Genomic DNA, 125,307 nt, shown 5'->3' with positions numbered 1-125,307 from the left:
TCTGGGACATGAAGAACATTAACAAGAATAAGTTTCTTCTCAGAAGTGAACTGAATTTTTACAGTTCCTTTTCCCACAACTTTTGCAGAGTTGTGATTTCCCATTAGTACTACATGTCCATCTGCTGCATCTTCATAATTTTTGAATTGAGATCTCTGATTGCAAAAATGAATGGTAACGCCTTAATCATACCACCAATCAGAAGAGTCGATTGTTGTAGCCATATTTAACTTTGTAATCATACTAATGTGCATTTTAGAGATCATAGCCACAATTTCTGAAGTCTCATTTTCGATCAGATTTGCACTATTGGAATTGCCATTTTCTTTCTTGTATTTTTTCTTGTACTTGCATTTACGCTTAAAGTGCCCCTTCTTTTTGAAATTGTAACAAGTTTTTATTTTCTTGGACTTGTCATCATTGTTGGAAAAGTCATTAAATTTTCTCTTGCTTCCTCCAAAATTGTTTTGAAACTTATTTTTCTCACCAACAAAGTTCATCTTAGAGTCATTTTGATAAAATAATTTCTTATCACGAATTCAAGTTTCCTTTTCAATTTGTAAATGTTTTTGAATTTGCTCTATAGTGAAATCTTTTGTTGTGTGCATAAGTTTCTTTCTATAATTATTCTAACTTGGAGGAAGTTTGGCAATAATAGTCCCAACTTGCAAAGGTTCAAAAACTTCAACATTAAGATCTCGAAGTTTATTCACCAAAACTTGTAATTCATGGACTTGATCCATCAACAAAGTATTATCATTCATTGTAAATTCAAAATATTTCATAATAAGGAATTTATCCGTACCTTACTTTTCGGTTCTATATTTTAATTCCAATGCATCTTAAATCTCTTTTGATGACTTGATTGATGTAAATAAGTCGTAGAGACGATCGGAATTCTGATTCCATTGCTATTATCACCTTAAAATTGTGCGGATACAGTAATCTGAAAATTAAATGCGACTTTGAGGCGTGTTAATCATAATCTTTAAGGTGATAATTGCCCCCACTCAAAAGAGTTTGCTACCGGGTTACAAGCAATTCTCCTCCAAGATACAACAAAGTCACCAACTGCAGATAACAATTCTAAATTTTTTCCTTCAGAGTTTCTCTACAAAATTGTGCAAGTGACTGAAAATATGAGAGAATAGAATGAATGAAATTCGTGGGTCTCATCCCCTATTTATAGAGAATGAAGTGACACCATGTGAAAGATTACAACTATTAACTTGTGACTTTTCTACTGATAGTTACTGGTTTAAAGGCTATGATGTTTCACTTAAAGACCAAATAGTATGGCCTAGCCTAGTGGTCAACAGGTGTCTCACTTGGGAAAGGGAAGGCACTGGTTTGAGTCTCCAGAAATGCCTTTTCAATTAAATTAATTTTTGAAACATTGCACCCTATCAAAGTGCTTATTCAGCCCATATGCAAACACCCAATTATTGTGACTCTTTGGCCCACGTGCAAGGCTTGGCTGGCCCAAGCATATGTCTGACCAAATCCAACACTTCACAAAATTATAAATCAAATTACACTTATGGAATTTTGGACTCCTACCCTTTCATTTGAAACAACACACCCTTACCATTGAACCAATGCATCTTTTGGAAATAATGGTTCACTAAAATAAATAATAACTCATATTCAATAAATTCATATATTTAATATCACAATCTATAATAAATATAACAGCCGTTGTCCTTAATTCCTTTCCCATCAAGAGATCCAAGAGGCAAGAGCCTCTCTCTCTCTCTCTCTCTCTGCTTTTGTTTATGGTTTCTGCTTCGTTTCATCGATCGTCAAGGCGCACACACAAAATGAGAAGAAACAAAGGAATTTCAAGCATAAATTGGTTTCAACCAGTTTTTGGCATAGTCAATTAGTATAGTACTACGGCTTCGTTTGGATCCCAAACTCATTTCAACTCATCATTACAACTTTTTCAAATCCCAATACAAAATATAATAAATAATTCAATTTTTTCAAATATCAAAATAATAATAATATTAAAAAATAATATTCTAACAATATTTTATCATCTCAACTCAACTCAACTCAACTCACTTCAACATCCAAACACAACCTACGTCTTTCTATTCTTAGGTTGCAAGAATATTAGATACAAATCTTCACCTCTAAATCTTTTCCACGAAGAATATATATTTAAGCATCTAATATTCTTGTTTATCTAGACTTCAACTAGCTTATACTCGAAATGAAATTAAATGAGAGAAAATAGAAAAATAAAATCCCATGTAGAATCTTTCAAAAGAAAAAATAAATCTTAATTAGAAAAAATTGATTAACTCAATAAAAAAAACATAAAAAAGTAACAAATAAATCTTATGTAAATGGTCATCTCTCTAATTGATTTAACACATTTCTGATCTCTTTTTTCTCAAAACTCGACTTTTATTGAACTTTTCTTGTTTTATGATTTTTTTTTTCTTTTTAATCTTTTGGCTCCCAATCAAGCCCTTTATTTTCATAGTCAGTCATTGAGTTATAAAGATGTTAGTAATGTTCCCTAATTACCAAAAAGGTATTCATTAGCATGAGATTTTTTTTTTTTTTTTATGCTTGAGTATTCTTATGATTATGTTTCCAAATATATATGTTGATATATATTGGGATTTTTTTTTTTTTTTTTAATTCTGTTATATATGCTTGAGTTTACTTTATGATGACAAAGCTTTTACTCCTGTCCATCTGATCTTATGATTTCTAGTATTGCTAGTGAGACATAAGTAATCCAAATTCTCATCCTATTTTTTCACACACTCTCTTTTTAAATGTATACTCACTTTTTATCATTATTAGTTTATAAATAGTAAAATCTGCTTTTCGAGTGTTCATAAAATTAAAGATTCTTGGAGTCCAATTTGTTTCCCATATACTTACATTGTTTATTTAAAATAATGATTATAATTGCTTCTAAGAATCTAAAGCAAGTTTGTAAAACCAAATTTAATAAAATAATTCTCTCTAAATTAGTAATTTCCCAATAAAGATTAAATGAGCTATCAATTGAAAATGTGGTATAAAGTCTTAATTAGTAATTTTGCTTTCCAAAACCATAAAAAAAAATAACTTTTAAATAAAAATATAATATAAAAACTAAAGTTAAAATAATTTTATAGAATTTTATTTTATAAATATAAATATATATATATATATTTATGCCTTAAAGTTTTCGCCTTATGCCCAACAAGCTATTGAGCCGGCCTTGCCGGCATGTTTCCAATGTTGGACTTATATAGTTTGCTCTTGTTTTCGATTATTCTAGGAACCATATCGGATACAAAATCTTGGTTCCTTTCATTTTTTGGGGGAAGTAATCGAGGATTAATTGTTCGTTTTCTTTTCATGAACAGGACAGGAATATATCTTACGTTATTTGGCGAAACGAAGCCATGAAAGTTGGAACAATTGGAGATGCTGCTGCGGGAGCAGCGTTGGGAGAGATATTTAATGGTTCGTGTAAAGTAATTACGTATGTAACAAAAAGAACCATTCAGTTCCAATCCTATTTGGAAGGCCTCAAATCTACGCTGTCTAGACTAGAGGTATTGATCGAAGATATTCGACAGTCACATGAAGAGTTAGGTCGATCCCCGGGAGGAGAAATAAAGGGATTGGTCGAGTTGGTGAAGAAGGGAGAGAAGCTTGTTAATGAGTGCTTGAAGCTCAAGTGGTGGAAACAGAGCATCAGATTCGCTTACGCGGACAAACTCCGGAAGCTGGACAAGGAACTTCTGGTGTTCTTTCAGAGGGACATCATGGCTCGGATTATGAGGGATTTTTCGGAGACTGTGAAGTTGGTGATTGAAATTCGTGAGAGAGTGAATCCTACCGAGAGGAGTACTATTGATCATGGCGAACGGGAAGGATCCGCCTTCCATGGAGATCATGAAGAAGATATTGCAGCTACTGCTGAGCCGGAAGGATGATCTTGATCTCGTGTCCATGCTTATAGCGACGGATCGAGGATGCCGGATGACCACGTTTGTGAAAAAAATATGATTTCTTCTGGACGAGGAAAACGATCGCAATGTTTATCTTGATTTTAGATCTTTCAAGTGAAGGGAATTTAATATACGAGAGTTGTTAATTCACAGATCGAAATAGTTTATATATAATTTATTTTATATAATCGCTTTGAATAAAATATTTTTCTTAATATATTAACTCATCAATTAAAAAATATTTCTCGAATTTTATGCATGAATAACGCTAAATACAGTCGCAAGCAGGTCTCGCGCATCGGTACGTAGGACTCATAGTAGTAGTACACTGTATGGGACAGGGGACAGAGTGAGGGCCCTTCTCACCTCCTACAAGTCGCCGGACGAAGTCAATGGGTTGATACTCGGAAGCTTCCTCCGAGCTTTTGGACTTGTCGAGTTTTTGTTCACTTTGGTTTCTTTAGGTATTTGATACGAAAATCTTTGCTTCCTATAAGTTTCACGTGTTATTGGAGCTTAGGGTTTATAGCGAAGGAAAGAAATGGAAAATATGGTCTTGGGCGCTGCTTTTGGAAAAGTATTTTCGGAATTGTACGAGACAGTGAAGGATGTGGTGATGAAAAACCTTGAGTTCGATGCTATTCTCGATCGCCTCAAATCCACGCTAGAGGTATTAGAGCCTTTGATCAAAGACATACAAAGGGCAAATAGAGAATTGGATCGCCCAGAAGAGGAAATTTCGAGTGGCTTGATTGAAAAGATGAAGAAAGGCGCTTCTCAAGTTAAGGAGTACTCGAAGCTCCCGCGGTGGAAATTCATCTCGAGATTCATGTACGCGAACGAACTTTGCAAGTTGGAAAAGGACCTCATTAGGTTCTTTCAGCTTGAGGCGCAAGTAATGAATTGGAGAAATGTGTTGCAGATTTTGTTGGGGATGAAAATCAGTCGTGGTTGGTCCTCCTGCGCGGTTCCTGGACACCAACGGGACTTCATCGTTGGGTTCGAGGTGCCTTTGAAGGAGTTGAAAATGCATCTGCTCAAGGAGGAGCTGAATATGCTTGTGGTGACTGGTCCCCCAGGATGCGGGAAGACCACTTTGGTGAAAATGCTACGTGACGATGAGCAAATTAAAGGTATCTTCCTTCCTCAAATCTTTTTCGTTTCTGTGAAATTTGACACTTAAACCAATGATCTGTCTCACTGCCCTTGCTAATTTGGGTTCATTCATTACATGATTGGTGGCATTTGTCTCAGAAGATTTCTCTTTTAATTTGATCTTCTTAACTGATCTTTTTCTGGGATTGGGTTTTGGAGTTCCGTTCCTATCTTCATGTTATGTATAATTGAGAGATGTTTAGTCTACAGAAATATTTTACAAAAATGAGTTCACAAACCGAGGGTTTTCGATGATAGCTTTGTAACTGCATCTCATTTGTATATACAGGCATATATAAGGACATGTCTTTTGTCCCCATTTCAAGAAATCCAAACCTGCAGGTTATTGTGGAAAAACTATTCCATAAGGCCACGAATCAAGTGCCTGAGTTTGTAAGTGATGAAGATGCAATCGACCAGCTAGAGCAACTGCTGAATCAGATTAATGGTCATGTACTGTTGATCCTGGATGATGCCTGGTCTGGATCAGAATCCCTTCTTGAGAAGTTTATTAAGATTTCAAAAATGCCAAATTGCAAGATTCTAGTGACTTCGAGAACTGCTTTTACAAGATTGACTTTACATACAAATTGAAAAAATCTGAAGATGCAATGGAACTTTTTCGACACTCAGCAAACTTGAAAGAGAACAGATCTCAAATTCCAGAGAAAGTTATCAAAAAGGTACATTTATGCTTGCTTGTATAGCTAGGACATTGGCCAATATGCGTTACGTCCTCAACCTTCAAACAAGAACTGATTTGTTTAGTGGCCTTGGATTGCAGATTGTGAAAAGCTGTGGGGGGTTCCCACTGGCACTTGAAGTGGTCGGGAGATCACTCCGAGGGCGGTCTGCTTCAGTCTGGCTCAGTAGAGAGACGAAATGCTCTAGTGGTCCTATTATCGATTCTGAAGAGGAACATTTGTTTGTTTGTCTCAGGCAAAGCATAGATTTCAAAGACAATGAGATCATCATCCAGAAATGTTTCATGGACCTTGGATTGTTTCCTGAGGACCAAAAGATCCCCGTTGCAGCCCTGATTGATATGTGGTTAGAATTATACGATCTAGGTCCAGATGTCCGTGCCATCAAAACACTAGATGACATCGCCATCCGGAATCTGGTTAGTCTTTTGGTCATAAGGTATGATCTGGCTTTTTCTTTGTAACTCAATATTCTTTCAAGGCCGATATCTTCTCGTTTTTATATAAGTTGATAGATTTGAGATGCCATGACTATCTAGCTATATAGCCAAATTACTTTTTTCATACTAGCCTATGCATCTCCCTGAAAGATATAAGAATAAAGGGAAAGTTTTACCAACCGGCACTAATGGGGATTTTCCACTATTCTCTTTACCTTTATGCAGTTTGTCTAACAGATGTTTGACAACTTGAGTTTGATTATCTTTAATCACAAATTCATAGTGCCACTTCTTTTATCACTTTGATTAGTCTTTTATTTCACTGGATGATCAAGAAAGTTATATTTTCTTTTGTGAAAACTGAAGAACTTGAATCTCTTCCAAGCATTTATTTTCATAATTACCAGGAAAGATGCAAGCGAGGTTGGTCGCTACTGCAGTGAAGACTTCGTTCTACAACATGATGTTCTTAGAGAGCTAGCTATCTGTCAGAGTAGCCAGAAGCCAATAGAACAGAGAGAAAGACTGATTGTAGACATTAATGAAAACAATCTTCCCAAGTGGTGGGTGGAACAGGGGCAGCAATTACCTCTCAGCGCCCAATCCCTTTCTATCTCAACTGGTAATTGGTTCGTCATTCTCAAGAGGAACTGTCACACACATACACACAAATTATGTCCTAAATAATAATATTTAGCACCTAGTCACACCATCTTTTTTTTCTTTTTTTTCTTTTTTGTCAGATGAGAAGTTCTTATCAATGTGGAGTGAAATACTACCGCTTAAAGTCGAGATTCTAGTTTTGAATTTTCGGACAAAGAACTACACCTTACCTGAGTTTGTGGCCAAAATGGATAGACTGAAGGTTCTAATTGTCACAAATTATGGTTTCTCCTCAGCTGAAGTAGGTAATTTTCAGCTACTTGGGTCTGTACCCAATCTGAAGAGAATCAGATTGGAGAAGGTTTCGATTCCCTCCCTTTGCAAAACCCCAGTAGAATTGAAGAGTTTGAAGAAAATATCTCTGTTTATGTGTCATGTTGGTCAGGCTTTCAAGAATTGCAGCATCCAGATTACAGATGCGATGCCAAATTTAAGGGAGATAAACATTGACTATTGCAATGATCTGGTGGAATTGCCTATTGGGCTGTGTGATATTGTCACCCTCCAAAAATTCAGCGTCAGCAACTGTCATAAGTTGTCTGCATTGCCAGAAGGGATTGGAAAGCTGGTGAATTTGGAAGTGCTAATGCTCCGGTCATGTACTGCTTTGTTGGAGTTGCCACAATCAATCAGAAGCCTCCATAACTTAAACATTCTTGACATATCCGACTGCCTAAGCATTATCAAGTTGCCCGAACACATTGGCGAGTTGCATAATTTGAAAGAGTTTCACATGAAAGGGTGCTTGAGATTGCACAATATGCCGTTGCCACCATCAATCGTGGATCTTAAGGAGCTGGAGCTTGTGACATGTGACGAAGTTATCAAGGCCAAGTTTTGGGAGCCTATCAAGAAGGAATTTCTTACCAATCTAGAGATAAAGGTGCCTGAAAAAGATATCAACTTGAATTTTCTTCTCTGAGAATACTGTAGAGCACTTGTAGATGGATTTAAGTTGTGTCGACAACTGGGTTTGAGGAATATTTTGGTGGAATCGGATTAAAGTGTTGTGTTGGATGGTTCTTGTCGGGAGTTTGCAGATTTTGGTATTTACGGGAGTTTTGGAAGGAAGCTTAGTAGCTCATCTACTCGCTTAATGCTCAGGTGTGATTAGTCTTTCAAGAAACGAATATGGTTGCAGATTTTTTGGCAAAGGAAGGTACCGGGAGTGTTTCTTTCGATTTTATTGGGGATAGTTATGATAAGGGTCGGTTTTGTGGTCTTTTATGTACTGATAGTTTGGGGCTTACCTTATATTCGGTCAAGATAGAATTGTTATCGGGTTTGTACAAAATAGTTTTGGGTCTTTATTTCTTTTGATGTTTGGGTTTGGTCTATATGTAACTCCAACTGTCTGGATTGTTACCAAGGTTTTTCTCCGCCATAAATTAGGGTTTTTAATAAAATTTAGGTTAAATAAATAAAATATATATATAATTAAAAAAAAAAAGTAAACTTGAGTATAATATTAACTTCGTTCTTTGTTTCCTTTGCCTGTTCATCTGAGAGTGCATTGTTTCATATATATGAGCCCCCCTGAAGCTGAAAGTGTATTAGTACACCCAAAAAACAAACGACAAGTTTGAGATTTACATCGTACATATCATGTTGTATGCAATTCCTTTTTTTAAGTCATTGTTGCATTGATATAAATTATAATTATATGAGGGGTTATGCGTCCTAAAACTGAACTCCTTATAGGATTGACAATTGTAGATAATAATAATTTAAAAAGGTGAGTAATAGATCTAACAAATTGGATATGAGCCATGTTCTTTGCTCGTGAAGTAAGGAACCCCAGGTTAGAATCTCATCTTAATGGTGAATTAGGTCTCGTTTGGTTACACAGATGAGATAAGATAAAAAATTTATAAATAGCAATGGGATAATTTGTTAATAGTAGTAAAATAATTTAAGTTAAGATGTTTTATGAAACTTTAGAAAATGAGTGAGAAAAAATTGAATAAAAATATTATAAAGTTAAAATATTGTTATAATAAAAAAATTAATATTATTTTTGTTTTAAAATTTGAAAAAGTTGAATTGTTTTTTGTATTTTATTTGAAAGTTTAGAAAAATTATAATAATTAGATAAAAATCTTAAAATTAAAAAATGTTTGTATTTAAATGATTTTTGCATATTGAAATGAGATGGTATGTGATTGTGGTTAGAGGCAAATAAAAAAAAAAAGGCAATCCAATTTGTTGTTTTGGTATTGCCGACAAAGATCTTCATTTCTTCTTCCTCTAAATTTTCAATAAAGGAAAGTCAGAACATAGTTACAGAACTAGAATTATAATATTAGAGCAGCCGTGGCAATAGGTTTTCATAGAAGTATATGAAAGCATTCTATATATGCATGTTTCGATTAGAGACATTTTCAGCTATAACATGATAATTTTTTTGTCTTGATTGTTAGCTTCTCAACTTCTTTCCAAACATACAAAACTTCTCATCTCAACATATTAACAACACATTAATTTAAAATGGGGGCCTACACTTTCATAAATATAATTAAAAATATATTATTTTAAAGTGGGATCTATGTTTTCACAAAAATATATAAAACTTTCGACTCAACTTTATTTTTTACTGTTCATAAAAAAACTTTCTAACATGCAAGCAATACCTTAAGATATAACATGAACATGACAATAGTTAAGATAAATATATATATATATATATATATATATCTTGCAAGTGTTACACATGCATATAATGTTGTTTAGAGTTTTGCTACACAATCTCCACCACACTCCACACTCCATACTTTTTTAAATTTTTTAATATTTTTTTAAAATTTTTTTTTGAGTTTATTTTTTAAAAATTATTTCAAAATTTCTATTTATTATTCATATAATAAATATTTAATAAAAGAAAAATAATAATAATAATTAAAAAAAATGTGAAGTGTGGAGTGTTAGGAAGTTGTAAATTCATTCGTTTATGCAGAAAAACTCTGGAAGCTGGACAAGGACCTTCTCGTGTTCTTTTAGAGGGACATCATGGCACGAATTACGAGTGATATGTCGGAGACTTTGAAATTGGTGAAGGAAATAGACGACAGAGTGAAAGTTAGCGAGACAGGGATGAACCTGTGTCCCATGGAGGTGAAGATCAGAGTTTTGCTATACAACCCCCACCATACTCTACACTCTATATTATTTTAAGTTTTTTAATTTTTTAGTTTTTTTAATTTTTTTTGAATTTATTCTTTTTAAATTATTTCAAATTCTCTATTCATTATTCATATAATAAATATTTGATAAATGAAAAAAATAATAAAAATTAAAAAATAAATGTGAAGTGTGAAGTGTGAAGTGTTGGGAGGTTGTAAAGATTTATTCATGTGGAAGAGTAGAGTTGATGACAAGGAAACAGAAGATTTCTAGGGTCTATTTGCTCGAAGTAGTTCAGTATATAATAAATAATGGTAAAATAGTTTGAGAAAAATATTTTATTGGGTATTGAGAAATAAGAAAAAAAAATTAAATAAAAATATTATAAAATTAAAAGAGATTTTTTAAATATAATTTTTTAATATTAATTTTGTATTGAAGTTTGTAAAAATTGTATTGATTTTTATGTTTTGTTTTGAAATTTGTAAAAGTTGTATTGATCTTTGTGTTAAAATAATAATTAGATGAAAAAGTTAAAAATTTAAATTTAAAAAATATATTATTTTTAAATGAAATTTGAGAATGAAATTTTGATAATTTCATGTCACATCTCTGTGTCCAAATGTCCCTTAGTCTTTTAGGAATAGAAATTTTTCATTTATATATGAATTTTAGTTTTAGAAAAGAAATCTGAATGCGATTTAGAGTATTTTGGGAGAATGAGATGAGATGAGAAATCTGCGAAATGTTGAGTTATGATATTTTATGTAGTTTTGAAAAATAAGAGAAAAAGTTGAATAAAAATATTATAAAGTTAAAATATTGTTAGAATATAATTTTTTAATATTATATTTGTTTTGAGATTTGAAAATGTTGAATTATTTATTTTATTTTATTTGAAAATTTGAAAAAATTATAATAATTAGTTTAAAAGTGTTTATATTTAAATAACATTTGAGAAGAAAATAAGAAGGAATTAGATGAGATGAAATTGTGTGAACAGATGCGGCTATCAATTATTGGACTTTGAGCAGTACGAAACTTATGATATGGCATTAGTAGCAAGCCATGTGCTTAATTTAGGCCTTGTTTGGATCTCATCTAATCACTTTTTCAAATTCTTACGTAAAATAAAGTTTTGTTACATAACTTCTACCACATTTCACATTTTATATTTTTTTAAATTTTTTAAATTTTTAATATTTTTTTAAAAAAATTTTTTGAGTTTATTCTTTTTAAATTATTTCAAATTTTTTATTCATTATTCATATAATAAATATTTAATAAAAGAAAAAAATAATAAAAATTAAAAATAATGTGGAGTGCGGAGTGTTAAGAGGTTGTGAAGATTTTTTGTGTAATATATGATAAATAATTTAATTTTTTTAAATTTTAAAACAAAAATAATATTAAAAAATAATATAATATTTTATTCAACATTTAATTTTTATCTCATCTTAACTCACTATGTAAACTTCTCCAGATAGATCTCTTCGACAAATAGTTGGTTGGTATAATGGTCGCATATGTTATTTGATAGATTGAATAATCGAAGATAAATATGAGAGGTGCAGATATACCTCACCTTTATCGGTGTTGTATCACTTGATTGATTTATTACCAACTTGGTCAAAGTTGTATTTCTTGATTATCTATAGAAAGGACAAAAATGGATGATATTTTTACGTAATTCATGACACAAAAAGAGTTCGTATTCAAAGCATTCCAAGTTTTTATACTTTTGTGTAAAAAAAAAAAAAAAAACTAAGGGAATATATTATTAAGTCAGCAACAAATCTGGAATTTCTTCCTCTGATTTTATTTGTCCCCATTGCAGGAGAGAGAACCAGAGCACGAGAAAAAGCACCCAGATCAGGAGGATCATTGCAAGGCTCAAGGTGAGCCTTTTTCTCTCGTGAGTAATTATACAAGAAATGAAAATACCCAAACAGCCAAATCCGAATGGAAATTGTACGGGAAGAACTACATTCATCTACTCAAAGCCAAAACACAACGAAAAATATAAAGCATAATGAGAAAATAAGAAACAAACAAGAGTTCAACGGGTAAGGGAGGAGGACGAGCTTTTACAACATCATCCAGTCCAATAATATTATGTACTTCAAGGGACATTAATTTCCTAGCACTACTAACACTATGTTGCAGACCGAGGAATCGGACTCCAAGTGCGTGCTGTCTATACCAAGCTCACAGCACTTGAGTTCACAGTGCGTAGACTATCTCCCCACTGCTGTCGATATCAAGCTCAGAGTTGGACCCCGAGTCGGACTCCGGATAAACCATGTCATCATCCAGATCCGGGTTGTCTATCAAATACTGGTCGAGATTACGAGTCCCAACTGCAGGTATGGTTGCCTCAGCAATTAAATGCATGATCACATCAATGCTCTGCATCGGTTGGTCGGCTTCTTGAAACTGGTTGCCCATTGTCCTTTCATCCATCAAGTCTGCCGGGAGATTCTTCAAAAACCACTCATGGTTCTTGATTTCAGTAATGGTGATCCTCTGTTGCATTTAGGTTGTCATAAGCATCAGCCTTACTGTGCAAGTTAAATCCATACTTTTTTACTCTTAACCGTGTCCCAAACCAACAAGTAGCATTCAACTTTCAATAACACCGAACCCAGATGGTGATATTTTCTAATTACAATAAGAAAATCCGGCATGTCCAAAAGCTTAAGTTGATAGTAAGTGGGCAAAAACATTCCAACTTATATATTTTAAAGCTAGCACCTGCTCAAAAACACAAAAAGAAAAAACATGCTAAAATAGACCTAAAAGGTGACTGAACTCCAATTCCGTTTTCATAAAAATTTCAGGTTTCATCAAGAATGGGTACTAGTTGCCACTAGGATTCAAACACCAAAAGTTCAATTACACGAACAGACAATTTGTTAAAAGACACCACCACTTTTGGGGTTGGGGAGGGGTGGAAACAAAGTTTCCTTCTGAAATTGGATGTTCATAAATGATTCTAGAGCCAAATTGTCGGTTTTGGCTTTCTGCACGGTAATTTGAAGAGTGTATACAAGCAATTAGCAAGGCTGAGCAAGAGGAAGTCAAAAAAATAAAAACAAATAATCATGTACGGGTCTAGAACAGAAATCTATCAACAAAAACGCGTTCCATATAGGGGAATGGAAAAATGTATAACCACATTTTGAGATTTCTGACATTTATAGGCACCCAAGTAGAGTAAGGAAAAATGAATAACCACATTTCTCAAGCTGTTTCTTAGAACAGGAAATACCAATGCATTTGTAGGAAAACAAAAATAGCATTCTGGGAAACAATAAATCACTAACCGCTACAGGATCTGAAACAAAAATTCTTGAGATGAGGTTGCGACACTCGAGAGATATTTGAACAGAGTCTGGAATGGAATACTGGAGACTTAGAACTCTCTGCATGGAAACAATAAAAACATGTTATGCATATAGGAATATACCTCAAGTCGTATAAACACACGAATTAATAACTAGGCAAATTCATATACTTGGATAGTCTTGCAGAAATCCTTTGGTTTATCAGGATCCTCAAAAGGATATGCTCCCACCAGCATCACGTATAAGGTCACCCCACATGACCATACATCGGCAATCTGATATTTTATGCAATACCAATGTCAAAACAGAAGCTCTTTAATTTGAGGATCACATTGCAATATGACAAAGAAATTAAACAGAGTGACTACATGCTTTTCAACTTAAGTAGAATCCAAAGAGCATACACTGGGAAAAAGAACAGCAACAGAGAGTTTTTCAAGGAGGCTTGGAGTAAACAGCAACGGGAATAGTTTTTCTAAGTAAACATAATGTATCCAATCCACTTTAAGCTCCAATTCCAAACTTTGGGAAAAACAAGAATACGCTAAGCTAATGCATTCAAGGAAGAAAGCAACTAATTAAATTAGACCCAATTTACCTTGCCATCATACTCTTTCCTTAGCAGTACTTCCGGAGCAATGTAAGCAGGAGTTCCCACGGTTGACTTTGGTTGTGAATGATACACAGAAGACTGATAAAAGCACCCATAATCAGAACCAGTGTGAAATGCATCTCATTAATAGGTTCAAAGATCTCAAAATAAAGAAAGTGTCTAAATATTTTGTATTACATATCCATATTTGAATGCTTCAGAAGCGCGTTTGGAATCAGAATTGAATGTGGGTGCGTCTGTTAACGTTATGTTTCTTTTTTAAGATTGAAAAGATATATAAAAACTTCTTGACTTAAACTTCGTCAAAATCATCTGATTCTAATAATGATGTTTTTTCATGAGAAACAAGAGCCTATCTGAAAATAGGTACAGCATCTATAATGAAGTCTCAAAAAAAAAAAAAAGAAAAACTCTCAACTCAATCCTTAAAAAGAAAAGTACAACCATTACCTTGGAATACCCAAAATCACATATCTTCAACCGAGGAGCTGGGCTTCCATCCAACAGAGTGTTTTCCAGTGTCAAGTCCCGGTGACATACTTGCTTCATCAAGAAACAGAATATTAAGTATTCTTCACTCTCAAGTTTCCATGCAGAAAAAAAAAAAAAAACAAAACAAAACAAAACAAAAAAAAAAAAAAGTTCCAATACCATTGCATGGCAGTAGCTAACTCCAGATATAAGTTGTTGAAAGAAAAAGCGTGCCTGCAGCACAAAATAATAATAAATCAGTGATCAAAAGAACTTCATTTGCCTAAAGAAATGGAATTAGAAAACTATTGTATAAAGCACCTCATCCTCACTAAAACGTCCTGCACTGCATATTCGATCAAAAAGCTCTCCACCAGATGCATATTCCATAACAATTGCCAGATGAGTTGGGGTTAAAATCACCTATATCAATTTGTATGTACAAAAGTGATTAAGCTGTCATATCTTTTGCCAGCCAATTAAGCTCAAAAGTGTAAAAACTAAGCTAACCTCTTTAAACTGAACAATGTTGGGGTGCCTCAGAGACCTGTGATTAATGATTTCTCTCCGAACATTTTCATCTATCTGAAACCAAAAAAAAAGTCTTATTGAAATGTATCTGAAACAAATAGTCCTACAATGAGAACGAGAGTCCATAAAATTTATCATCTCACAATCGATGTATCTTTCCATAAATATTAAATTAAGAAAATGGAAAAAGTTCAAATTAAACCCTCTCTACTTATATCCCCCAACCACTTCTTCAACACTATATTCGGGAATTTGGAAGGGAACGAGAGGAGAGGATAAGGGAAGGAGAGAGAGGAGAACAGAAGATAGGAGAGGGATCCCTTGATTCGACTATTAGTAAATAAACCCGCTTAATGCACTGAAAAAGTTTAAGATGGCTGACCTGCTTGCTTGCTGGAAGGGTATCGAAGGTTGCCCCAGGTGATGGAAGATGATACCATTGTGCAGTATGTGGTGTATTTGGTCAAAAAGGAATGCACGGTGCTTTGAAGATAGGTAGCGAACAATGGCGGAGCTTCAGAATTTTTTTCTACACACTAAACTCCTGTGGCTTTCAGCCATTGTTCTTAATGGAAACAATGTGCATGATTTTATATCTTTAATTTAGTGCTTTTAGAATGTATTTAGGTGTTTTCTTCTGTATACTCCCTGTGTACATGGGCTATGCCTATTTTTCATCCATATCAATGATTCAATGACGCTTACTTCTTACTTATAAAAATAAAAGTTTTTTTTACAAGTACAATAGTTTAAGATGGATAATTAGAAATACTACATGTAATCTTTTAAAATGTTCTAAAGATGTTTACAATGTTATAAATGTAGATGTAAAAGTTTGGCTAGAGCCTATGACTAGCTGGCTAAGTTGATAAGTTTGGATAAGACTAGGTGACTAAGATGATAGACTTCATCTTATTTTTGGTTTTATAATTTGGATGAATGTAAAATACTTTGACTTTATCTATAACTATTTTGAGTTTATCTAGAAGTTATTAGGAAGTGTTTTAGATAAGTCAAGAGTGTGAAAATTGAGTTCCAATGGGTTTGTAATTATCCAAAGAAGAATTTGAATGACAAACTACTATTGCTAAGAAGATTTAGTGTCAGGTGTCAGCATCCCATCAGAAGAGTCACTCGCGACAGAGTCGCTCCGTCAGCAAAGTCCTATTGCAATTCAAACTACTTTTAGATTGTTTATTTAAGGGATCCTATTGGTTAGGATCTGTAGAGATTCAGTTCTAAATATTTTTTAGAGCACTTTCCAGTGCATATTTTGGTGAAAAAATTCCTGGAAGAATTTTCATATTATTTCTCTCAAATAGTGTAATCGTTAATCCAAGATTGAGATTGAGTAATCGTGATTCAACTACTAGAGTCCCAAGAGAAAAGCCAACATTTGAAGATCTTCAGAGGCTCTAACTGCTACTACAGTAGAGACACGTTTGTCTGGTCAAGTAAGAATATCAATTAACAAAGGTTTTGTAATTGAAACTTGCTTGTAATTGATTTTCAAATAATAAAATTGACTTTTCTAAATTTGGCTGCCCCGTAGGGTTTTAACTTTAAAGAGTTCTTTAAAAGGTTTCTCTTCATTACCAATCTTAATGTTATACAATTTATTTACTTTATGTTATTACTTTATTATTAAATAATTGCATGGTTGACGACTAACCAATTTGTTGAGAGAATTGGTAGATTTTTGTGTTACGATACAGGGACATTTTGGTAATTTCAATAACTAAAAAACTGAGAAACCCATCACCAAGAATCTGTTTTTCTTGCAATATCATCAAGCAAATGGAGTTAGTCATGTCTCTATTTTCAAGTTATTTTTTTATAGCAGACTCAGACTTATATGTTGAACTGATGTATATTTTTTATGTCAAGTAAAGAACCTTATTAATAATCAGTTTAGCGTCAAGGATTTTCTTCATTTCTATTTTATTTATTGGACTTTTTTGGTCAGTTGGCTGTGCTGAACTCAGATAAGATGAAGTTAGTGATTTCTGAATTTTCTATTTATCATAGCCTCACGAAAATATAATATAAAGAACTTGTCAGTGGACTATCGTTTTGTATGTATACTATCACTAAAATACCGGGTATAAATAATATTTTTATCAATACAAAAAAAAAAAGTCCACGGGAATAAGGGGCGATGCAATTCATATGTGATGAGACCTTCAAGCTTCCAAAATTTGTTAGTTACAAGAGGATGATGCAAATTCACAAGAACAAAGTTATATGCTTCCAAATTATATTTATTTCTAGGTAAAATAAAGTTTTATCAAATCAAATAAATAAGTGTAGACAAAGTACAAAAAGAAGTACACAAAAGAGAACACCTAGTTTTTTTTTATAAGTTAAAAGAGAACACCTAGTTACTGGTAAGGAGTTAGAAATTGATACAAGAAATTCATGGAAGCTAGCTCCATTGAATAATAGCAGATGCCGAAAGAAATAATGTGTGGAAAATGGAACTTCTAAACTCATCCAAAGAGCACTCCCAACTGTCCATTCATTTCAAGTCAAATGCACCACATGAGACAAAGGAATCATTCTCCAAGCACCAGCCATCAGGGGGTTGCCTTGAAAGCCTCTTCAATAAGCAAAAAGATCCACAATCTCCTAGGCATCACCCATGCAAGTCTAGTCCTGCTAAAAATTTCATCTCATAATACCCTTACAACCCATAGTGAAGTAACAAATGATCTACAGGTTAACCATTTCTTTTACACATAGAGCACCAATCCGTAACAACAAGCCCATGCTTCCTGAAGCTGTCCATAGTCAAGATTTTCCGAAGAGAGGCAATCTAAGCAAAAAAAAAGCAACTTCGGAAGGCACCTTACTCATCCATATGCACTTCCAAGGTAAAGGAATATGGTTCTGACATGAAAAAACCTTGTACAAAGATCAAACAGTGAACTTCTTAATCCCATAATGCATCCAAAGCATCTTGTTCACAACAACACTACCAATGCTGTTGAAAAAGTTGGAAACAGCACAAATTTCCCAGTCCCGAGAAGCTCAAGAAAACAAACATTCCACAGTAAAGAGCCACGAGAGCTGTCCAAAAGATCCAACACCGAAGCCTCCTAATAAGAGCAATCCAGAAAAAGGAAGTCAATACAGCCTTGATGGCCAAATTCGGTTAGTTGAAAATTCAATACCTCAGCTTTTGCTGGTTTGCAAAAAACCACCTCAGTTTTTCCAACTCGCAACATTTACACCTGAGATCTCAAAATTTTGCAATTAGCCACTTCCGCCATATCTTCCAAACCTATCCCCTCCATCTCCCCTCATATCTTCTCACCTTCCCAAAAAACACATCCACACAGGATAGAAAAGATAATCACCATCCCCCTTCTCCTATCCCCTCCCTCCTTCCAAACCTATTCTTAGGATCAATAACAAAAAGAAAGACTGCTTAACCTGGATTAATTGATTCCCTCTAGTTTCAGTTACAATCGGAGCTTCTTGGAGGGGCCTTCTTCGATTAATAGATTCCCTCCTACTTCAGATACAATCGGAGTTTCATTCAAGCAGTCAACAAGAAAAACCAAGATGTCCTTGGATTACTTGGATCTTGAAAGGTGGACAAACTCTGATAGAGACACGATCTGCATTTTATACGATTCGGATCAAAGGTGAATTGTCATCTTCATTTATTGAATTTTGATTAGAAGAACTTCATTTTTTCTTTAAATTTGCGATGTGGAGTTCAAGATCTGTTTGGTGAATGTAATTCTGTCATCTTCATTTCTGTTGTTCAGTTTTTTGTCATCTTAATGCTCCATTTGAAGATTGTTTATGTTTTCATCTTCATTCTGCTAGGGGAAAATAATGCTTCTTTGATTGCTGAATTGTCATCATTATTTCGGTTGTTCAGTTTTTCCCAACTGCAACTCTACTCCGCCAACGAGCTTGGCGAGCGGAGCTGAAGTGAGCTTATTTTGGAGTCCAAAACGAGATCAGAGCTCTGAATTCCAAATCAGAGTTGGAGCCCACCCCCAACAATTTTTTTTTTAGAGAGGTGTTGGGTTATATCATCAGGTACAAGGTGATTTGGCAAACGTACACGACTAAACCCACCATAAATACACCAAATTAAAGAAAGTATACCAATTATGTCAATCGCCGAATTATGATTACGAAGTACAGGCCAACGACCTAATTTTCATAAATAGAAGTTCAAATAGAAAATGAAGAAAAACACTAATTTATGAATATCCGAAACTGACCTTATCTCCCCGCTCGATGTACTTGACGGCGACGAGCTCCTTGGTTTGCTTGTCTCTCATCAGCCTGGCGACCCCGAAACTACCAGACCCGATATCTCGGACTAAATCGTATCGATCGCTATCGTGCATAATCGGCATGTCTGTACCGGGCCCGACTGCTATCGCGGCCCGATCCATTTGTACTCTCCGGCTTTGACCTAACCAAACTTGATCAAATTAGAGAGATGTAAAAACGGCTAGGGTTCGTTAAATCGTAATCGCTGCAGACAACTAAGGTCGGTTTGGAGAATCGGCCGTCGGAGGTCCGCGGACTCACTCGGGGTGAGTCGGTAGTAGAGAGGGTCAAAACTCGGCCAAGGGCGTTTCGGTGAGGTTTGGAAAAAGTGCCGTAGATTTTCGTGATCGGAGACGGAGTAATGATCGGAAATGACGTTGAATTTAAAGACTTTGTCAGGGTGATGTAAATGATGTTGCAAAAAGAACGGTACACAGTGAATGAGACAAGAAGCGGTGTCGGTACGTGACCAGACGGCGCCGTCTCGAGCTGAACAGCTGACCCGGCTTTTGTAAATGACTATAATATCCCCGGTTTGGCACATATTGAGCTGCGCGAATTTGGATGGATCCGTCGCTCCCATTTTAGATGGATTACTTTTCTTATAACACTTGAATTAGCTAAAGTTAAAATATATTTTTTATAAATATAAGATGAATTTAACATTTAATTATTATATTTACATAAATTTTTATATTAGAATAGTTATTTTTTTATTATATAATAATAAAATAATATAAGATAAATTTAACTTTAACTATTCACATCAAATCTCTAAATTGGATTATCCATTTATTCATTATATAGTAATGAGTAATTAATAATTTTGAAAATTTTTTAATTTTTTTAATTATGAATTTATTTTATTTTATCATATTTTACTATTCATAATATTATATATTAATTAGTAATTATATTCTAATTATATTTTTTCAATTGTCATTTAAAATAGAGAGAGAAATAATTAATATTAAAATGAGAGAGAAATAAATAATACAAAAAAGATTTGATGAATGAATAGTGTGTTCTAAATTTAGAAATTAGTTTGGATATTACTGTAGCTATATTCCAAATATTTGAAATATAGCTAATTCAATGTGAGCAATTTACTGACCTAATAGTTAAATTCTCATTAGATTTAACTTTTACCAAATCCAATGAAAATGCTCATAAGAAGAACCTCCAAAAGAGTACCTAATTAATATAAGATTTCCTCTAGATTTTTTTAAATTGAGTAATGATACAAATAAGTAGTAAAGTAAATAAGTATCGCATAATTTTTTGTAAAAAATAATTATTTTTTTATATAAATTTTATATTTATTTTTTTTTTTTTTTAAATTATCTGATATTTACACACTTCACTACTTTAAATATCATTTTTTTTTTAATTTTTTGAAAAATAAATTCTCAAATATTTTAAAATTTTCAAAAACTTAACAAGTTAATCACGAATCATGAAAAATGATCGTCGTCTTAATTTAAAAAAAAATTATATTTGTAATCGTGAAATATATTAAAGTCACACAATTCTTTTGAAAAAAATAATTAAATATAGGATTTGTATAAAAGAAAATTATTTTTTTAATAATAAATCTTATTCTTTTTCAAAAAGATTATGCAGTACTTACGTGCTCAACTACTGTACGTAGCATTACTCAATTTAAAAATCTCAAGTAAGAAGAAATAAACATACAAAATAAATCCAACAATATTTATTATTCATTTAATATTATTCAAAATATTTATACGAGCGTCTATAAATGTTGCAGTACTACTGAATATGTCTGTTTTGCTCTCACTTTAGCTCGTCATATTCAAATAAGAACTTAAATTGATTCTGGTCCGTGAATCCTTATGAAACTAAGCTAGGATATGAATAAGAAATGTATTAAAAATAAACTAATAAAGAATAACACATAAATGATAAATACATTAAGTTTGAATATTGAGTTAATATAAAAATAAAGAGTCATACTAACATGTTGCTCAACTTTGACCACCGGATATGCCCGCTAGCATAAAGTTATTTTTTTATTTTTATCTTCTATTTTTATTTATATTTTTTAATATTTTCAAAAAATAAAAAAAATATATCAATACATTAAAAATTATTTTCTTAATCATTAAGTAACAAATTTAAAATAAATAAATAAATAGATGGTCAATTAAGATGAGGAAACAAACGCATGCGACATACTAACATTTTTCAAAAATAAAACCAGCATCCATTCTGTGTCAACAAAATATATATATATATAAGGGAATAATACAAAATAGTTATTTCTTAATATATTTTAAATCTTAATATATTTTAAATTCCAACTAAATCGGATATCAAATTAGAATGAAAAAAAAAAAAGGACTCGTAACTTGTAAGTGTAAGTTATTTAAAATGTGAATTGGGTAGGGACTATGCTTCATATTCAACACCTGGATCTATCTATAATAAGAATTTAAGTCGAGAATCTCAAATTAATGAATTTGAAAACAATGATTGAAAAGTGAAGATCGCATTATGAAACGTGTAATGTTGCATAATACTCTCGTTTCACTACATAAAATATGACATTTTTTTATTACATTTAGATTAATTTGTATTTTATTTTTAAATAAAACTTTAAAAGTTAATAGAGAATCCTACTACATCATAGTAGAATAAAAATAGTATAAAAATGTAATATATATAATTATTTTTATAAATATCGGGAATATTTTGATACGTGAATTGTTACAAATACAAATATATTTTATAAAAATAAATTCATAAATTAACGTGTTTTCATATGATACATTTATTCTACTTTATGATAAATATAATTTTATAATCTGATATATCACATCAATTTATAAATTTATTTTTTAAAAATTTTTTATAGCTAAAATATTTTTCATTTGATAACTATCAAGATCTTGCTCTAATTAGAACAAGAGCACTGGCTTTAGTTAAATAATTGAAAGTGTGTTATTTAACTTTAATATTAATGTGAGAGAATTTGAACAATTTAACTGAATAATAATTAATACTTTAAGACAAATTAGAAAATCATCGATAAGAGATCGAGCCAAGGAAAGTTTCTGACTTCCAAGCATTATTTGCCAAAAATAAAAATAAAAATGAGGCATTAATTCAGTGTATATCGGGAGTATGAAGTCCGAAATCGCCGTTGAAAAACTTATTTATTTGATTTTCACATTGTTGTTCTCTTCCATCTCCGCTAAAAGATAAGGGAAATGATTCTCTACAACTTATTTATTATTGTTTTATTATTATTATTATTATTTTCTATTTGAATTTGGATTAAAAGTCTAATAATATGATCTTCTTGTATAATTTAATAGAAAATAAATTTAATCAATTAACATAATTATGTAATTTAATTCAAAATAAATTTAATTTTATAAAAATTAACTTTCTTTTACTTTTGAGTCAATTTTTATAAAACTAAATCTATTTTTAATTAAATTATATTATTATGTTGGTTCGCTAAATTTCTTTTATTCTAAATTATATACGAAGATTATTTTCTGAAATTTTTTATATAGATTCAAATAACAAAATTAAAAAAAAAATACTGGATAGTAAACCAATATTATAGGAGATGTAAGTGTATTATTATAATAATAATAAAAGAATACGGAAGGAAAGACTATAAGGTTGTGTTTTTTTTATTATTATTTATTTTTTTAATATAAGGTTGTTTTTTATGCTTAGCTTATGTAAGATGATATGAGTTAATTTGTAAATAATAATATTTTATAAATCTAACTGAAATGTGTTTAAATATAAATAAATTGAGATATATATTTGAATGTATGAAATAAATTGAGACGAGTTTAATTTTTAAAAAATAATAGATCATATCAATAATTAATTTAAAATAAATTAAACTCAACAATCAAACATATTTAATTCAGTTGAGTTGAGTTATTTATTAATAGTAGTGAGTTGAGTAATGAAAAGAGTTATATAAGATTTATCTAAATTGAGTTTAAAGTGTGTTTGAATATCAATATAAGTTTAATATTTTTTATAAAAAAATTAAAAAAAATTATAAGTTTCACATATAAAGATATTTTAAATTAAAAAAGTTGTGAGTCTCAAGTATAAAAAAGTTTTGAATTGAGATGAATTTAATAATTTAAAATTTTAATATTTAAATGTTAAATTTAACTTAAAATTAGATTAAATTTAGCTTAGTAACCAAACGGAGCCTAAGGGTGAGTTTGGATCACAAACTCATCTCAACTCATCATTACAATTTTTTCAAATCTCAATATAAAATATAATAAACAATTTAACTTTTTCAAATTATAAAATAATAATAATATTAAAAAATAATATTCTAACAATATTTTATCATCTCAATTCAACTCAACTCAACTCACTTCAACATCCAAACACAACCTAACACTAGTGACCAACAGGATAAGGTTCTACGTGGCAGGCGGAATTTTATTCGGAATATTCCACCTGATTTTAACAAGACGGCTTGTCGCAACGACGTCGTTGTGCTTAATAATTAAATCGAGGGGATCAGCTTAAACAAACGTTTGCGAATGTCTACTTGTTTGAGAAAAAAATAGGTCCGTACGAAAAAATTCACCCTTAGACGGTAGATTTTATTTGTTAAAAAATAGTTGTATAAAATTTGTACATCGAGCCTAGTTTGTTTTTAGAGATAAAATAAGATTAAAGTTAAAAATAAAATAAAATATTATTAAAATAGTATTTTTTTTAATATTATTTTTATTTTAAATTTAAAAAATTTATTTTATTTTGTGTGAAAATTTAAAAAAATTATAATGATTAAATAAGACGATATGAGTTGAGAGAAGTTGTGAATACAAACAAAGCATATAATAAACGAAATATGTATCTAAAATAACTCAAATTTAAATATATATACTATCAACCTAACCAAATTTAATTTATAAAATCAATTATTTGATTATATATCTCTCTCTCATTTGAAGGGAGTTTTTAAAAAACTATTGACTTATCAATAAAAAAAAGCACTTAATTATAATTTATGGAAATTTTGGATTTCTTGCTCCCATTTATCTTCCAATTTCGTATTTGATAAAACAAAATCGAGAATATTACTATAATGAAATTCAAGACAAATAATAGGATTGCTTAAGAGAATATGATTGTTCATCCCAAGAATGAACAAGCTTTCTAGAGATATTCGTTGGAAAATATCCCAAGAATGATATTTCTAGAGAATATGATTGTTCACTTCTTTTGGGTTTAGGTCTATATCTTACAAAATGATACACAAATAATTTTTTTTCATAATACTTTATACAATCATATTCTAAACGAATGATATCATTAAAAAAGAATATATATATATACATCAGTCACTATTTATTTTATACTGACAATTTATTTTTCATAAGGTGTAGGATAGTAAATAATAACTAATAAAAAATATAATATTTTAAACGAGTGACATTTTTGTAATGTAATTTGTAAAAAAAACACGTCTCAATTTAAAATATAATTATACATAGAATTATTAAAAAGTGTTGTAAATATATATATATATTTCCCTGTCGAATGTCTTTTGCTTAAATATACTCACTTTCTTTTCTTCTTTTCCTGAACTTTTTGAATCAATGCAAGAGCCACAGATAAGGTTATGGGCGCAACGAATAGGACATGGAATTTATGTCCTAACTTGTCAACAAGAATTAGATGCATGCATTTGTATTCTGCACGCACATACTAGCGATTGCATTGTTTTGAGATGATCCCAACCGTTCACATTTTCTTTCGAATATGTATAGTAATAATAATAAAATAACATTGATATAACTATTTTCCAACTCAACTAGCATATGCAATAACTTAACTTGCATAAAAATATTGCATTTTTTTTATTAGAACTGCAAATTTAATATAATTACCCTCCATCTAAAATTCAAAAGTGCCATGCTAGTAACACCGAGAGTGGCCCCAAAGATTTATACCGAGAAGTTGCACTTCTTTATTTTTTTTTAAATATTTAAAAAAAATACACAAATTTATTTAAAAACACTTTCTTAATAAAATAGAATCAGTAGCTTTTGTCGTGATGCGTGGACGCATCATTTCTCAATTCAAAGATAGTAGCAAACAAAAATTTACTACAAGAAAAATAAATTTTTGTGATCATTTAATTATGACGAAAAGATTATTTATGACTAAAACATTCATTTTAACTATAAATAGTCATTTCGTTAGAATTAACTGATTACAAATAAACAGTTTTTTTATAGTGGTTGTATGTATATATTACTTATAAAAGGAATTCTGAATTATGGAATTAGTTTCAATCGCTTATGCCTAAAATATTTTTTTCGGGTGATAAATTGAACTGTAAATAGAATAAAAAAGAAAATACAAGAAAAATTGGCCCACGGGTGTACAATAATTGTCTAATAATGGAATTCAAATGTGCCAAGTCTGTAAAAAGAGTCGTATAATAGTAAACGATGGCTTTTTGTGAGATGTTAAATTTACATAAAAAAAAAAAATGTTATAATATAACGTATAATCAAATCACATTAATTTATAAATTAATTCTTTTATATATATATATATAAAACGGAAGGGAGGATTTGATCTTGGTTCTCCATCTAAAAATCAAAATGATAAACTTACCGAGAGTTGGTCCCAATATGGTCACCATATATTTTTTTGTCATTAAAAAAATATTTTTTAATAATAATGTAAAATTTTTAAAAATATAAAAAAAATATATAAAAATAAATAAATAAATAAAGTCATCAGGCCGGACCATCCTCGGACTGCACTACTCATATATGAAACGATCTCTGAAGTGACCGTGACATCTAGTCATCCATGACTATTATGAAAATGAAAAATATATAAAGTTTTGTGAATATGCAACTTCCCTCGCTGGGCTCTTTGTTGTTTACTTAGTAATTAAGTAATTATATTTTAATGATATTATAATTATTTTTTAAATATTTAAAAATATTAAAAAACATATGTGAAAAAAAAATACCAATTACATTAGCGGGGACTCCCAGCAGTGACTATTGAACCATCCTAAATTTTGTCACGCTTAACACATTATTCTTTAATTTTGTTTATTCAGTTATTTATAATGTGTAAAATAAGTCAGTGAGATGACATAAAAAGATACGTGAATAGTAATAAAATAATTGAATTAATATATTTAATGGAATTAAAAAAATAAAAATAAAAATAAAAATAAATAAAAAATATTATAAAATTAAAATATTATTATAATATAATTTTTGTTTTAAGATTTAAAAAAATTGAATTATTTTTTATATTTTATTTGTAAATTTGAAAAAATTGTAATGATTATATAATGATTAATTGAGAAAGGTTAAAATTTTAAAATTTTAAAATATTTGTATATGTGATGTTTAGATATTGAGACAAAATTGGATGAGATCAAATGACTTGAAATTATTTTACTATCCAATCCAAGCTAAAACTAATACTAGTAGATTTTTCATCCTCAATTGCATGGATTGATATATTTTATTCCTCATATCTATTGATTTATCGTTAGAAAATTAACTATAAATAGCGTATTTGTCTTTATTCAAAAGTTCTTACATGTGACTTTCTTAAAATTTAAATATTATTTTGTATGAAAATTAAAATCTCAAATTATAAAGAGAAAAGTGAGGATTCCGATAAATTTTTATTTGTTTTTATCTTTTTTATTTTTTTACTTAATAATTAAGAAAGTATTTTTTTAATAATATTATAAATTTTATTTTAACAATAATAATTAAAAAAAAAAATCTATTGATAGCCATTCTCGTGCTGCACCCACCGCGGCTCGTAAAGAGTTCTTACGAATCGTTATCCAGTCGGTCATTCAGACACGTTTGTTACGTGATAGTGTCCAAAGTTGCCGAAACTTTCTCAGTTCAACCCACCCACCAACAAGCAACAACTGCGAGGTCGCCCACGAACATTGAAGATAAATCCGAGGGCAAATCCGTCCACTTGAAAACTCCAAGATTAGGAGTGGGCCCCACTTGTGTTTCATTGTAACGAGAAGACGAGAAAGCTTTAGAGAGAGATAGAGAGAGATTGAGAGAGTCTTTTAGTTTATTTCCATATTTGTCCTCTTTTCGACGCCTAATTCCATTTCCCATTTCGGTTCCCTCTCGGAATCCTTTACTCGGTAGCTTCCTGAGAGTCGCAGAGAGCGAGACCCGAAGCCGACCAGAAACAAAGGAAAATGGTATCGGACTCAGAGCTTATTGCTCGGCTCCGGGAGTTTCTACGGAGCTCGGACCTGAACACGACGACCACGGCAACCGTGCGCCGAAAGCTCGAGGAAGATTTCGGCGTGGATTTGACGGAAAAGAAGGCGTTTATAAGGGAACAGGTGGACTTGTTCCTGCAGAGCGAGCATGCGAGAGCCGAAGAAGATGGTGAAGCTGAAGACGACGAAGAAGGAGAAGACGATCAGACGGCAGCGAAGGCTAAATCGGAAGAAACCGGTGGTTCTGATTCTCACGACGAGGATGATGGAGAAGAAGTTCAGGAAAAGAGTAATGGGAAGGGTAAAAGACGGTCAGTTTTTATTTATTTTCCCAGCGCGCATACAAAATTTACGTTACTTGTTTCCTCATTTGAATTGGTTATTGACAAAAGTTATTCTTATTTTTTCTGTAAATTGAAAATTCCTGTAGAGTTAAGGTTGAGTGTGCATAAAAATCGCTTGTTATAGAGGGAATGATTTTTTAACGCAAATTGTGTACGTGTTTGTTGGCCATGATAAACAGAAATGTCTCCTTAGGGCATTATAGCTTTTGGTATAAGTAATTAATTTGCACATAAATATTTATAGGGGTTTAGAAACACACAAAAGTTCAAACTTTGTTAGGTTTTTCTGTTTTGATTTAATAATGTTGGTCAGTTGTAGTTGTTAGTTTGAGAAATTCGGGAAAATTATGGTTCTAATTTCTAAATGTTGTTACTATGTGCATTGTGTGTTTCAAAAGGTATTGATGAAGTGCATTAGGGGTTTTCCTCAAGAAAGTGCATTTTCACGTTATTCATTGCTTAGTGTAGCAGCAAAGTCACATTAGGGCCCCTAGTTTACATCCACGACTTATTGATCATTGGAAAGGCCACCCTTTCTTTTTAAATATGATAGTAAAAGTGAGGAAGGAGATCGTGATTAGCAGATACTGAGAGCATCTGTTTTTATTTGGACAGGTCCTTGACAAAATCACGTGTCCATCATTCCCGTCAAGCATCTCCATCAGACTAATCATAGATGTTCTACAACGAACAATGATTTTGTGAATAATGATTCTCCCCTTCAGATTTCCCTTTTAATTTATTTATCAAGTCTCCTAACTTTAGCAGGTGAACATTTTAAAAGGAAGATGGATAAAATGGATCTTCTTTTTTTTTTTTCATTCAATTCCCCATATGTTATGTTTCGATAAGTTTATCATGTTTTTCAACTTGCTTCAGCTGAGAATGTTTCTTTAATCCTTTACATTATGATTTCAAGAAAATATTTTCAGAATATGTTTAATTCATGAAAGGAAGGTCCTTTTATTTTCTCACTCTTTGAGTAATTCAGTTTTCATGGTTGCAATTTATTGAAACAGTCTTTCCTTTGCTTTATAAAAAAATATCCAGAGACTGTATTTTTGTCTGAAATGATAAATTCATTGATTGATTGAAAGCACAAGCTACAGCTCCCTCCTTTGCTTTAAGCAATTCATAACATCATAGAGAATCAATTTCTTCTCTGCTCATCCATGGTGTGACCTTCTGTCCTTTCTTCTCCTTTTCTGATTTTTTATTTTGTTACAATTATGTCATTCAGCAATATCAGGCTTTCCTATGTTTGATTTTTTTGTCTTTCAGTTTTGGCAAGTCCACTTGAAATTCTCTGGGAACTGAATCTTCTTTATTCTGTTCTTGGCCTGGAATTAAGATGAACCGGGTGTGGAGTTTTTTCCTGAAAGAATCCCTTCATTAAAAATGTTTCCCAATGCTGATCCCACCAAATTGGAGTCATGGGGTGACCTTTGCTATTGCACCAAACAAGAATCAATTGATATGGCCTCTAACTGAAGCCACTTGGAGATTTTTAGATTGGAAAAAAGATATTCTTTCAAATGTGTAGCCTTTTGACCATTACTTCTAAATCTTCACTCAGGATAACAAAACTAAGGCCTCATTTGGTTACGCAGTTCAGATGAGATGAGATATTTTGTTGAAAGTTGAAAAAAATATTGTTACAATATAAATTTTTAGTATTATTTTTATTTTAGAATTTGAAAAAGTTGAATTGTTTATTATATTTTGTGTGGAAGTTTGAGAAAGTTGTAATGATTATATGAGATGAGATGAGATGGTTTGGTTACACAAAACCAAACCAGCCACAGAAAAAACAACTTCTCTTCTTTATTAAAGATGTGTTATCTGAAGGTGCATTCCAGACCCCATCTTAAATGTGTAAGATCTTTGTTTCCCTCCGCTTGTCACTGACTCTGTAAAAAACTTTGGGGGGGGTTGTTGGTGAAGTACGTGATGCTATGAAAGAACAGCGTGTAAAGACAGGAAAAATATAAAAATTTAAGAAATATTTTCCCAAAACTTAATTTTTCATGTATTGGGTAAGTTTTTGGTTGTCTCTGCAATGTCGGAAATTGTTAATTTATTTTGAAATTTGTTTTAGAATTGTTTATGTTGTTATCGTAATTTTTCTTGATAAATTTCCCATATTTTCTTTTAACTCAAATAATATCGTGTGTTTAACTGGAATTTCTATTTCTACATTGGCATGCATGATTGTAAGTGTCAACAGACATTTCACTTCACATGTAAAACTGATCATTGGCTTTCCTTAAAATTCAGGTCGAACAAGCAAAAAAGTGAGGTAAAGAAGAGAGGGGGTGGTTTTACCAAATTATGTGGCCTTTCTCCTCAGCTTCAGGAATTCCTTGGGAAGTCTGAAATGGCGAGGACCGAGGTATATTAAGAAAGTAATGGAGAAGTTGGTTGCAATTTTCATCAGTTAATCATGTGGTTTTCAGGAATATTCATTACTGTAAAATCATCCATTTTTTTTTTTTAACATGGTTCCAGGTTGTCAAGCAGCTGTGGGCCTATATTAGAGAAAATAATTTGCAAGACACTAATAATAGGCGGAATATAAACTGTGACGAACCGTTGCATACCCTTTTTGGTGTTAATTCCATTGACATGTTCCAGATGAATAAGGCCTTGTCAAAGCATATCTGGGCGTTGGACTCAGGTGATGGGATGCCGTAACCCCTTTATTATTTTTATTTTTTCAATTGGTGTTATTTGAGACGCTGGACCTGGACCTGGACCTGGACCTGGACCTGGTAAATAGAAAATTATTTCTTGTTCTATTTTCACTGTGGTCCTATTGTTGACTTTCTTTTACCCATCAGAATGCAGACTAGTAGTCAAAGGGCTTGGGATGAGCTGTAGATGCAGACATCCTGGGTTCTATTCCACACTAGGCTTTCCCGTGAATTACCTAATGCACGGGTCTGGCAGGTGGGGTCGTGCATCTTAGGTCTACTCCCAGCCACGCCATTTAAAAAAAAAAGCTGTGGTCCTTTGAGAAGGATTGTGTAATTAACAGCTTCAATGATCCCATCATGTCTTGTTGAATAAGAAAGAATATCTTATTAATTTCATGACCACTCTGATGCTTTGTTATATCAATTGCTGCCTCAAACTATCATCTACCTTCTAGTTTCAGCCTCATGTAAATTCCTGAAATGTTCTTTTGCTATCTTTCTTGATATAGTTGTGCCGGTCAAATCAACGCAGAAGGACAAGCAACGGAAACAAGAAAGAGAAGAAGGTAGGATCATTTAATTCCTTGTATAGATTATATTATAATGCTTTGTTGTAAATGCTGCTTTGAGTTGATAGTTGGAATACCAATGGCCTCCTCCTCACCTATTGCATATTGAATCATTGATGATGGTGGTATAACGCTTAGCTCAAAATTTATATTTACTATGTGTGTTTCACATCTAAGTTGAAAAACTCATTTAAATATGTATTAGATTAGGTCTTTTAGTGTAGTGGGAGTCTATTTGATAAAAGTTTCGCTGGGTGCGCAGATCCACTGGGGTTTGTAGCACTTGTGAATTTGACTAGATTCAACAAGAAAAAAGTATTTAGGTTATTGGATTGAATTTATCTATCTCTAAACAGCATATACCAGTCAATTACTTGTCACACTATGGCATTCTTTTTATATACCTATCTTGATCTCAATTTCAGATCAAGATGAGCCAAAAAGGAAGGAAAAAAGGCAGAAGGGAGGGAAATCAGGTTTTCTTGCTCCTCTTCAACTTTCGGATGCCCTTGTGAAGTTCTTTGGTACTGGAGAAAGTGAATTATCACGGGCTGATACTGTAAAGAGAATATGGGACTATATAAAGCAAAACAACCTTCAGGTGTGTTGTTTTTTGCCTTGGTGCAACACTATGATTACTTTGTAGTTAAAGATTTATATCTCATATATCTGATACCCTGGAATACAGACTTTTTATTCCTTCTACCGTGCTGGTTCCTTGATTAGGGTTCAGTGGCTTCCTTTTTCAAATTTTATTTTGCTGCATGAGAAGATTTGAAATCACGTCCGCTCCTTGATTAATTTTGCCAAGTTTAAAAACATGCAACCCTTTTGGGTTGAGAAAATAACTTGTACCCATTCAGAAATGAGGATCACTAAGACCTTGTGTGCAAGTTTATGTGATGTGCTTGGCCCTTGCTTTCTGAGTTTATCCATTTCCTTCTTGGTTTAAAAACCTTTTTTTTTTCCCTAATAAATGAAATATCGATACAAAAGGATGCCAGAAAAAGGGGCATCTTCCAGGTGCAAGAGGTACACCAAATGGAAGATGAACCAGTTATTTACACTTCTCTGACCATTTGTAACTTATAAGTGGACTATGTGCAGAATTGTGGGCTTCATAATGAAGTGGAATGTAGTCTACTTCTAATATATAGCAGTCTTACTCGTCAAAACAAACCAACCAAAAAAAAAAAAGTATATAGCAGTCTCGAGTATGAGATTGAAACTCGAGATAAAGCTTTGCTTAATATGGCATTTTTATTTTTATTTTTTATATATAGATACTATGGCCTCTTTTTTGTGATTTTGTAGTTAGAAATTCACTCAAAATGTGTTCTTTGCTTGTTCATGAAGGACCCATCTGACAAAAGGAGAATAATATGTGATGAGAAGCTGAAAGAACTCTTTGACCTTGACTCCTTTACGGGTTTCACAGTATCAAAACTCCTGGTTTCTCATTTCATCAAGACAGAACAGTGAGTTCCACAGATGCTCTTCTTGTGAAGCCTAACGCAATGGAAGTTTTGCTTCTAGGTTTTGTATCTTTATGCACGGCCCACAAACAGAGCAAACAGAAAATATTCTGCGAAGGGGGAAAAAAAAAAAGGTCTTTTTTTCGCTGGCACTTTTTACGACTTCTTCACGTCTTTTGTAGCTTTTGGATTGCTGAAGTTTTAGTTTTTATTTTCTTTTGTTTCTGAAAGATGTGAATGAAAGGACAATGTTGAACTATTCTTTTGTGCCTCTGATTCTCTCATTCAATAGACTGAACAACTTAACATGCCAACTGCACAAGGAATATCTGGTCAGTGCAAGTATGTGTATACATCAAGTTTACTATTACAGAATCATAAGGAATTTCTTCCATATGTTCACTCACATTCACATTCACATTCACATTCATTCCATTAGATTGCATTAGGCTGAATTTATCCCGTTTCCCCGTTTCTAAATCGAAGCAACAGCTAAATATGAGTTCTGCCCGTTTGGATTCAAAGATGAGTTAAGATGGTTTAAGATGATAGAATATTATTTTTAATAATATTATTATTTTGGAATTTAAAAAAATTATAATGATGAGATGATATGAGTTGATGTGAGTTTTGAATTCAAACGGAGCGTTTCTCTATAACGACTCTCTTGTATATATAGCTTGCTTATATCATTCATTGACAATTATATATTGCTTGTTGGTAGTGATCTTAGTTTATTACACAGAATCTAATAGATCGTTGTGATTTTGTTGGTTTCATTATAATTTGGAATTGTATCCAATTGATGTGAAAAAATTGTCTTCTTGAATGAGGTTAGAAGAAGCAGTCTAGTCTACACTTTAGGATCAACCAAAAACGACAAGCAAAAAAATGTATATTTCCAATATCGATTTGCAAAACAGAGTTTGGCATCCGGTTTGCTATGTTGATGAGGGACCTATTTCACGTGTAAAATTATGGCAGTAGGACCATTAGTACTCATGACCAAAAACGACAAGCCAAGAGAAAGAAAAAATAAATAAAAATTTCCTATATCGATTAGCATATGGCATGAAATGAATATTATATAAATAAAAAATAGCTTTTCAATAATTTGTTTCATAATAATTCTACTCATCAATCATTATTCACTATTTCACATCACGTATCTAATGAAAAAAAAAATTTATCAAAAAGTGAATAGTAACTGATGTATAATAAAATCTTTTATTTCAAGTGATAAGAACGAAATGATATTATTCTTCTTAAAAAGTATTGAAAAAAAACATAGCAAACTTACTTTTGAGATATGAGCATTAAGCTTACTCATGACACACGTGAATCAAGATTTCATTTATCCAAATAAAAGGAAAAAAGAGCCATGATTTTAAAGAATGGTTGCAAATATAAGTTGTAGCGACTTTGCATGCATGGAAAAGCATAAATTCTATTTGTCTCGCGATAAATAAAAAAAAATAAAAATAATAATAATAATAAACAAAACCAGCCTCAGCCTCAGCCTCAGCCTCTGCCCATCCCTAAACAGAGAATCCTTATCTCTATCAAAACTCGCAAATCACTTCATCTTCTCACCTGTGCCTGTGGTCGAACGAACTCGCTTTAACACGTGTCACTACCATCGTATGATAGGAATCAAAACGATTACCTCGTGAGAAGACGATAAAGCATTCAAGAATCTCACCGCCGAACCACGTGTCCGTGTCTTGTTGGAAGTGACAACCTTCTTTTGCCATCACCGCTAGTTTTCACCACCGTCCATTTTTTACGAGGAAGTGCTTTGTCTAAAACACATTTTATAAAAGTATAAATTGAATGGCCGTAAACAGGACTCAAGTGTTGCCCTTTTATATATATATAGCGGTGGTAAAGCACGTTTGCCATATCTATTAAATTGAAAAAAAAATATATATATAACTACAAATATTAAAATAATATAATATATAAGAATAAAATTATTATTTATTTATGTTCATAATTTATTATAAAATTTAAATTATATTAAAAATTTAAATTAATTAGATAATTTTTTTTAAAAAAATATACAATAAAATTTCATCATTTATTTAATGATGAAAAATTAGTATTTTATAAATTAAAGTTGATTTTTAGTATATAATATAATATTATTCTCTTAAAAATGCTCAGTAAAACTTTATCTTTTATTTAATGATGAAAAATTAGTATTTTATAAATTAAAGTTAATTTTTAGTATATGATAAAATATTTATATTTTAATTATCTATTTTATGTTAGTTTAAATCAATATTTAAACTTCTATCGTTAGATTAAATCTAAAGATTAAAGATGAAGAGTTATAATTTAAAACCTATAAACCAATATTTTTTCCCACTTTTCTTTTCTCCCTCTCTCTCATTCCCCACGCACGATTGTGGTATTACATCGTACATCGACGTTCACACAAACGAACCCAAAAAGAAACAGAAAAACTAAACAAATATGAAAAAAAAAGAACCTCTTTACTGTTCATTATTGTTGATGAACAGTAATATAATAGCCTCTTTTAAGATATAGGCAGATATATATATATATAAATTGAAGTTAATTTTAAGTGTATGATAGAATATTTATATTTTAATTATCTATTTTATGTTAGTTTAAATCAATATTTAAACTTCTACCGTTAGATTAAAGATGAATGGTTGAAATTTAAAATCTAAAAATTAATATTTTTCTCCACTTTTCCTTTCTTCCTCTCTCTCATTCCCCACGCACGATTGTGATATTACGTCGCATATTGACATTCACACGGACAAAAAAAAAAAAAATAGAAAAACTAAACAAATATGCGAGAAAAAAATACAAAAAAATAAAAACTTTTTCACTGTTCATTACTGTTGATGAACAATAATAGGATATGCGGGAAAAAAACATGCAAAGAAGAAGAAAAAAAAAATCTCTTTACTGTTTATTACTATTGATAAAAAAAGTACATATATAGATGTTTTTAAATAATAGGCAAATATATATATAATATGATAATATTATAATATATTAGAGGAGTATTAGATCTACATATAAATTTTACTGATAGGTTTATTGTGATAAAATTCTTTCTATTATAAAATTAATTTAACGTATTAAATTATTTATATGTATAAAAAATATTTTATATTTGAATATAAAAATGATTTTAATTTATCTGATCTAATTATTATAATTTTATTAAATTTTTACATAAAATATAATAAATAATTAAATAATAATAATATTAAAAAAGTAATATTTTAATAATATTTTTTTTAATTTTTAATTTTTATTTGAACTAATCTCATTTAAATTTATTATCCAAACATCACGTTAATATATGTTAAGAGCCAAATGAGAAAAGAATGGAATAATATTGTGAAATTGACTAATTTTCTCAGATTTGTAAAATTATGCACTAGCGCGTAAGTCAACGACAACGACGTCGCGATGCTTTCAGTTTCATTCTTTTACATAACCCCAAGAATCTCGCCTAGCCAAATCTCTGTGAATAGTTAAATTTTGGATAAGTAGCTTAAAAATAATTTATATTGAAGTATTCAAAATTTTAAGATTTTTGTGCTACAATAAATTTTTTTTTTTTTTTTTTATATTTGATTAGCCATTATTTATCTCTAAAATAAGATTTTATTTTAAAAATATTTTCAATGATTACTATTAGATAATTAGATTGAGAAAAAAATAATTAGAAAAAAATAATTTTAAGTAAAAATTAAATTATTAATTAATATATTGAGGGTATTTATAAAATATAAAAAATTAAAATATATATATTATTAAAATATTTAATATTATATTATTATTTTAACTTTTAGATGGATAGTCATTAACCTCTAATGATTTTAGTTTTACCTAAAATCTCAACTTTTAGTTAAATTTTAGATTTGGCAATACCATTGCTAATGCTTTTAAATCTATTTGGATGTTGAGATGAGTTGAGTTGAGTTGAATTCTTTATTAATAGTAATGAGTTAAGATGGTAGAGTGAGTTTTGTAGGAATGAGTTTAGATGTGTTTGAATGTTAAGATGAATTTAGATATATTTATGAAAAGTTAAAAAAAAGTTATGGACTTTGCGTGTAAAAATGTGTTGAGTTGAAAAAAATTGTGAATCTCACGTATAAAGAGATTTTGAATTGAAATAAATTTAATAATTTGAGAGTTAATATTTATATATTAGACTCAATTTAAAATTAAACTAAGGGTGATACTATTCCCACCGCTGGGAGCTCCCACTAATTGTTTTCTATTTTTTTTTGGCTTATTTTTTAGTTTTTAGATATATTTTTTAACATTTTTAAATATTTTTTAAAATAATAAAAAAATTATAATATTATTAAAAAATACTTACTTAATTATTAAATAAAAATAAATAAAAAAATCCAAACGATAACTTCCAACGAGAAGAACCTGTGTAAAGATTAGTATTTTCCTTAAACAAAACTGAATTAATACAGTTAGAATGCAAATTCCAAACCGCCCTTAATTTACAGCCACCGAATCCAAAGATTCCCGGAACACACTCGATCCATCAACCACTCGGCGCGTCCCAAGCGAGTTTATTGTCGAGTTGGCTCCAAGACGCGACGACGCGAATGCGACTTTCCGAATCCAAACTTGTTCTGGATCCCAATATATCAATATATATATAAAATTGAGTTTTCCTGTTCTTCGCTATCAGCTGTTATCTTGGCCTAGATATGATATAGACCCAGAAACACAAAATATTTGAGAGAGTGAGAGAGATGGAACTAACCCTTGATTTGAGCAGGGTCTTCGTCCCCAAAACCATCTCCGAACTCGTCAGAGAAATTTCAACCGCCGGAAATAGCTCAGAGAAACTGTCAAAGCTTCATGATTGTGTGCAAAGATTGGAAGATGAACGAAGCAAGATTGAAGGTTTCAAACGCGAGCTTCCTCTCTGTATGAATCTTTTAAACGATGGTGGGCTCTCTCTCTCTCTCTCTCTGTTTCGTTTTTTAAAAAATGTTTTGGGAGGTTTAGTTACTATTTAATGAACTTTTGTGGTGGGTATGAAGCTATTGGGAGGTTGAAGGAAGCAGCAATGCATTGTATGGAAAGCGATAACGATGACAAGAAGAATTGGATGAACTCTGCTCAGCTCTGGATCACCGGTCCCGACTATGATTACAAGAAAGAAGAATCAGCTTCAGAAGCAAAATTGGTGATTTTTAATATTCATTGCACTTAACAACTTCTCTCAAATTCGTGGGGAATCAAATTTCAAATGTTATTTTATTATTTGTGGTAGCATGGTGAAGAAGACGATTGGTCTGTACTGGAGAACCCGATTCAGCCACAAAGTAACCGAAACATGGGAGGGAATTTTCCGTCATTGAAGGAAGAGAACGAGGTTTCACAAGTCACTAGCCTTTCGCTTATGACTCCACTGCCTGAACTGAATCCAAGCGATTCGGTTTCCAAAAGAAGAACCTCTTTTGGTTGTAGAGGTAGTAATTCTGGTTCATCTTTGTTAACAGAACCACCTAGGAAACAAAGGCGGTACTGGTCGCCGCAGCTGCACCGATGTTTCCTCGAGGCTGTCCAACAACTTGGGGGAGAGCAGGGTGAGTGAGGCCTTGTAACTCAATAGCGTGGAAAAGAAAATTTTTCTTGGACTTTGGTCTTTTCAGTTTGATTACTTGTTTTATTTGACGGTTAGTATGCAGAAAAGGAAATGTGTAATGGCAGTAAAGTTCTTAGGTCTTTTTTAAGTTCTGCAAATGTCGCAACCATTGTTAGGAACCACAAGGTTGAAACCATTGTTAGGAACCACAAGGTGGCGATTTCATTGTTTTATGACTTGCCCAGAAGGCATATCAGTAGGACTGTCTTTCTGAAATTATTACTTGAGAAGTTAAAAAACAAACCAAAAAGTAGTTCTAAATTCCATTGAAGCATGGTTCTATGGCCTCCCTTTTATTGATAATTATTGAAGTTTAGTTATTATTTTACATCACTTTATTTTGTACAAGGAAAAGGTTCTTAGGCCCTCTCTGTTGCCGTACTTATTTGTTTGGATGGTTCTCCTTTGCAGTGGCCACCCCTAAACAAATTAGAGAACTCATGCAGGTGGATGGTCTAACAAATGATGAAGTGAAAAGCCATTTGCAAGTTGGTATTCATGGCCTGTTTTCTCAAGTTTTATCCTATGTAATTCCTTCCTCTCTTTTGTTTAAGGTGATTTATTTAGATATCATGCCATGGCAGAAATATAGACTTCATGTCCAAAGACGTGCATCTTCTTCATCTGCAAATGGTTTATGGATGGCCCAAGATCAACACAGAAAACGCTCAAATCCAAACACCTCTCAGTCTGGTTCCCCAAAGGGTACCCTTCTTGCTGGTGTGTCTGCTAAAGATCTATTTAGTATTGGAGACAACAGCAAGGAAGCAGAAGCAGATGAGGAATCAGATGGTCATAGCTGCAAAGGTGGGCTTCAAGAGCCATGAGAAGATTGTGCAGTCTCTCATTAAACCCCCAAGAGGTTTCAGATACAAATACCCCTTGGGGATTCAGAACTTATGAACATATAATTACTATTATTGACACACAGAGAGGAATTCATAATTTCATACTAACGTTGTTTTTTCTCCTTTCTTTTCTGGAGGAACTACTTCAGAGAAAGGTCATAGGGTAGTTTGTTCCTCTGCTTTTGAATTGGTTTTATGCTATGGCCATAGGGGACTGTATGAACTCTAAATAGAGACGACAGTCTTTTTTCAAATGATGCCATCTGAAACATATCTGAATTTAACTTCCTTGCAGTTATTTGTGATCTGATGTCTGAATTTGAGGAATTAGCTCACAAACAGAAGAAGAGACGTTCTGCATTAACATCTCTTCTCAACTTATGATTTTTTCAATATTATTCAAACAGGGAGAGTGGCTTCGTTTGGTTCTTCAAATACTCTCAAACAGAAGAAGAGACGTTCTGCATTAACATCTCTTCTCAACTTATGATTTTTTCAATATTATTCAAACAGTGAGACTGGCTTCGTTTGGTTCTTCAAATACTCTCAACTCATCTCAACTCATTATTACAACTTTTTCAAATCCCAATACAAAATATAATAAATAATTTAATTTTTTCAAATCTCAAAATAATAATATTATTAAAAAATAATATTTTAACAATATTTTATCATCTCAACTTAACTCAACTCAACTCACTTCAATATTCAAACACAACCATTTGACAATGATGTTTTCATAAAGAGCTTGGTGTGGTAAGCTGTCCAAATTGCAAAAGAGAGATAATAATTTCTTACTCTATAACAACTTGTTTATAATTACGTAATAAAATAATATTATTTTTATTTTTATTTTTGATTTGATGGGTTTAAATTTAATAAAAAATATTATTATCACCCTACCGTCGAATTGATTTGTTGATAAAAGTATTCACTTTACACTGTTGGATAAAAGTATTTATTACTGTTCACATTAGTTTTATCTAATTTTCTAGCATTCCTTAAATTATAAAAATTAATACTAAAAAAATTCAAACTATAAAAAAATATTTGACCGTTAAAATTGCTTGATGTTATCTATTTTTAATATAATTGAATTAGGACATTTATACTAAGTTTTTAATAATTTTAAAATGTAATATTTGGATTTTACTAATTAAATTAAAGAAGAGGACAATCACCGGCCGGGCTTGTCTCTTGCTAGCGATTGAAATGGAGTTTCCTCCGGTGGCCCCTGTCAGATTAACGAAAGTCTCATTATGAAAGATTCCCAGATAAAACGCAGTGATTTTGCTTCGGCTTCGGCATTCAGGAGGAACTTCGGCGACACTGATGCTTCGGCTTTGGTATTCAAGAGCACGTCGATCTCGCAGTCAAGTATGATCCTTCAACTGGTATCTTTTAGTGTAGGTTTGGAGTATAAATTGAGATGAGATGTTAGAAGTTGAATAAAATTGTAAATGATGTGTCTCATCACTGGTCGTGATCGTTAATCTGTAAATCGTTAAGTGGGCGGTGTGGTGCGTCTATGACACCTTTGATGTTTAAATCAGTAATGTGTAAAAATAATAATTCAAGAATGTTTAATTAGATTGATCGAAAATTACTTATTGTCCTTGTATATAGGCACGAAGAATATTTGATGAATACTATAAATTGATTAACTTTGTATAATACTTAATTGTTAGAAGACTTATCTCTGATGTATCGAAATTATCTAATCACCATATGGTCTATATCCATATCGTGAGATTTATCCCTCCCTAATAAATAGGGTGGCTAGGGTTTTTGTTAAGCTACACGATTCTTTTGAATCCTCTATGGTTGATGGGCCTTGAGCTCTCAGTTTGGGTCAGATCAATATTAATTTTTCTAAAAATATTGTTAGAATATATATTTTTTAATATTGTTATTGTTTTAAGATATGAAAAAATTAAATTATTTATTATATTTTGTGTGAGAATTTAAAAATCAGTTCCTCTTTAAAATGTCAGATCCGACAATGTGATTTTAATGTAAGCTAATAGTGAGCTGACACATCACCTAAGCACATAAAAAATTTCTGCACCACATCGTACCATAGCAAAGACAAAAACCAAGGACCATTGACACCCGTTTATTTTTTTTCTCCTGTTAACCATCAACCCACTTCAAAATTTCCAAACACATGCCGCCGCACGCCCTACGACCTCTGATCTCGGTGGAGGAGCTCCATACCAGACCGGCGCACCCCATCGTAGTAGCATGAACCATCGCATTGCCGCCCTTCAAACCACGCGAATCATCTCACTACTACCCATTCCTTCATCGACATCTTTCTTCAATTCTGCAAATCACATGGTATGCCAATAAAAATCTATATTTTTGTAGGCAAATTTGCTATATGCAAATAACATTAGGTTTTCAAAATTCTTATGATCCCATTTCCAAGCCCCCCGAAAAAAAGAAAAAAAAAATGTCGAATGCATCATTCTGAATCATGCTGCACTGATACTGCTGTGATGGTTTTATATATGGTCTTTCAAAATAATTAAGTGTGTATGGGACTCCAATGGAAACTTCCAAAGATAAATTATGGCACTTGATTTCGAAGAAAAGTGCAATTATATAATGTTTGGAAGTTTAATAAATTCAGGAGTAATTTTATCTTTTTAATAACAAAATAGGATACATTGCAGTTACTTGGTGTTTTAACAAGGATATTGCCAAGTTCAAAGAAATATTAAAAATTAAATGATAGTCTGGAGGGGTTGTACTAATTTTTTGCCTTGGCTTAGGAGATAACCTTCAATTCAGGGTCATCCATGCTGGGGAACTGATACTACAGTACCGAAGTTCCTTCACTTGAATGCGCCCCTAAATCTGGAACGTCCAGCCTTTTTTTCATTTTCTAAATTTTAAAAAGCTCATTTTTTTAGAATTTTTTGCTTTATTTTATAATTAACTAAGGACAACTAGGGACCTGAAAACTTTGGGTTAAGATAGTGATGGTTTTATATATGGTCTTTCCAATAATTAAGTTTTGGCAGTGTTATATGGTAGTGTTTTGACTGTTAATTTTATTTTATTGATTTCATTGTTTTACGTTGAGATGAAGGATCTTATGTCGAGTTCGGATAGTGATGAAGTTGAGATACTGATGAATAGAAATTGTCTACAAGTTAAAAAATGAAAATATTGATGCTGTAATTGTGGAAGAACAATGTGATGTGAATGTGAGAGATTGATTGGATGTTAGAGATGGTGTGAATATGGAAGATCGTGTAGATAAAGTAAATTTAAAAGATAGAGTGAATGTGAGAGATGGAGATCATGAAGATGGAGTGAATGTGGAAGATGTAGATGGAGTCATTGTGATTTCCAATCAGTGAAGAAAAGACGTTGTAACATTTACAAGATTGAGGGTCATGTAAAGAACAAATGCCCTTCAATGATATATATAGTACTTATTAACATTTTTACTTGTGTTTTAATCAAATAATTTCATTTTTTATGATTTATTATCTTTTATGTAGGAATTTTGAAAATACAACTGACAATATATCCCAAAATTTGGATCCGTAGTACAAACATGTAGTTGATGTTTAAAATATTTTGTGCAATGAACGTGATGGTGCGGTTCTTCATAAACTTATTTGATTTTTTTTTTATGTTACAATTAATGAGAGAGGAGATAAAAGCTTGTTAAAGTGGAGATAAAGGTTTATTTGGAGCCGTTGAATATCTGTCCATGTATTTGGACAGTACCTTTTCTTCTATGGGAAGTTGTATTTTTCGTCATTAAGCTTTTGCACCGCTAGAGCATTCTCATTAGATTGATTAAATTTATTTTTAAAATTTAGTAAATATCAAAATTTTTTATATTTACCTATTTCATTGAAATTTAATCTCCATATTGAATTAGCCATTCACTCTTTATATAATAATAAAATATTATTAAATTAATAATTTTTTTATTTAATTTATTTATATAACATTTTATAATTCTACCAATTTAATATTAATAATAATTATATTCTAATTAAATTAATATTAAAAAAAATCATATTTTCAAATGTCATTTAATGCTAATAAAAAAAATTGAGATTAAACTTAATTGAAGTGAGAAATTATTATTTTAATGTTTGGTGAACTAATTGTAGTTATCTATATTTGGCTAATCACTATAACAGAAATTCAAATTATTTTGGAGATGGCCAATCCAATGTAGAGTCTTTTTGGTACAAATTGTCTAAATTTTAACTAATCTCTTCATTTGGCCAAGCCAATAAGGATGCTCTAAAGTCTATACTTGGTTTTTTTTTTTCCGTATTTTTTTATTATCCATGTGAGATTCAACTAAATTTTATAATCTAATGCCCAGTTAAGTCATACTAGGTTTATAAGAGTACTCTAATTGGATTAAGCAAAGTTAAATGACATTTTTTATGAATGTAAGAGAAATTTAACTTTTAACTATTTCATTCACATAAATCTTCACATTGAAATAGCTATTTTTTCATTATATAATAATAAAATAATATAAAATGAATTTAATTTTAGTTATTCACATCAAATCTCCACATTAGATTATACATTTATTCATTATATAGTAATGAATAACTAATAATTTCAAAAAAATTTAATTTTTTTAATTATTAATTTATTTTATCATATTTTACTATTCTACCTATTATATATTAATTAATAATCATATTCTTATTAAATTAATATATCATTAACTCAAATTAATATATTAATTGTGATAAAATATGTGATAGAAAGAAAGGGAGAGATAAATAATTAATAAAATATGTATTTTATGTATGTATAGTAACTTTCAAATTTAGAAAATTTTTTGAAAGTCACTGTAGTTAAATTTCAAATATTTAGAATTTGGCTAATCTAATGTGAATATATTTTGCTCTCTAATAGCTAAATACTCATTGGATTTAGCTTTTAGATAATCCAATGAGAGTGTTCTAAAACTGTAGTAGATTTTGTCAAGTGTCTGCAAAAATTTTAGAAAAAAACTACTATGCCGCCCAAAACTCATTGCTCCATTTGATCGCTTAGTGATTTTTTTTTTTTTAACTTAACGATGAAGGAATTGATTTTAAGTATATTAATGTATTTTTTTAATTTTTAAAAAATATTAATAAAATATGAATAAAAAAAAAAGTAGCACCGCTCAAAATTTTATTATCTACTACAATTTTGTCAAGTGTCAAAGATCATTTTTTGGAGCATCACAAAAAGATAATGCTTGGTGGATTCAGGATTAAATTTCATAAAAAAGATAATGCTCATTACATTACAAAACATTAGCATTACATATTGGAGAAGTATATTCAGTCTTTCGTTACATTGAAAAAGATTCTAGATACATTCCAAAAATACCAGTTTGGAGCATTACAAAATTTAATTACAAACGGCCTAATAACCCCTAATAACCATAGGTTGTTAGCATTGGCCGACATACATGATTATCGTTTGGATACAAAATAATTATTGCACAAATCACAACAAAACAAAATCATGACAATAATAAAGCTTTTAATGTTCTCTTGTACTTCTTTTTCAAAATTTTAAATTTTGCTTCTTCAGTCATTACACGCTCTTGATTGATCTTGTTATTTCTTTTTTGAGCTAATTTTAATGTCATTTTGTAATAATTGTTTTGTTCTATTTCAAAATCAATTCATTGAAAATATCCACATTATTAGTTGATTTTATAGTTTAGACAATTATAAAATCATCTGCCAAAACTAGTATTTTTGCCAAAAATCTTTAGCTTCCATGAAATTCTATAATAACAAAATGATCTCTTCAAAACAACTTGATCTTTTACTCTCGAAGTCGAAAGAATTGAACTAACACCGTTGTCAGTATGTTTCATATTGCTTGAAAAAATATTACAGCTCTCAATGCAACTGCACATGTTAAAAAGGCAAAGAATTCTCTAAAGTAATGCCAAGACAGAAAATAATCTCACATTGCACGCTTATTTTTGTGCAAAATATAATGTATTTTTCAATAAGTCACGTCAACGTTAAATTTCCTAATTATTCACTGTTCTTTTGGATGTGCTTTCCACACAAACTCATGTTACATTCTCCAACAATATTAAAAAATATATAGTTTTATAGCCCTATTCATGCATGCTAGGAACAATACCAGTGCAAATAACATCCTTTTCTGACATTTAGAAAACTTTGTACCTTAAAATAAACTCATCCCATGAAGTTGGTTTTCCTAATTATTCACATGGGGAGCTCTCATTCAGCCATAGAATGTGTGTGCAAAGGCAGTCAATTAAATATTATTTGCAGAAGGCCTAAAAAATATTATTGCAGTTAGAGAAAGGCCTTCTGTAAAACTTCAAGAGAGTTTGGTGCATGACAAGTTCCCTTTTGGAAACTTCCACAAGCTCCAGAAGGAGTACCAATGCCAAAGCTTGCAAACTTAATAGTTGATATGGACTGCCCTGTTTCACACTGCAAGTGAACCTTGGCCTGATGCATCATATTTGATTCACCATGGCCCTCAACACCATAGTTATCAATCGTTGGGTGGTGCTCATATGAATCAGCACAAACACTTGTTGAGTATTTATCAATCTTTGGGCGGTGCTCATAAAAGAGTAATAAATAAACCCACATTGCAGAAGACCTATATAAAAAGAGTAGTATGTAAGAGTATTTAAAATTGCAGAAGGCCTAAAATCAAAGCTTATTCATTACTCGACGGTATTGATCAGCAGTGAGTACAGTCAAGCTAGTGGGTTTTCAAACTTTAGACATCCATATTCAATAGACAGCAAAGGGGATGAACATAGATAAATTCATTTTAAGGGAGAAAGAAATTTCACATATATAACAGTTGCATCACAGTTCAAATTTGTAGATAAAATTCATTTGAATTTTAGAGGAATTTAAGGGACACAAGTTACCCTCGATCTCGTCGGGAACGTCAGTGACCATCGCAAACTAGCACCGTTGTTCTCTGCATGCAACCACACGTCGATTGAGGGGGCTTTCGTTGGAGGAGTCAAGGGAGGGAGGGTTACGGTCTAGCGGGTTTCATGGAGGAAGGGAGGGTGACTTACGGTGGAGATTTAAAAGTCTGGCTCAGAGAGAAAGAGAGAGAGAGAGAGAGAGAGAGAGAGAGTGAGGGTGACTTACGGTCAAGGGAGTCGCATGGAGGAGGGAGAGAGGGACAAGAATCCGAGAGAGGGGGTGGGTTTCGATCGACGGTGGCCCCTCCTCCTCGAAGGTTTTCTTGGGAAGGAGAGAGAGAGGGAGAGGGAGAGAGAGAGAGAGAGAGAGAGAAGGATGACAGAGTGAATCACTAAAAAACTTTTTCTCTTTCCTCTGTAGTGCGGTCCACCATTGAGTTCATGTGGGGTTTACGTGGTAGGTTACCATTCAATGTTGTTGTTTGGAGAATATCGGAGATACCTGTGTGAAGATTATTGCAATGATTAAGGCTTCCTTTGGTTTCTTAATTCCTCTCAATTCATCATTATAACTTTTTCAAATCTCAACATAAAATATAATAAACAATTTAATTTTTTCAAATCCTAAAATAATAATAATATTAAAAAATAATATTCTAATAATATTTTATCATCTCAACTCAACTCAATTCAATTCACTTTAACATCCAAATACAATCTAAATGAAATATAGATGAAATGTATTTTTTTTTAGAAATGTGGATCTTGTGCCATCAGCCACATACCCTTGACAAAATGAGATGCGTTAAAATATTTTTTCTATCCAAACCTAGCGTGGAGAAATTCTCTCCATAATCTTTATATGAGTTCATTATTTTGGTGGGTTTTTTCCTTTCAAAAATTGTTTGGCAAGCGTAATATTTTCTTTCTTTATTTTAAAAGAGATTTATGAGTTACTTCTCAGCTCTCTTGTGCTTTTTGGAGGTTTCGTGTTTTGACCCTTATGAATCAAATCGGTCGGTCCGGTCCAGCAATGGACCGAGCATTTTTTATCCATCATTTTTTTCAGATTGGACCACCAAACACCTATAAGGACCGATAGCTATCGGTTCGGTCTGTTCCGGTCGATCCATTCGGTTCGACCTAATTATTATTTTTTTAAAATTTTAAAATTAATTAATAAAAAAATTTATTTAAAATACTAAATTAAACTAAGTGACTTATTAATGTGGATAATGTAACAAACTCAATAGAAAAATATTTTATATGGTCAATGATAAAAAATTTAAAATTAGATGAAAATTACATTATTAATTTATATAATTACTATATAATTAACTAATTGATATTATATATTAGTTAATTAATAGAATATTAATAAGTGTTAATAACATATTTAAGATTTTATATTGTTAATAGTGATAGGTTAGATGAAGATATATATAAAATATTATTAATTTATAGAATATTAACAAGTACTAATAACATATTTAAAATTTTATATTATTAATTGTATAATTATTATATAAATAATATATATAAAATATTTTTTTATTTTTATTTTTCATTTGATTTGATCCCGGGTGAAAAAATCTTGGATCGTGGATCGGATCAAAATTTTTTGATCTTCTAAAATATGAACCGAAACTGACTGATCTCAATCTCGATCCGATCCGGACCGTTGACCGTTATGCTTTGATATTTGGAGGAATGAAATCCTTTTTTAACCCAAAAAAAGAACAAAACTGTGTCGGGCGGTAAAAGAAAAAATTTCGTATATTTACCTGGGTCGTAAAAAGGTTGTACCTCTGCCATTACAGATTTATTGATTGAAGATACTACTTAATTTTTCGCAGCAAGCTTCTTGTAAACACCAGAAAAGGTCTCCAGTTTATTAGGGGGATAACCACGGCCTTGCAGATTAAGCTCTGCTTCGCTCAGAAGAGAAAACCCTACGCTACGGGCCTTGAGGGGACTTGGGAGGAGGCGGAGGTCACTTTTTAATCGCCGCTAAGTATGAAGGAGATTGTGACTATTCAAGTTGGAGGTTTCGCCAACTTCATCGGTTCTCACTTCTGGAACTTCCAGGTTTGATTCTAACATGTCAGTTCATTGTAGTACTGTGATTTTCTTTCTACCGTTCTCTGCCGCTTTCTATGTTTAATTGTTTTTCAGTGAATAAAAACTCTCAATTCCAAATACATGACCCGCATTTCTTCTGGTTACTTTTGCTGCTTTATGCAATTAAAATTCATTACTTTCAAATACGTTAAACCTGTTTAGCTTCGAAAATATGACCTTTATTGTGATAAGATTGACATACGGCGCATCTGAAAGTTGATTACGGATTTTCTATGGTGCCTAATGGTTAGGCGTATAGAAGTTATGCCAAAGTATGGACTGGCATTTTCTCCTATCTAGGATGGCTTGGCTTCGAGAGGCTTACTTTTGCCTTTTCCGATGAACTGGAAATGGGTTGAGGTTACGAAATTTAGTGTCGGTCATTTTGGAGATTGAATTTGAGTGGAAGTTCACAAGATTCTGGTATAAAGTGTTAATTCCCACTTTGCATCACCTCACGGTTATCCTTTAGATATACTTCGTTGAACAGATGTTGGATTTATTTCTATGTTTTTCTTCCGTGATCTCTTCCTTGTGGATATGCACAAACTTCTGTTTTATTAGACACCTTTGCTTCAAACCCTCTATTGGAAGCCTACAAAATATCTCTACAAGAACGTAGCTTGCAAATTGAGTTAAGTGCTAAGTTCGAGGGGTTATTCATGCTCTTATATTTAGAAGGAAATCTGGTGTATATTTTGGTTGTTAGCATAAGTTGGTGACTCTCCCATGGTCCACATCACCAAGAGATCTAAACTTTACCATTTTTCCCCTTGTCAAACATTGTTTTTCATGTGCCAAGATATGCAAATAGCATTTAAAAACCTTGGTTAGTTTTATAACATATAGGACATATTCTGCGTCGATGTTCAATTTTATCTGTGTTAGGACTCCTTTGGGTTTGTTATTAATTCTTAGCTCTGCAAGCTGTTGAGAGTCGAGATAGCTTTTTCCCCTCCCCTTTTTTGGTAACATAAAAGATTTACCTTGTCTTGTTATAATTGTAGAGATCATGTTGATGTATGATTTTATTTGACGTTGTTTGGGCACTTTTAAACACGATATATTAACTTATGGGCTTGATGCTGAAGGATGAGTTGCTCGGGTTGGCTGCAGACCCTTATGGCGATCCAGTATTCAAGAATCATTCTCTAAATATGGACGTGCTCTACCGTAGTGGTGAGACACAACAGGTAGAGACTTATAAACTGCGATTTAAGAATATCTTTTGCAACTGTTTATTAATTAAAATCTTAAATAGTTTCCTAAATAGGTGTAATCACATATATACCTCCTGTGTACTTAGGCTATCCTATCTTTAAATCAATAAAATATCTTCTTATAAAAAAAAATTAAAATCTTAAATAGTTTAGCAGATTTGAGGACTGTTTTCTCTTCTGTAATATGCATAGTTTTTGTACCGGTACATGCTAACAGCGTTGCTGGCAAAACATGTGCAGGGCACCCTTACATATAGTCCTCGCCTGGTTTCTGTTGACTTCCAAGGTACCTGGACTTATATTATATACATATTTTTCCTTTTGCCTTGGGTAATGCAATCTATCTATTATTATCATTATGTCCATGTAGGTAGTCTCTTTATGCGAATAGTATTTGGGCTTAAAACAATTTAATTTACTGGATAAGATACGACATCTCTTGCTTATTACTTAATCAAATGCACCTTGGTCAACAAAATCTTATGTCACCAAGGGATGATGATTGTAATCCGTGTTCCCATTTTAAATCTATCAATGGGGAAGTTTTTTGACATCACAGGTTCGCTTGGATCTATGAGCTCACGTGGTTCATTTTATAACGAGGCTACATCTGCACCTCCAGATGTTGTGACATGGTGAGAATCTTTTTAAAGATCTGTTTAGCATTAGCAGCTCCGATACAGTTTTTTAGCATTGAATTTGGTTTTGTAAAAGTTATATTTTTATGTCGGTGTGATTTTTGCATGAATGATTGAAATTATGACTTTTTTAGTGATTTTACTTTTTAAATATGCATCAAATTTTGTGATAACTTTTTAAAACAGTTGGGCTTGGCTGAAATTCTATACTGTCTACTTTTCTACCATTTAGAATTAGACCTGTCTCAAGTGTAAAAAAAATCTGTCCAGTAAGGATGTTTTTTCATTAGAATATTATGTTCCAATAATGTGTTCTTCCTGTGTGATTAGACTGTAACGTGAACTGGCTTCATTCAATTATATCGGTTAAGATTGCAAACCTTAGATTCCCATCTGATCTATTCTGTGTTGTAAATATTGTTTCCATTGAAAGCAAATGTTGAAGCTTTTTTGTGTGTGTTTGTATGTTGCATACTAGTAGACATTACATGCTTTGGCCCTACCAGTGTAACATTGTCTCAGGAATATTGAAGATTCTGCGTGCTCTTTGATTTGTTGTACATCACCGGATATACCCATGTGCTTCAAGTTGGGCACAAATGGTGCATGTAATTATTGTAATTTGTTATGCTAGTATGCATATGCTTTCTTATAATTTTTTTTTGTGTGGTAGCTTAAAAGACTCACTTTATGTGATACGTCTTTTAATCATGTAGTTTTGCACCCAAAAGTAGAGAACCTTGATATTTAACATTTGGACAATACAGGATGTGTATTAAATTCAGTCTCAATACCTCTACAGGTTGTCATTGAACTCTATCCATATTTGTTCTCTTGATTTTTATGTTGTGGCGTCTTCATACTTATCAAAACAATTATGTTGTGGTGTTTAAATGAAGTGAATGTCTATAAACTGCTTTGCAGGACTGGTAATGTTTCCACTCATGCGGCTGAACCACGGAGGAGGAATTTGTTCTTGCAAAGATTGAATGAAGAAGAGCAGGAGAATTCGACTCCAGTGAACAACATTAGTGGTGGGAGGAATGACCCTCAGAGAGAGATTCATGATGAGGATATAGTTGACTACTTAGATAATGGCGTCGAATATTGGACAGACTTCTCAAAAGTTCACTATCATCCCCAAAGTTTGTATGAACTGGGTGGATTATGGATGGACTCTCAGCAATTTGATAGTTATGGAGTTGGAAGGGACGCCTTCTCCTGGGATTTACGAGGAGAAGAAATTAGTGAAAGGCTTCGATTTTTTGTAGAAGAGTGTGACCATATTCAGGTATAGAGTAAAAGCTTCTCATCTTTAATATGATTATTCCAGGGGAACTGTAAAGTCATCAGTCTTATATCTTCGATGTTTACTTTTTACCCCAACATCGAAGAAATCTGGGGAAATAAGCTATATTCACGGTATGATTTTCAATTTGATAACATCTTGCTGTGAATCCCTTGAATTCAGGAGTAGGTGAAGATTTTCATTTTCCCACATGTTAGTGATTCGAGTTTCTGATTATGAGCAAAGTACCATGTATTTAATGAGACCGAGTTATCTTATAGTGTAGCATAAAAAAACTTGTCTATTTTTTACCATTTAAAAGGTTTAAAGAAGTACAAAAGCTGAATGAAGTTATATTAATATTGAAATGCTAATTTCTATTTTTCTCTCTTGATTTTACTGGTTTAAGAAGAATGGGACCTTTTTTCTTGGAGTGCTTTATGATTTCCCCTGGTCAGTTTTTGTACAACCTACTGTATTGAGGATACTGTTTGCCTATGAGGTAAATTTGGATCCAAGAACTCAGTCCCAGGCACGTTTCTCTAAAATGGAGCATTGTGATTGCCGCCTGTCAACAAGGGTTGGTAGTCACTACAAGCGAGTTTGAACTTGTGAAGTCCTTGTAAGTTTTTCATTACATGCCAGGATCTGATAGAGCCCAAGAGGCTGATGTTACTGTTCTTTATTTGCACCAAATATTCACTAATTATTTAGCCATGTTTTTTACTTGCCATTTTTACTCTATTCATATTTTGTATGGCAATTTAGTTTTAGGCTATTTTATTGAGTAATTTTAAAACCAGCTTTCTAGATCATTCAAGTTTTGCCTGTAGTCAGTATCTGTGTGGCTATAAAGATGTGTATCCTATTGGGATCATGGTCGGATGTTGAGAACATCCTCAGATATGTAGATGAATGACCCATGGTTTTCTGGATCGTTAGAGTCTAGCATAATGATATTTATGTGGACATTTTTCAATGCTTTAAATCCTGGAAAACTGCCTAATTGCAGAAATAGAGTTTGCATTGTAGGCACCTTTTTGTGGCCTATTAATGCAGTGATTCTCAGTTTGAATTCTGATGCTATCTATATTCTTTTTGTTTTGGCTGAACCTTTGTTAATTTTGACAGGGGATTCAGTTCATTGTCGATGATTCAGGAGGATTCTCCTCTGTAGCTGCTGATTTCCTGGAGAATATTGCTGATGAATACAGAAACACACCTGTATTGCTCTATGCTGTCAGGGATCCAGGTTCTTATGCGATCCACAAAAGCCAAAAGCAAGCAATCTCTAAGAATCTTCATGATGCAATTTCATTTTCAAGACTGTCATCCTTGTGTAAACTGATTGTGCCAATTGGTCTACCCTCCTTGAGTAGAAGTAAGCAATTTTATACATTTGGAACGTATTGTTTCAGATGGTTATCTTCCCTTTCTCAGTAATGCCTTGTTTCTTTTCGTGTACTAGCCATTTTGACTTTGAAGCATTTTTTCCATTGTCTGGTTTGTCTCAGAAAAACCGGGCTTTGTTGATTGTCTTAAAAGTGCACACTCGCTAATTTTTTATTTATAGTAACTTAGTCTTTTCTTGTTTCAATTTGATCTTGGCATTATGGATTTATCTGGGTCCTATGTATCATGTTGAATCAGTGTGTACACTTCAGAAGTAATACTTTCCAAAGTCTATCCTAAATGATCCTCCCCCCTTTTTCATTATTTTTTCCTATATTAGGGACTAATCGTATGTTTATGTTATTATGAAGGTAAAGCTTCCGCGTTGCTCTGCATTGAAGATCAGAAGCCTTACCACTGCAGTGCAGTTTATGCTGCTGCACTGCATTCTATTAGTCTCCCTTTTCGAATGGAAGCACTTGGCCCCTCTGCCGATTCACGTAATGTTTTAGGTGCTTTTGACGTCAATAGTATTGTACAAATGTTATCAGGGCAAGGTAGGAAGAATATGGTGGCTATTATGGATGTTGCAATGCCAGCACCTTTCATGATTGGTAAATATTTTAATGGCTTTTCACATTAAGCCTTGCTTTAAGTGACAAGTTTGGTTAATTGTCCAAAATTCTGAATCCAGGGAGACAGGCTGAACAATCTTTGTTAAGGAATTTGCAGCCATTGACACCAGAGATAGCAGAAGATGTGGAAGACTTGCAGGCGGTGGAATCCATGACCATCCATGGAGCATTCGGGACAGGGACTTTGTAGAATCTATGCATTCATCGCTACATTTATTTTTCTTTTCTTAGTCTTCTGAACATTGTTAAATATGCTCTTAATGAACTGTTCTGATTTCACTGCCTTCAGTCCACATTTAAGGATCCTAATTCCATATATAAAACATTACTACTTAATTAATGTTCAAGTTGCTTTGCCAGGCAGATGGAGGCTATAAAGGGCTCTTTTTCCCTGTCAACTATTTTTTTAAAGGATGCATAGGTGACAATGCTAAAGTGATTATTAAAGTAATCTGTCACCTGTCTCCTGGTACTTGGAAGAGACTTGGAAGTGCTCATTAGAGGTTTTAATTTGTGGTGTTGGATGGTCACCTGCGGATTTTTGAAGATTGTATTTATCTTAACTCTAGAGCTCTAAATTTTTAACCAAATATGGATGAGTATTGATCGATTAAGCCAAAGATGTATTTTCTTTTTCCTTGGTTTTCTTTTTTAACTGAAAAAAGATATACACAAGACTGGGTGTTCCATCCTAACGTTGCTTGCAGTAGTCTATATTAAGCCAGACTGAAGTGGCATTAGCTTGGCGTTTTCTTCTTTTTTCTTATTTTCAGAGAGAGAGGGAGATGGGAGCAGGGGTACCAGTCGATATATAAAGCTCATTTGTGTTGCTATTTATTCTGCTGCTTGATGAGGACTCCATGCATTTAATGTTTTTGACTTAATTATCTTGTTCTACAGGAGGCCATCGGGCTCCAATTTCTGAAGTAAAAGATATGGTTCATGCTGCCTATGAAAATGCAATAACAAGACCAAAGTTCTGCAATCTATCTGTGGCTCTCTGTCCTCTCCCAATTCCTTTACCTTTTCCTAAAATATTTAGAAGTGTTGTTGGCCAACATGGTGAGCTGTTGGGTACTCCTGTCAATGGTTCTCCATTGAGGGGATCGCTTGATGTCCATTCCATCCCGATGGCAGGTAGACTACGTTCTAGCAGTGCTGTCTTGCCATTCCTGGAGAATAGATTAGGAAATCTTCGAAAATTTGGAACTCAGCAAGGGGCAGTTGGGGCCGAGTTAGTTAGGAGGTGGGGCTTTGAAAAGGATGAATTAGAAGATATGGGAGAGACACTATCTACAGTGGTTCGGGAATTGGATCCTCACTTGCAGGTGTCATCAGACTCAGATTAAGCTGCTGGTGAGTGTAAATATATTTGGTTCATTTGTTTTTCATTTTTGTAGATGAAATGGTTGACCAATCTAAGCCCTATATAACTCCTTGGCCTTACTACTTTTAGAGATCCTCATTGTTGCAATCCCATTAAATATTTGGCAGGTTGAGATATTCACTGAAGAGTAGGGAAGAGTTTTGGCAATTGCATGGAGATCTTAAAAAGGCTGCACAACATTTGTAATTTCTTTGTGCAAGTGTAAAGCATAGCTGAAAGTCCGGAAGAAAGAAAGGCAAAGCTAAGAAACTTGATAAAGTGATAAAAGGACTCGTTTTTGGTTGTGCAGGACTGTTTGAGGCTGAGCTTATCTTGTATTATGCCTTTTCTGTTTTTTTTTGCTTCTTTTTCTTTCTTTGTGCAGGAAATTTTCCGAGTCTATGTATAAAAGTAGTCATTTACGAGCTATCTTTTGTATCTTCTGTCATTACAAGATTTGGTATGACGGGCTGGAAGAAAGGACATATGATCTGTAGAACTAAGGTATTTAATTACTCGAGTCGGCCTTATTATATTTCGAGTCGAATTTCTCATGAATCATGACATGCTACTTCATACAGGTAAATTTATTTAAGACGAGGAGAATCAGCTGTCTTTTAGACAGAAATAATATGATATTTTTGTTTTGTCTATCCAATGTTTTATCTATCAAACGGTTCACGAGTAATGTTATATATCATACTTTCATCTTATTTTGATCATACTAAGTGGTATGTGGCACATTCATCATCGTTAGATGATAAAAAAAATATGTAATAAATGATTATTTAATGGTGATAAATGTATCACATCATACTTAGTGGGATGATAGTTTAGTGTATAGAATTTTTCTTAAACAAGCATATAATTTTTTAGGTAAATATGTCGACCTTAATCCTTTAGCAATCAAACAAAGAATAGAAAAAGATTGTAGGAAGGTGAAAGGCATGAGAATGAAATAAGAAACAGCAACAGGTCTCCTCTAATCCTGACATGACAATTGTTTAGGTTTACTCTCTGTCTTGTTGCATATCTTTCAAATTTGGAGCCTATTCTTTTAAACCACAGAAAGTGCAGAGGAAAAAGAAAAATTAATATTGCCATTATTAATTTATGTTCAAATATTCTCTTTTGGTCTTCTCAATGTGTCACAAGTTTTTCCTGTGAATTACTATCACTACTATGATTATAATAATAAGCTATCATCAACTCATTAATGAATGTCTACTTATCAAAGCAATCTGTAATTAGTAGAGAAATGATTTTTATAAGTTTTAAATAGACAAGTCTTGCGCAGGTCTTTGTAAAAATGTGAACCTCATTTTGAAATGAATAAAAAAAGTTATTATTATTTTTTTTTTATTGAGATCCATCTTTTTACAAAGAATTTTTACAAAAGAATATTTACAAAACTTATATATTTAGAGCAAGTAGCTAATTTCAGTAAGCTTACAAAAAGACCTTCCAAACTCTGATTTACATTTTTTGGGGAGGAACCAAAAGGAGCAAAAAAGAAAAAGAAAACTGTACTGAATGTTAGGGGTGGCAATCGTGTTTTTGGATCGTATTTGTGTCGTGTCAAGTCATGAACATTCGACTATATAGGCCAACCCGAACCCAACCCATTAAGTTAAACGTGTTAAGCTTCTAAACCCTAACACAATTTTCTCATATTGATGAAGGATTGAGTTGAAATCTCCTAATCCTATAATGGGTCTAGGAAAGTTCATAGCTATAGTATTTAGTAGATTCCAAAAAGCTTGTTTATGATTATATTGAGTAGGACATTAAGAAAGAATGAGAAGCCAAGGTATATGAATAAGATCAAAATACACCAGAGAAGTCATTACATTACTAGATATATGCATAGGTTTGACATCCATTCCTAGGCACCACCAATAAAAAAAAAAAAACCTCATTTCCTCCCGGGGAACATGCATAAAAAGGGAAAATCATAACCTATTCACAACACCATTAGTATTTACATAAGATAAAATTGTTTCCTCAAGGAAAACCATATCAGGTTGGTGAGACTTGATTTGAGCCCTTAGAGAGGGCATTGTAGAGAGTCAGGCAACCCTTTACAATTCCAACATATCAATATCATTTCTGAGTTGGTAGAAACTTAGACCTTGCCACGTTGCCCATTTTAGGAAAAAAAAAACAAAAAAGGTTCTGAGACTGAGTATTGTTACCGACGGGGACTTCCTTGAGATTATCCTGAAGGGCAGCAGCTTGTGGTGAAACGCACGTCTTCCTTTTCTTCTTGGTCATTGATAATGTTTTGTTGTTTCCTTTGGCCCTGATGATTGTTGCTAATGGTTTGTCTTCATCGATTTGTGCTTTTTCTCCAAATGAGTGATCTGAGCTTTGAGCTGTGGGATTTTGGTTGTTGGTACATGCTTAGAGATTTGCAACTCTCTTCTTCCGTGGAACATCTTCCTCAGAGTGAGTTACTTCCCTTTTCCTAGGGTTACTTTGAGATTCCTAGGATTCTTTGGTTGGGAGGGGGTTCTGACGAATTGTTGGGTGAGATTTTTGGGATTATGAGAGATGGGGGTTGTCTCAGGAGGGAGGGATCTGAATCTTTTATCAAGAGAAGAGTCTCAAGTGAAGTAATAAGCTTTTGGGTTTGTTGGAGTTGAGTGTACGAGGAAAGGGGCTCAACTTGAGTTTTGGGACCTTCTACGATGGTGAGAATAAGACCACTTTCTTCTTTAAGGGCAATGGGCTCAAGTTTTGACTGGGCGCTGGGCTCGATAATTTCTCAAACTGAGACATAATTGTTTGTACACTGATGGGCCCATAAACAAAGCACTGAGGTCAATTGGGTCTTGCTTAGGGAAACTGAAGGGGACACGATTAGAAGTCTTTGGGCTTGAATTAAAGGTTGGGAACTCATGGTGTGATTTATTCGGACTTAGGGGAAAAGTTTTAATGTGGGAGGGGGGGGGGGGGGAAGGCTCAATGCTTTGGATGTCTCATGGGGGGGGGTTTGGGTTATTGGCAATAAATGGGCTACTGGCAATTAATGGGCCACCAGTTTATTAATGGCCCATTGTTCATCTTCTTTGGCTTGCTCCCCTGCGATTTCTCCTCCAATTGTTTTGCTGACTTCTAGTGAATGATCTCCATTGTCCCAGACATGGAATCCCTACAAATATTTGTATTGTGTTGCTCCAATTTTCAGAAATGGAATAGCAGGAGCCCTTCTAAGTAAACATATTCTATTTGCCTTTATGAAATGACTTTCTTGCAGAAGTTTTTTTTCTGGCTAATCTTCCATTTGTTCTCTGATGCAAATCGGAGGCAATGAGACTCTTTGGTATGTTTGTCCTTCATTTGGATGTTGGTTCAAACTGAATGGATCATTTCTCCTATAAAGAGAATTTTCGACTCTCATCCATGACCCATATTGGGAGACTTCGGGTAGAACAGAGTATCTAGGGCAAGTTTGAGCAATGTGTCCCAAGCACCCACATCCATAACAGAAATCCGAGAGCCTCTCATACTTTATTAAAAAAATATCACTTCAAGATTTGGCCATGCCAAATCAAAACCTTCTGGGAGTGGTTTTTCAATGTTAACTTCAACTTTCATTCAAAGGTACATTTTCAATACTACTCTGAATATGGAAGCTTTATCCACTTCCATAAGATTATCTAACACCTTTCTTTCTTTCCTTCTTTCTTTTATTTTTTGGCATTCTGGTTAGTGAGCATTTCCATAGGAGGGCATGGATTTGGACCCAAAAAATAGAAAAATTAAGAGCGAGCTCATGTATACTAAGTCCTCGTGGCTAGTGCCTTAACACCATATGGAATCCCTAAAAATTCCATGGATGATTAGCTAATACCTTTTATTTGCCTTGTTGGGTTGGGAATGTGAACATGAATGTGTTGGCGTCAATATCTTCAATTATAAAGCCCAAGATAAAACTCCAAATAGCTTTGATGGTTGCATGGAAGGTATTTTTGTTTAAAGGTATAAAGGATATCAACTTGCCTACCAGTGTTAGATTGGAGAAATGATTCAAGGGACCTACCACTAGTTCAAGTTGGAGATCGCTCCATTACAATGCTTCAATTTGGCTAATGAGCTTGTCAATATCAGATTGCTTGGATGACATTTTGGTGGAGTTTGTGAGTCAATTGGTTGGTTTTCAGATGAAGGTTAATAGAGTATGATAAAGGTGATTTATAGGAGGAATGTTGGAAGGTATACTACTAAGAGGTGAATAACTCACACGAGAGGCAGAGAGAACTCACTTAAAGAGAGTTGGTTTAGCCCTCCTGAACGGTTATCTATGTTTACCAAGTTATGGTACCATGGGGGGACATACATCCCTTTTGTTGTGAAAAGTCAATAATTCCATTAACCAAAAGAGATTGCCCTATTTATGAAGAAAATAAAAAATAGGCGAGTATTTTCACATTCATGATCAAAACCCCTAATATATGTATAGCATTTGCTACTTGGAGACCTTCATATGAACAGGCATGCATAAAATCACAAACGCAATCATCTATAAACATCTATTTATACACAACCATGTATAAACTAGGAGTAGAAAGAAATAAAGAATGTGCACATCTCACGAAGCAAAAGGTGATGAGAAGAATTATAAGCAAAAGGGACATGAGGACACTGAACAACAACACTGCAGTATGCAGGAAATACAATGTAGCCACAAAAGTTTATGTAAAGCAGAATGCAGTAGCAAAAAGAAGTAAAGTAGTGGCACAGAAAAGCAAAGCATTAGCGGAAAAGTATTGGCGACAAATCACTCTCAAAGGCTGCACAAATTGCACACAATAGCATATAAAGTGATGAAATACATGTAAAGCAATACCTGACTCATGTAACTGCAGAAGATTACTTGTAAATCACAGGAAGATAAAAAGTTAACTTTAGGACTATTTCTTTTCTGTTTTCTGTAGTATATAGTAGAAGTTTTTGTATCAATTGATGGATGAATGAGAATCGGATTTTCTCCAATATATTGTTTCATTTTGAGTTCTCATTTCACTTCTAACATGGTATTAGAGCAGACAAGTTTTCCTGCCGTGTTTCCTTAAGTTTGCAAACAAACTTCATTTCATAAGCCATGACATCCTCCTCTTCTTCTTCTCCTATTTCCCTTGTTGAGAACCCAAATAGTCCATTCTTCTTACATCATAGTGACAATACTAACACTGTCATTGTCTCACCTCCATTGACTGGTTCAAATTACATATCTTGGAGTAGATAATTTTTGCTTTCTATTTCCACAAAAAACAAGTTGGGCTTCCTGGATGGCACCATTTCTACCCCTGGGTTGTCAGATCCTTCATATGTGTCAGGGCTGAGATGCAACAACATTCTCCTTGCATGGATCCTAAATTCTGTTTCAAAAGATATTGCATCTAATGTATTTTTCATGACCTCAGCTAAACAGGTTTGGGACAAACTTAAGGAAAAATTTGCACAACCTGATGAAGCTCGAGTTTATCACCTCCAACACAAATTTAGTGGCATTGTTCAAGGACATCTCTCTGTAAGTGATTGCTTCACACAGCTTAATGCTATATGGGAAGAGTTACATAGTTATAAACCTCTTCCTTGTTGTTCTTGTGGAAAGTGTACCCATGATACTTTGAAAATTGTGGGTGAGATCCAACAAGGAGATTATGTGTTTAAGTTTTTAATGGGCTTAAATGACAGCTATGATTCTGTAAGAGGACAGATCATTTTGCTAAGTCCCTTGCCTTCATTGGACAAACCTTTTTTACTAATTTTACAAGATAAAATACAAAGGCAAGCAAGGAACACTGCCTTACCCATTTGAGAACCTTCTACTCTTCTTGCCTACCAAAACTTTTCAAAGAAAAAGGAAAAGTCAGATTACCACTTCACCTCATGAAGCACTTGCTCCAAGTGCCTTTCAACTGAACCTCTCTCAAGCACAAGCACACCACCTCATGGCTCTTGTCAATGCTTAATTCCCTCAGTTGGACTTGGGACTGACTAAGCCAATACTGCCTACTCCTGCTCCTACCAAACTAGACACTTTTGAGACCAGCTCCTCGACCACACCTTACTCAAACTTAGCAAGTAATCATCACTGCCTCTCCACTCTTTCCATACTTTCTGATCATTCTCATCTCAGTACTGTGAATCACTACAAACATGGTTCATCCTTTCACCATAAGCACTCTGCTATTTATAACACACCATGGATCATGTACACGGGAGCCACTGATCACATGGTGTGCTCCACCTCATTTTTTGACAATTCCTCTTGTTGCATACAAGCCTTTGTACAACTCCCAAATAGCACAAAGGCTCAAGTCACACACATAGGCACTATTAAACTTTCAAGCTCACTGTTTTTAACTAATGTCCTGTGTGTGCCCTCATTTACATTCAATCTTATCTTAGTTAGTAAGCTCATTCAAAGACCAGGTACATGCCTATTTTTCTTAAGTGATCTGTGCTTCATTCAAGCCCTCTCTTCATGGATGACTATTGGACTTGCTAAGGTTCATACTGGCCTGTATTATCTACTGCCTTGTTCCCATGATAACAACATCAATCCTCCTTCAACTCTCTCCAATCAAACTCGAGTCAATCAAGCTGTCATACGACATGATTTTGATCTATGACACTTTAGATTAGGACATTTATCTTCACAAAGAATGAATTTAACTCATTCTTATGTACCTAATGTAAAGTCCAATGATCAATCTCATTGTAAAATCTGCCATTTGACCAAACAAAAACATCTTTCCTTTCCTTCAATTGTATCCACTAGTTCATTTCCTTTTCATTTAATACACTATGATATAAGGGGGCCATACTCTTAAGCATCACTCTAAGGTTTTCATTACTTTTTAACTATTGTAGATGATTATTTCAGAGCTACTTGGGTTTTTCTGATTAAATTGAAATCAGATACAAGATCTATCTTGCAATCATTCTTTCAACTCATACACACTCAATTCAATAGTAAAGTTAAGAAAATCAGGACTGACAATGACCTTGAATTCGATATGGCTGATTTCTATAAAGACCATGGCGTTATTCACCAAAGTCATGTGTGTATACCCCTAAACAAAATGGTGTTGTTGAGAGGAAATACCAACACCTCTTGAATGTGGCCCGAGCTTTTCTCTTTCAAGTTGCATTGCCTACCCAATTTTGAGGAGATGCAATCTTAACTGCAGCATATATCATTAACAGAATACCTACACCCCTCCTTTCTAATAAATATCCTTATGAAATGCTCTTTTCATCACCGTCTTCCCATGCTCACTTTCGTGTTTTTGGATGCCTAAGTTATGCTAGCACCACTAAACACCACAAAACTAAGTTTGAGCCACGAGCTAGGCCTTGTATTTTTCTAGGATACCCTGCAAATATCAAAGGTTACAAGCTCTATAACATAGAAACTCATTCCACCTTCATTTCTAGGAATCTAATCTTTCATGAATCTGTCTTTCCATTCCAATCTTCCACCTCCATTCCCTCTTCTCATTCCTCTATGGACATTCATTCTTCCTTTCCTCAAAATCTAGTCCTACCTCATGCACCACTAGATGACTCATTCACACCTTCTCCCATGTTATAATCTGTTGACTCCTTCAACCCCTCTCCTTCCCATCCTGTTTTACAATCTGAAACACTCCATCCTGAAACACTTGTTACTTCATTTGATTCAACTCCTCTTTCATCCCAACCTTATGAGCTGCATACCACCCCTCCTCCTCGAAGGTCCACTAGAGATAGACATCAACCTACCTATCTCAATCAATACCACTGTCAGATAGCATCATCCCAACCCCTCCATACTTCATCCACCTGACCTCAATACTTCATCCACTCTATCATCACCTGACCTACAAACATCTCTCCCCATCCCACCAATCTTTTTTGTTTCTCTCTCATTGTTTTCTGAACCCAACTCCTATAGTGAAGTTATCCAATTTAAGTATTGGCAGGATGCTATGAATACTGAACTCAGTGCCTTAGAAGAGAATACACTTGGACTGTGACTTCTCTTCCCCCCAACAAAACTACAATTGGTTATAAATATGTCTTCAAAGTGAAACTCAAATCTGATGGTTCTCTTGAAAGACACAAAGTAAGGCTTGTAGCAAAGGGTTACACTCAAAGAAAGGGTTTTGACTTCCAAGAAACCTTCAGTCTAGTTGCTAAACTCACCACAGTTTGTATCTTCCTTGCCTTAGCATCCATTCAAAACTGGTTTTTATCTCAAATAAATGTTCATAATACTTTTTTACATGGGGATCTTGATGAGGAAACTTATATCGACCTACCACCTAGTTACAACATTCACAAAGAGTACATTTAGAGAGAGAGAGAGATTAGTTTGCAAGCTGAATAAGTCCATCTATGGACTTAAATAAGCATCGAAGTAATGGTTTTCAACGTTCTCTAATTCACTCACTGCCATTGGATTTCATCAATCCAAATCTGACTATTCTTTATTCACCAAAGTGAGTCAAAAGGGATTCACAACACTCTTATTGTATGTGGATGATATCATAGTGGGAGGCAATTCTCAAGAAGAAATTGATTTGCTCAAAGCTTACCTTTATGGCAAATTCAAAATCAAAGACCTTGGACCCCTCAAATATTTCCTAGGACTAGAGGTTGCAAGGTCATCAGCTGGAATCAATATCTGTCAAAGGAAGTATGCCCTCGAAATCTTGAAAGATTCAGGGTTACTTGGCACCAAAATAGCCTCCACACCCATTGAGTTGAATTACAAATTGAGCCATACCACAAATGAAATTCTGCAAGATCCTACAGCCAATAGAAAACTCATTGGAAGGCTCATCTACTTGACCATTACCAAGCCAGACATTACTTATGTTGTAAATGTTCTAAACCAATTTATGGACAAACCCTCACACACTTACACTCAGCTTATATAGTTCTCAGGTATCTCAAAGGATCCGTAGGCCAAGGCATTTTCCTATCATCAAGGTCATCTCTATACTTGAAAGCATATAGTGACTCTGATTGGGCTGTTTGCCCCGAGACTTGGAGGTCTATTACAGGTTTTTGTATATTCATTAGAGATTCATTGATAAGCTGGAAATTAAAGAAACAAGTAATTGTTTCTAAGTCTTCAATTGAGGCAGAATATAGAGTATTAGTCTCTACAAGCTGTGAAATCATGTGGCTCCTTGGTTTGTTAAAAGAGTTCAATATCAACCATGCACAATCTGCTATCTTGTTCTGTGATAACCAAGTAGCCATCCATATCACAAAAAACCCCATCTTCCATGAAAGGACTAAGCATATAGATCTGAACTGCCATTTTGTTCGAGAAAAAGTCCTGGCTGGAATCATCACCCCTGTCCATATAGACTCAAAGTTCTAGTTGGCAAACATCTTCACTAAGGCCTTGTCAGTTTCTACCTTTCAGTTTTTACTGTCCAAGATGGGGATTCTTAACATCTATGCCTATCTTGAGGGGGAGTCTCACGAAGCAAAAGGTGATGAGAAGAATTACAAGCAAAAGGGAAATGGGGACACTGAACAACAACACTACAGTATGTAGGAAATACAATGTAGCAACAAAAGTTGATGTAAAGCACAATGCAGAAGCAAAAAGAAGTAAAGCAATGGCACAGAAAAGCAACGCACCTGAGGAAAAGTATGTGGCTATAGATCACTTTCAAAGGTTGCACAAATTGCACACAATAGCATAAAAAGTAATGAAAGATATGTAAAATAATACCTGACCCATGTAACTGCAGAAAATTACTTGTAAATCACTAGAAGATAAAAAGTTAACTTTAGGACTCTTTCTTTTTCATTTTCTGTAGTATATTGTAACGCCCGTCCTTGTAGTGAGACTTTTTCTAAAATATTTTTATAAAAGGACAACGGGAACTACCGTCGGATTTAAAACTTTTCACTTGCATACCCAGGGTTAGGGCTGCAAACGGTCCGGTCCGGCGATGGACCGAATATTTTTGGTCCATCATTTTTCTGGACCGAACACCCAAACGGACTGGATCGGTCCGGTCCGGTCCAATCGGTCTGGCCTATTTTTTTTATTTTTTTAAATAATTAATAAAAAAATTTTATTTAAAATACTAAATTAAATTAAGTGACTTATTAATGTGGATTATGTAATAAACTCAATAAAAAAATATTTTATATGGTCATGATAATAAATTAGATGAAAATTATATTATTAATTTATATAATTACTATATAATTAACTAATTGATATTATATATTTATTAATTCATAGAATATTAACAAGTGTTAATAGCATATTTAAAATTTTATATTGTTAATAGTGATAGGTTAGATGAAGATATATATAAAATATTGTTAATTTATAGAATATTAACAAGTATTAATAATATATTTAAAAATTTATATTGTTAATTGTATAATTATTATATATAAAATATATATAAATTTTTTTATTTTTTATTTTTCATTCGGTCCGGTCCAGCCCGAAAAAACTGTGAACCGTGGATCGGACCGAATGTTTTCGGTCCTCTAAAATGTGGACCGGACTGGACCGGTCTAAGTCTCGGTCCGGTCCGGTCTAGTCCGGACCGAAACGGTCCGACCGGACCATTTATCACCCCTACCCAGGGTGCGAGACTCCACGTTTATAAAATAAAATGTGTTTTGGTAATAAAAGAGGTTTACAGCGGAAAACATTGATGTTACAATAAACATAAATCTTATAATAAAAAGGCCTTTCGTGCGTTTAAAACTCGTGCCTAGACTTTCGTGCTCTTCCCCATGGGCCGTGTCAGTCCTGATCATGCATAAAATCTAAAATGAGTCGAAGACTCGTAAGCATTACTTCATAAAGTTAAAATATAACAACATAGGTTTTCATTCATGCATTCATCACTAGTATATACTATTCCGTGCATGCATACGTACTTACGTGCGTTCGTTTGAAAACTTCACTGGACGGAGTTTTTCTCTTTTAAACATGGGCATCCTTTTTGTAAAACGTTTCTCCCGTTAGTGCCTTCATTTCTTCAAGAGTTCGTGCATGTTCACGTGCATACGTGCATTCTTTTGAAAACGTCACTGGATGGGCTTTTCTTTCAAAAGGCTTTCCTTTCTTTAAAACGTGTCCCCCGTCAGTACCTTCATTTCTTAAAGGTTCGTGCATTCGTGCGTTCGTATATGCATGCATACATCCATTCGTTCTTAGCCAGTACACACTATTACGCCCCGTGTGTTTGGGGTTAGCAGTCTTCCTTTGGACTCAGATTCAGCCCGTGGCCACAGGTTGGGAATCCCTTTCATAGGGGGCAACACTGGGTGCACTTCCAGTACTACTTACCCGGCATTGCAATCTGCCCATTCATTGGTACCTTTTTCATTCATTCATGTGGCCATTACGTATCTTCATACATTCATGCTTTCATTTCTTTCTTTCTTTTTATTCATGCATTCATTCGTTCATGTCAGCTCAAAAGAGCTGGAGCTTTCATTCAGCTCATTTTTTCATTTAACATTTAACAGTCATTTCTTTTCATGAGAAAACATTTCTTTTCATGAGAAAAACATCGTTTGGGGCATAAGCCAGAAAATCATCTTTTCGTCTTTCAGTTCATTTCAGTCTCATCCTTTCTTTAACAGTTCGTTCGTGGAAAACTTCATTTAAGAACATACATGGGCTTAAACGTCAGCTTTCATGGCATCCCATAAGCGATCCTTGAACGTCGTCAATCATGGCGTCCACGAACATCACCCCTTGGCGCACATGAGAGCGTCGGTTCGTAGGATCCATAAAAACATCCGCTTTCATGCCTTTCATACATTTTCATCAGTTTATGGATTTTCTTAGAAAATACATACAATAGATACAAAATATAGTCATCCATTCACATGTGTATAATTAATACTTTGGTTGAGAAAATAGGGGCTGCCAAGAAGGGGCCGTACATACTTATACCTTTGAACACTTAACATTTTCTTTCTTAAAACGTCTTTCATTTCTTTTCGTAAGCATCTTAAAGGAAAAACATTTCTTGTATCTTGGAAAACTCTAGAAGAGTATGAACGTAACACTAACCTGGACTCCATGCTACTTGCATGTCATTCAGTCCATTTATGTGCTTGTCAGATGGCAACCTACATGCATACACATACCTTAGTGTCATTCTCTATCTAATGCATAAGCAACTTGAACTATAAATAGAACTACGCTATACTTGGAACATTCTCCTTCTATCTCATGCACTTACGTGCCCTTCACTATGTTAAATCCTTCGGGGACCACTTACGGTCACCACAACTTCCAATTCAAAGTCTTGTCTCGAGTGCTCATCCACTAAAGTGAACCCATGATTCACCTTAGGATTAAGATACTAAGACATTCATCTTACTCTTCTTATAACCACATTCCGACGCATGATTCCGACTTATGGAATCACGCATCCCAATCCTAGATAATACGCCCGTCACTGCCTTCATGCATCTTAGCTCACACTAAATCCTCATTCCCATCCATCCAAGCCACATGGCTCTAAGCCAACTCTGAGGCTCAAGCACCGTGTAACTGTACTCATGACATATTACCCATTACATATGATGAATCCATCCGACATATGTGTCTACCCAGATTACACATGTACTTTACCCCTTCATCACCTAAGATCAACATATGACACGTTGATCACCTGCTCGTAGGGACAAGAGCCATACTTCAATACCAATCTTCTCTTAACCCGGCTAGCATGACTTTTCACGCTACCCATCCCTTTTGACAGTTCATCCTAACATTTAACACGACAAGACTCCATTCACAACTACGCCTTATGTCACGTCACATAGCCCAAGATTGCTCCAGAGCTACACTGTGACCTTGTCGCGTTACCCAACATTCTGCTACGTCAACTCCTGACTCACACGAGTACGGTTCCTCACGTACTCCCGTCACATCGTGACATCTCATCACGTTCCCTTTACGTCATTCCTACACTCTAACATTTCACCCGTCATAAGCATGACTGCCAATAACCATGTCACTTCGTGACGTTGCCCAGTCATGCTTCCGCTGCGTACTCTTACACTTGACCCGTTACTTCGCCCATCACAAGCACGACTGTCAGTAGTCATGTCACTTCGTGACATTCCTGAGTCATGCTTCTGCTGCGCACTCTTATACTTGTTCTGCTACTTCACGCCTATTCCTAGCCATAAGTCCATCACGGTGACACTTGTCACCTCAGACTACAAGCTACGCCATAACTACTTCGGGACACTATTCCACAGTTCCCGACACTATCCATCACGTTCCATGCCCATAAATCACATAACCATCCTTATTTCTGCGACACGCCACACGGCATATCGTTGCACCTTATGGAGTACATCCCATGCGTACTCTCTTCTCACATGCTACGCCACATCATCACTATGACATACCCGTCATATAGTACATCACTCCATCACATGGAGTACATTCTACTTGTACTCGCTTTACATACGCTCCATCACCACTATGGCATACTCGCCATATGGTGTATCACTATACCACATGGAATACACTTCATGTGTACTACATTCACCTGCATTACGCCACATCACCATTATGTCATATTTGCCACATGGTGCATTACCCCGCCATACGGAGTACACTCATCGTGTACTCCCTTCATACGCACTACGCCACATTACCATTATAGCATACCCGCCATATGACGCGTCACTCCACTACATGGAATACACTCTGTATATACTCCATACACGTTACGCCACATCACCACTATGCCATACAAGCCATATGGTGCATCGTCCACCACATAGAGTACATTCCACATGTACTCCCCACATATACAACACGCCACATCACTATTATGGCATATCCGCCACATGGTGCGTCATTCCACTACATGGAATACACTCTGCATATACCCCATGCAAGTTACGCCACATCACCACTATGGCATACACGCCATATAGTGCATCACTCCACCACAAGGAGTACACTTCACGTGTACTCCATTCACATGCATTACGCCACTGAGTACACTCCACTCGTACTCGTCCCGTTCCACAATATGCCAGGAGGGTATATTTTACATATACTCTCCTTGTCTCACATTACGCCACACACACAGAGTACACTCAGCGTGTACTGTTCCCATTCCACATACGCCACGCCACCAATACCGCACATATTCCCCAATCACACTACATGGCACAGTCCACAACACTTCTCATCTACACCCAACACATCACAGCGCAACTACACGGCACAATGCACCTCCATACAATACAGATATGCCCAACACTTCACTACACAGAATGCCCAACACTTCATCACACAACACCACATCACAATACCACAACTCCACAAATACCAACAACACAGTCCACAACCTAGTCAACTAATCAATATCTAACATAAATACAAGTGATAGAAAGTTATACCATCGACGGGATAACTCGTGCGTTGCTCGTTGATCGTCACAGTCGATGATGTCGGAAGTGTCGTACGTGGCGGCTAACCCACGTACGTTAACTGTTTAGGCGTTTGGATAGTTAGGTGTGGTCTTGGAAGGGCTCGCGGTGGCCTTGTGATGATGGCAAAGAGCATAACACGACGGATCTAGCCGTGAGCAGTGGCGGTCAATCACACGCAGTGACTGTCCATCACGTGCAGTGGTTACCCACCACATAAAGTGGTGGTTTGGACCTAGGGCTCGGCTAAGGGAAATGCGGTGGATCTCGTGGTGGCGTCGAAGTGGCGCCACGGTGGCTCACGACAGCGGTTCAAGGCCGTGAAGTGGAGGAAAGGTCGTGTGAGAGTGAGAGTGAGAGAGAGTGTGCGTGCATGGGTGGTAGATCGGGGCCATGGGTGGTTGGCTTGGCTTGGTGGCGGCCTAAGGAGGTAGATGACGGTGGTTACCCACCGTGGGTGGCGGCGCACGGCTGTGGAGGACATGCAACCCGTGCATGCATGAGGGGGAAACCCGTGTGGTGGAGAGAGGCTATGGGCCTCGGGTCACGTGGAGGAGGAAGGGGGAGGAACAGGGAAGTCAACAACGTCACTTGGTGGTCGTGGGTGCCGCACACGGCGGCGCACGATGGGGAAATGGGTTAGAGACCCATTTCGGGTACTTGCCATGAAAGGAGAGGGAGGGCTGCGTAACAGGGGCTGGCTTCGCTGGAGGATGATAGCCGGTGGGAGGGGAGGTCGCCGTGGGAGCGGTGGAGCCATTGGGCGGCGCACGGCGGCGCAGTGGCCTTGAGCCCGTTTGGGCTTTGCACTTCCAAGGGAGAGGAAGAGAGAGCGTGGGAGAGAGAAACTGGCGTGGATGGGCTCGCCAGAAGGAGAGGAGGCCAATGGTGCCGGTGGTGAGAGCTGGAGGCGCACGGCGGCACCGGGCTGGAGGTAGGATGCTTCGGCGTGAAGGGAGGGGCAGCGTACCACGTACGCTGAAGGAGAGAGGGAGGAGAGGGGGCTGTGGGAAATGAGGGAGAAATAGAGGGGGTTTGGGTATTTAACCCAGTCCCTTCGTCTGGGGATCTACACAACGATCTAACGATGAGGGATTAAAACACTGATTTGAAAACGCGTAAAACATTAACTTAATTAAAAGTACTTAGAGGAATTAAGGTAAATATTATTTTAAACTAACTTTAGTTTATAAAATAATATTCTTCATCATTAATAAAATGATGGAATCTCACTTAACATATTAAAAAGAATAAAATCATTTGATTAATAAAAGCTTTCAACATAATTTAAATCTCATAATATCTTAAATAATTGAAATTATTTTTATAATAATATTAAAATGATTTCCGGCAATTATAATATTTTTGGAGCTCTTCAATAATATTATGATTGTCGTATTTAAGATAAATCTTAATTCAATAACACTGGAAATACTCCTTATAAATATTTCCAGCATATTTAAAACATTGGGCATGCCCTAGAAGTCACACGATATCTTTCGAGACACGCCATCATGGTTGGACACACATGACGAGTCTCGCAGTCGTTAGATAGAAGGGGCAGACAATTTACAAAATCTCTATCCTCGGGATTGGCTTACGTCATAAAGACGAAACATACGTCAAAAAGAATAAGCGTATGTAAGAAAGGAGTATGATATTACATATATATAGCAAAAGTTTTTGTATCAATCGATGGATGAATGAGAGTCAGATTTTCTCCACAATGTTTTTTCATTTTGAGTTCTCATTTCATTTCTAACAGCACATACGTACCTAGAATGAAAATCGACTTGATGAAAAACGGGAATGTGCTTAAAGGGATTTGGTGAAGAAAAAATCAGCAGTACAGACCAACAGTACTACTCTTCTTGCTATCAACCTCAGGCTGCTGCACGATTTGCTTGCCTTTTTTATGTGCTTGTGCCTGTTGTGGTTGGAGCAAGAGCTGCGCCTCAAGTTGATGGTGGTGATCAGAAGGGTCGTGATGTTCCCATTGCTGTAGTTCAAACTCGCTAGGGTTCTCATATGTGCCCAGAGTAAACGAAGGCGACATGGCAGCATTCATCTGGTTGAACCCACTAGCAGTCACCGAACTGCCCGCTACGGCCGCTGGGTCGATTAATCCACTGTTGAACATTACAAGCTCCGGTTGTTGCTGGTTCGGGTGCAGATGCATATGCTGCAGCAGTTGTTGCTGCTGCTCATAAGCCAGTAAAAGTTCCTGTTGCGCTGCCAGAGCCTCAGCCAAAGCCGCTGCCAATTGCTGTGCCTCAAATAACTGATATTGGTGGTGCTGGTGCTGGTGCTGGTGCTGGGGTTGGGGTTGGGGTTGGGGCCGGGGCTCGCGAATCACCAATGCCCCACCACGCGTCGGAGCCCTGATAGGAATCCCAAGCATTGGCGACATGTTGTAGGGTAAAACAGCCGAGGACGAAGGATTGCCCGGGTACTGCTGTTGGGGTAAAACAACCGAGGACGAAGGATTGCCCGGATGCTGCTGTTGGGGTAAATCAACCGAGGACGAAGGATTGCCCGGGTACTGCTGTTGGGGTAAAACAACCGAGGACGAAGGATTGCCCGGGTACTGCTGTTGGGGTAAAACAACCGAGGACGAAGGATTGCCCGGATGCTGCTGTTGGGGCATATACCCTATCCCCGGGTACTGTTGCACAACGGGGAGCATTGCGGCCTCCGGCCCAATGTAGCTAGCAAGCTCTCTCCTGGCACCGACAATATCATTTTGAATCTGTCTCATCCTATGCTGAAGAATGGAGACGAGGCCAACGCAACCATACACCGGGTCCAGCAGACGAGTTTCTGCCTCGTATGCCAACGATTTTACGGCGTCCTCGCGCTGCGAGGGGTGGAGCTCGTTGAGATGCTTGCTCAAGTTACTGGCGCCAAAGACCTGGTGTATGTTGGCGAACTTCTGGGTCTGGTCCGGCGGGAAATAGGGTGCGAACGAGCACTCCTCCGTGCACTTCCTCCTCAAGAACTTGCACGCTGCGCAGGGAGAGTACGAAGACGACATCTTGCCTCTCAAAATCCTATAAGACGAATAAGACCTATATACATGATTTAACAAAAGAGATTAACTTCAAACAGGATTAGGTGAATAAATGAATTTTACACCCTCCAATCAAAAATTTACACGCGAGCATTTTAAGAGAAGAACAATTTTCTCACAGGCAAATCCCACTTTCTCTTTCTCCCCTCTGCCCTTCCCCCTCGTTCTCTTTCTCTCTCTCTTTCTCCCTCTCTCTCCTCTCACTTTCTCTATTTTTTTCTATGGCGACTGATTTTTGGCATATGCATCCAAATTTTTGAGCTTTTCTTTATGAATTTGAATACGTTTATGGATAGACAACAAAAACCCAAAAAGATTGAAGCACCAACAAATGCCCAAACCCATCGTCACGGAATTAACCATCTTCTTTTTCTTCCTCAAAGAAGCTATATATAAAGTTCCTATGTTCTACTCCCAGCAAGAAGAGAAAAAAAAAACAAGAATCATACTGCTATAAATGTTCTACTCCCAGCAAGAAGAGAAAAATAAAAACAAGAATTCATACTGCTATAAATGTTCTACTCCCAGCAATTAGAGAAAAAAAAAAACAAGAATTCGCACTGCTATAAATGTTCTACTCCCAGCAATAAGAGAAAAAAAAACAAGAATTCGCACTGCTATAAGTGTTCTACTCTTGCAGCCATAAGAGCCAAAAAAAAACCTTAGCAATGGCAGGGTGAGGAGAGACCGAGAGAGAGCGCACTAGAAAGTAGAAAGAGAGAGAGAAGGGAGAGAGAGAGAGCGACAAGAGGAAAGAGAGAAAAAGGAAAAGGAGATTTACTTGCATGTTTGTAATTCTATTATTGTTCACTTGAAATACTTACGTGTCAAAATATGGTGTAAAAGTCCATAACTCACCCTCTCCTTTTTAACATTTCTTTTAAGTATTTTTTGCCGTCCGGCCCCTCTCCTTTTTAACATTCTCTTTTAAGTATTTTTTGGACAGTGATGAACTTACTATCTTATTACTAACTATTTACGGTCTAAATATATTTTAAGTTTTTTTTATTATTTTATTTTAAGTATTTTTTAATATATTTAATTATTAAAAAAATAAATAAACTAAATAAATTTATTAATACTTACTTTAATCATTAAGTAAAATAAAAAATTAAAAAAAATCAAATATAAAAAGAATAGTAGATGAATAGTAATAAGGTAATAAGCCTATCATTATTCGTATTTTTTTAGCATTTTTAATCATTAAGAAAAAATTAAAAAAATATATAATTTTATTAATAATTACTTTCTTAACCATTAAATAAAATTAAAAATTAAAACAAAATTAAAACAAAAATAATAATAAATAAATAGTAAAAGAGTACTAACCTATTATTTTTCTAATAATAATAATTAAGAGCAAGCCATCGGAAATCGGAGTCACGTAGATAAAACGAAAGGGCGAAGTGGGCTTGCTTCTGTTAAAGATATGGATAATGTTGTAGAAGTTACAGCTCGCGACTGAATAATATATAGCAGAAATCCAAATGATAAACCAGCTCTCCAACAATTTATCTGATAGTATAGTTCAAGTTTTGAATTCTTTGATAACTCTGTAACTCTCATGATAACTCATATGCCTGGTATTCTATAAATTAATTTCAATTCCTCTCATCTTAAGTCCAAAATAAATCCAACTCATCTAATAAATATTAAGTGGACTTTAACTTAATTACTAAACCTAATAAAATTCCATAACACATTTAAATAAATTATGGGCATGTGGCCATTCCTAAATTATTCGAGTAATCTAATTTGAGTTCTATAAATATTGGCCCATTAATATCCTCTAAAATCATCAACTAAACCTTAACAGCTTTAAAATAAAAATTTTAGACATATGACCTAACTAAATCTCAATAAATTAATAGCTCGTTTAGTATTTCAATACGGCCCATTAAACCGTTTTTAGGTCAATAAAATTATCCATGTTCAAACCTTAGAGATGTGAGCCAGGTCGTTACAATCTCTCCTTCTAATAAAAGTTCTTTCTTTGAAACTTGCTAGTACCTCAAGTAAAACCTATATACTTGTAGTCACATCCTTTTCATGTCTCTTTTACTTCTTGATCATTTAATTAAACCTAATATTCCAAAATTTCAATTCGATATTTGGTCTTATACCTCGCATATTCTACTAATCCTTCGCATACACATTTGTGTGTTTAATGGCAACCATCATACATCTTGAGACTCAATTCAAACCTCAAAATATAACCCTCAACAATATGTTCAATTAAAAACCTAATGATTTAACCCAACAATTAGCAAATAAAATTCTCTACATAAAATAATAATCTCAAATAAATAGTGATCTAAAACTCTCCAAAGTTCGGATCCTAAGTCTTACAACTCGTAATAGGTGATAGAATAGTGTTACCTATATATTGTCCACCAGTCATCATTTAATACCATACACTATATATAAATTTATGTCATAATTTCAAACATGTTAAATGCATTCCTAATTTCCTCAAATAAAACTCCACAAAATATAAGACTTTTTCCTCATGAACAAGATGCACCATCAATTTTAAAACAAAAGCTTCCTAACCTCACCTTTAGAAACTTAATTCATATGTCATACACTAAGGTTGCGTTTGGATGTTGAAGTGAGTTGAGTTGAAATGATAAAATATTGTTAGAATATTATTTTTTAATATTATTATTATTTTGAGATTTGAAAAAGTTGAATTGTTTATTATATTTTATGTTGGGATTTGAAAAAGTTGTAATGATGAGTTGAGAGATGTTTAATAACCAAACGAAGCGTAAAGCTCTTTCACGTAGTAGGTGCATTTTGACATGCTTGTGTCTAAACATTTTTCATTAAAATAATACAGCAGTAACAGTTAAGAAAAAGACTTATTGTAGAGCAAGATATGCCTTGAGAAGACTTTGGCCTAAATTTTCTTTTTCTTTCTTTTTTGTTTTCCACAAAAAAAATTCTTTTCTTGGATTTTTTTTTTTTTTTGTAAAATGTTTTCCTCTCTTTTATTTTGAAAAGTCTACAGAATCTTTTGACTCAGGCTCTGATACCAACTGTAATACACTATCTCCAAAAGTCATTTTTAGAAGTCTCTGGAAAATAGTGTGCTACTAAACTCGACTTAAATCTTTTCTTCTTAAACGAAGCGCCAAATATAAAAGGTTCTAGATATAAATGTCATTTTTTATTATTAAAGGATTAAAAACCAAAAGAGAGGAAAACATTTTACAAAAAAAAAAATCCATGGATGTTAGTGGATTTTTTATTGTTAGTGGCCTAAACCCTACTAACCTCCTTTATTGTTAGTGGCCTAAACCCTACTTATAATATTGTTGTTACATATTTGTCTTTTATTACCATGGATGCGTCCCTTTCATTCGATATTTTCAAACTGAGTTGTTATCATACTCATTGAAAAGCAACGCAAGGACACCACACTAGACGCTAGAAACTTTGCCCTCCACGCTTCCAAGCAAGGATCCTCACAATCATATGGCAATAAAAGGAATAATGGTGGACAACAAAAATATCAAAGATTGTCTATGTAACGCCCCGTTCCCAGAGGTCCGGAGAGTTAACTCTTAATACTTAAAATTAACTTAAATAACACAACTATAAAGTTCAGAAAATTCCATAAAATATTAATACACTTAATCAAACCAAAAATCTAAATTCCTCCATGGCGACAATAAAGAAATCCCCAATAACATAAATTAGAAATTCTCCAAAAACTCGAAAACATCCTCAACTCATCAAATCAAACACCCGAAAATAAATCAGTTTACTAACTACGACTCTCAAATAAGCATTTGTACCCTCAGACACTTATTCCACTACGATCATCACACATTGCTAAACTTTCTACTCTTGTTCTTCAGCTGAACCATCAAAATTATCTGAAAAATATATGGAGATAAGGGGTGATTTATCAACAACTCAGTAAGCAGAGAACATATACCAGTGTATAAACATGAGCATTTACAGAAATCATAATGCAGAACAAAACATTTTCATTTTCAGAGTGCGGAAGAAGAACATGTTATCAAAATATCAGAGCGAAGATTTAGAAATAATTTCATTCAAAATATTATTTGGCATAACATAAAAGATCATCATCATCATCAGAACAGAGGCCATGTATAATCCCCGTGGTAGGGTTGTGCATCTGCGGATAGCCAAGCAGAACATGAAACACTCTGTCACCATGGTGTGCACTCAAACAGAGACCATTACTCTAACCCATAGCAGGGCCGTATCCACTATTATTACCCGTGGTTGGGCAGTATCCACTATTATAACCCGTGGTTGGGCCGTATCCACTATTATTACCCGTGGTTGGGCCATATCTACTATTATAACCCGTGGTTGGGCCGTATCCACTATTGTAACCCGTGATTGGACCGTATGCCACTATTATCACCCGTGGCAGGGCCGTAACTGAACAGAACAGAAACAGAATCAAATTCAGAATTAGAGAGTCATGCGAAAGGTTTTCAGAAATCACGTCTTTTCCAAACAGAGTACTGAACAAAAATTTTCGGAACAGAACAAAATCATATCACAACATAATTTATGCACAAATTTCATATTCGCTCTCATTTTCAAAGTTCAGAAATAGAATGTCAAAAATAAGCTCATGTCTACACCAGTCATGACAGAAAATACTTTCTTCTTAAACAGAATCTCATGGGTAATGCAGAACAAATAACTGAGGTAGTTCAAATTTCTTTTCATAGCAAAACATGTACATTTTCCAAAAATGACATCAGCTCATTTTATTTTAATGCAAAGTTTAGCATAGGAACCCCGCTTACCTGGACTTCTTAACTTTTCAGAATTTTCTTCAAAATGTCGAACAATTAACAATCGTCACTTATCAAATAATCAAATAATTCTCGTAAATTTCCAATCAACCACTTATTTCGATATTTAATGCTAAACTTCTAAAATAACCTACTTAATTCCTCAAAACCTAAAATTTCCTATTAGTCCTAAAATACCAACATCACTTTCTAACTCATCAATATCCAACATAATAAAACCGACTAAAACATTAAATTCCAACTTATTTACAATTGAGATCTTACTAAAATCTATAAAACTAAAATAGCGTAACTATATCGAAATCATTATAAGTAGATGATCATACTTTTGTTTAAAATAAAAAATATATATTCTTTTAAAAGGATTTAAAATAAGATTTTGCACTTACCAATCACTTCAAGAATTCATCAATATTTTCATAAAAATATATTTCGTTAAAAATATCAGTCTCTTAAAAAGAAACCAACTTATAAAAATCATTTATATAAACATGGGAAATTTTAAAGTTTATAAATACTTATTAAAGGTTTAAAACACAATAATGAAACTTGTAATCTCAAAGGTAACAATGTAAATTTATTAGACCGACTATGCAATAGTTTTTGTAATACTTCGTTTGAAAACATGATCAAAGGGTATAACGGTAATAACATCCATCCTATGAGGTTACAGACTTACCCATATATATATATATATATATATATATATATATATTTAGCAACATGAAAAACAAATGGAACGAAGTGCAGTGGCAATGACTTACGACTAAACCGAGAGTATGCGTGGAGGGGCAAGGCGCGACAGCTAGTTGGAGGAGCTACGATGGCGCGACTGGAGTGCGACGGAGGTGTCGTCGAGCTGGGTTGAGCACGAGAGAAAGAAAGGGAGAGGTGAGCGAGAGAGAGAGACACACGGTGAGGGAAATGAGGGAGACACAGAGAGAAAACAGAGGAACCCACCAGAAAATGGCGTGAGCTTACGGGGAACTTGAGGCCACGAGCGGCGGACTGGGGTCACCCGGGGCAATGTCCAACGGTGGAGGCTTGTCCTCCAGCGACTACTGCTGTCAACGGCATCCTCCGCGGCTGCGTGGGTAGTGGCTTAAGGGTAGTGAGTATTTGAGACAAGGGTACTCTGTATTTGAACACCGAAACAGAGGTACTTGTGATTTCGTGTGGGCTGTGCATGGTGGTGATCTGAGGGAGAAGCAGTGACGAGGTTGTAATCGGTTTGGGCAGGGTGGTTCCGTATGGAATGGACGCACGGGATTTGTATTTGAAGGAAACGATGCACAGAACAACTACCAATTTTTTTCTCGGGCTGGGCAGCGTGAATTCTGGTCGGTGCACGGTGGAGATGGGTTAGCTGATCAGAGGCTTACGAGGGGTGCACTGGTGGCGGTAGAAGGGACGACGGAGGGCTGGCTTACGTGGGGTGACTCTCGGTATGGGAGTGCAAGAAACCGAGGGAAAATGGAGGTTGGGCTTGCGATTCCAAGGTGGTGCGGCGGCTGGAGTCTGAGTAGTTTCTAATAGCATGGGAAAAACCTATGAGCGTCTATATATATATGAAGTGAAACCCTAGGGAGCCGAGAGAGACGTGTGTGTGCATGCATGCCGTGAACCAATGTGTGTGCATGCATGCTGTGCGACGAAAAAAATAAGCCGTGCGAAAAAAAAAATATAGACGGAAAGAGAAGAAAACGAAAAAATAAAAAAATAAAACATGCGGGGAGAATAAAAATAAATAAATAAATAAATAAACGGCATAGATCTCCAAATAAATAAATAAAATCCACAGTCCAACTATACCAATCCTGGATTCGGGTGTTATAGTCTACTCCACATTCTTATAGTCCTAATCCCCTCAACACTCAGGCCATCCCTCTTAGCAACAGTCATTTGCTTCTTGAGGCTCCAATGTATCCAAATCACCATGCCAAATATGTGGAAAGTCCAATCATCGTACCTTGGACTGCTTCCATTGGATGGATTATACTTATCAAGGGCGTTATCCTCCTACACAATTGGTTGTCATGGTTGCACAGTCCAACATCACTCATGGAGATGAGCAACCTTAGTTTACAAATAGTGGAGCTAATGCACATATCACATTAGAACTTGTCAACCTCACCATTCAAAAACTTTCCAAGGTGATGAATCTATTGTTGTAGGTAGTGGTTCTACTTTTCCTACCCTTCACTCCAGTTCATCACAACTCAAATCTAGTTAGGATATGTTTTCCATTAATAATTTTCTTCATTGCCCCCCAAAATCTCAGCCAATTTACTTTCCATTAATCGATTTTGTATTGAGAACAATTGATATTTTATTCTAACTAGCTCTTCTTACCTTGTGAATGACAATCTAATAGGAACAACACTGCTAGAGAGAAAGAGTGAATCTAGTCTTTATCCTCTCTACCTCCACAAAAATTCTAAGAATTATAAGCATGGCATAAAGCATGATGTCACAACCTACTTAGGAAATAAAACCACATTTGATGTGTGGCACTCTAGATTAGGTCACCCATCTGCCAAGATTGTTCACCACTTGATTAACTCTCATAGTTTGCCTACTTCTAGAACGTTAATCAACTCTAATGTATAGAGTTGAGCACCGATATTGTCGAGGTCGAAATGCCCTAACTCTAACTCTGACTCTGACCTCGAACCTCGACTTTGACTCCGCTTTGACTACGAATTCGACTTGTCAGAGCGGAGTCGGATTTGAGCTTTTATTTGGGCTTTTTATCTTAGGTATATATTTAACACATTTTTTTTTATTAAAAAAACATTTTGTGAGCTTTCAAATTTTAATTTGTTTCAAAAATTAAAAATTAAAAACTAAAACTAAATTATTCATTGTTTAATTTTATTAAAAGCATAACCAAAATTGCAAAAATAAATCATTAATACAAATTAAAAATACATAACCAAAATTGAAAAGATTAATCATTCATACAAATTAAAAATACATAACCAAAATTATAAAACTAAATCATTCACTACAAGTTAAAAAAAAACCCAAAACTATACAACTAAATAATTCGCTACAAGTTAAAAAAATTAATCTAAATTACAAAGCTAAATCATTCACTTCAAGTTAAAAGAATATAACCAAATCTACAATTAACCACTACTGGTTTACAACCCAAAACTAAAAAATAAAAAAACAAAAACTTACATGCCATCAAATATTGTTAGTTGTTCCCAACCACAACAATCAACAACAAACAAAACCAAAGAAAGTCAACAATATCCATCATCTACCATTCATCCAACCCATCCATCATCCATCATCTATCCTTCCAAATTATCCAGCCAGCCCATCACCCATCATCTACAACAACAAGTGCTCCTTCCAACAACAAAAAAACAAATAAGGCCTTGCACTTGTACCCCAAACTAGCACATACTTCACATCCTTAACCAAACTTCTATGTATGTGGTTACAAAAGTCTTCAACCTTGCAACCACCCCTATCTTGAAATTGCATATCTAAGAGTGATGGATTAAAAAATGGATGACAACCAAGAAATTCCAATGCATAAATGAATCCACCTATTAAGAGATATTTGAACAGAGGAGGGCGCAACATACAACAAAAAGAGCAATAGGAGCTCCAAAATTAGGTTTCTAGTGGCCTTGTGGCTTCGTGTGAACTCTTACAAGCCCCATTCACAACCAGATTCACAACCAATTACACAATCTACAATAAGAAAGCAGTTTACATTAACCTAACTCTAATAGGAAGAGGCAACAAATTCAAATAGATCAATCCACTGCACTTTGAAATCAAATAAGCAAAAAAAAAAGGCAAAAGTTATTAAAAAAAAAAAAAAAAGAACTCACTCTAATTTAGTGATAGGGCACACAAATTTTTGTTTCATTAGCCTCGAGACCCTGGAAAATTTAAGAGAAAATAAAAAATCAAAAGAAAAGAAGAGACGACAAGAGAAGAAAGAGAGAAGATGAGGGGAGAAGAGTCTTACCAGGTCCCTAGAAGAGAGAGAGAGGTCGTGCGGTGGGATCCTGAGAGAGAGCCAAGGCGACTTAGGGGGAAGCCAAAGGCCTGAAACCCTTAAGCCAAAGGCCCAAAACTCGTGGGTTGGGTTGTCGTTTTGGCCCTTTTGGGATGAGCTTTTGGGTTTTTTTTTTTTCCTAAACCCTAAATCAAACCCTAAACTAAACCTTAAATCAATTTTAATATTTGTTTTAACCATAAGTGCTTTTTTTATTTATAGTTTTTATAATTCTTTTAGCACTAAATTTAATTGTTAGTATTAATTATTAACAATTATTATTTAACTAGTGTCTAGTTACATGTTATTATACTTAATATTACATGTTATTAACTCATTATAATATTTTATACTAATGTCTAACTTATTCCTATTATAGACTTGTACTATAGTGTTTAATTACATGCTATTATACTAAAGTATTACATATTATTATATTAGTTTCTAACTTAATTACATACTAGATTTAATATTATATGTTATTATACTAGTGTTATTATACATTGGTATACATTTTATTATACATTAATATTACATATTATTATAAATTTATACATTAATATTATATGTTACTATACATTAGTGTTAGATGTTAGTAATAGTATGATGTCTACATATATTAAACTACTATTAGTCAATTTAGTCTATTTATATTATAGTATAAATATATTATTTTAAAATAACTAGTTCATACTAGTATATTATTAAATTTAACTAACTATAAAAGATATAGCTAGATAAAATTTATTTGATTAATATATATAAAAATACATATATTTTTATAACATATATACAATCAGATGCGATGTCGGAGAGCAAAGTCGGAGTCAGATTTTTGAATTTTTGTTCAGTCCTAATGCTCATCTTGTCAATTAGGAAAGAATAAAAAGTTAGCATTTTCTTAATCTCATTGTGTCTCTACTTTACCACTCGAACTTATCTACATTGATGTATGGTCTTGCTTAGTTTCATCTCTAAGTGGTTGTTGTTACTATGTTATTTTTATATATTGATGATTTTTCTGGACATGGTTGTATCCCATTCATAAAAAACTTGATGTGTTGTCTTGCTTTATTAAATACAAATTCGTTGAAAACTAATTTTTGACTAAAATAAAGCAATTGTAAAGTGATGAAAGTGGAGAATACATGTCTTGATAGTTAAAAGTAATTCTTGAAACTAATGGTATCTATCATAGATGGACTTGTCCCCAAACACTTGAACAAAATGGTGTATCTGAACGCAAGCACATACACATTATGAAAGCCAGTCTATCTCTCCTTGCACAATCACACCTCAAATCAAAATTTCTGAGTTAATGCCTTTCAAACAGCCATACACCTGATCAATTGACTCCTTACTTTGGTGCTTAGCAATGTCTCTCCATTTTGCAAGTTATTTGGCCATAAAACTGATTATCAATTGACCCTTTTCTTAGGCTTTACCCTCTTCATACGCACTCCTTTTATTCTCATCCTCTAAGTAACTAATACGACATTATGAATAAATTTTTAAATTCTTTATCTTAAAGATATTTAATGGTTAATAGTAATGTTGCATTGTATAGTATGATTAAAGTGAAATGAGATGGTGGCATATGACATAACTCATCGCATAAAACTCTATTTGCAAGAAAATGTGCTAATATGTTAAATTGAAAAAATAGTTTTTTTAAAAAAGAAAGGAATATTAGTAAGTTTTTTTTGTTTTTTGTTTTAATCAAGTATAGCGACTTAATATACCTCATGTTTGAATACAAACATGTATTTGTTGTAAACTAATAGTATTAACCGACGAATTATTCTACTATCAAATTGGTGTGTAAAATAGATTATCTACATCACTAAAATAGTAAAATTTGATTTATAAAATTTAAAATTTAAAATTTATCTTCTAAATTAAATTATGTCAGGTAAGTTGTGTGTGGTGTAGAGACCTTAAAATATAAATAATCTTAAAAGAGTGCATATATATGGACAAAATGAATTTGGATTTATTTTTCATGCCAGAAATTTTGTAATTATTTTTAGACATTGATTTTCATGCAACAAAAAATTTGTAATTATTTTTAGACACAAGATATTTCTTGCTTTCTTTGAGAAGTTGGACATTGTTTCAAAACAGAGAATATCTAAAGTAATTATGTTGTATATTAGGACTTTAAAATTCTAGATTTGAAAAAAAAATTATTTTATTTTCTTATCGATATATATATATATTTATATAAGAGTACATTATTCACATCATGTAAATGATAAAATTTGATTATTATAATATTTAAGTTTTAAATTTATCTTTTAAATTAAATTATATAAATATGTTAAGGTCTTGTTTATTTTTTCAGATGAAATGAGTTGAGACAAAAGTTAAAAATTGAATAAAAGTTTAATTATTTATTTTATTTTGTGTCAGAATTTGAAAATTTTGTGATAATTAGATGAGATGAGATGTGTTATGAAAACAAATAAGGCCTAAATATACTTTATTCACGAACTTAAAATAATATATTTTAAAATGGAGTATTGCATCCAGGGCTGCAAACGAATCGAGTTGACTCAAATTCGAACAATGGTACTTAAGCTCGATTAACATGTGTGCTCTCTTGAACTCGGCTTGAAGTTGAACAAAACTCGAATATCCTTGTTCGAACTTGGTTCGTTAACAATTAATGTTGTTTGAATTCGACTTGAGCTCGATTAAAAATAAACAAATAACTCGAACTCGATTTTTTATTTTTTATTTTTTATTTTTATTAATAAAAAATTTTTAAATAAAAAAAAATCTCAAACCATTTAGCTATTCAACCAAATAATTTTGATTCAAAATTTTTATGGTATAACTTTTTTATAAAAATAACTTCTAGTTATAAATTAAAAGAATAATACATAAGATAAATGTAATAAATTAAACTATTTAATACATATAGATAATATAATAAATCAATAGTTGTAGTTGTATGATATATCATTATACAAATTATGATATAAACATTTTGGGAACAAAACATATATATTGAATAAGGTAAACTATAAATAAATTAATAGTTTATAATTAAGTATATAAATTATAACTAACATGTAATATATAAAAAACATACATATATAAAATATATTACAGTTTCAAAATGACCTCAAACGAGTTAAGTCGAGTTTATATGTGTCTAAACTGAGTTAAGTTGAGTTTATACGAATTTTGCTTGTTTAATATTTGAAATTATATTAATATTTACGAATATCTCATTTATTAAATGAATCGAGATTAAATCAAGTATACACGAGCCGAATTCAAGTTGTTCAAGTTGTAAGTCCGACATGTAAGAAGATTTTGAATTAGAATGAATTTAATAATTTAATAATTGAATATTTAGATATTAAATTTAATTTAAAATTAAACCCAACTCAACGAAATTTAAAAAACCAAACGTAGCCTAAATTTGCCAGATTCATTGATATTTTAGGCTTGATATTTTAGGCCGAGGTGTAGAGATATACAGGCCTAATTGAGCCCGACAAATACGATGTTCTCAAAGCCCAACAGCTTAAACCCTTGAAGCCGCAAAAGCAAAACCCCTCATCAGCCAGAGTCCGAGCTAGGGCATTCGGCGCTCCGCAACCGGAAATGGCGAAGTGGTGGCGCTCCGCAGCCAGCAACCTGAGGACCGTGGTGGCAAGGAGCCCTACGGCTCAACCTTCGTCTTCGTACCACACGATCCAAGCTGTCCCACGCGAGTGCAGCGGGAGCAGAGTTTCGGCGAGGGACAGAGCCCAGGGCCGGATCCCGGCTGTGGTGCTCTCCCAGCAGCTCCTCCTCCGAAAGGATGAGCCGAAAAACAGCTCTGAAGATCGATCGCTATCCCAGAAGCTTTTGCTCACTACCGAAAGAAAGCAGATTCAGTCCATCCTCAATTCCGTAGAGCTCCCCTTCTTCTACTGCACCACCTTCCCGCTACAGATCCGCGCTGGGTCTGGATCCTCTCACCTACTTGAATCCGGAACCGTCCTCCCCATCAAGGCAAGCCAACCAAGCTTTCCCTCCTTTAACTAGAATTTTCTGTTATTTTATCTTTTATTTTCTTATTTCTTTATTGCTTTTATGATGATAGATTCACAGGAATGAAGAGACTGGGAAGATATTGAATCTGGTTTTTGTTTGGGCGGAGGAAGGCTCGGAGTTGAAGGTTGAAGTGCCCATTGTTTTCAAAGGCGAAGATGTTTGTCCCGGTCTTAAGAAAGGTAATTTTCGCTATTTGTTCTTTTTTTTTTTTGCTTCGTTTAAATTGTTGATATTTGCGGATTTTAGCTTTCGTTGTACATTATGGCAGAGCTGCACATTAGGGCTGTATGTAAAGGACTCTATGCTCTTGTTAATTTTGATTGAAAATGAAAGAATGTGGGATTTGTGGATTATTACTCTTTTTTATTGGTTTTAACCCCTAGGGGTTGGCTCAAGTGGTGAGGGTTTGGTCTGGTGGTGTGCTTCCTCCAGTGTACAAGGTTCAAACCCTTGGGTGCAAACAATTTCTGGAGGCCACACCTGATCTGTGTGATAAGGACACGTTACACGGGTCTGCGCTTTGACCGGGTTAAAGACATGTTGCGCTTGCACGGTGTCCAGGATTCCTCATCATCAAAAAATGTTTCTTATAGGTTTCAAAACATTGTTTTTGATAAAAGATTTATTAGAACTGATTGCTTAATATGATCGTAGCGTTTGATTTTCTGAGCTTAGGGTCTATGTGGAGAAGTGTCTTAGTTACAGTATGCCTAAAGCAAAACGACAGGCTGAACTATCGGACTTGAGTAAGGAACCGCTTGTAATTGCTTGTGTGCCCCAATCTGACAGTACAATGCAAAATATCCACATTCAAGCATGAGGCACCTATAGGACATCTTTTATCTATCTGAACTTGACAAAAAGATTTTTGCCCTTGAGCCTTTTGATCCATTTAAGGAATTTTCAGTCATTGCTTTCCTCAAAGAAGTCATTAATTTCGTGATCCTATCATTCTATCTAATCCATCCACAGGGATGACGTCCTGGTAAATTTGAGAATGAAAAATGAGGCTTCCTTTTGATAATTTTCGTCATTCTTCATATTGCACACTGCCGATCATTTGCTTAGCTCAATTGTTAAAGTTTAGCTAATCGCATCAAGAGTGGGGATTTGACTTTAGGCCCTCGATGATGCTGTTCACTTGATTAAATGGTTTTTTTTTTTTTCCTTTTGGTTGGGGGCTGGGGGGTGGGATTTAGATCTAGCTCATTCTTATTAACTTTGACGTTGTTCGTGGAGCTGCAATCAATTCTAGCCATTATTTATGTAAACAAACCAAGCTGATATGCTTCAATGAAGGTATTCACTTTAATTCAGGTTGGTTTATAATGTGATTATAATTCATGACAAGTGCTTAGGGTGTTCCTCCTATCTCTTGCAAGCAATTGACAAACTCGTTTTGAATTTTCAGTGTTCAATTGTTGTTCTATTGCTACTTTTATGCTGATTACAGTTTCTTATATGCCAAAGCAGGTGGCCAACTAAATAGGATAAGAACTAGTCTAAAATATCTCTGTCCAGCCGAACACATTCCTTCCAAAATCGAGGTGGACGTGAGCAATCTAGACATTGAGGATAGAATATCCATGGGTGATGTTGAGGTGCATCCGTCCTTGAAGCTTCTTAGTAAGAATGAAAAAATGCCCATATGTAAGATAGTTGCCCCAAAGTTGGAAACCCCAGAACCTGCCAGTTTATAGGCACTAATGCACAACCTGAGGGTCTTCTCAGATCTGATTATTACGAGTTACAGCTAGAAGCGCTTTTTAAGAATAAGTATGTTGTTGTCAGCACTCAGCAGGTGGGTTTTTTAACCTGTGCTATTTCTAAGTAGAATCACTTGCATGTTTTGTGTTCGATAGCATTTGTTAACTGTGTTGGTTTTTTTATCTTCTGTTATTGTTATTATCTATTTTAAGAGCATAATTAGAGAAAAACATGTACCGGGACCTTGTGCGGGCTGCTTGCACGAGTTCTTGTGCAAGTTCATCTGGGTAAGCACATTTTTGTATTAGTTGAGGCAGCATTTGTTTGATAGCTCGCATGTGACAGTTATCACCCCATGTATTGCTTCAGAAAGATGCACTGATGTACGTACCTTTAATCTGTACAATTTTCTTACAATTCGGCAAATTTGCTTATAATCTTCAGCGCTTGCGCCGTTGTTCAGACCTGTTAAATTCATGCCTGATTATTTTTTCCACATGTTTCATGAATCGTGAGGGAGACGTGTTGGTTCAGTAACAGCAGCTGGTCACCTTGTTGCAAAATTTACAAAAATAATCATTTTTTTCCCCCAAAAAGCCTGTTCCGAGTATACTCATGGGATCTCAGTTCCTCCCAAATTTATGGAATCTCATTCATTCACAGGTGGCCTAAAACTGCACAATGGCGTACACTTGTCTCTTTCTCCATTGATTTAGCATGCATTAGATAAATTTTCATAGTAAATTTTACCATCTCAAATAATCATATTGTTATTATGTTACGCATTTTAGATAACTTTCATTTAAGTAGTTGACATAAAATCACTTAAAATGTACAATTGATGAAGTTGTAGTGATGTTTAATGGATCTCGGTATTTGATTGGCAAAGTGGAGGAGGCATCAAGGGCAAGAACTGCTACATGTTGATAAAGATCTAGATGGTGTAATTAATAGCTTGAGTCATAAATTATCGTCGCTCTTGATAGTAGATTTTGTGAAGGAATAGAACCCCATTTTATGCAGAGGTTCATCTTTGAGTTTCAAACCCTTTTTTTTTTTTCGTGTAGAGAGATGACGAGGTTGTAAAATAACATGCATCATTCTGTTGTTCAATGAGCACCTATAATTTGCAAGAATGTGATAGTGTTTATATTGTGGGGATAGAGAGCTCAACGATGGCTTGAGGAGAGAGAGAGCGAGCGACTGAGGGAAGAAAAAATTAGTTTCGGCTTGAGGAGAGTGTGAGAGAGCGCGATTGAGTGGGGAGATGATTTTTTGTGTGTAATCGATTCTATTGTAACTACGTTAGGCTGCATACATGTCATTCTCCTATTGAGGGTGTAAAAGTTATTGTAAGGGCCTTTTAGAGGCTTTACATATATTTCAGTTCGTGTGAGAGAGGGTGGCCCATGATGCTCTTTTATATATGGATAATGCTGGGCGGTAGCGTACCACCTAAGCAAAATTTATCTTTTTTATTTTTTTATTTTTTATTTTCATATTTTTAAATAATTTTAAAAAATAAAATATTTATAAACTAATTATTATTTTTTTAATCAGTAAATATAAAAAATTAAAATAATCAAAATTAAGGGATAAAATGATGGACAAAATAATATTATTTTTTATATTTTTTCTTTTATTTAGTACAGTTGACCAGGTCAAATTGATTTTTATATATTTTTTTAATTTTTTTATTCATATTTTTTTATCATTTTAAAATATTTTTAAAAAATATAAAAAAAATATCAATACACTAATTATTACTTCTTTAACTATTAAGTAAAATAAAAATTAAAATAAAGAAAGTGTTAAAATAAGGTATCTAATTTGTTAAAAGTAGCATTTTCCTTTTAAGAAAGCTCCGACTGACGCGAACCACACTCCATGACGACGAACAAGTGTAATCTGCAGCTGTGGTGCTTTCGTTTTTGCTTCTACCAACCAATCAAAATAATTATATCGATAGGGATTTCTTACGATTTCCTGATTTTAATATTTTTTTTTTATAATCTAAAGAAAAATAAATATAACACATGAATTTCATTATATTAAATATTAGGATTTGTCTTTTCTATAAATAATATTTAATACAGTAATATTTACTTCTTGTATTTATTTCTTTAAATTATAAAAAAAATATTTAGATGAATTTTTAAGTACTGTGATACCATTATCCGCAGGGCGCGTGTCTGTCTGGACTGACTTTGAAAGCTACAATGTGGAGTTGGTTCCACGTGAGAAGTCATCCTTTGTGATGTTATAGTTTCATTAAATTCATTTTTTAAATTTAATAAAAATATATTTTTTTTTATAAATCTAAAATTTATGTAATCATAATTTTATATTAGTCAGAATAATAATATAATATCATTTTTTATTTTTTTTTATATTTTGTAATTATATTAACTATATATTAATTAATAATCTATTTTTAATTAATAAAAATGAAAAGATATTCGAAGGAAGTAAAAACTGTAAGAAATGAAAATAAAATATTGATGAATGGTGTATTAATTTTGTTTTCATCCCGAATTAGATCGCTTAATTTAGTAAAAAAAAAAAAACAAAAATTTGTGAAATTTATCATTAATTATGTCGATCCCTTCGATTATATCATAATTAGTTATTAATTACTATAAACAAATTCCTTACTATTGTTATTCCTGTCAAACTTAAAAAGTGTTTGCTCAGCTTGTTATTAATCTCTTTACATTTTCTTCTCAAATTTATTTAGTCAAAAAAAAGGAAAAAATGGCCACGGGTTTGTTCATTTTAGACCAAGTCAACTTTGGAACTTTTGATTTTAAATTCTTCATTTTCTCGTGACATTTTTCAAAATACATGAAATATACTCAGATAGTGACAAGTGATTTCACCCACAATATTGTTGACCATTTCGACAAAGTGGATAAATTAAAAAAAAAAACAGATTATATATATATAGAGAAAATATATATACATCTGTGATTTTGACAATCACTGCGTAATCTTTTTAAAAAAAGTAAATAAAATATAGACTCACATAAAAAAATTTAATTTTTTAATAGTAAATTCTATTTTTTTCAAAATGATTATACGACGTTTATACACTTCACAGATATATGTATAATTACTCATATATATATATATATATATATATATATATATATATAAATTGTAATGATTGAAGTATAAGAAAAAGGAAAAGAAAAAAAGTGATAGCGATGGGCATGTAAGTTGATGTTGAACATAGGGATGGGTATGCAGTCAAAAGATAACTTGGGTCGGTCAGTCCTCAGCCCCTTGCAAATATTTTTCTCGTTAAATGGTAATCTTCTTAACAAATTGACCTTTTCTATCGATTGATGATAGGTTATGTGGTGAGAAAATAAGTTGTTTGACTTGATCTTATTCTCATCTCTCTGAATTTTTAGTTTAAATATAATTATTATTTTTTAAATACTTTTAACTTTGTTATTCACAAATAATCTTATAATAATAGAATTGAAGAATTTAATTTATACAGTTCGCTTTAGATCATTACCATGTTTTTTGAGGTTATATTTAGATGTTAATATCAACTCAATCTATTTCGAATCAATTATTGATGGGATAATTAATTTTTCAATTTTTCATAATAGACCACTTTTTTAATTTGTTATAAAAAATTAAACACATCTTAATTTATTTTATATATTTAAATACATATTTTAATTTATTTATATTAAAATATATCTCAATAAAATCCACAATGCAACCTAAGCTCTAAAGGTTGCAAATCACAGCATTTATGTTTGCATTTTTTTTTTCTTTTAGATATAGTTTTAAGATATATAAATTTTGTGTATTTAAAAAAAAATATATAGTCTATTATTTAAAAAATAATTATTTTAAAGAATTTTTAAATTTGTCTATTTTTTTATATACTAAAACTGTAAATATCAATTTTTTTTAATATTTCAATTTTGAATATAACACTTTCTGCAAGTTTGCTGGCATTATAAAACTTGTTTTTTTTATTATACATGTTGTTATTCATAATCAAATTTATATGTTTTTTTTAATTATTTAAAAGGTATGATATTAATTAAAAATTAAAAAAAATGAAGAGTAAGGTTGTTGTTTCACACGTCATGGTTCTTAAATTTGCACAACAAAAACAATCTAAGTTAGATTTATTACCAAGATATGAAATTACAAAAAAAGTAAAAAATGTAAACTGAACGTTTTTTTATTAACTTAAAACCTCCAAAGGTGACACGTGGCAGGGTAAGGTGGAGGAAGATCCATCTGTCATGGAAACTGCACAAACAATCTTCAATCCAAAATAGCAGAAAATAACAGTTTTTTTCTCTTAAACTAAAAAAGAAAGAAACAAACACACTGACTCTCTCTCTCTCTCCAGAGCCTTGACTTGGTTAGAAGGAGAGGAGCATATTGACCTCTCAAAATGAAGACCACCTTCCTGTTTGGCGTGGAAGTACGTTGTAAACCGCGTTTGAGAGAGAAGAGAGAAGAGAGGAGAAGAGAAGAGACAGAGAGAACCGAAAGCAATCGAAGCTTTGCGCAACACCCTCTGTATTCATGTTCCACGAAGAAGAAGATCCACGGTTCCTCCCATGGATCTTCTCCTCGTCCTAGGGTTTTCCTCTCGTCTCCATTTTGTAAATATTCATATGCGTTAGTGTAGTTAGTTATGATTGGGTGTTACAATGCGTTGGTTGCCTAACATTTCGTTCTCTTCCTCGTCTGGTTCTCAATCCTCGTCTTCCTCGTTCAAATCCCCCGTCGGTGAATCGCGCAATGCGAGGAAGAGCAGTGACGTCACCTCCGGGTGGCGTTTTGGTCCCATCAGAAAGCTCACGCGCCACCGGAAGCTCCGTCATTTGGGTGATCCCGACATGCCCAGTGCGCCGGAGCCTCTCTCTCAGCTGATACGATCTCCGAGCAACAGCACCGATTATTCGACTGCAAGGTTCTCTTCCGCGTCCGCGTCCGCGCCCGCGCCCGCGTCCTCGGCAAAGCCGCAGCCCCTGCCGCTGCCCAGTTACGTGGACTACCCGCTCCCTTCGTCGAAGACCGGGCCGAGCCGAGGCGTTGAGGAACGTGATAGAGGGGGAGCGAGCTCAAACTCTTCCATTAAGAGGTGAATTTTCCGTCTCGATTCGAACGCAATAATTCATAACATACTTGGCATCATATTTTATTAATTTACTATTGTTTTGGGGCAGGTTATTTATCCCGTCTAATTCTTTTATTTTGATTCACATTAATTTACAAGTTTGGCTTGAATCCTTTCCTTCTGGTAGAATAATCAAGCAGTGTTTAATTTTTGGTCTTTTCAAGTCTTCTCGGCCGAATTCTTTGCTCCTGTTTCGTCTGGGTTTGCAGAAAGTGCCACTTTCTCATGGCTGTTGTGTGAATTGGGAATTAATCTGTATTCCAGTTGGATTAGCTGAATCGATGACGTTTTGGTTGAGTGATTGTGTGTTTTTTCTACTAAAGAAAGCGCGGATTTTAATCACCCTTGTGATTAGTTAGCGTCAAACTAATGCTGTATGCTCTTTGCATCTTAGCAGTTGCACTGTTCGGAAACAGTTTAATGTCTGAAATTTGGTTTAGTACCATATTCGTGCTAACCTTATGCCTCTACTAACATGTTCTATATCAGTGTGTTTGGTAGCCGAGATGGGAGAGACAGAAAAAGCAGTACGGATCATGCTGACAAGAGGTCATCCAGGAAGGAGCATCAAGACCTAAATGGCTCTAAAAGCTCAAGAGATGGCTTCAGGGTCAATGTTCCCATCAGGAGTGCTCCAACTAGTCCTTTCTCGAGTCCTGCACTTAGCCCACAAAGGCGGAGTGCAGCTGACATGTTTCCTTATTATTATTACATGATTCCTAAGGGAAATCAAGCCTGGTCTGCTCCAGAGATTCCGACCTCGGAAATGATTCCAGGGCTCCCTCCCCCTGCATTCTTTGATTATGGGATTCCTAAGGGAAATCAAGCCTGGTCTGCTCCGGAGATTCCGACCTCGGAAATGACTCCAGGGCTCCCTCCACCTGCATTCTTTGATTATGGGATTCCTAAGGGAAATCAAGCCTGGTCTGCTCCAGAGATGCCGACCTCAGATATGACTCAGGGGCTCCCTCCCCCTGCCTTCTTTGATTACTCTCCATTTAGTTGTGATACATCTCCCCACCACAGTCCTCGGGCGAGAAGTCCCCTACAAAACACCAAAAGCCCAAGTGTACCTACATCACCATTGCATTCAACAGCACACCGTGAAAGTAATTGTCCTGTAAATGTCCACCCGTTACCTCTTCCTCCTGGTGCAGCCAACCCTTCATCATCAGCTCCCACTCCCCAGCCTATATCTCCCCCGCCTATAAGTAAATCTGAGTCGGTGCCAAGGAATAGTCAATGGAAAAAGGGAAAGCTTATTGGGCGTGGTACATTTGGAAGTGTCTATGTTGCCACCAATCGGTATGTATGTTCCATGTACTTCCTATATATGTATTGCTGCAGCATTGTCTAAATATAGTAATTCTCTTACAGTGAAACTGGAGCTTTATGTGCAATGAAGGAAGTTGAATTATGTCCCGATGACCCGAAATCTGCAGAGTGTATAAAGCAATTGCAGCAGGTTATTCACCCTAACTTATTGCACCACCAGTTCACTACAGAGATACATGTCATATTAATAGCAAAATGTTAGTGTACCATTCAAAAGGTCATAGCCTCTATTGATTAGTTAACAAGTAGTTAATTCTATGCTGTCACTATTGGTTAATTACTACTGCAAAGTTTATTTCCTTTCGTTCTTATCTTTTAGGAATTTTTTGGTACCTTATGTGGGGTAAGATATTTTTGGCTCATTATGTATACATTCATCTAGGCATAAATGCATACATACATACATATGAATATCTTTGTCCCTCACTTCTTGATTACCTATCGGGAAAAAAAAATATCTTTGGCCCTCTTGATTTACGTAACATACAGAAAATGGCTTAGCGCACATGTTATATATTATAAGGGCAACCTTAGCTCGTCCATGCCCTTGTATAAAAAGCTAGCAAGTCAATGGTAACCCATGGCAGACATGCACATAATGAACAGTTGGAATGTGTGAACATGGTCGCAATTGACATAGAAGTTGAAAAAGTATGTTTAAGATAATTATTGATTGGACATATTTTTGGACCCCATTGATTTTCATTGTGCGTCAAGTGCACAATTTGACCGGGAATGGTGTATGCGTGCATGTGTCTATTTGTTATACTGGCCTTAGGTACCTTCCCTATGACAGAAATTCTACGTATTTTATTTCACTTGGAAATTTTGTTTTGATTACATGTTCTTGATTGTTGCAATACTTTTCTTTGTATTTGATTCATTGATTATTATTGGTTTCAGGAAATCAAAGTTCTCAGCCAGCTGAAGCATCCGAATATCGTGCAGTATTATGGTAGTGAAATAGTGAGTATTCTCCCAGTAGCATGTTAGACATTCACTGTCAATATTGTCAACTGTAGTATCATTGAATCAAGTGTACAGAATTAATTTTATGCACACGCAGATCGAAGACCGGTTTTATATATATCTGGAGTATGTTCATCCTGGTTCAATCAACAAATATGTTCGTGAACATTGTGGAGCCATGACAGAATCTGTTGTTCGTAATTTCACTCGCCATATTCTCACTGGGCTGGCTTACTTACATAGCACAAAAACAATTCACAGGTACTATTCATGTTTGATTTAACTTGTTGAGACAGTCTCAGCATATAGTTGGTGTCACAAAATCAGCATATGATGCTTAAATACGTGAAACTTCTACGTCTTTATTCAGTGTGGGGGAAGTAGTCTCAGCCATAATTTCGTAATATGCAAAATGTATTTGTTTTCTATGTGCCTATAGGGACATCAAAGGGGCTAATTTGCTTGTTGATTCATTTGGAGTTGTCAAGCTTGCTGATTTTGGAATGGCTAAACACGTGAGTGGTTTTTTCCTTCTGCTTTTCTTATTGTTTCAAGTTGTGTTTTAATATTTCTTTTGTACATTCTATCTGATATCCTTGTTACACTTACTTTTATTACCTATCAAAAAAACAATTCTTTTGTGCAATTGTTTCTCTTTCAGTATAGTCATTCTTCCTTTTACATGTAGTAGATGGTACTTCAAGGCCCTGTTTGGATAGTGGAAGTGTTTCATCTCATCTCATCATTAAAACTTTCTTAAATTCTCACATAAAATATAATAAACAACTCAAAATTTTCAAATCCCAAAACAATATTAATATTAAAAAATAATATTTTATTTAACTTTCAACTTTCATCTCAAATCAACTCATCCCATCTCAATTCACTATCCAAACAGCACCTAAAGAAATTCTCTTAATGTTTATAGATCGACCTAAGATATATATATATATATATAGATGAATTACTTATAAAAAAATATATATATATATGTAAACCTAAGATATACTGATAAAAAAAAAATGTAAACCTAAGATATAGTTCCCTGACTCCTTGGCCTTTTGTAGAGAAAATGTTCTTTTTCAATACACATGCTTGTTATTTCTTTTCTCTTGATGTAAGATTTCTAATAATTGTTTAAGGAATTTAGAAAAGAGAAAATTTGGGATTGTAGCCCGAAAATGCAATCCAAGATTGAGTCTACAATCTTGTGGAGATTGTTGTTCTCGTGTGCATGTGTTACAGAAAGGCTCATGTTATATAAAAGCAGAATGAGGGTTATGTGATCCCTAGTATGAAGAATGTTCCTCTCAAAATATTTCACTTTGTAATATTTGCTTTGTTCTCTGTTTTTGGTTTAATTCCATTCTTCAAGCATTTTGGTTGATGCCGAGGTGCTTGCCTTTAAACTTGTGGATCGTTTGGCAGGATATAGTTGATATTGCCAATAGCTAACAACTCCAGCCACAATAATCTTGAGCGTAGTGGTGATACCCAATTCTACAAGTTGCTATCATAATCTGTTTATTATAATAACCATTCCTGATTTACTTATAATAAAAATAACCATTCATGATTTCTTTTTTATTTTCCTTACCTTTATAATATGCCTTTTTGTGGGATTCTAGTTGTTTTCTCTAATCCTGGGCTTATTAAATTTGCGACTTAATTGCTGCACAGCTTACTGGACAAGCAGCGGATCTTTCTCTAAAGGGGAGTCCATACTGGATGGCCCCAGAGGTATTTCCTTGTTGCTATGTTAATCTGTGACAGGCCTGTATTCTTCCCATACTGATATCATTGTCTTTCTGCAGCTCATGCAAGCAGTGATGCAGAAAGATTCCAGCTCTGATCTGGCTCTTGCTGTTGATATTTGGAGTTTGGGTTGTACCATTATTGAAATGCTCACTGGAAAACCTCCTTGGAGTGAGTTTGAAGGGGTAGGCACCTAATATTCCTTTATGTGCTATATCATGAAATTGCAACTTGCATTATCACAGTAGAAGTTGATGTTTCTCTGGCATATAGATGACTGAATTTTTATTTTCAACAAAAAAAGTCTTGCAATAAGACATCATCATATTCAGCTTCCTAAGGTTTTATATTGTTGGATTGTTGCTTTTGCATTAGTTTTTCATTTTATGGCTATCCCAGAGAACTTACTGGTGGCAAATTTATTTATTATTTTTTATAATTAGAACTTACTGCTGACAACTGAACAAAGCTACAACCAATTTGCATTGTTAAGTCGGGTCATTCATGCAGAATAGCTGAGCTTTCTCTCTGATTGGACTAGTGTAAGAAAAAATTGTTGGCCCCCCATGTTCCTTTTGGATTGTGATTTGATTCACTTAGATATAAATAAAATAAATGCGCCATCTTTTCCTCTGTTGTGAGAGGCAGCTGCCTCACAAGCTGTAAACATAGTTTGTGAAAAAAGGGGTTTTGGTGGACTTCTTGTTCTCTTTAATTTTTTCCAGTAGAGGCACAATTTTTGCAATGATGATATTGATATGCAATTTCTTCCTTCTTCTCCTTTCCCTGATGTTCGTAGTCATTAGTTTCCTTGGGCTTGGACTGGTTTGCTTGTTGTCATGGACTAGGAGCTTGTATTAATGCGTCTTGTTCAAACATTCCCCCCCCCCCCCCCCCCCCACAAAAAAAAAAAAAAAAAGGAAAAAGAATAGCATGGATGTGGCAATATTCAGTCATTTGAGCCCAATATATTCTTAAATACAGTTCGAGTAATTAATTTAGGGAAGATGCACTGTATTAATGCGTCAATCCTGTTTTAAGTTGCATTTATCTTTGATGCAGGCTGCGGCCATGTTCAAGGTTTTGAGGGATACCCCTCCCATACCAGAAACATTGTCATCTGAGGGAAAGGATTTTTTACGGTGGTGCTTTCAAAGAAATCCTGCAGAGAGACCATCCGCTGCCAGGTTGCTGGAACATCGATTCTTGAAGAACTCGCAGCAGCTGGATATCCCATCTTGCAACCTGTCATTTAATGGGAAGAACTCGATGGTAAACAGAAATACCATTCCGTTTGTTTTCACTAAATATTTGGAACTTTTTTTTGTAATGGTTGTCTTACAATGACAGGAAAAAGCTCATAGTCCAAGAGAGCAATCTGAAAATAAACCTGATCAGTTGCCAAGGTTCCCAAGCACACAAATTGCAAAAGAAAAGTTGGCCTGTGAGAGGTAAGAGTTACTGCATTACCTGCTCAAATACCCTCCTTGCAAATTCAGGCCACAAATATCTATACAATACATAAAAAATAAGAGGACCATGAACTGCAATGCGTTCTCTTGCGTGACTGCCACTCCAGCTTCATGCATTGTTCTTTTTCTCCAGCGAGACTGGCCATCAATCTCATCATGAAACTCCCGACTTAACAGTGGCCTCCTGGTATTCTCCTCGCTCTACCCTTGAGGCCCTTTCTAGTTTATCTCCACCCCACATTGGTCACAACACGTCTCATCCTAGTCCTGCAAATGCTCCCAGCAGTTTCAACAACCGTGCCGCCAAAAAAAGTAGTAAATTCAGATAAACCCACTGGAAGGGAAGGACTGCTGCTGCAATTTTTTTGGTCATGAATTCTGCTGACTCACGGCTCCAGAATTGTATCATAGACTTTGTGGATGCTCTAGTAGGTGACTCGCAGCAGCCATAGCGTTGAGATAGTATAGGTTCTTTGACTTGACAGCTCTTGAAGTTATTAAAGCTTCTTCCTCCTGGAAGTTTATCCTGCATGAGAAATTCAGAAGCACTTTTTGTATACTACTTTCTGATTTAGAGCTTCTACAACCACAGAAGTCAACCATTTCTTACCTACATGTACAATTCGAGTCAAAAGATGAATGTGCAGATATTAGAAGTTGAAAATTATTTATACTTCCTTTCTAGTAGGGATTTGATGTCACTGTTTTATATTCATTAGCTCCTTCAGTTGTTGGTATTGAACTCTTGGGTCCCTGTAGATAAGAGTATATATGATACATGCGAATTTTATGTCTGAGTGGTCCATTTTGCTCCATCCAATTTGAAAGGTACAATTTCATGCAACAATACCTATAAATTAACAATTAATACCCAAATCAATATGAAAAATTCTATTTATAAGCTGGTGCAGATAATATATAGTAAAATGTTTATATGTTATAATTTCATTTGAAAGATAAATTTTAAAATTTGAATATTATAAATTAAATATTACTATGTAAGTGACTTGGATAGTGCATTTTACATACCACTTAAAATAGAATAACTTAATTAATATATATTAATGCAGGGAAGAAAATCTTATCTTTAACGAAGGAATATATCAGGTGTTAGGACCAAAAATAATTGCTCTCGTGTACGATAAAAGAAACAGTTCCTCTTTGGAACGATAACTCCAATTTTGTGAGTTTAACGGCATCCGATAAGGACTCCTCATAGAAAACTCCTGCACTGCATAACAGGATAGCAAAAGCAGAAGTCCTGCACCGTGTATGTATTTTCCTCCTGCAAAGAGAGACCCATTTCGACGGACCAGAACTTTGCACCCGCCCCATTGCCACACAACATACGACCGTCAGTCACACCGGCGGAGGAGCTCCAGACCAGACCGGCCTACCCCTTCAAACCATCGCATCTCCAGACCTTCATACCCACACTGTCGGTCGCACGAACTCTCAGAATCAATGCACTGCTGCCCTCCAGACCGCTGCACATCACCGTCCTCCATTGGAGGCTGTTACAAGTTCTCTGGCTTTAGTCGTTTTCCCAGCGCGCCCTACTAAATACACCATGCAACCCCCGTGTTCTTGAGTTGTTTGGAAACCATAGCTTTCCATCATCTCCTTGAAACGTTCCTGCCCTTTTTTAATAATGCCTGAAGGCTGAATTTACTAAGGTTGTAACTGGTTGGATTCGGTTCAATTTTTAATATATTTTAGAATCGAATATGATTTTGAAATTTAAATAACCGATACTACATCAGTTATATTCTGAAGTTTTAATTTTATCGGTTCGATCGGGTCTTATTTTTTCGATATATTATATATATATAATATGCTATATCTATTATAATATTTAATAATATAATAATAATATATTATAATATATATTATAGATTATATTGATATATTATAATATATAATATAGTGATATATTATAATATATAACGGTATCGTATTAGTATAACTACAACTAGTCTAATACTATAAGCTATAGTAATAATATAAAATTATTTATATAGAATTTTAAAATCTAATATTATTTTAATTAGTAATTTAACATATAATACAAGATTATTTTATATATAATTATATATATCAGATATAAAAATTATATATAATTTTTAAAAGGGTGCAGCTACTATGCCGCCCCATTTTGATTGTTGGGCTTATCGTCCAGCGTAAATTCTTTTTTTTTTTCTTTTTTCTTTTCACATTTTTTTTACATATTTAAATATATTTAAAAAATAAAAAAAAATACATCAATACATTTAAAATCATTTTCTTAATCATTAAATAAAAAAAAAAAATTTTAACCAACGGTCAAATGGAGGTGTCACTTTAGAAAAGGTAAAGTAGTGTTTCTCTTTTTAAAATTCTCTACAGTGCGGTCCAGGATTGAGAGAATGTGGTGTCTACATGCTGCATGGCAGACTAGTATTAGAGACTGTTATTTGGAGGAAATAGGTAGCACCTGTGGGAAGATATTCTCTAAAAAAATAAAAAATGCATGAAAATTTCTTTATCGAACCAAAAAAAGAGGTTCGAAGCAATTTCACATTCGCTTGCCAAAAAAAAAAGTTTGTAGCAGTTTCAAAAATTATTGTAACAAAAGGTCAAAAAACATCAGGCCGAATCCAACGTCTCAATTAGAGATGTAAATTCAAACCGGAAAACTGGACCGGACCGGACCGGTTGATTAAAAAAAAATAAAAAATAATATTTTTATATATAAGTTTTATACAAAATATTTTATATATATTAAATATTAATATATATAAGTTTTATATATAATGTATAATTATAAATTTTTATGTGAAATTTTATATATAACATATTATTCATATATGAAATAATTTTTTATTATAATTTATAAATTATTACATAAAATGCTAATACTAAATCACTAAAAGTTTATAACTAATACTAATATATAACTTATAACTATACCAATAGTCTAATATTAATACTATTATATAGTCTAATATATTAATAAAAGTATAAAACAGTTTTTTTTAAATCATTTTTTTTTTATAAACAAATTTTTAATGATAAATTGTGAAATTTACATTTTAAAAAAATTAAAAAACCGAACCGAAAACAGGTAAAACCGAAAGTACCAGTTTAGGAGGGTAACCGGTGCGTAATCGATTTTGAAAAATATAAAACCGGTACATACCGGTTCGGTCCTAGATTTTATCCAAAACCGGACCGGACCGGTTACACTCCTAATCTCAACCTCTAGTTTGATCTGAAGTTTCTCTTCACTCCGGAAGTGACAATGTTTATCATTGCCTTTAAGATTCTAAGAAGCAATGTTTATACTTTATATCAGTGGTTTTAATCGAAGGATTACTTAAAATCATTTCCAATCATCTCCTAAACTATAAATAATCTATAATTTATTTTCTTTTCTCTTAAAAATTAAAACCATTGCTTAATTTTCTCTTTTAATAAATTTAAAATTTTAAAATATAACATTTTTTCAATAAACATGGAAATTTCAATTTCTAGAAAAACCGACCACAGTGGGAGTCGAACCCACGACCTTCTGATCCGAAGTCAGACGCGCTAATCCACTGCGCTATGCGGTCCTATGCCTAATATTCCTATCTTTTAAGTTATAACCATTCGACACTGCTTGTTTTTCTTTAGTTTCTAGTCCCTTCGGCTGAAAGCCCAACTTAAACATTATCCAATGGCCATCAGCATTCAGCACTTCTGAGAATGAACACTTCACTGCATATCCAAATGGCAGTAAAGTTGGATCAACACTTACCAATGGTGTTTCAAACAAACAAACAAAATAAATAAATAAATAGTAGTAGGTCAGGGACTTGGAACAAAATAATCTAAGCTGTATGCTGCCAAATGCTATGACATCATTGGTGGTCCAAAAAGAAGATAAATAAATTAATTGGATCTTCGCTTTTCATAAAAGTGTCGTTTGGATTTAGAAATAATTTTATTTCATCTGGTTATTATAATTTTATTAAATTTTTACATAAAATATAATAAATAATTCAATTTTTTAAAATTTTAAAACAATAATAATATTAAAAAAATAATATTTTACTTAACTTTCATTTAAAATTATCTTTTATCTCACACAATCTCTAAAACTTTCTTTTATCTGTTATATATATATATATATATATATAATTTACATGGAAACACTGGATAATTTGAACTACATTCCTTGTATCTCTCTTCACAATTTGCAGAATCCTCATTGCCTGCAACAGTAATCTAAAAATGCACCCAGTCTGGCTTTTGCTTTGCAGTAATGGACGATACAGTGGTGGTCGAACCACCCTTTTCCTTCCAACCCTTTTTTTTGGGTTTGCATCTTAACCGTTGGATGGCTTTCTTAGTCAGTAATGGGGACCATCCAACGTCTAGAACCGAAACACTCCGTCCATGCGTAACTCGTGCCTTGTCTTGTGCAGTCTTCTTGATTTGGAAATGGAATCATCATTTGGCCAAATAAAATTCCTAATGCAATCACAAATCAACACAGAATAATTATTCCGGAAATTGAAAAGTTTTAACTTTTGGCTTCAACCCATCTTTGTTAGTCGACCCCTAATGCGTTCACGTGATTGCGCAACATACTATATCCTTCTCCACTCAGCGCTTCAGAGCCTCAGAGAGAGAGAGAGAGAGAGAGAGATGGAACCCCCACCATCACAAGCCATTGAGACTTCTGGCAAGGACCTTGAGTTCCAGGTTGAACAGGATGAACAAGACAAGGCCATCGATAGTTGGTAATATCCTATTTTTGTCATCTTTTAAGTCCTTAAAAAGATCTAATTTCTTGCTGTTATTATTAATGAATCTTTTGATTTTATTTCTGGGTTACAGCTGTTCTTGCTGCTACGACTGCTCAGAGAGCTGTTTCTTCGATTATTTGTTCTGTAACCTCTGTTGAGGGAGTCTTAAAATTTACTCCAGCCATTAAAAATATCGAAATGGATCTTCTTGACATCATTAATCAGGGTGTTGAAACTGCTGTTTGTTATCTATATTGATGAGTGAATCATGGTAATTTGCTATATTAATTGATTGCCTTGCTTGTAGACTGTAGTGCATTTTCAGTAGACACGCATCAAGATCTTTGGCCTAGTTTAATTTTGTGTGGATAAGAACTGAACCCCCTACAAGGTTTCTTAAAACTCTCTCTTATGCACCTACCTTAAACATCAAGCAGCCGCAGAGAGCAAGGAATACTGCCCTCATGCGGCCATGCCTGCACAATTCCCACACATCAAATCAGACAATCATCACTAAACCCTGGTTAGGCAGCAGAGAAAAAATGGTTTAGCTAGAGAATTTTGGATACTCAGGCTTTCGAACAAGGGAACTTGGGATATCAGGCGTAATATAATTGCCCAATTTGACCCTCAAAGCTTGATGGGATTACTTTCTACTTGACGAAGTAATGCCGATATATCGAGGCTTGTTAATTACAGCTGAACCGGCTAAGCGAACCTTGAAAACACAAAGAAAATGAGAAGAAGAAAGCAAGAAACACTGATTGGACTGGGTTCAGGTGTCCTTTTCACGGGGAATTGCTGTTGGAATAAAAAGGCGAAAAAAAAAAGAACGGAATCTCACAAAAATAAAGGTTGCCACTTTCATATTACTAGGACTCGGAAGGAGCCCTTCACTACAAACAACATAACATCTTCAGCCTTCACTGATTTCTTTTAGTGAAAAGAAGATCATGGAAGGGATAGATCACTCCCAATGGTTTATGTATCCTATCTTTTAAAATATATTATTAAAATTTATTTTTTTTATTTTACATATATACTCACTTCAATTTATCTATTTTTTCTTTATATTATATTATTTAATAATTTGTTGGAAAAAAAATACAAGAAGAGAGAAACTATTGTGGGAGACAAAGTACATGAACAAAGAAAAAATAAATAAAATATTTTTACATTTGTGTACAGTTCACGCTACATGTAGCTGAACACTGCAGCAAAATGGAAAGTAGATTTGAAAATACATGATTCATACTTTTCTTCTAATTTTACATAAAAATGGGTTTTACAAAACCCATTGGGAGTGCTCAAAGTCCATCGTATATCCTTCTTGAATCCATTCTTTCTTGACTTTTGTTGAGGTTCCCACTCTCAACTCTTGTATCTTCTTTTTAATAATAATAATAATAAAAAAAAAGAATCCATTATTTCTTATTGCTGCTGAAATAGGCTTATTTAACTAGGTTCTTTGACCAAAAACTCGAATGAAAGATGCATACAGCCATACAGGCATGGTTACCAGGATAGTGCTCAGCAGTTGCAGTCATTTAGTAGCCATTATGTGCACTCCTCCCGCAGATGGAAGAATCTTTCTTGCGAGTTTCAATCTGGATTGGCGTATAATGGCATTGTCGTGTTAAAACATTCAGGATTCGATTTGTTTAATTCCTATAATTGTGGCCAGGCAAGTCTTGATCCCCCAACTTAGCTACCTAATCCCACCTTCCAGTCCTATTAGTGGTTCATGGTTAACTGATCAGCCATTTCTTGTTTTCAATGAGCTGATGTTTTTGTCTGAGATGGGTCTATGTCACCATCCCCATTAACACTGTATATGTATACTCCACTACTTAAAACATAGAAGATATATAAACAGCACTTTCGGTCTCCAAGTCCAATTTGTTGACTACAACATGCTCCAACTTCCACCCTTGACTTATCCAAAAGTTAAAAGTTCCAGGCAAAAATAATAGTAAACAACAACAACAACAATAATAATAATAATAGTGAAGATAAATAAAATATCCAGGCCAAAAATGGAATGACATGTCCTTCAAGTGCACCTATTTCTTCACGGGTTTTTTAGTTTGCTACAAATTAGTCACTGTTCACATCACACACCTCACATTTATAGCTTTTTATAAGGCGTGTGGATGTTTTTCATAAGGTGTACGAGTATTTTTTATAAGGTGTGGAGTGTGGGATGATAAATAGTAATTGATGAGAAGATCTTTTCATTTCTTCATATGGTGAGACTTAAGTCAACAAGAGAGTGTTGTTGATAGCCTATATGTATTCTTTTCAGTATGGAGCATCCGCATTAGTCTATGCATATGCATATGCAAATGCAAAATCATATTTGCATAATATGAGCTTAAATTCATCTATATTGACTGCATATTCATATATTTAGCTAGTTATGAACAATACTTATCTAAATTTGAAGAGCTACTATTCACTCCACAAAACATATTTTAATAATTATTTCTCTCTCCTCCCACTCTCTCTCTCACAAACCTTTCCTCTTCTCCCTCCTTCAACAACATAACAAACATTCACTTGCATATTCATTTTATTATTATAATATATTATATATATATTTTTTATTATTGCATTTGTATTATCAATATCAAATGTATGTAGTGGATTCTAATTGTAAAATATATATAAAAAAAATTGATTTTAGAAAAAAATTAATAATAAATCAATATGGAAGTTTTGCTTGAATGGCACATAGACCAATGCTAATGCTGTTAATGTAACACATCATCCTGCCACTTAGAATAGCCCTGATTTTCAATGAGGTGGGGAGAGCTGAGTTCTTCCCCCATTGACAAAGCTGTGGATTTATACCAAACTCAACTGAGAGGGACAGTACCCTTAGTGGTCCGCCCACTCTTCACAAAACTTAATTGGTAATTAATATGCGTTCTGCATTGGTTTCCTGTGTATAAATTGCTTGTACTTGCCGCTGCTTGGCACACATCATCAGCAAGCGTTTAGATACCCTGTGCACGTTCAAGTTATGGATCAAAACCCCCATAGTCTTTTCTTTGTAACCTTCTTTGGCCTCTTGCTCCTAAGTCCTCGTGTATCCTGTCAACTTGATTACAAATTCTATGCCTCCACTTGTCCGAACCTGACAAAGATTGTTCGATACAGTGTATGGTCAGCCATTGCAAATGATACTAGGATGGCAGCCTCTCTCTTGCGGCTTCACTTCCACGATTGTTTTGTTAATGTATATCTATTAACCTCGTACGTTTAGTTGTTGATCAGTTTCTGTTGGATATGCTAGGGACCAAACAAACACATATTCACTGCTATCCAGTAAAATATTCATAATTAAGAAGGCATAGATAGAAATGATTGTAGAAGTGACATATATAAGAAGTTATTTTACCAAAAAGAAGAGGAAACAGTACCATTAATCAAAATAATTTAGTTAAATGTGGTACAGGCTAGCAGGATAATCAACGGTTTTAATTCCATTTGATCTTCAGAAACTGACTGCAAATATTTTTTTGTACCAAAGGGATGCGACGCGTCAGTTTTGCTCGATGATACCGGCGCAACTAAAGGGGAGAAGAATGCGTTCCCTAATAAAAATTCAGCTAGAGGTTATGAGGTCATTGACACAATAAAGACCAATTTGGAGAAAGCTTGCCCATCCACTGTTTCCTGTGCTGATGTGCTAACTCTTGCAGCAAGAGAGGCTGTTTTTCTTGTAAGGAACCAACTCCTGTGCTTTGTTGAAGTTGTCTCGAAATACCATTCAGATTCTCTAATGTCCATACATGATCTTAATCTGTATCTCATATTCCTTGTCTATATCAATCTTTGTTTATGTTTCCTGTTTTTCTCAGGCTGGAGGATCCTATTGGGATGTACCCTTGGGTCGCCGAGATGGCACAACAGCAAGTGAGAGTGAAGCTAACAACTTGCCAAGCCCCTTTGAGCCCTTAGAAAACATCACTGCAAAGTTCACTTCAAAGGGGCTTGATGTAAAGGATGTAGTCGTGCTATCAGGTTTGCTTCGTACTTGCCAGCCAAAGCAACTTCCCATGCTACATATATAAACTTCGAGTCCTTTTACTTGCCAGCCAGTGTAGGGGACCTATTTTCACACCACTGAAACGACAGACTTTTTATTTGTAAAAGAAGTTTTTATCAAATTCTCTTACAAAATCAAACTCTAACATGAAGGGCCTTGCAAATGTAACTTTTCATGAAGATCATATTGTCATTCTGCTACAATACAACATAAGCTTAAAAGACTGTCACTGATCCATATGCTTTATACAGGTGCACACACTATTGGGTTCGCTCAATGCTTTACATTCAAGTCAAGGCTCTTCAAATTTGCTGATGGTAAACCTGATCCAACACTGGATGCATCCCTCCTACAAACTTTGCAGAGCACATGCCCAGAAGATGATGCTGATTCTGACACCAAATTGTCTCCCTTGGATTCAGTCACTTCGACAAAATTTGATAACATCTATTACAAAAACCTTGTGAACAATTCTGGGCTACTTAAGTCAGACCAAGCTCTTATGGGGGACAATAAAACCGCTTCAATGGTCATTAACTATAGCAAGTTCCCTTATCTTTTCTACAGGGATTTTGCAGCATCAATGGTGAAGATGGCCAGCATAGGTGTGCTTACAGGACAAAGTGGAGAGATTAGAAAAAACTGTAGAGTGGTGAACTAAAAAACCTGTGTGTGTGAAATAAACGATCTTCAAAAGTGTTCTTGGGCTGTAACTAGTAAGATGAAATGCAGGTCTCTAATTTAGAACTCTTGTGACAATGCAGAACTAGAAGTGATCATACACTGATTCACCCACTTCTCATGCCTTCTTTCTTTCTGCTTCGATTATACCGAGTGCGAAAATTTATCATTTGTTTAAAAAACAAAACTGCTGGCCGTGTTGTGAAAATGATGTAACAACAAATGTCAAAATATCATAAAAACATACCTCAAAAGCAATACAAGAACGCAAAGAGACACAGGGGAGGTTTGGATAATGAGTTGAGTTGAGTTGAAATGATATGAGATGATAAGAGAGTTAAAAGATGAATAAAATAAAATTAAAATATAGTTTTAATATTATTTTTCTTTTAAAATTTAAAAAGTAGAATTATTATTTATATTTTGTTTGAAAATTTGAAAAAGTTGTAATGATTATATAAGATGAGTTGAGATAAACTCGTTATCTAATCAAAGCCTAGTGTTGTTTGCACGTTGTTGTGTAGTCAACTTAGCGCAATTCAATTTAGGAAGATTTTTATGTTTGCTTAAAGTCATAACAAAATATCATTAGGCATATGATGCCCACTTTAAACCTTGCTGAAACGACACATCTCAACAAGATCATCATACCTTTCTTATTGCGTCCATCTGGTAAAGCACAAATTGATTGAATTGGCCTTCGTTGACACCATCCCTGTACCGAGTAATATATATAAAACAATATCACACATCCGACTTTTAGAATAGAAAAATGCTATTCTTACTATTCATTTCTACCACTCTATTCTACCGCTGTGATTTCTTATTTTTTTTTACTTAGTGATTAAGGAAATGTTTTTTTTGCCTAGCGGTAGCTGCCAGCGGGAGCTGGGAGCGGTGGACGTAGCAGCTCTCTTTAGAATATAATCCTTTCGGGTCTAACTCCAATGAAATTCCTGAAGGCTTTAAGTAGTTCCCTCAATGTGCCCAATGGAAAATGAGAACAAAGAAATAAACACTGCACATATTTAGATCTTGTTTGGATTGAGAGATGAGATGAAATAATTTTAAATGAGTTTTGTTATAATATTATTTTTTAATATTATTATTATTTTGAGATTTAAAAAAGTTGAATTATTTATTATATTTTATGAAAAAATTTAAAAAAATTGTAATGATGAGATGAGATTACTTCTCAATCCAAATGGAGCCTTAAGCTACAAAAAATTAAGTGATAAATTAGATTTGACAATATAACATTTCTAAAATAGCTCAAAGAAACATAGATGCAAAATTACTATTGGAGATGGTAAAACCCGAGCATCAACCACTGCAAGTTTTTCCCTTACTTCAATTCCAAATTCATCATTTACAAGCGCAATCCCATTGAAATAATTTAGTGTAACCATCTAGCACAAAAGATAACTTGTCAATAAATTACTAACACAAACAAGTCTCTATTTATATTGAATTGATATGCCATCATTAGAAGTTAAATACTACGATTTATCACCAAATTGTTAGACAAATTGAAATTAACTTTTCCTTTTTTTAGACAGTTGACAAGTTACCCTTAAAATGTTAGTTACTTATTTTTCATTTAGTCATGTTTGGATTGAAAACTCATTATTACAATTTAGAATATGTAAAATTGTTGCTAGATTCAGATATGAATTGAGATAGTTTTATATAAATCGAATAAAATATTATTAGAATATTATTTATTACTTGTTAACTCATATCTGTCCAGCAACAATCTTACAAGTCTGTAATATAAAGAAAAACATCTATAAAGAGAAATGCCTAATTCTTAACAATGGAAAAATCTTCCTATGATAAGAAGATAAAAGTCAATAAAAATGAGTGATTCCAAGATCAACATTTTCAAAAAGGCTTCTACGTGCAAAGACTATATTTTCTCCAGCATGTACAAAAGGTTAAACAACAATGCATTAATTAGCTTAGCATGCCCAAACATAGAAGGAAAAAGAAAAGCAAATGTATGATGAAAGTCGTGAAGAACAAACCAATATCAACTGCTGGCTTAAAAGTAGATGGATTTATTAGTTGGATTAAAAACATATAAAATAAAATAAAACCCAACAAAGATCGACCAAGTAGTTGCATTTTAGCATTTTACCAAATTTGCTTCACTTTTATGATTTGATAAAGAAAAATGCTACTCTCACCAACAGTTGAGTTTCGATAGGATCTTGACAATTTTTTTTTAAATTTAGTGATTAATAAAGTAATTTTTAATTTCTTTTTAAAATTATTTAAAAATATGAAAATTTTATTTTACACTTAACAAATCCGTCTCGTACTATACTCGATAAGTGTAGCACCGCTCTTTGATAAATGAACCATCGAAGTAGTAGCTTCAAAAGTCATACTACTTAAATAAATTTGGAGAGATTTCCATCGTTAATAATTCCACGGCAGCCAACAGAATCAACTCTTTTGGAATGTCCCTCTAACCAAGCAGAGCCACGTCGAGATGTCCTCGTTTTCTACTGTTACTCCATCAAATGTGACGGCGTCGATCGTCGAGATACACATACACCCCTTCCACACCATATGAAATAAAAATAGAAAAAGCCAGCGATGCGCACCGCTGCGTATTTTAGCGATAGTTCTTTGAGCTAAAACTTCTAGAGGGAGAGGGAGCAGACTTAAAAAGGCGACATTAGGGTTTTAGCGAGCGAGCGAGCGAGAGAGAGAGAGAGATGGTGAATTCCAACCCCCGGTGCTACTTGGACATAAGCATAGGAGGAGAGCTAGAGGGGAGGGTAGTGGTGGAACTCTACAAGGATGTGGTTCCCAAAACCGCCGAGAATTTCAGGGCTCTCTGTACCGGCGAGAAGGGCATTGGCCCTAACACCGGTGTTCCCCTCCACTACAAGGTCTCTCCTTCCTCTCTCCTTCTCTCTTATTTTCCCATTCAATAATTTTAAACATACGAGTGTGTGTGTATATATATATATATTTATATATTGGAGGAGAATCGCATGCATTGACTTAGTTCGATTTATTTCTTGGACTTATAATTAGTGTTCTATTTAGTTTTGAGCGGACTGTCTCATTTTGCTGCGGTCAATTTGTGCTTACACGTTTTGTCTTTTCAAATGTGCGATATTCGAAGAAAGATTTTTGGCTTATGTGGTTACTAGTTGAGGAACAATTACCTGTGGTATGATTGTGAATGCCTATTGCTAAGTATCTATGGTTATTATTACAAATCGTTATTATCAATTTATGATCCCTGTCAATGGTAGTCTTTTTTAACTTGAAAGTTTATGGTAATAAAAGAAACCTAAGAGTTTTAATTTATTTTCAATTCATGGTCCTTTTCAATGTTACTGTCTTTTTTGACATGAAGATATGGTAATGAGATAAATTGAAGACTTTTTAAGAAAAGTATGCAGTTTCTCATTATTTTAGTTACAAATGCAACTACACTCCACCTACACGATTTAAGACGCTAATCATCTTCCTTTGGTTATTTGCAAAGCACACTACTTCAGTTATTAGCTGTTTTGTAAATGATAGCATGATCTTCATTTCAGGGGGTCTGTTTTCATCGCGTCATCAAAGGTTTTATGATACAAGGTGGAGACATATCGGCTGGGGATGGCACTGGCGGAGAATCTATTTACGGCTTGAAATTTGAGGATGAGAAACTTGACCTCAAACATGAAAGAAAAGGAATGCTATCAATGGCTAACACCGGACCTAACACCAATGGATCCCAGTTCTTCATTACGACGACTCGCACTTCTCATCTAGATGGCAAGCATGTTGTATTTGGGAAGGTAATTAAAGGAATGGGTGTGGTTCGGACTATTGAGCATGTTACTACTAGAGAGGGTGATTATCCCACTCAAGAAGTAGTAATTATGGATTGTGGAGAGATTCCCGAGGGGGAAGATGATGGAATATCTAACTTCTTTAAAGATGGTGATGCTTATGCTGACTGGCCAGCTGACCTTGATGCCAAACCAGATGAAATTTCTTGGTGGATGAGGGCTGTAGATGACATTAAAAGTTTTGGAAATGAGCATTACAAGGTAGTTGGTTAATATTTTTTTTCTGCTCCACATATAGAATTAAATGTTTGTGTGTGTGTGTGCGTATTTTTGTATGCATATATTCTGATGTTAACGTTAAAGTTCCCTGACTTCTCCCACACAGAAGCAAGACTATAAGATGGCTCTCAGAAAATATCGTAAAGCTTTGCGCTACTTGGATGTATGCTGGGAAAAGGAAGACATTGATGAAGGTGAGCTGCACAAGTCTTCCTTGTAATCTCATCTTTTGAAGTAGCTATCTTCCTTGCTCTAGTCCAACTGATGAATTTGCTTTTCTGACTGCAGAGAAAAGTGCATCCTTGCGGAAGACAAAGTCCCAGATATTTACAAATAGTTCTGTAAGTTATATGCAACTTAATGACAGCCCCAACTGCACATTCTCTAGGTTGCAATTCTTTTTCACCGAGCAATCACTGACACACACACACACACACTCTCTCTTTCTCTCTCTCTCTCTCTCTCTCTCTCTCTCTCTCTCCGATTTTTATAGCTTCACAGCCTACAATGGATTTGTGATTGTTTGATTTTATTGTGTTCTTGTTTTTTCTTATTTTTTAGGGTGTTTTTTTTTTTGGGGCATGTACCAAGGGAAGGGTGACGATTTCAGTCATTACCCTTGATCTTGAAATGCCAAAGGGGCTGTAGCCATATTAAATGTCTCAGAGAAGTTAACTGGCCGGTTTTTGAGAGATCTTTTGATCTCCATCAACTATTCTGCTTACCGAACTTCTCATATTTATTTCTAATTTCTTTTCTTATACTTATAAAAAAAGTTATATGCAACTTAATAGAAGTAGCTTGTTCTTCCGTTATAATATAGAAATCAGGCAAAATTGTTATTAGGGTTGAAAAAAAAGCAATGCGGAAATTGCATTAGGCTACATGTACCAAGGGAAGGGTGATGATTTCAGTCAGTACCCTTGATCTTGAAACGCCAAAGCGGCTGTAGCCATATCAAATGTCTCAGAGAAGTTAACTGGCCGGTTTTTTGGGAGATCTTTTGATCTCCATCAACTATTTTGCTTACCGAACTTCTCATATATATTTTTTTAATTTCTTTTCTTATACTTATAAAAAAAATATGCAACTTAATAGAAGTAGCTTGTTCTTCCATTATAATATAGAAATCAGGCAAAATTGTAATTTGGGTTGAAAAAAAAGCAATGCAGAAATTGCATTAGGCCAAAATGGTCGAATTTAATGCTGTGAATTGTTGTGACTAGGGCTGCAAACGGGCCGGTCCGGTCCGGTCCGGCGATGGACCGAAAATTTTCGGTCCATTATTTTTCTGGACCGGACCGGACCGAACACCCAAAGGACCGGGCCGGTCCGGTCCAGTCGGTCCGCCCTCTTTTTTTTTTTTTTAATAATTAATAAAAAAATTTATTTAAAATACTAAATTAAACTAAGTGACTTATTAATGTGGATTATGTAACAAACTCAATAAAAAATATTTTATATGGTCAATGATAATAAATTAGATGAAAATTATATTATTAATTTATATAATTACTATATAATTAACTAATTGATATTATATATTTATTAATTCATAGAATATTAGCAAGTGTTAATAGTATATTTAAAATTTTATATTGTTAATAGTGATAGGTTAAATGAAGATATATATAAAATATTGTTAATTTATAGAATATTAACAAGTATTAATAATATATTTAAAAATTTATATTGTTAATTGTACAATTATTATATATAAAATATATATAAATTTTTTTTTTTTTTTTTAATTTTTCATTCGGTCCGGTCCGGTCCGAAAAAACTGTGGACCGTGGACCGGACCGAATGATTTCGGTCCTCTAAAATATGGACTGGACCGGACCGGTCTAAGTCTCGGTCCGTTCGGTCCGACCGGACCGTTAATCACCCCTAGTTGTGACCTCAAGCCCTAATATGAAGAATTTAATAGGGTTTAGTCCATGAACAATGCAACCCTGCTGAATGAAATGAGTGTGCTGTTTAGGGGATCTGTAGATGGTCTTTGTTGATTTTCACCCTTTTGTTCAGTTTCAGGTTCTAATGAAATTTCAAATTTGATTTGATAAATTGATACTATTGCCTGACTTAAATAACGAGCTAGAGTTTAATCTACATTTTCATATTATTCATTTACTGTTAAAGTTTATTCCTTTTAGAGATCAAGATTGTCATTTTACTTTTTCGTCTTGCGTTAATTTGGTCAAAAGATTTTCCTTTCGATTGCCAATGGATTCACAATTATAAGAACCACAATTTTCCATCTTCGTCTTTGGAGTTTGGGGTGATGATTAGTTCTCTCTCTCTCTATCCTGTGAAGGTGCTAATACGTTGACTGTCTACAATTCTTCTAGATGCTGTAGCCTTTAGATCTATTGTCTTGCCTAATCACATGCACCACACAAAGACTCTAGTGGGGGTGATACCTCATTGTATCAGTTTTTCTCATAGATTAATGTTTATTGTTATTGTTTAGCAATCTCGTTACATTACTAAGGCTCTTTTTTCTCATATATAATTGATTAGGGTTTTGCATGCTTTATTTAGGCTTGTAAATTGAAATTAGGAGATCTAAAAGGAGCATTGTTGGACACAGACTTTGCTATGCGAGATGGGGAAGATAATGTGAAAGCTTTGTTTCGCCAAGGCCAGGTTGGTATTTTCCATTGATTAGGAACTCATTCATCTCCTCTTCTTCCTGTTTTTCTACTATTTTCAATTTGATAGAGACTAAATTGTAGAGTTAACAGAAAGAAAAGCAACGACTGGACTGGGAGAGCAAGTCGCTTAAGTTTCACTAAATTTACATAATGATGTTAAGACAACGATCAGGCCTTGTATCATTATATTGGTTTCAAGATATTAAGGAATTTTGTATACTTCTTGTGTACTTGGGCTTGGCCTATTACATTGTGTTTAATAAAGTTTTTAACTTATCAAAACAAAAAAAATATTAAGGAATTGGATTTTTGTCAACTGTCGGTTAGAATGATACCTATTGTTATGTTCGACATGGGTTTAAGCTTGAGCTTTTAAGGGCCAAAGTTTGATATGCTGGCAGCGATTACACGATTTTTTTTTTTCTTGATGGAAATTATTGAAGTTTTGAATTCGTTTTTGTAGTCATAGTATATCATAATTCAATGAAACTCCTTCCATTAAAGAACTTAAATGATTGAAAAATTTTAACTAGGTTGCTTGATTTTGTTAATTTGTGAAGTGATTTAATATATATGTATGGTGGTGTCACTAATGCCAGGCACATATGGCGTTAAATGACATAGACTCTGCAGTTGAAAGCTTCAGGAAGGCATTAGAATTGGAGCCAAATGATGGTTAGTGACTTTAATGGTTGGTAATAATGTCTTTAATGTGATAAATTCTTCCAGCAATGATGCCCCCTTCCCCTTCTCCTTCTCTTGTGTTCATATGAGTTTGCTAATTTTTTGGGTGTTTTCTGGGAAAGGTGGGGGGGAGTGTGTTTCAGAGAATTCTTATGTCATTCTGGTGCCCTTATGATATGTTTCTGTTGCTTTTGCCTTCATGGAAAAGAATGTAAGAGAAATGAAAACTAATTCTTCTCTGCCTGTCAAATACAAACTCACACAATCAGATCCTGAAAACGAGCAGATTTTTGTGTTTTAAAAGTTTAAGTTTAAGTGAAGTAGATCGTTTCACTAAACAAGTTGCATTCCACATGAACATTGGAAGTCTGTTAACTCGGTCCCTTTTATTTTAACTATTTGAGTCATTGAATATCATTAGAAGTGCTTATTAAAAGAAAGAATACTGTTAGAAATGGTAGTCTTGACTGTATATCATGTTTTCCTTTGTGCAGGAAGCATAAAGAAAGAGCTTGCTGCTGCAAGGAAGAAGGTCGATGAACCTCCCATTTTATATTGTTTTGATATGACTTCTTTTCCTGATGTCGTCTTCTTTTATTTTATTTTACATGGTTCTAACATTTCATTACGGTTACAGATTGCTGATAGACATGATCAGGAAAAAAAGGCCTACTCTAAAATGTTTCAGTAGAGTTCTGGCATTCTTCTAGTATGCGAAACACATTTTGGTGAGATTTGCTTTCCGTTTTTTCTAATTTTGCAAGTAACATTCCATTCGTTTTATGAGTACAAATCTGCCTACTCTCCGGAAATACTGATTTCTATTTTATGGGCATTTGTTAGGTTATATGGTTGGCTGGTTCAGGCTTTTTGTTTGCAGACTCAAATTGGCTTCATCAGGTACAGATTTTTGGCCTCTTGTTCAATGATTATAGTTTCATTATAAGGGCCATCTTAAGGGAATGATATTAAGACTTCTCAGGAGAAAATTTTCCTTTACCTATTTTCATTTCTCTCCTTACAACCAATCGCATCAAGGTATTTTGTACAACCAAGATGATGGTTTTATTTCGTTGACAGTGAGATTTCGGTGAGCTTGGAGTTGTAGGGGTGACCAAACTGGGGTTTCCAAAAAGCCAGCGATTGGCCCAAGTGGTGAAGGCCTTGGTCTTGGGGTATCACTCACTTCAAAGTCCAAGGTTCAACACCTCATGGGTGCTAACAATCCTTTAGGGCCACACCACCTGGTGAAAAATCAGTGATTTAACCAGTTTGGTGTAGAGAAACTTCCAAGGGTGCGGGACCAAGGTTTACTTTGCAGGGATGGGTCCGAAGGGCCCTGCCTTGGAGAGGTTTTCTGACATAAAAAAAAAATGGGGTTTCTGAAACATTTACTGGTTGAATTGAAGGTGTTTTCATTTTCTATGGAAGGAAGTTCACTCCTCATCATTGAGAGAAGTTGGAAGGTCATGAATAAGATGAGATTGGGACTGTCCACGGTGCAGTGGCTTGCCAAAGCAATCGAGGACTGTTTGAAGGGTGCAACAAAGGATTTTTATACCACGGTAGGTGAAGGGAACCGCAATTTCATTGCACAAAGGTGCTCTAACACTCGTGGTTGGTACATGGCAATAGTGGAATATGGTGGTGGTAGCAGGCGCAATTTCAACTTTGTACTAGAGGAGGTGGAAGGGAAGGGATGGAGGAGGAGGATGATGGAGGCGCTGTGGGATTTCGTTAACGAAGGAAGAGGATTGAACGATAATAGGGGTAGAGTATCCATGGTGGCGGTGCCTCAGCAACAACATTGCTCCTATAGGGAGGCTCTAGTGGCATCATTGAAGCTGGCGCAACCCAGTGATAAGGGTGGAGGTAGCGGTGCCAAGGAAGTTCCGAGAGGAGTCTCTATAAGTTTGGGTAATGGACAGGGGTATAGCGATCCTGTACAAGGACAAGCACTGTGAAGAGGAAGGGTGGTTGTGGCAGGCCAACTGTCGGCTTGGCAGAGGGGAACCCACTACGACAGCCGACTCTTTCCTTGCAAGGAGTTAACATAAGATACCAATGAGGAGCAGAGAGGAAGAGCAGTTGGTCCTCATGGGGGAATCTCCTCCGGCCGATTAGCCTATGGTGGAGCCGATGATTCTACCTGTGGATACCTTAATTTCTGTCATGTTGGCTAACTGTGATCCTACATTGGGTGGACAAAATGAGCCAATGGAAGGCACAAAGGGCATGGAAGTGGAAATAGCGATGGTTGATGGTGTTGGGGAAGTCAACGTGGAAACATTATAGTCGATAGATCCTCTGTGTGAAATTAATGATTTGAACTGTAGGTCTCCTTCTACTGAGGAGGCAGATTGGTTGGTGGCATCGAAGTGGGCACCAAAGGAAGGGACAAAGATGGATGGGGAGTCGATACCGTTGAAGTCTATACCTCCTTGGCAGAATATTGTTTCGGACTAGGTTATGGATAAGGTGCAGGAAATACAGCATTGTGTGGGCATCGAGTGTAAAGGTTTTGAAGAACAATTTATGGCTTTTTTAACAACCATTAAATTTGGAAACAACCAAACTAAGAAATCCGGTGCAAAAAAAAAAGCGGGAACTCAAGAGATTGACGTGGTCTATCAATTATGAGGGTATCTCAAGTCAAGAAAGACCAAGAGGGAGGGGGTCGACTTTATCTCCATGAAGCTTAAGATTATATCATGGAATGTCTGAGGGCTTAACAACATAAATAAGTGCCTGCGGATAAAAAAACTTGCTCTGAGAGTGGAAGGCGGATATTGTGTTTGCAGGAAGTCATGACAGAATATATACCACAAAGCATGGTTAGAAGCTTGTGGAATTGTCCATATGTAGATTGGGTCTTTTTGGCTTTGACTGGAGCATCAGGTGGAGTACTAGTCATGTGGGATAGAAGGGTGGTGACAAAAATAGAGGAGTATATTGGGGAGTACTAGTGGCTGTTTCATTTCAAAATGTGGAGGATAACTTTAGAGGGGTTTTCGCTGGAATATATGGGTCGACAGTGGAAAACAGAAGAACCCTTCTTTGCAAGGAGTTGGCTGGGTTATACAGCTGGTGAGGCTTGTCGTGGTGCATTTGTAACGCCCCAATAGAAGATCCAAATCATATGACCTGTACTCTAAAAAGAATAGTCATTGATACAATTGGAGCCCCATTGGAATCTTATAAAGAATAAAAACTTTTCATTCCCAAGCAATGTGAGATCCCATACTCCACCTACCTTTATCTTTATCATATGGGGATATCACAATCTCTCCTTAAATTCTCGACATCCTCGTTGGGCCAGTTCATCGTAGGTGGCAGGCTCAAGTCCCATATTTCTAGTTGGGATGAACTCTTATACCATTTAAGTACCTACCAAGACAACTCTTACCACACTTTGATAGCAACCGACTTCGTCTCCCAAATCCATGCACTCACTTATTCTCTTAAATACTCTCTTTCATTCTCAGCTGCAGCCAATAATCTTAAATTTGAAAAGAATCATTTTTTAAAGTGTTGAACCTATAAACTCAAATCTGGTAATAATGAATTGCCCAAACATCTGCAGAGTCTAATCTTAAATCTGAAAATAATTATACCTTAAGGTCTGCAAAATCTAGAGCCTTGAATTTCAGCCCAACTCATTATTAAAGCCTGGGGATCTAAAGTTTAAAATCTTATAAAAATCATTCTCCTAAAGTCTGTAGAATGTAAAATTTCAATCTCAAAAGGAATCATTTCTTAAAATCTAAAGAATCCAAATCTTAAACCTTATCAGGGTTGCTTCTTAAAGTCATATTTGTAAAGTCTAACTTCATATTTTCTTAAAACTCATTCAATAAAGTCTACGAAATTACTTATAAAAAAAAAAAAAAAAAGTTTACAAAATTGGAAATCTTATGGCCTTGTTTGTTTTCACAACCATTTTCATCTCATCTCATCTCATCTCATCATATCATTACAATTTTTTCAAATTTTCACTCAAAATAAAATAAACGATTCAAACTTTTTTAAATCTTAAAATAAAAGTAATATTAAAAAAATATATTTTAATAATATTTTATTCAACTTTCAACTTTTATCTCAACTCAACTCATCTCATCTTATCTTAAAAAACAAACGAGACCTAATCTCATCAAAATCATTTTGTAAAATCTAAAGAATGGGCCTACAACATCTAAAGCATCATTGTCATGAAATTAGTTAAAAATCTGCAAAATCTTAACAACTCTAGTTTCATAGGACACATTCCCTAAAGTCTGCAGATTCTAAAACCTTATATACCAACAAAATAATCTAAATCATCTCTTACAGTCTGCAGAATTCTAAACATCAAATCTGAAATTATTTCCTAAAGCCCACTGATATCCAAAACCTCATATATTATAGACTGCAGAACCTCAAACCTGGCTTTCGATCAAGCTTATTTATACCTTCAAAATCTAAACTTTAAATCTTATCAAAATCATTTCCTACAGTCCACAAAATAAGCCCATTGGGTCTAAAACCTTCAATGTCATGAAATCAGTTCTTAAAATCTACAAAACCTAAACCTCAAATCTCATCAAAATCATTTTTAAAGTATGCAAAATCTCTAAACCTCAGATTTCCAAAGACTCCATCCGTAAAGTCTGCAAAACCTCAAACTTTAGATTTCCAAAAACTCAACTCATAAAGTCTGCAGAATCTCAAACCTGTCTCTGATAGCATTTGTAACGTCCTAATGGAAGACCCAAACCATATGACCTATACTTCGAAAGGACTAGTCAATGATACAATTGAAGCCCCATTGTAATCTTATAAAGAGCAAGAACTTCTATTTCCCAAGCAAAGTGGGATTCCATACACCACCTATCCTTATCCTTATCATATGGGGGTATCACACCATTGGTGGGGTTTTAATTTTGTGCTATTCCCAAGTGAAAGATCAGGAGACAATAGGTTGTGATCAGCCATGGTGAATTTTTTGTATTGTATTTTTGAGTTGGGCTTGGTCGATCTTCCTCTTATGGGTGGTACCTTCACATGGTCCAATAATCAATCGTGGTCGAGATTAGACAGATTTTGTCTCCCCGGAATGGGAAATTCATTACTCGGTGGTATGTAAAAAACAATTGCCTCGCCTTTGTTCTAATCATTTCCCTATTTTGTTAGATTGTGAGGGAATTCAAGGAGGAAGATACTTTAAATTTGAGAATATGTGGTTAAAGACGAAAGGTTTTGTGGAACGGGTTAGACAATGGTGGTCCTCCTACCAGATCCATGGCACTCCTAGTTTCATTCTTGCAAGTTGAAAGTTCTGAGAAAAGATTTAAAACTTTGGAATGTGTAGGTTTTTGGTGATGTAGGCAATCGCAAGAAGTCACTATTGGAGGAGCTTCATGAGCTTGAAAGGTATCGGGAGAGACAACCAACTTCATTGGAGGAACTTGTTCGGAAGACAACTGGTCTTAGAACTAGAAAGGGTAACCCTATTGGAGGAGATTTTTTGGCGGCAGAAATCACGGGCTTTGTGGCTGAAAGAAGGTGATCGTAGCATGAAAGTTCTTTCATATAGTGGCAAACTCTCATAGGCAAACCAATGCCATTGAGATGCTGAATATTGATGGAACTGTTCGTACGGAGATCCCAGTGATCCAGGATCATGTGGCTGGTTATTTTGAGTAGTTACTTACCAAACCTGAGGGATGGAGGCTGAAGATTGATCGGCTAGCTTTTGAGTCCATTGAACAGCAGCATGTCACCTGATTGGAGAGGCCATTTGAGGAGGCTGAGGTTCATTAAGTGGTAAAAAAGATGGTAAAAGATAAAGCACCAGGGCATGATGACTTTTCTTTGGGCTTCTTCCAAACCTGCTGGGAAGTGATGAAGGAGGATTTAATGAAGGTATTTCATGAATTCTTTTTGGTAGGGAAATTTGAGGAAAACCTCAATGCCACTTTTATTGCACTTATTCTCAAGAAGAATGGGGCATCGAAGGTTAGGGATTACAGTCCCATTAGCCTTGTGAATGGGGTATATAAGATTAGAGAATGATTTGTACAAGCCCCAAATAGACAAGCCCCATACAAGCCTTTGTAAAAAAGTGGATCCCACCTTAAAAAGTGTAAAAAAAACTATTATTTATTAGTGGGACCCATTGTTTTACAAAAAGCTTGTATGAGGCTTGTCTATTTAGGGCTTATATCTAGCATTACTCATAAGATTATATTTAAGGTGCTCGCAAACTGACTGAGTAGAGTTTTGGGGTGGATCATTACGAAACCGCAAAATGCATCTGTATGGGGAAGATAGATAATGGATTCAATTCTTATAGTTAATGAATGCCTTGATAGTTGAATAAAAGCGGGTAATCTAGGTCTCTTGTGTAAGTTAGAAGTAGAGAAGGCTTACGATTATGTCAACAAGAACTTTTTGTAGTACTTGTTGGGGAGATGTGGTGTTGGGGAGAGATGGTGTAGATGGTGCATATTGATGGCGAAGTTCTCAGTTTTGGTGAATGGCTGTTCAATTGACTTTTAAACAGTTCTCGAGACTTAAGGTAAGGGGATCGCTTGTCCCTACTTCTCTTTGTCATAGTTATGGAGGCACTTAGCAAAATGATGCCAACGATTGTTAACAATGGCTTCTTGACTAGTTTCTTGGTTGGTGATACACATCGAGTTACTATCCACATGTCCCATTTATTGTTTGTGGATGATCCACTTATTTTTTGCGAGGTAGATCTAAACCAGATTCAGGCACTAAGGACAATCCTACCTTTCTTTGAGACATTCATTGGGTTGAAAGTGAATTTATCCAAGTTAGAACTAGTCCCCGTTGGCAATGTTCGTAATATCCAGTCACTGGCTAACACTCTTGGTTGTAAGGTCTCTTCATTCCCTATGAATTATCTTGGGCTTCCTTTGGGGGCCAACTCTTGGGCTAAAAAAACTATTTGGGATGCAGTGATTGAGAAGATTGAACAAAGGCTGACAGGTTGGAAGCAGTTGTATTTGTCAAAAGGTGGTATAATTACTCTAATCAAAAGTACTCTCTCCACTCCACCTACCTTTTTTTTTTTTTAATCATTGTTCCCAATCCCTGCAAGTGTGGCAGCACGCATTGAGAAATTGTATCGTGACTCTCTTTGGAGCGGATTTGGGGATGAGTTTAAATTTCATTTGGTTAAGTGGAGCACGAGATGCTCTCCAATCTCTTCTGGTGGCTTGGGAGTAAGAAACCTGAGATTGTTCAACCGGGCTTTACTTGGAAAATGGCTCTAGCGCTATAATACCGAACTTGAAGCTCTATGGAAGTTGGTGATTGATTTTAGATAAAGAGGCCTATGGGGTGAGGAGGGTGTTATAAGGAGGTGAGCAGGATGTATGGTATGGGTTTATGGAAGCATATCAAGTGAGGGTGGGGGGCCCTTGCTCGTCATACTAGAATTGTGATGGGAGATGGCTCAAGAATTAAGTTCTGGCATGACATATGGTGTCGTGACAGAGCTCTCAAGGACTTATTCCCTGAAGTGTTCATGATTGCACGTGAGAAAGAATCTTCAGTGGCCGAACTCATGGAAAGGGTTGGGGATTTATTCCAGTGGAATGTGAGCTTCATTAGGGCGGCCCAAGATTGGGAAGTGAGCAACTTTGAGATTTTCTTCCAGCTTTTATACTCCATGAGACCGAGCACTTAAGGAGTTGTTACTTTGAGGTGGACACCTACCAGGTAAGGTACATTTTCAGTTTGCTCTTTCTATAAGGCCCTCACACATTTGCAAATCAATCACTTTTCGTGGAGACAAAATTTGGAGAAATAAGGCCCCCTCGAGGGCGGCTTTTTTTGCCTGGACAGTGGCTTTGGGAAAGATTCTGACAACAGATAACCTACAGAAATGTGGGGTGATTGTCGTAGAATGGTGCTGTATGTGTAAACAAAGTGGGGAGACGGTGGACCATCTCTTACTATATTGCGAGATTGCTAGAGTACTTTGGGTCGATGTATTCAGCAGGGCAGAACTACCCTGGGTTATGCCTGCTACAGTGGCTGAGCTTTTGGCATGTTGGGTGAATCTCAGCGGTATCCCACAAATTTCAGCAGTGTGGAAAATGATTCCTATATGTCTTCTATGGTGCATTTGGAAGGAATGAAATGACAGGACATTTTAAGACAAGGAGTGTTCTATGGAGGAGATCAGATTATTATTTGTTAGAACTCTTTTTCTTTGGGCCAAAGCGGTAGATTTTAATGGCCTTGATATTCATGAGTTTCTTGTTTCTCTTTCTCCGTCCTAAATAGGTTTTATCTCATGTATACCTCCTGTATACTTAGGCTATGCCTACTCTTATTAATAATAATTTAATCTCTTACCTATAAAAAAAAAAGGGAATGATATTAGGGCTCTCTCTCTCTCTCTCTCTAGACAATAAAATGTAGCTTGGCAATGGTTTTGATGCCTGGAATAATGAGATTTAGCCATTTCTCATAACAGGAATCCTTCCAGGTAGAAATGTTTCGTATACTTGGGTTATGAAGTTGGTTTACTGATAATAAACAAGAGAAAGAAATTATTTGCACTTATTCTCTTCTCTCATCTCTTGATAAGGTTTGTTCTATTTCAGGCTTTGTTGGTGGGCATGAATTGGCTGACAGATCTTTTCAGGAGACAATTGAGAAACTCTAGCTTGAACCAATTTTGATTATGTCAAACTAGGCTTATGGCACTTTATTGCCGGCTGGAACTCTTTATACAGTACTCATCTGATCATCGAAACAATCTTGTTATTTTTCTTGAAATAAAAATTCTTATTTTATGTAAAATTGAAGCTTTCTTCTTAAGTGGCCTTTTATTGTTATTACTTTTTGATCTTCTGAACTGTTGTGGTGGCTTTCCATGATTGGAGGGAGCATGTGGCTTGGCCTGAGCTTTGGTGAAAGCATTCTGTCTGTTGTCGACTGAGCCTCCCACTTTAATAATTGGATTTTGTTTTTCTGCCTCCTGTTTTGTGAATCCAGCTCCCAATTTATTTTTACCTTTAAGTCTTCCCCTCTGCAGTTTGCTATCAGGGTTTGAATCTTTTAGTCTTGTCAAAGCTAAATTTTGGCTTGCCTGAGCAACAAGCTTCTGTTCCGTGGACACTGAAACACGCCGATCTGCAAGTGATGTTTCTTCTTCAGCTCTTCTTGTTAAAGCATGGTAATGTTCATGACTGAGTTGGATAATGGTGTTGTCCTTTTCTGAACAGTTAATGTGGTGAACTGCTTCGGCTGCAGATGCTCCAAAAGCTTCTGATTCTAACTGTGCAGCTCGAAGCATGAGTTGCAATGTCTGAAGAGTTTGCTTCCTTAGGCGCAGTACTTGTTTGACTTTTAATTTTGCTTGCTGTTCGTCATCTATATCCTGCTTGAGCGTTTCTGTCTTTTCACTTGTGTGATTCAAAGTCTGGCTTGTTTCAATTATCTTCTTCTTTGCGTTGAGCTCTTCTTCCCTCTTGGATTTGATGCTTGTGATAGTGCTCCGAAGTTGTGATTCAAGCTCGGAGATGATGGTATTAGACATTATAGATTGGTTTTGAGCACTCGCAAGGCCGTATTTTAGCCTTTCGAGCTCATCGATGAGGGGCCTGGAGTCTAGCCATGATTGTGTAGCTCTTTCTTTAGCTGTTTTCACTTCTTCTCTGGTCTTCATCAGTTCAATTGTCTTAGCTTCCAATGTGCTGCCACAGCTTTCCACTAGGTCTCCAGCTTTGTTCGACTGGTAAGACTCCATTTGCATTTTGCACAAAAGCGAAGCTTTTTGATTGACCCTGATTTGAAGCTCACTAGTCACTTATTTAGTGTCTACTTATAGATTGTCTCTCAACATTAAGTTCTCCAATTTATTTGTCCTTTCGAAAAGTGTGTTTGAGATTCCTAGACAAGCCTTGTTTTTATCGTGTCTCTATTAATGAGCTGTCCACACATGCTGGTTTTTCATGCAATTTTTGCCGCACATTATGGAAGCTAGCGAGTACGTATGATATTGGTATCCATCTCAAGTTGGTTATGTGAGTATGTTTTGTATCCTTTCACATGACTCTTGTAAAGATCGGCTCCTAGAGAATATCCTGGTCTTTTTAGGTACCGAGAGCAGTAAGTGGCTTATTTCTGAAAGACTAACTTGGTATTTTGGCCTTCAAAATTTATTGATCTTAACGATACTAGGGTTATTGTAAGGAGTTGTAACAGATCATCTGATTGTACTTTGGTCTTGGCTGAGCATCATCCTTTCCTCTGCAGGCAATTTGGCAAAGTGGGCAAGAGCTTCGTTTGCAGCCTCCCTCAATTTTCTCAAACCTGCTAGGTTCTCCAATAGCTCCTTCACAAACTCCACCAATTCCATGTGCCCAAAGAATATATATATATATATATATATGTATATCGTTGGGTGAAAGATATGAAAAACTGCATTTTTAAAAACAAATAAGTTGGTAGTCGAAGTACGAGTTGGGATTTCCTTATCATGCTACCAAATAAAAAAGAAATACCTAAACTAACATTAGGCTTTTTCTCTAAACTCTAGGATTTAGAGCGGAAGAGAAGTATATCTATTAATTTCTGGAGGGAGTTTTCTTGACGATATTAAAAATTTAATAAATATATTAATATTCATTTCATATGTCTATTTATCTTTAGATCTTAGAGTCCAAAAACTTGTTATCCCGTACAAAAACTTTATTCCTTCGTGTTACCCGTGGCTCCCAGAAAGACAACGGTGATATTT

At 34.5% G+C, this 125,307-nt stretch overlaps 10 protein-coding genes, 1 long non-coding RNA gene and 3 other non-coding genes across 20 annotated transcripts; 11 read left to right on the top strand and 3 right to left on the bottom strand.

The window, feature by feature from the left end:
• The first annotated feature begins 4,230 nt into the window (after window positions 1–4,230).
• On the top strand, window positions 4,231–8,331 carry LOC108984590 (probable disease resistance protein At5g66900). The gene is made up of 5 exons (XM_035692424.1): window positions 4,231–5,101; window positions 5,413–5,709; window positions 5,831–6,266; window positions 6,675–6,889; window positions 7,011–8,331. The coding sequence occupies exons 1-5, from the start codon at window positions 4,510–4,512 to the stop codon at window positions 7,850–7,852; spliced, it is 2,382 nt and encodes a 793-aa protein (XP_035548317.1). The 5' UTR covers window positions 4,231–4,509; the 3' UTR covers window positions 7,853–8,331.
• Window positions 8,332–11,844: 3,513 nt separating this feature from the next.
• On the bottom strand, window positions 11,845–19,824 carry LOC108984588 (serine/threonine-protein kinase SRK2I-like). 2 transcript variants are annotated; one of them, XM_018956594.2, is made up of 9 exons: window positions 19,257–19,824; window positions 14,992–15,066; window positions 14,803–14,904; window positions 14,662–14,715; window positions 14,461–14,553; window positions 13,996–14,088; window positions 13,568–13,672; window positions 13,377–13,475; window positions 11,845–12,576 (listed from the first exon to the last, which is right to left on the bottom strand). In XM_018956594.2, the coding sequence occupies exons 1-9, from the start codon at window positions 19,431–19,433 to the stop codon at window positions 12,274–12,276; spliced, it is 1,101 nt and encodes a 366-aa protein (XP_018812139.1). In that variant the 5' UTR covers window positions 19,434–19,824; the 3' UTR covers window positions 11,845–12,273. The 2 variants fall into 2 exon arrangements, with proteins under 2 accessions (XP_018812139.1, XP_035548033.1); XM_035692140.1 differs by having other exon boundaries at window positions 14,461–14,715; window positions 19,257–19,721.
• A 7,371-nt stretch (window positions 19,825–27,195) lies between these two features.
• On the top strand, window positions 27,196–32,992 carry LOC109008368 (upstream activation factor subunit spp27-like). The gene is made up of 6 exons (XM_018988438.2): window positions 27,196–27,891; window positions 30,202–30,316; window positions 30,433–30,601; window positions 31,130–31,186; window positions 31,615–31,790; window positions 32,546–32,992. The coding sequence occupies exons 1-6, from the start codon at window positions 27,554–27,556 to the stop codon at window positions 32,669–32,671; spliced, it is 981 nt and encodes a 326-aa protein (XP_018843983.1). The 5' UTR covers window positions 27,196–27,553; the 3' UTR covers window positions 32,672–32,992.
• Window positions 32,993–37,273: 4,281 nt separating this feature from the next.
• On the top strand, window positions 37,274–39,469 carry LOC109015065 (transcription factor HHO5-like). Its single transcript, XM_018952310.2, has 5 exons — window positions 37,274–37,635; window positions 37,731–37,876; window positions 37,964–38,279; window positions 38,750–38,826; window positions 38,923–39,469. Exons 1-5 carry the CDS (start codon window positions 37,437–37,439, stop codon window positions 39,163–39,165), a joined length of 981 nt encoding a protein of 326 aa, XP_018807855.1. The 5' UTR covers window positions 37,274–37,436; the 3' UTR covers window positions 39,166–39,469.
• An 8,479-nt stretch (window positions 39,470–47,948) lies between these two features.
• LOC108981212 (protein misato homolog 1) lies at window positions 47,949–55,212 on the top strand. 2 transcript variants are annotated; one of them, XM_018952313.2, is made up of 10 exons: window positions 47,949–48,211; window positions 49,361–49,437; window positions 49,705–49,750; window positions 50,024–50,099; window positions 51,027–51,393; window positions 52,522–52,771; window positions 53,154–53,396; window positions 53,477–53,596; window positions 54,318–54,773; window positions 54,912–55,212. In XM_018952313.2, the coding sequence occupies exons 2-9, from the start codon at window positions 49,402–49,404 to the stop codon at window positions 54,764–54,766; spliced, it is 1,587 nt and encodes a 528-aa protein (XP_018807858.2). In that variant the 5' UTR covers window positions 47,949–48,211; window positions 49,361–49,401; the 3' UTR covers window positions 54,767–54,773; window positions 54,912–55,212. The 2 variants fall into 2 exon arrangements, with proteins under 2 accessions (XP_018807858.2, XP_018807857.2); XM_018952312.2 differs by having other exon boundaries at window positions 49,336–49,437.
• A 15,711-nt stretch (window positions 55,213–70,923) lies between these two features.
• On the bottom strand, window positions 70,924–81,157 carry LOC108981211 (LOB domain-containing protein 36-like). 5 transcript variants are annotated; one of them, XM_035692137.1, is made up of 3 exons: window positions 81,128–81,155; window positions 80,988–81,038; window positions 70,924–72,320 (listed from the first exon to the last, which is right to left on the bottom strand). In XM_035692137.1, the coding sequence occupies exons 2-3, from the start codon at window positions 81,023–81,025 to the stop codon at window positions 71,093–71,095; spliced, it is 1,266 nt and encodes a 421-aa protein (XP_035548030.1). In that variant the 5' UTR covers window positions 81,026–81,038; window positions 81,128–81,155; the 3' UTR covers window positions 70,924–71,092. The 5 variants fall into 5 exon arrangements, 3 of the variants coding, with proteins under 3 accessions (XP_035548030.1, XP_035548031.1, XP_035548032.1); XR_004801973.1 differs by lacking the exon at window positions 70,924–72,320 and adding an exon at window positions 80,191–80,844 and having other exon boundaries at window positions 81,128–81,157; XM_035692138.1 differs by lacking the exons at window positions 80,988–81,038; window positions 81,128–81,155 and adding an exon at window positions 72,984–73,071.
• Window positions 81,158–84,676: 3,519 nt separating this feature from the next.
• On the top strand, window positions 84,677–87,330 carry LOC108979791 (50S ribosomal protein L25-like). The gene is made up of 3 exons (XM_035692136.1): window positions 84,677–85,168; window positions 85,260–85,389; window positions 86,684–87,330. The coding sequence occupies exons 1-3, from the start codon at window positions 84,776–84,778 to the stop codon at window positions 86,908–86,910; spliced, it is 750 nt and encodes a 249-aa protein (XP_035548029.1). The 5' UTR covers window positions 84,677–84,775; the 3' UTR covers window positions 86,911–87,330.
• A 3,956-nt stretch (window positions 87,331–91,286) lies between these two features.
• Window positions 91,287–98,407, top strand: LOC108979793 (mitogen-activated protein kinase kinase kinase 5-like). Its single transcript, XM_018950555.2, has 11 exons — window positions 91,287–92,045; window positions 92,571–93,386; window positions 93,459–93,546; window positions 94,320–94,382; window positions 94,483–94,646; window positions 94,825–94,900; window positions 96,066–96,125; window positions 96,200–96,325; window positions 97,203–97,412; window positions 97,491–97,591; window positions 97,746–98,407. Exons 1-11 carry the CDS (start codon window positions 91,612–91,614, stop codon window positions 97,939–97,941), a joined length of 2,334 nt encoding a protein of 777 aa, XP_018806100.2. The 5' UTR covers window positions 91,287–91,611; the 3' UTR covers window positions 97,942–98,407.
• Window positions 98,408–101,131: 2,724 nt separating this feature from the next.
• TRNAR-UCG lies at window positions 101,132–101,205 on the bottom strand. The gene has a single exon. It is a non-coding gene; the product is annotated as a tRNA-Arg (tRNA).
• Window positions 101,206–102,113: 908 nt separating this feature from the next.
• LOC108979792 lies at window positions 102,114–102,697 on the top strand. Its single transcript, XR_001994277.2, has 2 exons — window positions 102,114–102,378; window positions 102,476–102,697. It is a non-coding gene; the product is annotated as an uncharacterized LOC108979792 (long non-coding RNA).
• Window positions 102,698–105,173: 2,476 nt separating this feature from the next.
• Window positions 105,174–107,233, top strand: LOC108979790 (peroxidase 10-like). Its single transcript, XM_018950552.2, has 4 exons — window positions 105,174–105,625; window positions 105,920–106,111; window positions 106,251–106,413; window positions 106,690–107,233. Exons 1-4 carry the CDS (start codon window positions 105,410–105,412, stop codon window positions 107,097–107,099), a joined length of 981 nt encoding a protein of 326 aa, XP_018806097.1. The 5' UTR covers window positions 105,174–105,409; the 3' UTR covers window positions 107,100–107,233.
• A 2,477-nt stretch (window positions 107,234–109,710) lies between these two features.
• LOC108979794 (peptidyl-prolyl cis-trans isomerase CYP40-like) lies at window positions 109,711–123,416 on the top strand. Its single transcript, XM_035692135.1, has 10 exons — window positions 109,711–110,022; window positions 110,686–111,186; window positions 111,311–111,398; window positions 111,493–111,545; window positions 113,749–113,853; window positions 114,461–114,536; window positions 115,040–115,077; window positions 115,183–115,273; window positions 115,389–115,445; window positions 123,167–123,416. Exons 1-8 carry the CDS (start codon window positions 109,846–109,848, stop codon window positions 115,234–115,236), a joined length of 1,092 nt encoding a protein of 363 aa, XP_035548028.1. The 5' UTR covers window positions 109,711–109,845; the 3' UTR covers window positions 115,237–115,273; window positions 115,389–115,445; window positions 123,167–123,416.
• On the top strand, window positions 111,844–111,945 carry LOC118349106. Its single transcript, XR_004802098.1, has one exon. It is a non-coding gene; the product is annotated as a small nucleolar RNA snoR109 (small nucleolar RNA).
• On the top strand, window positions 112,148–112,250 carry LOC118349107. Its single transcript, XR_004802099.1, has one exon. It is a non-coding gene; the product is annotated as a small nucleolar RNA snoR109 (small nucleolar RNA).
• Window positions 123,417–125,307: the final 1,891 nt, after the last annotated feature.

Source organism: Juglans regia, chromosome 7, assembly GCF_001411555.2.
Source record: "Juglans regia cultivar Chandler chromosome 7, Walnut 2.0, whole genome shotgun sequence".
Lineage (NCBI taxonomy): Eukaryota > Viridiplantae > Streptophyta > Magnoliopsida > Fagales > Juglandaceae > Juglans > Juglans regia.
The sequence above is the reverse complement of the archived record's forward strand: the minus strand, read 5'-3'. Positions and strand labels throughout refer to the sequence as shown.

Coding starts and splice junctions, on each gene's coding strand:
- LOC108984590 (XM_035692424.1), top strand. CDS start 4,510: ATGGAAAATATGGTCTTGGGCGCTGCTTTTGGAAAAGTATTTTCGGAA. Junction 5,102..5,412: donor TGACGATGAGCAAATTAAAG/GTATCTTCCTTC, acceptor TTGTATATACAG/GCATATATAAGGACATGTCT. Junction 6,267..6,674: donor GTTAGTCTTTTGGTCATAAG/GTATGATCTGGC, acceptor CATAATTACCAG/GAAAGATGCAAGCGAGGTTG.
- LOC108984588 (XM_035692140.1), bottom strand. CDS start 19,433: ATGGATCGGGCCGCGATAGCAGTCGGGCCCGGTACAGACATGCCGATT. Junction 14,089..14,460: donor GTGATTTTGGGTATTCCAAG/GTAATGGTTGTA, acceptor TGCTTTTATCAG/TCTTCTGTGTATCATTCACA. Junction 13,673..13,995: donor GGAAAGAGTATGATGGCAAG/GTAAATTGGGTC, acceptor ATAAAATATCAG/ATTGCCGATGTATGGTCATG.
- LOC109008368 (XM_018988438.2), top strand. CDS start 27,554: ATGGTATCGGACTCAGAGCTTATTGCTCGGCTCCGGGAGTTTCTACGG. Junction 30,317..30,432: donor CTGAAATGGCGAGGACCGAG/GTATATTAAGAA, acceptor ACATGGTTCCAG/GTTGTCAAGCAGCTGTGGGC. Junction 31,187..31,614: donor GAAACAAGAAAGAGAAGAAG/GTAGGATCATTT, acceptor TCTCAATTTCAG/ATCAAGATGAGCCAAAAAGG.
- LOC109015065 (XM_018952310.2), top strand. CDS start 37,437: ATGGAACTAACCCTTGATTTGAGCAGGGTCTTCGTCCCCAAAACCATC. Junction 37,877..37,963: donor CAGCTTCAGAAGCAAAATTG/GTGATTTTTAAT, acceptor TATTTGTGGTAG/CATGGTGAAGAAGACGATTG. Junction 38,827..38,922: donor AAGTGAAAAGCCATTTGCAA/GTTGGTATTCAT, acceptor ATGCCATGGCAG/AAATATAGACTTCATGTCCA.
- LOC108981212 (XM_018952312.2), top strand. CDS start 48,140: ATGAAGGAGATTGTGACTATTCAAGTTGGAGGTTTCGCCAACTTCATC. Junction 51,394..52,521: donor AAGAGTGTGACCATATTCAG/GTATAGAGTAAA, acceptor TAATTTTGACAG/GGGATTCAGTTCATTGTCGA. Junction 52,772..53,153: donor TCTACCCTCCTTGAGTAGAA/GTAAGCAATTTT, acceptor GTTATTATGAAG/GTAAAGCTTCCGCGTTGCTC.
- LOC108981211 (XM_035692137.1), bottom strand. CDS start 81,025: ATGAAACAAAAATTTGTGTGCCCTATCACTAAATTAGA. Junction 72,321..80,987: donor TGCCCTATCACTAAATTAGA/GTGAGTTCTTTT, acceptor TCATGTATATAG/GTCTTATTCGTCTTATAGGA.
- LOC108979791 (XM_035692136.1), top strand. CDS start 84,776: ATGGCGAAGTGGTGGCGCTCCGCAGCCAGCAACCTGAGGACCGTGGTG. Junction 85,169..85,259: donor GAACCGTCCTCCCCATCAAG/GCAAGCCAACCA, acceptor TTATGATGATAG/ATTCACAGGAATGAAGAGAC. Junction 85,390..86,683: donor TTGTCCCGGTCTTAAGAAAG/GTAATTTTCGCT, acceptor ATGCCAAAGCAG/GTGGCCAACTAAATAGGATA.
- LOC108979793 (XM_018950555.2), top strand. CDS start 91,612: ATGCGTTGGTTGCCTAACATTTCGTTCTCTTCCTCGTCTGGTTCTCAA. Junction 94,383..94,482: donor AGTATTATGGTAGTGAAATA/GTGAGTATTCTC, acceptor ATGCACACGCAG/ATCGAAGACCGGTTTTATAT. Junction 96,326..97,202: donor CTTGGAGTGAGTTTGAAGGG/GTAGGCACCTAA, acceptor TCTTTGATGCAG/GCTGCGGCCATGTTCAAGGT.
- LOC108979790 (XM_018950552.2), top strand. CDS start 105,410: ATGGATCAAAACCCCCATAGTCTTTTCTTTGTAACCTTCTTTGGCCTC. Junction 106,112..106,250: donor CAAGAGAGGCTGTTTTTCTT/GTAAGGAACCAA, acceptor TGTTTTTCTCAG/GCTGGAGGATCCTATTGGGA. Junction 106,414..106,689: donor GGATGTAGTCGTGCTATCAG/GTTTGCTTCGTA, acceptor TGCTTTATACAG/GTGCACACACTATTGGGTTC.
- LOC108979794 (XM_035692135.1), top strand. CDS start 109,846: ATGGTGAATTCCAACCCCCGGTGCTACTTGGACATAAGCATAGGAGGA. Junction 111,546..113,748: donor AGATATTTACAAATAGTTCT/GTAAGTTATATG, acceptor TGCTTTATTTAG/GCTTGTAAATTGAAATTAGG. Junction 114,537..115,039: donor AGAATTGGAGCCAAATGATG/GTTAGTGACTTT, acceptor TCCTTTGTGCAG/GAAGCATAAAGAAAGAGCTT.